The 144179-nt window shown below is 41.6% G+C and overlaps 2 protein-coding genes across 11 annotated transcripts in view; both read right to left on the bottom strand.

The window, feature by feature from the left end:
- PPP1R1C (protein phosphatase 1 regulatory inhibitor subunit 1C) overlaps positions 1–74511 on the bottom strand; it is an 84126-nt gene extending 9615 nt beyond the window's left edge. For 2 of the 6 annotated variants that reach the window (XM_048869383.2, XM_048869382.2), the window contains exons 1-5: positions 74125–74506; positions 71179–71239; positions 40050–40087; positions 35694–35754; positions 860–1009 (exon numbers count right to left, since the gene is read on the bottom strand). In XM_048869383.2, coding sequence (XP_048725340.1) covers positions 860–1009; positions 35694–35754; positions 40050–40087; positions 71179–71239; positions 74125–74205 — 391 coding nt within the window. In that variant the 5' untranslated portion in view covers positions 74206–74506. Of the gene's footprint in view, positions 1–859; positions 1010–35682; positions 35755–40049; positions 40088–71178; positions 71240–74124 lie in introns of all 6 variants that reach the window. The other 4 variants (XM_048869381.2, XM_048869386.2, XM_048869384.2 and 1 more) reach the window with 4 other exon arrangements.
- Positions 74512–84916: 10405 nt separating this feature from the next.
- Positions 84917–141377, bottom strand: ITPRID2 (ITPR interacting domain containing 2). Of its 5 annotated transcripts, XM_048869465.2 has the most exons (19): positions 141290–141362; positions 140367–140603; positions 139954–139999; positions 132508–132557; positions 131542–131598; positions 129621–129660; positions 127796–127894; positions 127056–127264; positions 124951–125669; positions 118381–118453; positions 108196–108287; positions 101409–102608; positions 98671–98748; positions 96581–96708; positions 95338–95488; positions 93007–93072; positions 91773–92180; positions 86708–86832; positions 84917–86145 (listed from the first exon to the last, which is right to left on the bottom strand). In XM_048869465.2, exons 2-18 carry the CDS (start codon positions 140545–140547, stop codon positions 86722–86724), a joined length of 3708 nt encoding a protein of 1235 aa, XP_048725422.2. In that variant the 5' UTR covers positions 140548–140603; positions 141290–141362; the 3' UTR covers positions 84917–86145; positions 86708–86721. The 5 variants fall into 5 exon arrangements, with proteins under 5 accessions (XP_048725422.2, XP_048725420.2, XP_048725421.2 ...); XM_048869463.2 differs by having other exon boundaries at positions 140367–141377; XM_048869464.2 differs by having other exon boundaries at positions 84917–86140; positions 140367–141377.
- Positions 141378–144179: the final 2802 nt, after the last annotated feature.

The raw sequence follows: 144179 nt of genomic DNA, 5'->3' as shown, positions 1-144179 counted from the left end.
AAGACACTTCTGTTCTATGGAAAATAATTTAGAGACAGAAAAATAAGTATTCTAGAAAAATCACCTTAATCTTTTTGATTTTCTGTGTTTTAGTACATCTTCAGAGGGCTAGTTACCAATATGTTCAAAGAATACACCAAAAACAAAAAAAAATTAAGTCCCTTATTAGCAATAAACTCAGTTTTATACATCATTATATTGGCTGGAGCATGCTCATTCACATGGTGCCACTTCATGTCTCAGAAGTGGAGGGTTTTGTGTGTTTGTGTGCTTGTGTTTTTTAAACACAGTTTATGAAAGCAAATTAAAATAGGTACCACATGGCCAAGGAATGAGTTTTGGGATCACAGTGGACACCAAGTGCCTCATAACAGTGATGTACTTGGTCTCTGGGTTCATTCCACCCCTCTGAATACCCGTCTAGAGAAAGAATGGGCCAGGTCCTCTGCTGTCATAAATCGGCATCACTCTACTGACTTCAGTGAAACTATGCCAATTTACATCAGCTAAGGATCTGGCCCCTCATACCTTGCCAAAGATAAATATCCCACACTCCTACCCCCAAGTACCAGGCAGTATCCACGAAAGGAGAACACAAATAGTTTACATTGGGGGAGGCAGGGAGGGGCAGGCAGGAGCATTGCAACACCTGAACGCCAATGTGGTGCATCCCTTATTCATCTCAGAAAGGCCCAGCAACAAAAACTCCCACAAAAGTCCCATTACATTCTTTGTCTTCATTTAGTAGGGCCTAGTCCAACTCCCATAGAAGTCAAAAGAAAGGCTCATCAATGTCAATGAGAAATTGGATAAGGCTTGAGCTACCTAAAAGTCTATTGTGCATCTTGAAACGCCCTACCTGGAACAAACGGTGCTTGGTGCTGAAATGGTGTATCTTTCCGCCTTGGTTTCATAAGCTGATCATCTGCCTCAGTTACTCTCTGCTGCTGTATGGTGCCTGAGGAGTGGTGATTACCATTACATTTAATAGAATCTGCCTGTTCACTGCCTGCAGATGTAACAGATGTAAAAACATAGTAATAAAAACAAAACCCCACGCACTCCTGTTATGAAAGAAATTGCTTTTTGCTCTGTTATGTGTATATACACAATAAAAGTGACAAACCTTCAGGACTTGACAAAATGTCTCAACCTAAGTGTTCCAAAATGGTTGATTTTTTGCTGCCCTCCCTGAGACCCCTTCCAGGCCTGATTTTCGGAGGCTCAGTGTGCTGCACTTTCTGAAAATCAGGCCCTTTCATGGTGTTTGAGGTAGAGCACGCAGAAACAGAGGGTCCCAAAAATCACACGCACCTTTGGAAAATGTTGACATCTCTATACAAAGATCTGTTCTGAACCCTTAATGCACAACCTGCAGGGATATTTTAAACAAAATTATATTGGAAAATGAAAAATATCAGAAATAGTTGGGTTTTGTAAAAGTCTGTGAAAGTTGACTTAGAGCTCCACACAACCACAGCACCCTCCTACTTTAATGAGTGAACTGCACTGGGAGTTCTTGTAGGATCAGACCATTAGTTCCCTTATTCATATTTTTTAACTGTTTTCTATTCACGAGATGACACTTGAAGTGGCGTGTCAGGCTGTTTACATGCACTGACAGAGCTCAGTTTTTAGACACAAGCATATATTAACCCAGCAGCAAACTCAATCTCTTAGAAAGAAAAGGAGGACTTGTGGCACCTTAGAGACTAACCAATTTATTTGAGCATGAGCTTTCGTGAGCTACAGCTCAGTGAGCTGTAGCTCACGAAAGCTCATGCTCAAATAAATTGGTTAGTCTCTAAGGTGCCACAAGTACTCCTTTTCTTTTTGCGAATACAGACTAACACGGCTGTTCCTCTGAAACCTGTCAATCTCTTAGGCCTCTGTCTTGTCTGGCGTCAGATGAGGGAACAATGCTGAGGGCTGCTAAGCATGGTGCTTGGAAAGGTGTAATCCAGTAAGTGGAGAGGAGCGGGTGCAGCAGACTGGTGGGGGCCTGCAGGAACTGTACCAAGCAGATGGCAGGAGATACTGAGCCTCTCACGAGGAGAGCGATTGATTTCTTACCATCGTCAAGTGCATGTCTGGGCTATGGTCAGGACCAAGCCCCCCACAGCTGCCCTTGCTTTCAGGTTCTACTAAGTGCACCTCTTAAGCACCTCGGAGCCATTACTCCGGATTGGCGGGAGGAGTGACTGAAACTCCTAAAAAATGGTGGCTAAGCATAGCAGCGCTGTCACTGGACTGTACTCAAGCATCTCTGCCCTGGCGACACCTTCTTAGGTACAGCAGTTAGTCACATTGCTCAGCCTGCTGCACATTTCTGTACACCAGGCCCAATTGTGCCAGGTGTAAAACACCTTCCTCTGTTGTTGACTTCAGTGAAAGTTGATGGCACTCAGCATTTTACAGGATCAGGCCCACTATATACAAGCCTCCTTTCACAGGTGCCAAGCATGCAGCAAGCATTCTCCTGCTCCACACCTTTCATCAGCTCAGCTGCCTGTAGGCTCCAGATCTTGCTGCTTAACTATCCTCCATTCTCCCTGCTCCAGTAAGAATTCAGGAAGAGATAGTGTATGGATTCTGCCTTCAGATACCTGGTGGTTCAGTTCATTTCCACTACTCCTCTAAAGGTCAGCAAGCATATAGGGACAGATGCTCAGCTGGTTTATACACTGAACTCAGCTTCAGTGAACTCAATAGACCTATGACAGTGACACCAGCCAAGATGCTGTCCCATAAAGTCAATGCTACTACCCAAACAGTTGCCACTGTTTATTTTAATTTTTCAGAGAGTGGAAACATTTTTAGCATGGTGTATATCATTGAATTATTTTTTAAACAAAGATTCAAATGCTCTGTATATAAAGGTTAAATATACGTGATGTGCAAAAAAGTTCCAATTTCACATTCCAATGAAAACATTTAAAAGCCCTATAACACATTGGAAATCATTTTAATTCCACATACATAAAATTCATAATAGTTCCATATACTTTTCTACTCTTCCAAATATTTTACATCCATGAAGTCAGATTACATTACACTGTATATGTTGGCCAGGTTCTATATAATATAGATGCCAAATATGCATTATTGTACTTAATTTTTTCCTATGACAAAGATTTAAGAAGCACAACTCTCATCTCATTATGGTTCATGGAAAATGTTTAGTTAATTTCCCACACACCACAGTGGAAAAATATACCCTAAGCCCTTTAACCTTATTAATCATAACTCCCCTGACTAAACAGTTTAAGTTTTATCCTAGCTATATTAAGTCCTTAAATAGTTTAAGATGTACTGAAGAAAGACCCAGGCAGTTGTAAAACAGTAAATCAGGCAGCAAGAGGGGAAGTGATAGAGTTTCCCAAGTGGCTATTTTGAGCTTTCTTGTTTTCCCTTTGCATACATGACTTGCAATCTGTATCAAGGGGTTGTTCTGCAAGGTTTATTCATTTTCACTTAATTGCCTTGTTCAGGCAAACTGCCATTGCAGTCGGAGCTCAGTTGAGGGTAGCATCGTCAATGGGAGATTGACTCAGTGCTGAGCGCCAGGTTATAACTGGGTGACTTTGCAGGTTTGTAGAGAGGATGTTAAAGGAACTTTCCCTTGTGCCCTCCCTTCCTCCTCTGAGTACAAGGATGGCTTGAGTCTAGTGGCACTGCCAGCATTTGATTCCCCACAGGTTGTGTGCTTATGCCCCTACTCACTTTCGGAGCCAGGCAGAGTTGGCTCCGTTCAGGGGAAGCACACATGGGCCCTCCTTCAAGGCAGGCACAGCAGATGTGCTCCCCAGATGCTCCTGAAGGCAGCCTCGTTGTCTAAAGCACAATGCTTCCAGGAGCTCTCCTAGCGGCTGGGCAATATCACATCATCTCCTACCCTGTGCTCTATGGTGGTATCACAATTGAATCCTAAATAAGATACGTCCCTCCTGCTAGCTTTGGTCCACTGAGTCAATGGGAGTTTTGCCTGAGAAAGGACAAAGTAATACTCAATAACTTCAGGTTTTGGCCCATGATGCAGACTTAGTCATGCCACCCTTACTCAAGTGAGTCAGTGGGCTGCATGAACACAACCAGGGTTGTTACACTGTTTAAAATACAGGACTTGATCCAGCTCCTACTGAAGTCAATGGGAATTTTGCCATTTTCTTCACTGGAAAGAGGATGAAGCCTATACTTGATTTTAATTTTCAGTTACAATTAGAAATCGATTTCAAACAGCTGCAGTTTACTTACAATAAACATGTGTAAAAATGTGTGCTAACAATGCACTGGGGCCCAAAATTAGAGTCAAAAGGCACAAGTGTGTGGTTCATTGACATACAAAACCTGCATTATGGTCATTCTGGTTTAAAGTAACTAAGGAAATGCAAATTTAAGGCTCATTCCTTAACAGGTGTTGGAGTGCCTACAGATTATAGCATGTGCTATGGATTCCATGGCATTATCACCAACAAGAGCTTACAACAGTGGATAAGGAGAGTGCCAGCTTTAAGCGTGTTAATGTTCGAGTGCATTGTAACTCAGTGACAAAAAAATGTAGGTTTAGTATAATATGGGGTCTATCCCAGTCGATCCACAGGTGCATGGGGAGGAAATGAAGTCATGCAACCAAAAGAAATTATTCAGTCACACAATCTAAGCTATCTATAGAGTCCAGCGTGTCATATACAGTGACGATAAACAAACAAAACAAACTACTGGCAAACGTGACAGTTTTATGTGGGTCACAGCTGGAGTAGCATCTCTAGAATATCATCACCATAACCCCATAAACAATCACAAGTGGTCATTCAGCAATCATGCAATAGGAATGAACTCATTTGCTAAATGCCTGTTAAGTGTCACCAAACTGCCCGCTTAGCTCCTGTTACGTCTTAATTTACAAAAATCAGGCTTAATCCTCCCCTCAGTAAAATCAATATGCCCCTCATCATTGCTGCCATAACCAGCACTATAACTGGCCAATAAATGCACATTACAAGTATTTGGCTGTTTTCAATTTTATTCTCTCAAGTTGCACTTGCCATTCCCTTTCCCCTCCCTGTATTTAAATGTTTCTTTAAGCAGCATTAGCATGATATGATTAGCACAAAGCAGCCGCCTCAACACAAAAATGCTGTTGAAAATCCTCCCTCCACAGATTGAATAAAGCATGTACTAGAGACTGAGGTCAGTTTACCTAGTTACTGACTAGTATACATCTCTCACTGACAGAAACAGTTAAGGCTTTCCTAGCTCCAAGCAACTCTTACTAGTATGTAAACATCTCATTTTGCTGAGTCCCTAACACCCCCACTAGCCTTCTCACTGCACAAGTCAGCCAGGCTTAGGACTTCAGATAATAAGCAGAAGCCCCCGCAGGCAGCCAAATAGATGTTTCAGCTTATAATAGGCTCCACTTGCCTTCAATTTAAAGCAAAACCAATTTCTCAACTGATCTGTATGTAAGAAGGTTCTGAGGCCAATAGTCCAACAACAACTTCAACTAGACCTTGCCAGATATATGATAGTTTCTCATATGCAATAAGCATGTGCAACGCTCATCTCTTTACACAGGCACTTGCTTGCGGGGTCGGCAGCAGAGGTTGGATGTCTGGATTTGTGTGTGAGTTGAAGTTTTTTGGCTGAAGTTTTCTCATCTCCGTTACCCATAATCTCATAATAGCTGACAGCTAGTGTGCTTAAATTAAATCGATAGAGATAGCTTCTCAAAGGTGCTGTGACCACAGGAACTCTGAAAATCATGCTAAGTACATAATCAGAATTGCACCTATGAGCCGAGATATTCTAAGACTAATTGTTTACTTTGTGAAGTGTTAACCTTTAAGAATAAGAAAATCAAGGGACTAAATCCACAGAGGGGACATAGGGCTTGTCCACACAGCAATTCAGGGGTGTGACTGTACAGTGCCCTAGCCTGCTGCATACTAACTGGCTATCTAGATTCTGCTACAGTTCAGGGCAGCAGGAGCCACATGGCCAATTAGTGCATGGCAGGCTAAGGTGCTATAGATTTACATCCTGGTTACCGCACACTATCTGACCATGCAGATAGTGCCTTTCTGTTCAGTATTTCAATGTTTAACTTTAGGTGCCCTGTTGCTGCCCTTTGTTAGGTGCCCAGGCTCCCTGTGCAATGCCTGGGGCAGAAATGGAATTCAAAAAAGCCAGCACACTGAGTAGGGAACACCTAAGCTAGCCAGTAGGAAATCCTGAGGATAGGGGTGAGGCCTAACCTTCACCCCTTGAAGGAAATTAGGTGCCTAATTCCAGGCAGAGGGAGGTATCTATCTCCACTTGCGGTTGACAGCTGGGAAACCTCTCCTTGTGTTCAAGTTTTGGACTTATGCACCTGAAGAGGCAGGTAGGCACCTAAATCCCTTTGTGCATCTACCCAAGGTTTTTTAACTACCTTTAAAGACAACAGTATTGACAATCAAATGGCTGTCAGGCTCACAACTGTCAAAAAACCACCATATTGCCCACAGTGGAAGGAGCTGTTTCTAACGTAATTCCTTCAAACAGAAGTCTCCAAACTCAGTCCTGCGGGCCACATTTTCATCCGTCTGCATTTTAAGTTACATGCTTCTAGCCACAAAGTGATGGCTTCAGCAACTCCACAATCACTGCAGTGATTGAACAGCAGTGCTATGATAAAGTATTTGTCCAGGGGTTTTCATCATAAGTTTTTTTGAATCCTCATGTGCATTTCTGGATGTGAACTTTGAATAGGTGACTGGGCCTGTAACAGGGCTCCCTTCTCCACCCAAGGGACCACCTCATCCAGGCTGGATGCTTCTGAGTCTGGAAGCGCCAGTGTGTTATTTATTAAGTCCAGTTCACCAGTACAGCTGTGTTCAGCAATATACAATCAGAAGTAAACTGCCCCCCTAGCCCGCTCACCAGGGAGGGAGAGGGGAAGAGCTCACCAGTCCAGAGTCTTCCACCGCACCTGGACTCCTTATCAGTCCTATTTTGTTCCTCTGCCCCTTCCTGTTGGGACACAGGCTCTCTTTTCGCAACAGGAACCCACATGGCATCACTGCTGGGAGCCTCACTTGGTTTCTCTGAGGCCCAGCTCTCCAGAAAGGAGCTGCTAGGTGGTAAGCCCCTCCACTTCTCCTCCTTTCGTCAGTCCTCTCTGGCCCTTAGCTCTCCTGTATAGAGCTAGCAGGACACGCCCTCTGCTGCTGCTCCTCCTGCCTTCAGCCCTTTGGCTTGGGGATACCAGCCAGCAAACCCCTCTTGCTACTGTCCTGCCTTCAGACCTTTCCCAGGAACCACCTCCTCTTTCTGGCCGCACTCATCTCCTGCTCTTCCTGACTGACGCAAGTGGGCTCTGACTCTTAGCTTTTATAGCCCCCCTGGGTGCTGCCTTGCCCTCTTAATTGACCCCATTGGGAGCATCTGGACTAGAGCAGGACTGCTGAGCCAGTTTCTCTTAAATTTCACCAAAAGTTTGGGTTGGGGCCCTTTTCTACACAGATGTTTTGCTGAAACATACAATGGGCTGAATGCCCACTAAAGTCCCATTGACTTCAATGGGGTAACATGGCTGCAGTTTAGTGCAGAATTATTTCAGAGCTCTCTATGTGAAATCTTTGTTTCAGTCTGATGTGAAAAATAAACCTCAAATGTTCCCCAAATTCTAATAATAACAGACATTGTATGAAAGTAACACTAGGTCAAATTCCTCCCTCGTGTTACGTCATTTCGCTGGTGTCTTTTCTTTTGCTTTCCCCAGGCAGGTGACATCTGTGGCAATGCACAACACTGTTAGTGTACCGTATCAGAAGGGGCACCTGGATTTTAGAAGTGCACATAGTGCTCATAAAAAATGATATGGCAGTCTGAGGACTCCGTTTTGTGCAGGTGCGCAGAGCTCCACTTTCCCAGGGACTTCATACCACGTGCACAAAGCTGGCCCACCAATCCACGTGTCATCCTCAGTTCTAGAGCTGGTCAGGAACTGGAATTCCCATTCTACAGGATAGTCAGAAAAAAACCCTCTGTTCGAGAATGAAAAACAAAATTTTAAAATTCCCCATGAAATCAAAATTCAAAAAATATCAGTTTGGGACCACTGAAGTGTTTGGTTTTGATAATGTCAAAACATTTCATTTCAATGTTATGTTGATTCATTGCATTTAGACTTCTATAAAATGTATGGTATATGTTACATATAATACAGGCATGGCCAAACCACAGCTCACGAGCCTTTTACAGTTAAAGTGTGGCTCGCGGAGCCCCCCCCCGCCCCCACACACCATTATCCACCTACCTGACTGGGAAGGGGAGGGGAGAGCTTGGGTCTTCTGCCCTGCGGTGAGGTGGTGAGGGGCTAGGGGCTTCTGCCCTTCGGGGATGGTGCTCGGGCTTCCACACTGAGAAACATGCCTGGTCAGGGCTCTCAAACTTCTGAAAATTATCATATGTGCCTCAGAAGGTCAGTAAGTTTGGCTACGTCTGATATAATATATTAAAATTAATACTTTAATATAAACATCAAAATGAAATTAATTGGAGGGTTTTGACCTATTCCTGCTGAAATTGTCACAATCCCATAAAACATTGCGCTTTCTGTATAACTTGCATTTTTAACGGAAAACTGTTCCACTGAAAAAAAATTTGAAGAGCTCTCCTCAATACCCCTTTGGCGGGCAAATCCGATTCCAGTGTCTGTGGTTCACAGTGCAGCTGAAATTCTGCAACTGCTGTCCTCTGCTTGGAAAGTTGCACTGTGATGCTACCATCTCACTTCCTGGTATATGCCAGAGGATGTGAAACCTCAAACAGGGGAGGAAAGGAATTGCCACATCTTGAGTTCAGAAAGTATTTGACAGGAAGCCAAGAGGCAGCTGATGAAAGGGACATAGAGAGAGATACATGGAGGCAGAGAATAATCGAAGATGAGACCTCTCTCTCCCCGCACGTCTTTTTCAGTAGAGCTTTTACTATTCTAAATCCTCTCTCAGCTTCCCCAAGTTTCTACATGGCATCAAAATCCTTCTGCTTGGCTTTTTTCTCTGAATCTTCATTTTCTCCTTTGCTGTTCTTTTTGTGGGCATTATCCTTCCCCTTTTCCTTCCTTGGACTTGGTCTTTTCATTTGCCTTCATTCTTTTTATTTTTCCCCATCTTTGCCTTACTTTCCACAACTTCTAGCACAGGTTCTCCACAGTGTTTTGAGCAAAGTGACTAGAAAGACCATTTTTCTTCTGCATCATGAGGTACATCACAAGATTCATTAATGGGAGCTCTAAAGCTATCATTACTCCCCTGGCCACACAACATCTGAGGTTGGTCTCTTTAGAAAAGAAACTCATTCTTCCTGAATTCAGCAGGAGTAGTCAGAAAGCACTTTGGAAAGGTGGACTTTTTAAACCAAAGTGGCACCAATATCTTCACTAGAAGATTCAAATATGTGTTCAGTCAATAAGCTAACTGCTTTCATCTTCTGCAAATCCCATGCACTGTGAGAGTTTCAGATTAATTGATCCAGTTGACTGGTTTTATGTCAAAAATCTGAATTGTATGTGCTTATCTGTTAAATTTGCTGCTCAGTCCTTCACTGAGCAAAGATGATTATCTTCATTATAATGTTTCTATCAAGGATGTGATGGCAAAGGTACTCACACAATCAGACATTGATAAATCAGTAACATGGGGATGCGCTCTTTTCTACACACATAACAAATGAGGCAATCAATGTGGCAATTGGAAACAAAATTGATGGGCCAGCTTGCAAACATATCTGCAATCAAATTATCCACATTACAGTGCAGTTTGGGTGGTCTTCAAGTAGCAGGCGAATGCCATTTTCTTTACAATATATCTACTGTAGTTGTAGTTTTTGCACTTAAGCAGAAATATGCCAGGAAGAACAAGTCTTTTCATTTTCACCACTTACTTGTCTGGGGTTTGTTGAGATCATCTAAACAGCTGGGATCCATTTCAGAAGAGTCTGACTCCAGCTGAACGTGTGTTTGAATGTTTCTCCTCTCCTCTCTGTAACTAGTATTGTACTTAACCAAACCACAGTTTACAATCCGAGTAACCAGGTCTACCGAACTATTCCAGGTACTCTAGGTTATCGTTACCAGGGCAAAGCCAGCCATCATTGTTTTATTAACCCCTCAGTACTGAGGATAAGGATTTCTTCTTGCTAAGTGCTAACACATCCTGGATTTGCATTAGAGAAATCCTAATCACTGTCAGCATCACCCAGCTACTGACTGATGTATGCCTACAATGCAAAGAAAGAGCATATTCTTAACTTGGGTTAGCTAACCCACACTAGCTAACTTGGGTTAAAATTGCAGTGAAGACACAGGAACCTGGGGTTGAACTCAAGCTGCTAACCTGAATTGCTGCATCTTCACTACTATTTTAACATATGTTAGCTAATAGGGTTCCCTATGTCAGGATCCTGGGCAAAGGTAGGCAGGACTAGTGGTAGGATCTGAAGGCAGGGGTCAGAGCCAATGTCAGGGTTAAACAGTCAAGCTGAGGGTCAAGCCGGAGTCAAAGTCAAGAATCAGGCTGAAGGTCAATACCAGGTACCTGGAGCTGCGTTGGGGTCTTGTGGGGTCCACTGGGTGTTAGAATCCTAGTCAGAGTCTCTGAGTCAATTTCAGAAACACAGTAGTCATGACAGCTAAATAGGAATCCACACTGTTGCCTGGCCACTTCCTGTTACACCCCATGGTTATATTTAGGATCAAGGAGCTAATCAGGGATCACTAAGGCAATTGTCAGTCAGATATCTTGAGGTGGAACTTCCAATAGCGTGCAAGCTCTGAGGATTGTGGTCACAGGGAACAGACAGGTTACAGCTGCTGCTGTAGTGTCGGGGTGTTGGTTGCTTGGTAGCCCTATAGGCCCACATTTAAGTCCTGCTGATCCTTACAATGGACCCATGTTAAGAACACACCTTTCTGTGAGTGTGTGGGGAGCTGCTACTGTTATATAAGGGTGTGGGTGTGGTGGCAGAAACCGGAGGTCATCCTCCATTTTGAAAGGCAGAAGTCCAGCCAGCAGGGGGCAGAACAGACGATATTGGTGGCTGCGGTGTCTCCATCTGTTTGAAAATGTTTAAATACAAACAATGCAATTGTTTAATGTAAGCTCCTCATGTTTTAACCAGGCCTGAGATCATTCATATTTACAAGGAAGTTGCTGTATTTAGAAGTTAAATTGTAAATCTTTCTGCCTGCCTTACTAGGTAGTAATTTCCTCCATCACCAGTAATAAAAGTTCTGTAGGCCAAATTAAACCCTCCCTAACACCTGCACAATCCTATTGTCTTCAGATGAATTCCTCAGCAACGCATCTGAAACACCATTGTTTTCAAATTCAGCCCTCGTTACAGGAAGGTACAGTCCTATTGCCTCAGATTCTCATATGAATGATCATTGGATATACTGATCCTGTTCAGGAACCATAAAAATCTTAGAAGCAGCACTGAAAGGCCAAGCAGTGTACACATCAGGTCTGAATTATCCTGACTGCCTGCAAGCATGGAGTCAAATCTCAGAGAGGTCAAGCCTTCTACCATGTGACACAGATAAATTGGGTATTATAGTGGTTACTAGTGGCTGTGGGGATGGGGAAAGCAAGCAATATCCTCCTTTCCATGAACATTGAAAATCTCATATTTTTTTTCTTTTTTAAAACAGCAGCAGTTAGCCACAATAGCCTTGACCAAAATGTTCCCTTCCTGTCAGCTCGGCACCCCCATTTGTATGCCAAATGGCCTCTTTGCTGCTGCCCTCCCTGCAAGTGTTAGATTTATTTATGTACACTATTTGTGAAGAGCTTTGGTATCCTTCAGAGTGAGGTGCTATTGCTATTATTGTTGATGGTGATGAGTATATCAGAAAAGGAAGGCCCAATTGTGAGTTCAAAAAGGGAAATAGGATACAAGGAACTTCCTCCCTATTTGCTGCAATAAGGCTGGCCACAACTTGTGTCTCAGAACTCCCTCAATAGACAAGCTAGTGCCCTGTGGGAACTAAGCTTCTCAAAAGGATAGGGACGAGGCAGTCCAGTGGCTGGCTGGCCACAGTGGGAGCTCACACTAGCAAAACGGTGGTCTGCAAAGCTTTTCTGATTCCCCGATGAGCTTCTGCCCAGAAAATTCCATGTGTCCCCATCTGCATGGTTTCCTGCTACAGATTTAAAGAAACAGTACAGATTATCCTTACACACTGAATGCTTCTAAACTCCACAAGAGCTCTTCTTAAGGGATACTGCTTCCCAAAACTCCCCTGGGGCTAGTGTGGTTTTGCACCAAGGCTTTGTGTTAATTCACAGCCTGGGAATAAGTATTATGAGACTTGGAATAGACATCAGCATAAGAAACAAGCCTGCCATCTTCTGTGTAAAAATCCTTTCTGTTTCCATGATTATTCACCTGCCCAGCTGGGAAAACTGGGTTTATGTTCTCTTCTAGAGTTCTGTGGAGGCCAGGTAGCCCAGAAACCCTGACAGGTGGGGAGCAGAGCAGCCCAGGAGGCTGCAAAGCCAACCAGCCAGGGAGTCAGACAGACAGGGAGCCCACTGCCGGCCACATAACCTGCCAAAGACCTGGCCAACTTTGGGAACTGCAAATCCCAGGGAGGTAGAAAGCACAGTAGCCCAAGGAGCTGGCCAGCCTGCCAGTTGGGCTGTCTGGGATCCCACAAAGCCGGGGAGTTGGGCAGCCCTGCTGCCTGGCAGGCAGGCAGGTGTGTACCTGCCTGGCTTCTGTTGAGAGTTTTGATGGAATAGGCATGGTCCCGCAGATTGCTTTGATTTTGTCAAGTCAGCATTTTAACCAGCCCTATTTTCTTCCTACTATATTTACAGGGTGTCATAAATATAAAGGGAAGGGTAAATCCCTTTAAAATCCCTCCTGGCCAGAGGAAAAATCCTCTTACCTGTAAAGGGTTAAGAAGCTAAAAGTAACCTCGCTGGCACCTGACCAAAATGACCAATGAGGAGACAAGATACTTTCAAAAGCTGGGAAGAGGGAGAGAAACAACGGGTCTGTCTCTCTGTCGGTATGCTGCTTTGCCGGGGATAGAACAGGAATGGAGTCTTAGAACTTTTAGTAAGTAATCTAGCTAGGTATGCATTAGATTATGATTTCTTTAAATGGCTGAGTAAAGAATTGTGCTGAATAGAATGACTATTTCTGTCTGTGTGTCTTTTTTGTAACTTAAGGTTTTGCCTAGAGGGATTCTCTATGTTTTGAATCTAATTACCCTGTAAGGTACCTACCATCCTGATTTTACAGGGGTGATTCCTTTACTCCTATTTACTTCTATTTCTATTAAAAGTCTTCTTGTAAGAAAACTGAATGATTTTTCATTGTTCTCAGATCCAAGGGTTTGGGTCTGTGGTCACCTATGCAAATTGGTGAGGATTTTTACCAAACCTTTCCCAGGAAGTGGGGTGCAAGGGTTGGGAGGATTTTGGGGGGAAAGATGTGTCCAAACTACGTTTCCCAGTAAACCCAGTTAGAGTTTGGTGGTGGCAGTGGTTATCCCAAGGACAAAAGATAAAATTAATTTGTACCTTGGGGAAGTTTTAACCTAAGCTCGTAAAAGTAAGCTTAGGAGGTTTTCATGCAGGTCCCCACATCTGTACCCTAGAGTTCAGAGTGGGGGAGGAACCTTGACACAGGGTTAGCAATTGAAGTGTTGACCTAAATTTAGCTAGGGCACAGGACCACTTTGCTATAAGATACAGGTTTTCCAAAAGTGTACTAAGAAAGTAAAATTAATGCATACTTCAATCAAATGAAAATACAACAACAACAAAAACAACATGCTGGATTGGTGCTATTATTTTAATATCAGTGGTTTCACTTACCTGAAACAGACATCCAAGTCAATTTTTCTTAAAACATATCACCTAACTATTCAAGCATCAGAAAATACCATAGCTACGAAGTGTTTGAACTGCACTGGATACAACCAGGTCCCACTCTACTGTACAGATTGGGCAGGCAAGTTGCCAAGGGCAGCAAAACATTAGGGGGAGCAAAATCTTTAATGATTCTTTATAGTGTGGGTAACTGAATGCTGAGAGAGACATACATTTTCCATTTGGTCTAAGGTAGCAAAATACCCTACAGCCAGCACTCAGAACAACCAGAATTTAATTGTGAGAGCACATTATTTAGCACTTACATTAATAGCCAGAGCCTGAAAGAAACCACTGTGAATTATGCTGAATTTTTCAGGTAAAAACAAATAGTAACCTGTATGAGCAAATATCAGTTTATTAGTTTTCTCTTCAAAGCACAAAGACAAAAACTCTGAGCACCTGCAAACACACCCAGATTTTTCAGCCCCTGAGCACACTGGTATGAGAACGGAGCTATCTGCAGCTGGGTTTGAACCCTGTTATACTTAACAAGGTTCTAATTAGAAATGAGCTTGACCCATACCCCAAGACCCAAATATCCCTAGGACTTGGGGAAATAGTTATGTGTAACTGATTTTAATAATCAATAATCTACTGGATTTTAGTAGGAAAAATAGTAATTGCTGTCAAACTAGACACGATAATGTTGAGTCATCAGACAAAGCAGTTCTGTAGTCTTTAAAATCACTTCTCTCTTTTCTATTATAAACCTTCTTATCTATACTTTAAAATTGTTACTACGATTCCTTTACAAATTGAATTTAGTAACTGATCAGAAATAATAATAAAAACCACGTAAGAGCCACTAGGGGGAGCAAAGGTGTCAAAACACATTTTGATAACTTAAAAAGCATTCCATGTTTATACTTCAGCTTTTCATATTCATAGAAATCAACTATAGCGCGGTCTCCCATCCAGGGGGAGAATAGCATCTATCTGGCTTCAGACGTGGTATCAGAGAGAAGGCATAATGGTTAGGGTGCTGACCTGGCATCTGAGAAACCCAGATTTAAGTCCCTGCTGTACTATAGAGTTCCTGTGTGAACTTGAACAGGTTACATAGGGCAGGCCTACACTACTGCTTAAGTCAATCTAATTTAAGTTACTCAGGGGTGTGAAAAAGACAACCCCTGAGCAACACAAGTTACAGCAACCTAAGCGCTGTTCACACCACACTCTCCTGCCAACATAGCTTCTGCCTCTCACTGAGCTGGAGTAATTATGCTGACAGGAGACGCTCTTCCATTGGCATTGAGTACCTTCACCAGATGCACTACAGTGGCGCAGCTGCATCTGCGCAGCTGCCCAGATATAGCACTTCTAGCATAGACCTGCCCAGAGTTTCTCAGTGCATCAGCTCCCTATCTGTAAAGTGAGGATAATGCTGCCCTCTTTCACAGAGGTGTTGTGATGATAAAAACTAGGGTGGGCTGGAAAACAACAATTCTGTTTTACAAAAAATGTACAAGTTTCAAAATATGGTTTTGTTCTAGTGCGGAATGAAAACAATGCTTTTCAAAGAAGTTCAAAGAGATACAGAGACACCTCCTAGAAGAGTCTGATGGTGAGGGCTAGGATCTGGGAGGCTCAGGTTCAAGTCCCTGGTCTGCCTGATACAGAGCAGGGACTTAAACCTAGCTCTCCCCATCCCTGATGAGTGCTCTAATCACAAAGCTATTGGTTAATCTGAGAAATCTCTTAATTCCAATCTGGACTGTTGAAATCAATACATTTCCATAGAACATTTAGGTTTTCAATAAACTGCATTTTTCTGAAGAAAGAGGTTTTATTGAAAAGTTTCCAACCAGCTCTAATAAATATATTACAGTGATTATGAGGTGCTCAGATCCAAGTACCTTAGAGAGACAAGTAAGGTGTCTGAAATAGTCTCCTTCTGCTCCTCCACCTCCATGAACATGATACAGTTCTGTGGTGACCTAGAATCCTATTTTCGACATCTCCGACTCAAGGAATATTTCCAACACACCTCTGAACAACATACTAATCCAAAGAGACCTCCCTACCAACACTACAAAAAGAAGGATTCTGGATGTACTCCTCCTGAAGGTCGAAACAGCAGACTGGACTTCTACACAGAGTGCTTCCGCCGACGTGCACAGGCTGAAATTGTGGAAAAGCAGCATCACTTGCCCCATAACCTCAGCCGTGCAGAACACAATGCTATCCACAGCCTCAGAAACAACTCTGACATCATGATCAAAAAGGCTGACAAAGGAGGTGCTGTTGTCATCATGAATAGGTCGGAATATGAACAAGAGTCTGCTAGGCAGCTCTCCAACACCACATTCTACAAGCCATTACCCTCTGATCCCACTGAGGGTTACCAAAAGAAACTACACCATCTGCTCAAGAAACTCCCTGAAAAAGCACAAGAACAAATCCACACAGACACACCCCTATATCCCCGACCAGGGGTATTCTATCTGCTACCCCAAATCCATAAACTTGGAAATCCTGGATGCCCCTTCATCTCAGGCATTGGCACCCTGACAGCAGGATTGTCTAGCTATGTAGACTCCCTCCTGAGGCCCTACGCTACCAGCACTCCCAGATATCTTCGAGATACCACTGACTTCCTGAGGAAACTACAATCCATCAGTGATCTTCCTGAAAACACCATCCGAGCCACTATGGATGTAGAAGCCCTCTACACCAACATTCCACACAAAGATGGACTACAAGCCGTCAGGAACAGTATCCCCAATAATGTCACGGCAAACCTGGTGGCTGAACTTGTGACTTTGTCCTCACCCATAACTATTTCACATTTGGGGACAATGTATACCTTCAAATCAGCGGCACTGCTATGGGTACCTGCATGGCCCCACAGTATGCCAACATTTTTATGGCTGACTTAGAACAACGCTTCCTCAGCTCACGTCCCCTAATGCTGCTACTCTACTTGCGCTACATTGATGACATCTTCATCGTATGGACCCATGGAAAAGAAGCCCTTGAGGAATTCCACCATGATTTCAACAATTTCCATCCCACCATCAACCTCAGCCTGGACTAGTCCACCCAAGAGATCCACTTCCTGGACACTATGGTGCTAATAAGCAATGGTCACATAAACACCACCCTATCCCAGAAACCTACTGACTGCTATGCTTACCTACATGCCTCCAGCTTTCATCCAGACCACACCACACGATCCATTGTCTACAGCCAAGCTCTACAATACAACCTCATTTGCTCCAACCCCTCAGACAGAGACAAACACCCTACAAGATCCCTATCAAGCGTTCTTACAACAACAATATCCACCTGCTGAAGAAAAGAAACAGATTGACAGAGCCAGAAGAGTACCCAGAAGTCACCTACTACAGGACAGGCTCAACAAAGAAAATAACAGAACGCCACTAGCCATCACCTTCAGCCCCCAACTAAAACCTCTCCAATGCATCATCAAGGATCTACAACCTATCCTGAAGGACGACCCATCACTCTCACAGATCTTGGGAGACAGGCCAGTCCTTGCTTACAGACAGCCCCCCAACCTGAAGCAAATATTCACCAGCAACCACACACCACAGAACAAAAACACTAACCCAGGAACCTATCCTTGCAACAAAGCCCGTTGCCAACTGTGTCCAGAGATATATTCAGGGGACACCATCAAAGGGCCTAATCACATCAGCCACACTATCAGAGGCTCGTTCACCTGCACATCTACCAATGTGATATTGTAACATGTGCCAGCAATGCCCCTCTGCCATGTACATTGGCCAAACCGGACAGTCTCTACGTAAAAGAATAAACAGACACAAATCAGACGTCAAGAATTATAACATTCAAAAACCAGTCGGAGAACACTTCAATCTCTTTGGTCACTCAATTACAGACCTAAAAGTGGCAATTCTTCAACGAAAAAAACTTCAAAAACAGACGTCAACAAGAGACTACTGAATTGGAATTAATTTGCAAACTGGACACAGTTAACTTAGGCTTGAATAAAGACTGGGAGTGGATGTGTCATTACACAAAGTAAAACTATTTCCCCATGTTTATTCCCCCCCGCTAACTGTTCCTCACAGGTTCTTGTCAACTGCTGGAAATGGCCCACCTGATTATCACTACAAAAGGTTTTTTTCTGTCCTGCTGGTAATAGCTCACCTTACCTGATCACTCTTGTTACAGTCGGTATGGTAACACCCATTGTTTCATGTTCTCTGTGTATATAAAATCTCCCCACTGTATTTTCCACTGAATGCATCTGATGAAGTGAGCTGAGGCTCACAAAAGCTTATGCTCAAATAAATTTGTTAGTCTCTAAGGTGCCACAAGTCCTCCTTTTCTTTTTATAGTCAAGAAATTGCTATTCCTGCCAATTGGAATAGCCTTAGTGAAACCTTCTCATATCGATTGCACAGGGTCCTGTATCTTGGCCTTGGGATAGAGTTCACCTCATCAGCCTCAGCACTCTGCTTGCATAGACTTCTTCCTGTGCCCACAGTGCCGAGCAGAGGTGAATATTAGAGGTGAATGAAGTATTCACAGCAAACAATCTAGCCTCTTTTTCTAGGCTAGATTGTCATGAGTTCACAACTTCCTTGAAATTAGTCATTTCCCAGCTTTCTGAAAAAAATACTGACTCTGGAGATTGGTTACAAACAGGTCACTTTCAGTATTCATAGTCAAGCTGCACCAGTTCATTGTGATCGGCCATATAATTCACATGTTATTCTGACGGTTCCCTTTTTGGTTGAGCACGGGAAAAGCCACAGGGGCTTAGAATTTCTCAGGAAAAAAAGAGCAGGTTAGAAAACAGTAGACGATAAATAGGATGAGGGAAATTTAGAAGAATTTAAACCTTTTTTTATGGGCCATGCAGGCTTTGCCCTATTTCTCATTACTGGAAAAATTAAGCTACTGTAGGGTTCATTGGTTTACTGCAACGTTTATATTTACTTTTCTCCAGTCACATTTGCACAAATACTTGTACATGACTGCACAGTTCTAGCTGTCCCAGGAAGGTGTGGTTGAATCCTCAGCCTGCTCCTTTACTTGTCTCACTGCCAAGACTCTGAGAAAGAGTTTGGGGAACATTGTGCTAAGCGGTGTTCCATCCCAGGGGGTTAAAGAAAGAGGGATGGGGCAGGGGAGTGCAGTGTGGCGTAGTTAGAATCCTCCTTCAAATCATCCAAATTAATGGTTAGCAACCTCATTTCAAAAAAGGAACAAACGCAAAGTCCGATTAACAGATAACACCCTTCCCACAGAGAGCACAACGCATATGGTCTACGAGGAGCTGGATCAGAAACAGATTTTCCTTTAGTGTTGTGTTGTTCTAACTTAAGAAATTAGGACCATAGGGGCTACACACCAAAGATACATCTACACTGCACAATTCCTTCAGTGGCATGTAGAGTACATACCTGCCTAGCCCCCTAGCATGGGGATAAATAGCAGTGTAGCCAGAGAGGCGTGGTATAGGCAAGTGACACACCTGATGGGTGTGGGTATGTATGTGAGTCCATACCGTACACACTCTCTACTTGGCCAACCCAGGCCTCCCCATCTACACTGCTGGTTTTAGCACTTTGTGGTGTCATGCTGCCTCCCCCAGAGGGGAAAGTCTCTGTGAGGGGGGTAGACAGCAGGGAAAGGCTTGGATAGGTCCCCACTGCAGAGCTTTTCCCCACCACAGGGAAAGCAGCACGGTGGGTCTGCCAGCTTCCAACTGCTGGAGACTCTGGCAGGGGGGAAAGGCTCTGTCAGTTCCCCACTGCTGGAGCATTTCCTCTCCACATGCAAAGGCTCTGGCAGAGGGGAATCAGTGTGGAAAAGTCTGAGCCTTTCCCCACTGCCTCCCCTCTGCCAGAGCCTTTCACTGACACATGTAGCTGTGTACCACAACGTGGATGCAGCCTGCTTTTCACTGCTGCATATAGCTACACTGCACATTGCCACCAGTGGTATGTAGTGTAGACGTAGCCCTAGAAAGCCAGAACTATCACAAGCCTGGCATTTAACTTGGACACTTGCTCAGGTCAGAGAGAAACCAGATGGGAGAAATCAAGAAATAAACTTGAGGCACCGTTCCAAAAAGAACAATATAATGGATATCAACTCCTCTCTAGAATCCTGCTTGGTTTTATTCAAGTTATACAGAAGAACCCCATCACTGTGTCCTGCTGTACATACTCACATGAATATTTACATAGAGTCATGACAATTTCTTATGTGAAACACACCTTTTTCAAAAGCCCTGCCTCAAATCATTGTTTTTTTTAGAAGGACCTAATCCTGATCCCAAATGAAGTTAATGCAACACGCCCCATTGACATTAAAGGTTGAAGGACTGGGTTTAAACGTATGTTTTCTTAAAAGAAAGAGAGAGAGAGAGAGAGAGAGAGAGAGATACTTAAAAGCCTTACTAAGATTATACTCTTAAGTGGGGCAATTTTGCTATGTCAGTCACTGCATCCATGCACTCAACAAAAGTTGATGTACCTGGGAGCACGCAAAGCTCAATATGGTCCTGAGACAGTACTCACGATTTTTCAAGTTGTCTTTACACAGCTTTACTTTTGGAAACTGGAGATTTTCACAATTAAAATAAAACTCTATATAGATGTGGAAATATCTAAATATATACACAGCTGTTCTTGATATAGATACAGGGGGAGATTTTCAAAAACACCTAAGGGACTCGGAGTTATTTTAAATGACATGAGCTCCTAAATCACTGAAAAGCTTACCCACAGATTACATATAATGCTTGTAAGGCAAATTATCACTTGAGTCAGGGGATACTGGCGTCTGTCATGTAATATGGACATTAACCTTTGACCCTAGTCAGATGATTGATGACAGGAAATAAAGATTAATAATCTTGCCAAATGAGTGGCTGCAGTGGAGTCTGTTACATCTTCTTATACAGAAAGATCACCTTTTGTTCAAGAGCTGTTTTAATTCAGAGTGTAACATTGCAAATTGCAACACTGGAATTTCACTGTAAATACTGTACATTTCATGACCAAGTAACTAGAACAACACAGTCAGTTCTTCCTGCACTTTCTAGTTTATATATTAAATAAAATATTGACTCTCCCACATTTTAATTCTTGTCATTATCTCCGAAAAAAATTACTTTTTTAATGTTGCTGTTTACTGCTTACAAGCAAATAATGTCACAGTGGTGTTTACATTGTTTCTCTAGGTCTCAGATAACGAATACTCAATAATGCTAATTATTCACAAGCTGTAAATGCTGATGTGTAGACAAACATTTTTTAAAGCTTATCATCCTTGTAGCAGAAGAGTAAAGTTACACAGTTGAAAATAAACCACATTAGCCAGTATTATCTGCGAAAGTACCAGCCTTGTAGATGAGCTGAAGTTTCCCATCGACTACAGTGTGCATTGGATTAGGCCCTTAAACTACCTAGGGAAGTTTAGGGACTGGTAGTAGTAAACTGTGGGATCTTTTTTATATCCACATGCCAGGTTATAGAGGCAGATAGCAAGCTAACACAAACATCCCCATTTTGCTGAATCACAGATATCAAGCTTAATTTCAACTGAACACCTCGTTCTAATAGTAACTTGGTATTTATTGCAGCCAAGGCCGGAGCCATTTTGAAGCAGAAACTGCCAGCTGTGTGAAATGAAACGTGCTCAAGGCTGCCGATGGTCGGAAATTAAATACAGGCTACAGCAGTGTCTGCCAATTTTGCGGCCAGAAGCAGCGTGGTGGCTGCCAATTGAACTTGAGGTGGCAGCATGGTAATGTCGCCCGTTCACTAATGCAGTGATTCACTAATTAATTTAAAGCAAATTATTTTTTAATCGTATCTTTGAGTCATTCTCCTGTACGTTGGAGAACAAGGACATCGGAGGTGTAGCTTCTTTACAAAGAATACACAGGAACATCCGGTCACTTGCTATAATAGCATTAGAGGAAGCTCCATTGCTTGTTCCAGTACATTAGATGGGGTTTCTCAGGGAAGCTTGGACAAGGCCGTGGTGCAGTGAGAAATGTGCAGCAGGATTCTTGTGCATTCTGAGTGAAGCATTGATGATGAACGTAAACAAACCCAAAGCAGGTATGGGGGTGTGAGCCACAATACCATCAGGCTCGTCGAAACTAAAGCTGAATATACATTTCGTGATACACTTAAGCTGCTCACTTAGCACAAAAAACCCCCATAAAGGTACCAGACTATAGAGTGAATTCTCTTCTCTCGGTGCTTCGGGATTTACATATGTAGCTCGCGCTGGGATAACAGGAAGTTACAGGCATGAAGAAACACAGCACCCTGATGGTGCAGTGCCAAAGTGCGTTAATATTAAATGAGTGAGGTACACCAATCCCAGCACACCAAGGCAAACCCTCCCCCCCACCCCCCCGCCCCATAGCTGAACCAGGGTAATGCGGTTGCACACAGGGAGGCAATGCAAGTAGAGCAGCAGCAGCAGCATGCAGGAAGCGAGGGGTCAGTAAGCTAAGAGAGGGTTGCTGCTACTGTAACATGGCTCTTCCCATTCGCCACCTGCCCCATAAGAGGGTTAGGTAACGGTCGGCGGACACTACTTAGGCCACTGAAGCCTTTGCAGAGCAGTCCCAACCATCTAGCCAGTAAGTGCTCAGCTCCTAAGGCCTGTTTCATTTGCAAAGACAGAGGATAAATGCAGGTTATGTTGAACAAGTGGAACTTCATTAAACCCTGAGCACTGCTCTGTCTATGTGGCTGAATTGCTTCCATTCTCACTGCCCACATTCCCTATTCCCCCCATGTCCTGTCCATAACAGACTCTCCCGGGAACATGGACCCTCTGACTCCAATTCATTAATCTCCAACGCCAAGCACTGCCCACAGAAAAGCAAACAGACCAGTATGTGTGTGTTCCGAAATTTTTTGCACAGTCTCTCCTTGACCTGTCCTCCTGGTTCATGCTGGGCTACATTCACAACATAGATATTAATTATGGGTCATCGATTATTTCCATTTTAGAGATGGGGGAGAGAGGATCTGCACAAACAGCACCAACCTAGATTTGTGAAGACTGATGGACCCTCACTCATCTTTAGGAGCATCCCAGAATTCAGCCCAAGTGCAGATGAGCTCTTAGTGAAATGGTTTTCTCCCACCCTATGAGGCTCTTCAGAGCCTGGAGTACCTTCTTCTCCCCAACTCTCTCTGAGGAAGTAGCATGGATGCCATTATCATCCTCGCCCTCTAATTAAATTTATTCTAGTATATAATGCAGAAATGTTGCCTCCAAGGAATTACAGTCTGTGATGTCTTGGGGAATTGGTCCATGTACAATTTATGAATTCAGTTTGATATTATGAACTCTGCATATTTTAGCCCTTGTCATGATTTTTACTGTATTCTTACCTCATATTTCTTGTGCTAAGAAGCAAGGAGCGGTGCTCGTGCATCTACCTTTGAAAAGACAGTCGTTAAGGGCTAATGACAAGTGACTAGACCTGGTCCATACAGAAAAATGGGATGGCTGAAGTCTGGGGGTAAAGTCAGTTTTCTCCAAGCTCTCAGCACCAGGCTAGGGGTAGTGGAATTTCCCAGAAGAGAAACAAAGAAACCAGTGTTGGTACAGCCCTTTACAACACAAATGCCGAGAAGTTGGGGAGGGAACTCACAGACACATAGGATGCTTGAGCAGGGGAGAGGAACAGAGGGTCAGGCTTTCACAGCAGGGGGGGTCTTGTTTAAATAGAGTACCAATTTAGGAAGAAGGGAACTGGCTGCACAGGAAGGAGAGACTCCATGATTTAGAGGACAAACCGTGTGCAGGAGGGGGTGATGCTATACTCTTTAGAGGACTCTGACCTAAGCCCAGAGAATGTTCACGAGTAGTGAGGAAACTGGGGTGAGATAATGCATAGAGGTGTTTTCTTGTTTTGTCTGCATCTGTTCATTTCTTGTGCTGCTAAAGAGAAAGTGTGATTGTTTTTTGGAACCCTTACTAAGTCTAAGGAGCTCACAAAAGCTGATGCTCAAATAAATTTGTGTCTCTAAGGTGCCAGAAGCACTCCTTTTCTTGTTGTGGATACAGACTAACACGGCTGCTGCTCTGAAACCTTACTAAGTCTGTGTACCTGTGATCACTATGGTGCCTCGCTGAAGAGGTAATTGTAAACCTGAGTATCCACAATGTTGATGTTCTGGGAAAAGGAGTGCTTAAGTTACTAGGGCGTCTAGGGGGTCAGTACTGGTCTTGGGGGCCTTGGCAGCTGGGGCACTGGACCTCATTTCTGTCTGGCAGACAGGGGACCTGGGCCCAGGAAACATGCATGAGCGGCCCAGGAAAGAACCAGTGTTGCGGCCTATTCAGCGTGAGGGAAGCTTAAGGGCACATGGACCCAGGATGGTGAGTGTGGGACCCAAATGCAGCAGCCTTCTGACTGTGCAGCTGGGAGGACCTCTGCCAGGGCTGTGTGACACTGACAAAAACATTGTATTTTCCTTTGTAATATAATGCAATGTTTCTTGCTGTTGGCCTAATGTATTTAACTAGGGTTGGAGACCTGTATAGTTCAGAGAGTTTGCTAGCATATGAACGCTACACTTAAACAATATACAGTGTTCTATGGATATTAGCTGTTCCCCATCTCCTGAGGCATGTTTTGTGCTTCTGACAGTCTAGCTAAGTTTAACCTGAGATTTATGTGATTGAAGCTGCAGGGAACCCTGAGCCATGGCGATTCTCGAGGGCTCTCTGAGTTCAGTGTTTACCATGCTCGCAGTAAGCATCAAAATCTCCTGGCCATATCCACATAACTTGTTAACCTCCAGTCACAATGTAATGTGATGCATCAGACACCTTCCAGTTGGCCTAAGGGGTTCCAGATTTGGCTCGTGGCCACATATTATAATAATTGTTTCTAATAAACAACATATTTTGGGAGGGACATCATGCTTTTAATGATTTATTCTGCATGTTGTTTCCTTTAGAGGAAACAGCAAGCAGGAACTTCACAAAATGAGCTCAGGCAACCATCACTGTAACTGCTAAAGCTGTTAATGCATCAAATCCCTGTATTGAACACTAGAACTGGATGAAAAACAGATTTTCTGTCCTCTGAAAAATTTCAATATTTTTTAAAAATCCTGAATTGGGACAAAAAGCCAAAATTTTGAAAAATTTTGCAGAGAAATTCAAAAGAGAAAAATTGTTTCTAATCAGTAAATTCAAAATGCTGTGTTTTGATTTCAACTATTTTTGAAGTTTTATTTATATATATATAAATTTTTTAACAAAGCCATTTTGAAATGGAAAAGTTTTCATTTCCAACAAGCAGAAATGTTGTGTTTTGACATTTCAGATGATTTTTGTCCAAAATCAGTACAATTTCACAGGTAATTTGGGTTTAATCAAAACTGGATTTTCTTATGGAAAACTGTTTAGACTAAAACTTTTCAACCAGCTCTGCTGAACACCGCTTGTACTAGAAGAGTTCAAATATGGCTCTGAAGTCAGACTTCACAAAGCGATCCTAGTTCTATAATGGGCCAAACCAAAATCCTATCTCTAAACATCCCATGACTTTGGGAAAGTTCAGAGTCGATCCACTTCTGAACTTAGTAGCTTGGGTCCGTCTCTAGAACATACCTTTATTCCTAAGCAGACCAAAAATGCATTAAAAGGGGTAATTAAATCAACTATTTTCCTGGAGTTTTTAATGAAACCTTGAAAACCTGTCACACTAACCAGTGCTGCGTACAGAGGAATAAAACCTGAGCTGCCATAAACTCAAAGAGAGCCAATGAAGCAAAAGTCATCTTCTGACTCTGAGTAAAGAGATTAATTTTGGGTTGTTGATGGCTAATGGCAATGCTGGCTCAGCAAACAAAAAGAGCAACTCTATAGGCTTGATCCAAAGCTCACAGAAGTCAATGGGAATTTTTGCATTGACTTCATTTGCTTTTGGATCAGATCCTATAGTAGTTTCCTGGGCAGGAGCATAAGAGCAAATGAAGGATCCCTATTGCCCTGCCCCTCTAGCATATCCACACAGGGTAGCCATAATTTGACCCATCGTTGGTGAAGTCTGTAAAGTGCTTTGAGGTCTTGCAGAATGGAAGGGCTTTTTGGGGTTTAAACAGCTGGTAGTACTGATAATGATTGAACGTAGATAACGTAGAGATAGGTGAACTCTGACGAGATTGGGTTTTGTGAACACCTCACACAATGTGTCCTGTCATTTAAACACAGGTTTCCTTCTGGGGATGACTTGTACAAGCCACACCCATTTCTCTAGATAAAGGGAAGCCTGGCTGGGTGCAGAGTCAGGTGTGGGGATGAGCAGTCACATGTCGCAGCCCTAAGACTGTACATGTGCTCTCTTCATTTTAAATTGGTAAGACGCACCGAGGGTAAGTGCAGTCTGCCATCAGCACTGGCAGCTTAAACTCTCTTCCCACAGAAGTCCCTACCCATATGGGGACACCATTACCACCTATGACTTCTCCTCTGTGGGTTCAAAAGGAGGAGGAAGAAGGTCCCATATGGTTCCCAATGGCCCCCTTTCCTCTGCCCACAGGCAGGAGCATGAAGATACCCTAAAGACTCACATTCCCAGTTGCTTCCCTTTCCTGGGAAGGGCAAATTTAGATCTCCCAATATAGCTCCTGGATCACTTTAGCTCTCCCTGATTTGGATTTAGAGAGGCAGGGAGGGGTGGAGAACAATACTTCTCCTCTCCTTTTGGCTCCTGGCAGACCCTGAGCCCAGGACAAAGGGAAATGAAGATCCTTCTTTGCTTTGCTATACTGTGAGATCCTACAGGGAGAAGGGTGGGTTGGCAGATGTGGGGAGCAGGGTCATTCAGTGGGACAAACAGGACCCAAACAGGGACATTTCAATAGGAGCTATGCCCCTAAATACCATTTAAAATTTGGCCCATGGTTACCTGTAGTATGGTCACAATCTCCAGAGCACCACTCATGGCATGAGGTAGCTCTGCAGGCACACTACCCTCAGCTCCCTCTTAGGTCTCCCAGAGACTTTCCACAATCCAAAGTATTTAAAACAAGATACCTAGAGTCTAATTTATTGAGTCATTGCACACAGTTTCTGGTGGAAGACCCAGTCGCTTCCCTCTTGGCTAAGATATTACGCAGGGCTTGTGCTCAGTTTCTCCCTGATCCCTTTAAATTACCCTCCACAAGTTCCAACCAGACTGGCAACACAGACTTTTAAGGAACAGAACTCAAAAGAAAACCTTCATAATAAAATCCTTTGCTCAGGGGCATCTCTACTGGGATGTGATCTTCCAGCCTTCCTCCAGAGGTTGGAGGTAGGGGCACCCCACCTCAGTCCTTCCCCCCCTGACCTGTCTCTTCTAGTGTGTCCCCTGCCTTCCTACTTCCTGCATCTCCTCCAGCTCTGGCCTCTGCTTCACCCAAAGACTCTCCCAGGCATCTCCATTATCTACCCCAGAGGCCTGATTGGGTCACATGTTCATCTGCCTTTTCCTACCTGGCAAGGAAAGTTGGTGATGTCACAGGTGGGGCTGAGACCCATCCCTTCTTAAGGGCCAACCATCCTGTGACATTGCCATATTGGGTCAGCCCTATGATCCATTTAGTCCAGAATCCTCTCTCTGGCAGCCAGTATCCTGTTTGTCATAGGAAGATGCAAACCTGAGGATTTGAGCAAACAGGGCTCACGAATGAAGGGAGTAGATGTGAGGGGAATCAGGACTGGTGTGTATGTGAGTGTAGAGAGTGGGTGGGGGGCATGCAGAGTTGGGAGAAGAGGGCCCAGGAGTGAGGGGTGTGGTGTGTGTAGGAGGGTGCTGGTTGCGGGCGATAGGCAGGAGTGTAAGTGGAGTTGGGCAAATACATTTAATAAATAAATAGGTACAGAATAATAATTAATAAAAAAACAGTGGACTTTTGAATACAGAAGACCAGATCCTTAGTTCTGAAGACCAGATCTGAAGCTAAGGGAGCTATGTTGATTTACATCAGCTGAGGATTTGGCCCATGCTATATGAGTGGGTTTGAAATTAGACAAAACAATTTCACCCTTCCCTGCTTGCAGTATATTATTCATTATTAGTAGTATTATGAGTTAGGAAGAGGAAGTAGCAGATATATCAAAAGAATGATGTGACGAGATAACGTAAAACTATAACATGCTGAAAATATTCAGATAAGACACAATTTGGTGCAACAGGAATAGTGTCTTCAGATTCTGAATTTGCTAAACAGATGTATGAGCACTGAATTAGCAACCGTCAAGGGAGAGGCAAAAAAAAAAAAAAGAGAGAGATTTGCCACAGCAAAATGGAAAATGTCTCCTGACGTCCATTAAGCACAGTAATCTAATACTAACAGGGATAGTGTACGGAACTGTTATCTGGTCTGCTGTCTGATTCACTCTGCAGATACCTTCTTAAATCAATAGCACTCACATTGATTTTTCCAGCATACTGCATTCCAGTAAAAAGCAAAAAACAAAACCCCACAACCCAGGATGAGTCAGCTATTTCCTACTCTTGGGGCTTTTTGATGCTCTTTTGTTTAGGAAAAAATACCCAGAAGAAGCAAAGTGTACACAAATATTTGCAAATAATGAACCTGTCAGTTGTACCATCATATGAATTTGGAGTTTGTCACAACTCAGAAACCAGAGTGTTGCAATTTACAGACTACAGTGGGTATGGCAGAGACAACAACCGGACAGACCCAAAATCCACAGAAGCCATACTGGTAAAGCTGTGTAGTGCAATTTAGGTGCCTGCCACAGGGAGCAAGTAAGGCCCCACTTAACTGTCATGAGCTGGAGGTAGTCCATGTTGATCCCAACACATCAACACTTATAGGTGGGCCCTGTGGGTTCCTGCAACTTCTGCTATAGTTTAACCAGGGTGCTGCATGGCCTATTGATTACAAGTTACTGCTGCCTGAGGTACCTTTTGCTTACCATCTTTTTAATCTAATAAATTAACAATACATTTAAATTTAGTATCACAAAGGACAACTTAATTTACTATATGCAGTGTAGTTGTAGCAGTGGCGGTCCCAAGATGTTAGAGAGACAAGGTAGGTGAGGTAATATCTTTTATTAGACCAATTTCTGTTGGTCTTTTCACAAAGCTATCACTCGGTGTTTGACCTATCAGTCCTCATCCTTAAAGGAAACCTGCAGAATACTTTCAAAAGACAAGCCTGGAAGCTTAAACTCATAACTCTGCTAGACACTGACAATCATAGACTGAACAGAGACACTGGATTTGTGGCTTATTACAACAATCTGTAGCCCACTAACCCCTCTTTTTGTCCTACGACTGCAGAGATGTTAACAGGCAATTCTACCTTGAATGGTCTCTAAGAATATATGCTAACTACGTCTGCTGAAAAAATCTTTTCCATTTTGCAGTTAGCTGTGACACCGGGAGTACCTTTCCCAGACCTGAAGAAGAGCTCTGTGTGTCTTGAAAGGTTGTCTCTCCCTCACCAACCGATGTTGGTCCAGTAAAAAATACTACCTCATCCATCTTGTCTCAACTTAAGTTACCTGTTTTCTCTCCCTTCAACTGCAGCCCTAAATGCCCGCTCCATTAAATTCCATGAAATCAGTACATCAGTAATCTGTCTCTGTCTTGGAATTTCATATACATTTCAAGAAACTTGCCAAAGATACACTGAGGTGCTTGCAAAAAAAAAAAATATAGCCCAAGGAAACAAGTTAGAGGTCTTGAGTCAGACTTAAGTATAAATCTTCTTGGGTTCTCTCTGTTGTTTCTTTAGGACACTTTTCGATTGAAGACACAAGATAAATCCTAACCTCTATTACAATATGTCTTTCTCACAGTGCCTCAGTGTCTACTGCTGCACTTCCAGGCTTTGCACTCATATGTTTGCATAATTATTGTGGGCTTGGGGTTGTCTGAGAAGTCAATGTTAAAACTTCAGTGCAATATAGAAAATAGTAGCGTTTATTGCTCTTTTCCAGTAGTCGTGCTATTTTAAGGCTTGGGGACAGGAACTGAGATGTATGACTACCCTCATCTCAGAATGTGAAGGCACAGAATGTATTCTTGTCCCATCTCCCAAGATTATTCAAGGTTGTAGAGCAGACTGTGTCCAGAGGCCTTTTGTGGGTAGTCCAGCATCCAAAATCTCATTCTCTTTTGCATTGTGAAGTAGACTTTCTAAGCCAATTGGAGAACAAATTAATAAACTGGGCCCAGGGGAAAGCAAAACATGCAAATGTTTTGGGAGTAATTTATAGTAATATATAAAATTTATGATGGGCGCTGTTATCAACACATTGCTAAAAAGGATCTTTAACAGCTACTAAAACAGAATGATCTAAACCAGTGGTTCTCAAAGCCGGTCCGCCACTTGTTCAGGGAAAGCCCCTGCCGGGCCGGACCAGTTTGTTTACCTGCTGCGTCTGCAGGTTCGGCCGATCGCGGCTCCTACTGCCTGCGGTTCGCTGCTCCAGGCCAATGGGGGCTGCGGGAAGCGGCGCAGGCCAAGAGACATACTGGCCACCCGTCCAGCAGCCCTCATTGGCCTGGAGCGGCGAACCGCAGCCAGTGGGAGCCACGATCGGCCGAACCTGCGGACGCGGCAGATAAACAAACTGGTCTGGCCCGGCAGGGGCTTTCCCTGAACAAGCGGCGGACGGGCTTTGAGAACCACTGATCTAAACTATTCCTAGCTCTTTACAGAATTCTGTCTTTCATAGGCCTCAGTATTTCACTGTCCATTTTTATTATACTTGTTTGGTTTTTTAGTCCCTTTTCCTATACTAAATAACATGCATGTTGTCATAACACATGAACAGAGAAAGGCATGAATGGATTTGTGTCATATGAGTTATCCCATTAGTGGCAAATATTAAGCAAGTTAGGTCATATTTTGTCATCAGATACACCATTGTAAATCTGGAGTAATCTGGGCTACATGGGCTTTGAGTGGTTGATTGAAGTGTGAAGCAGGGGAGGCTTTGAGCGGGGGCAACTGCTTTGAGCCAGCAGCCTTATAAAAAGGCAGCCCGTGGTGAACCTACTGAGCAACGAACAGAGGAGATGTAAAAATAGGGAGTTTGCCTGGGAGGTGACCTAGGGAGAGCGCCCACAGAGTTTTTGCCTTTCAGGCTTTTGGGAACAGTTAATACGTTGTCTGATCAGGCTCTTGATACATTACAAGGAAGAAAATATGGATACTGAGGGATAGCTGTTGTGATCTGCACAGGATGTGCCATGTTTGTCTTTCTCCTAGAGGATAGGAGCGACTTGATCCATACAAAGTGCAAGTGGGTCTCTGTACTGGAAGAAAGGTTAAAGGACTGGAGGTTCAAGTCTCAACCCTGTATTGCATCAGAGAAAATGAAGACTTCCTGGACAGAAGTAAGGATTTGGTACTCTGAGTAGAGCGTGCCAAAGAATCAGAGAGGGCAGTGCAAGGGGGACTGAAGAACAGGAAAGAAAATTGGCAGCGCATGACCTCCAGAAGAAGGAGGAAGATAATCAGTGTACCCCCAACACAGATAGAGGTAAGCACCTGCTTTCAGGCTCTCTGCACAGGTACTGCTGCTGAGAATGCCTTGGAAGAGTCATCTGAGGCAAGGGATCAGAAGGAGAATCTGTCAACTGGACAGCATGGGATGCATTGTCCTAGGAATGGGAGTTCCATGATCACCACTCCCAACTGGAGGAGAAGTGTGGTGGTGGTCAGGGACTCCCACCTAAAGGGGACAGAGTCATCAATCTGCCATCCAGACCGGGAATCCTGAGAAGTGTGCTGCTTGCTTGGAGCTAGAATTCAGAATGTGATGGAGAGTCTGCCAAGACTCATCAAGCCCTCAGACCATTACCACTTCCTGCTTATCCATAGGAGCACCAACAGTACTGCCAAAAATGACCTTAAGCAGATCACTACAGATTACATGGTTCTGAGAAAAAGGATAAAAGAGTTTGGGGCACAAGTGGTGTTCTCATCCATGCTCCCTGTTGAAGGAAAAGGCCTGGGCAGGGACTATTAAAGCATGGAAGTAAAAGCATGACTACACAGATGGCACTGGTGAGAGGGCTTTGGTGTCTTCAACAATGAGCTGATGTTCCAGGAAAGAGGATTACTGTGCTGGGATGGGCTCCATGTATCAAATACTGGGAAGGGCATATTTGGACATTGTCTGGCTAACCTGATAAGAAGAGCTATAACCAGATCTTATGGGGGATGGTGACAAAAATCCGGCCAATGTGCATCTAGGCTCAAGCAATAACGTCAAGGGGAAGGAGCTAAATTCTGAAAAAGGGACGAGAAACCACAACTGCATTAAAGAGGCAAGAAGAAAAGCAACAAGACAGCCTGTAAAATAGTTGTGATATGTGAAGACAATTATGACTTAATATGACTACTTACATGATTGAAGTACCAGCATTGAGGGATATAGTTTGTTCCAGAAGAATAAGTATGGGCGAAAAGGAGGAGGTGTCATGCTGTATGTCAAGAATGTACACACTTGCTCTCAGGTCCAAGAGGAAGTGAGTGGCAGACCTACAGATGGCAATAAATGTTACAGACAACAAGAAGGGGTCCTACAAAAGGAGGAGCCGGGGAAGTAAAGACCAGTCAGCCTGACCTCAATACCTGGGAAGCTATTAGAGCAATGTATAAAACATTCAATTTGGGAATATCTGGAGGATGAAGGGTTAATCACTAGCAGCCAGCATGGATTTCCAAATCACGCCAAACCAGTTGGATTTGCATCTTTGACAGAGTAACTGGTTTGGTGTGTGGGAGGATGCAGTGAACCCAATATACTTGGACTTTAGCAAGGCTTTTGACATAGTCCCACATGACATTCTGATAAGTAAGCTGGAGAAATGCAGGCTCTGTGGAACTACCATTAAGTGGATACATAATTGGTTAAACAACCGCAAACAAATAACTATCATGATATCAGATTGGAGGGGATCTCAAGTGGGGTTGCACAGGGATCTGTTTTGGGTCTGGTGTTATTTAACATCTTTATTAATGACCTGGATGTAGGAATAGAGAGCATACTGATCACATTTGCAAATGACACAACGCTCGGGAGGGAGGAGGTTGCAAACACTTTGGAAGATAGAGCTAAAATTCAAAGGGATCTTGATAAATTGGAGAGCTGGGTTATAGACAATAAAATGAAATTCAATGAAGACAAATGTAAAGTGCTACACTTAGGGAAGAAAAACCAAATGCACAAATACAGAATGGGGGATAATTGGCTTGACAGCAGCACTGCTGAGAAGGATCTGGGAATTGTGGTGGATCACAACCTCTACAAGAGTCAACAGTGTGATGCTGTTGCAAAAAAAAAAAAAGCAAATGCAATTTTAGGTTGCATTAACAGAAGCATAGCCTGCAAGTCACGGGAGATGATAGTACCACTCTACTTGGTGCTGGTTAGGCTGAAGCTAGAGTACTGTCTTCAGTTTTGGTCACCAATATATAGAAAGGATGTGCAGAAACTGGAAAGGATCCAGAGGCAAGCAACAAAGATGATCAAAGGGACAGAATGCAAGCCATATGAGCAAAGGCTGAAGAACTGGAAAAGAGGAGTTTGGAAAAGAGGTGATTAAGGGGGAACATAAAAGCAGTATTCAAATACTTGAAAGGTTGTCACAAAAAAAGATGGAGAACAGTTGTTCGCTGTTGCCACAGAGGGCAGAACAAGAGGCAGTGGGTTCAAAGTACAGCACAGCAGATGTAGATTAAATCTCAGCAAAAAGTTCCTAACTGTAAGAACAATAGGACAATGGAACAGGGAGGTCATGGAAGCTCCTTCACTCGAGGTTTTCAAAGGAAAGCTGGATAACCATCTGTCTTTGGATGGTTGACACACAACAAATCCTGCATCTTGGCAGGAGGTTAGACTAGATGACCCTTGCAGTCCCTTCTATCCCTATGACTCTATGCTGCCCCACAGTTTGGACTATTTGGGTGTGAAGAGCAGTGCACACCAAAGTGCTGCACTGTAACTCCCCTGTGTGGATTTTGCGTCCATGAACTAAAAAGTTTCTGGTTCACATTAAAGTAATTCATTTACCTGATAAGTTGTTCAGGTTCACAGTGATGTGACTGGGAGCAGACTCTGTCCTGTTGTGTTTAGGGATAACTTTGCAGAGGTGTGGTGTTTTGCTTTGTTTTATTTACGAACCATTTCAGCCCAGCTGTGAGCTCTTCTACCTCAGAGAAAACCATATAATTTTAAACTAGAAAGTCTGTCACCTGCAGTGAGGATCTCAATAGAAGTTAGCCATTCCTACATCTATCTTAAAGAACGAGTAAGCAACTCTAGTTTCTAAACATACCTGATACTCCAAGAGGCTATTAAAGCTGGTGAGCCCATGGCAACCAAGATCATCATGAGGAAATACAGAAACTGAACTTTCGCATACACCTTTTTTTACACACTATCTAGTTTGAACTCTGTGTACAGCAAGACAATATGTGAGGTTAATAGACATTATTGCTCCCCATGCCAAGGGGGTTTCTTTCAGAAAATCAATATAATTGGATAGAGCAATATATTTCTAATATCCAGTAAATGAAATTTTAACCCAGAGTAGTAAATAATTACCCCCAACATGGTACATAATTCCCATGCACATGGGTGATATCGTTATAGCTACTACTGTGAGCAGAGCTGGAAATTTCAAATTATGGAACAAGTTATGTGTACCTGGGTTATAGGCTAAACTACCATAGGATAGTATGGGGTATTTCATAATTATTTAGTAGCGTTATAGGAAACAGTGCTAACTTACTGTAATTCTACTTCTTTGCTATGTGATCACTTACATTTATTAGAAGCAATAGTAGTTGAGGACACTCAGCACCGGGCAGGAGACACTTTCTATCTCGCAAGAACGGACCCTTGCCTGCACTATGAAAATGACCCAGTGCTGACAATAAGTGTCAATAAAAGGTGCAAGTGATCCAGTTCTGAACACACTTAGCTGCAAATGTGGCCAAAGACAAACACTGTTCAGCATCATTTCAGAAACCATGGCTAAGCGCACGAGTCCTGATCACTACTTCCACTTCTGTTGCTCATATTCAGGTCCAAATTCTGAAAAGCACTAAGGCCCAGATCCTTAGAGGTATTTAGGGTTAACTTCAGTTTAAATCAATGGCAGTTAGGCACCTAAATACATTAGAGGATCTGGGCCAAACCCCTCCCGGGAGATGCTGAGAATTCTCAATTCCTCTTGATATCAGCCTTAGAGATCTATACCTCATATGATCAGTCATGAATGTGCAGCTTTGGCCTTCCCTCCTTTTAGCAGTTGCCCAAAAGGCAAGATACAACACCAAGGAATGCTCTAAATAAGAGGGAGTGAGCTGTATGGGCCAGATCCTGCAAACACTTACTCATGCAATTAGTTCCATTCAAAGCAATGGGACTAATTGCATAAGTACTGGTCTGAACGATTGGGATCTAAGCATGTGTTACCACATGCTGGTGATAGCATCTAGAAGTTGACAAGTAATGACTGCTTTATACCAGTGCTGCTAGGATACTTCCCTGAAGAAGAAAAAGTGGAGGGAAATTAATTCAAAGTATGAAAATGCATAGATAAGATGCACAGGTAGATAAGAATTAAAGCAACCAACTGTTCCTGGGGTGAGTTATCCATGGGCAAATATACTCACTGTTCATCTAGTTGTTGATTTTTATTCTAGGGAGATGGTGGAAAACCAGTGGGCAGAAACAAAACATGCATTAGCATAATGAGAAACAGTACCTGAACAGTACCTTTGATGGCAGGAGGAGCGTACACACTCTGCTTCCTCTGCTTAGGGGAGGCATTCTGTGACTAGGAATAAGAGAAAGAGGTTTAATAAACATAGAAGGAAAGTGTCAAACCATTTCCTGGGAAGGTGAGGGGAGGGGAGGGGAAATCAAGTCTGCTAGTTATCAGTTATGCAGTCTTTCTACATTGCCTCTTTTCCCAACATGGCTTGTATTGCTCACATAGCCCTGTTTTCCCTCTGAGTTCCTATTAGTTCTGCTCCAGTCAGTGGTAGACAATCCAAATAATTATTATCTAATATGGTGGTGTGGTTATTCTGGATATGTTTCACATGTGTTACAGTAATATTTCATGTAGCACACCTTCTTGAATAAGGCATTTGCACTTCTGATAGAGAAATATCCATGTTACTTGGAAAACAAACTGGGAGATTTGTAATTCTGGGAACACTTTTCTTGCCTTGTGGAATATATATTGTTCCCCTTTCACCTGATTTCAGCCAACCCTTTAGTAGATATGGGTCTGAAGTAGCCCCCAGAATCTGAAGACATACCCACCTACACATACAAACTTTGTAGGCTGCGTTGATATCCAGAACTAATGCATCTTTATACCTTACAATTGATCAGAATTCACAAGGGTAACTGTATCTATGATAAGAGTTCTTCATAAAGAAGGCATGTTGTATGAATCAGATCCAGGTTCCTGGGATGCCACCTACTTATATGAAAAGCCACGATTAGATACAAAGAGTTGTGTCTAAGGCCCTGTCTACACTTACCGGTAGATTGGCTCTGCTGCAATGGATGCAGTGGGTGTTGATTTAGCAGATCTAGTGAAGACCCGCTAAATCGATGTCAGAGCACTCTTTGGTTGACTCCAATACTCCATCTCTATGAGAAGAGTAAGGGAAGTCGACAGGAGAGCACCTTCAGTCTACACAGCACAGTGTAGATACTGCGGTAAGTCAACCTAAGCCACATAGAATCATAGAATATCAGGATTGGAACGGACCTCAGGAGGTCATCTAGTCCAACCCCCTGCTCAAAGCAGGACCAATCCGCAACTAAATCATCCCAGTCAGGGCTTTGTCAAGCCTGACCTTAAAAACTTCTAAGGAAGGAGATTCTACCACCTCCCTAGGTAACGCATTCCAGTGTTTCACCACCCTCCTAGTGAAAAAGTTTTTCCTAATACCCAACCTAAACCTCCCCCACTGCAACTTGAGACCATTACTCCTTGTTCTGTCATCTGCTACCACTGAGAACAGTCTAGAGCCATCCTCTTTGGAACCCCCTTTCAGGTAGTTGAAAGCAGCTATCAAATCACCCCTCTTTCTTCTCTTCCGTAGACTAAACAATCCCAGTTCCCTCAGCCTCTCCTCATAAGTCATGTGTTCCAGTCCCCTAATCATTTTTGTTGCCCTCCGCTGGACGTGTTCCAATTTTTCCACATCCTTCTTGTAGTGTGGGGCTCAAAACTGGACACAGTACTCCAGATGAGGCCTCACCAATGTCGAATAGAGGAGAACGATCATGTCCCTCAATCTGCTGGCAATGCCCCTACTTATACATCCCAAAATGCCATTGGCTTTCTTGGCAACAACGGCACACTGTTGACTCATATCCAGCTTTTCATCCACTGTAACCCCTAGGTCCTTTTCTGCTGCTGAGCCATTCGGTCCCTAGTCTGTAGCGGTGCATGGGATTCTTCCGTCCTAAGTGCAGGACTCTGCACTTGTCCTTGTTGAACCTCATCAGACCCATAACTTGGGTCAACTTACTGCGATAGTGTAGATAAGTACTCAGGTGCAGTTCTTTTCGTTCCTGGGTAAAATAGGCCCAACTTTGTTTTAAAACAAGCCTGGATATAAAGACGTGTTTTTCAGCATTAAAATAAAATAGCTTATACAACTAACATTCCATGTAAAATTGATACCCATATGGGAAATATATCTTTACATGAATTGAAAGAATGAAAGATTTGTTTTCATCATCATTCAGTAAAAGACATAGTGCAACCAAATAAATAAATAAATAGTAGAAGTGATAATCCAAAAGAAAAAAGCCTCCAAAAAAGTAATGTTAACACGTTCAATTCTAGAATAACTAAAGAAATACTGACATTCATAAAAGCACACAAACAAACTGATGAGACCTCTTTTTTTCCAATAGATTGTCACTGGATGACTGGCCAACAAAATGGCAGATGAAATTCTGTGTTGAGAAAGGTAAAGTAATGCACATTGGAAAATATTATCCCAATTATACATAAAAAATGATGGGGTCCAATTTAGCTGTTACCACTCAGGAAAGATCTTGGAGTCATTGTGGATAGTTCTCTGAAAACATCCACTCAATGTGCAGTGGCAGTCAAAAAATCTAACAGAATGATAGGAACCTTTAGGAAAGGGATAGATAAAAACACAGTAAATATGATAATGCTACCATATAAATCCATGGTATGCCCACACCTTGAATCTGTGTGCAATTCCGGTTCTCTCATCTCAAAAAAGAGATATTAGAATTGGAAAAGATACAGAAAAGGGCAACAAAAATTATTAGGGGTATGGAATAACTTCCGTATGAGGAGAGATTTAAAAGATTGGGACTCTTCATCTTGGAAAAGAGACGACTAAGGGACAATATGATAGAAGTCTCTAAAATCATGAATGGTGTGAACAAAGTGAATAAGGAAGTATTATTTACCCCTTCACATAACACAAGAATCAGAGGTCATACAATGAAATTAAGAGGCAGCAGGTTTAAAACAAACAAAAGGAAGTATTTCTTCACACAGTGCGCAATCAAACTCATTGCCGGGGATGTTGTGAAGGATAAAAGTATAACTGGATTAAAAAAAGAATTAGATAGGTTAATGGAGGATAAATCCAGCAATGGCTATTAGTCAAGGTAATCAGGGATGCAATCCCATGCTTTGGATTTCCCTAAGCCCCTGACTGCTAGAAGCTGGAACTGGACAACAGGGGATGCATCACTCAATAGTTGTCCTATTTTGTTCATCCCCTCTGAATCATTTGGCATTGGCCACTGTTGGAAGACAGGATACTGATCTAGAAGGACCATTGGTCTGACCCAGTATGCCTGTACTTATGTTCTTATTGAAACTCTCCTAAAATAATAAAGAGTTTAAACATTCAAATTACATGCTTTTAGTTGGGCTTGATGTGAGGGAATTCTGCTGACACTAGGGCCTTGTCTACACTCAAAGATTGTACTATACCAGTATCTAACTAATATGTAACTATACCTGAATAGCTAAAGTTATTGTGTGGATTTAATTATACCGGTATAAAAGTGTCTATACCCATCTATTTTATTCTGTATAGAAAGGGAACTAAGCTATATTGGTATAAGCCCCCTTTAAATGGCATAACTACATCTATATTAGGAGTTGTACAAGGTATATCTATTTTCATAAAATGTCACATCACAGAACAAAACAATTATAGAGGTACAAAAACTGGGTAGACCAGGCCTAAAAGAACTATTCTTTGATCTTATCAATTTCCTATTGTTTTTTATCATAGTGATGTAATGGAAATTCATCCTTAAGTTCACTTGAAAGGCCTCTTTGTATTTCTCTGGGTGTCTGGATTGTATTTTCTAACAGATCTAGTCTTTCAACAGACATTAATTTAAGTTGGCTCTTAGGAAAAACACTTTCACATAAATATGGCCAATACTATTATCCCGTTGTATCATAATGGATGGAAAGATGCTGTTTATGAATAAAACATTTGTTGTATTCAAAGAGAGCTATTTACACCAGTGTGTGACATGCTGTTGATCCTCACCACAGCAAGGCTTCAGAAGTCTGTATTTGGATCTAAGTCTGAAACAATACTGCCCATTGCTATTTAAAGCAGTGCTTGCTTCCTTAAAACACCATAACAAGAGAAAGAGATTGAGGGGAGGGTTTGGGGGCAAAAGAGATGGAACTGGAGGAACAAACCTTAGACTTCATTGCAAACTTAATACTTGAGCTAATATTCACTGAAGTCAATGGAAAGACTAATTGCTTTCAATGAGTACTAGTTCTGGCCCTGGTACAGAATTAGAAAGGAAGCTTGCAATCCCTAATCTCCCCTGTACTAATGAATGGCGTTTGCTGTGCTCATTAACCTGAATAGAGACTAATGGAGAAACTGACCAGAACTAAAGGAGCAACAGGTATTTGTACAAAGCCATTTATCTAGAAGCTTCATCCATGAAAAGCTGTGTCAGTTACGGAAGCCTGATAATATAAACAATTGTATAAGCCAGCAAAGCAAGAATTAATATTTCAAAATAGTTGTTAAACAATAGCCCACTATTTAAAAAATGTAACTAACTTACTTCTCCTTGTGAGTTGTTCTTTCTCTTCTCATCTATTTCTATAAAAGGGAAAAGATTCAATTAGAGAAAAGGGAGTACCAAAAACTTGTTTTTTCCAGGGTAAATATTGTGGACCATATTCTGATCTCAACAGTATTTCCACTGTAAATAAGGAATAACTCCACTGATTTACAGCTTTCCCCTAGCCTTTGTCTGTCCTGTAGGCCAAAGAGATCAACACCCTTTAAACATATAAGTGCTTTGGCCAGATTTCCAGAAGTGCTCAGCACTCAACAGCTCCTCTTCAGAACACTAGGCAACGAGCTCTTTTGAAAAATCTGTCCCTTAGATTGTAAGTCCTTGGGACAGGAACTTCACCTTCTTTTATGTTTGCAAAACACCTAGTAGTTTATGGGCACAACTAGAAATTAATTAATAATCATTAATACCAACTACGAGCTGTTAAATTATTAATATAACAGCAAAATGACATCACTGAAGAGTACCTTATAATTATACATAAAATTAGCAATTCTAATATAATTATTTCTAAATTCACAGTTTAAAAGTTTCATGATAGCACACTGGTTTAGGGTGAGAAGTGACCATGGAGTGTTTCTTGTTATTACATAGTGCTTTTGGTTAATTTACATGGTATATACTGCCTCCATCAACAACCTAAATTTAGTACTTCTAAAGAAAGTAAATACCTCCTATAATTTATCTGTTACACTGTGCAATGTTGTACATGGGATAGGAGGTCAATCGCTTCCTATCACTTAGTTGCAATCAGTTTATGCCCTGTTGCATAAGAATTAATTACCTTTCTATTGTCACAACTTGCATGTTGTTAATGGTCAAGGATGATTTTCCAATTACTACACTATCCACTGGGCAAGACCTTTGATGCCACATAATTACAGAGCTCTAAAAAAAAGTGACACTAAAATAGAGTGCGACAAATCTCTCACCATCAAAACACATGGGCCCCACTCTAAGATCTTCCATCCTAAAATGCCCCTGTGCACTTTCCACTAAAGTCTGGTGAATTTGTGCATGTGCACCTGAAGAGAAAATAGGGCCCAGTGTGTGTGTGAGAGAGAGAGAGATTATTGTATTAGAGCCAGGAAGAATTTATTTATTTAATTAATTTTTAATAGTGTTTTCTACGGTGCTCATCTCTTTGGTATCTGAGAACTGCACAAACATTAACTGATTAATTGCAATTCCTCCACATATGACTTTATAAGACATGCATTAAAAGTACTGATATTCCAGTGAGTAAAGGATGAATTAAAATAGGCCCTAAATAATTAGAGTTCATTACTAAAGAAGGGGGCAGCCTTGGGCCAGCAGAAAGGGCGCTAGGCTCAGATTCATGGGACCTGTTCCTGCCATTGGCCTGTTGTGTGACCTGGGATAAGTTATTTTTCAGTTACCTATCTATAAAATCATAGAATCATAGACTCATGGGGATAGTGATACTTAACACTTCTTCGTAAAGCACTTGGAGAGCTAAAGATTGAAAGCACTAAATAGGAAATCATTAATGCTTTCTGTGGGTGAGAGATTTCAATGGGAATTGAGTGTGTCAAGGGATTTTCATGATCAGGACTCTGTGTTTCATTTTGAGCTAGAGTTTGAATGAAGCCAAAGGTCAGTGAAAGCTGAGTTTGGTGACATTCCATCTTAAATCTGCTCAGGATTGTGAATTTCGCAACAAAACTTGAGCTGAGCCTTGGGCTGGGAACAAAACCTGCAACCAGTAACATTTTGTCTGGTTTCAAGTTTCAACACTTAAGGTTTGCACATTTCTAATCAACAGAGCCTGCACTTTTGCAATTCTTTTCAGCAGGGTCACATTACACCTATCAGCAATGGACATTGCTGCTAAACTAGCCTGTTCACCTTACTCTCAGCAGCACTTACACTGAAGTTAGTAATATGAACAGGATTTGACCCTGTTTGGGTTTAGAAAAAACCACATAGTTGCTATAATGCAATCAGCACCAAATATCCAGCATAGCACCTATGTGAAAATTTGGGAATGAACAAAATCCATTTGATTACTTTTTAATTAAGTCACTGAAATCATATGACTTGATTGTGTTTGCAATTTCAATAGAGTGGGGAGATCAGGACCCGGAAAGGAGGGGCTCCAGCTTAGAGTTAAAGGAGACAGGCTTGGAGAAGCAGCTGCAAACAGTGCATTCAATGAGCTGAGAGATGAAGGGAAGAAAGGAGAGGGAGCCATGGTTGGAGAGGCAATGGTGATGGAGATTAGTTGCCAGGAGGAGTTGAATCAATGGGACAGACAGACAGTTTGGTGGAAGAGAGTAGAGCATAAACTTTAGCCTTTGTGTAAGGGAGAAAGAAGGGGGCGGGGAAAAGAGAAGTTACAATTGATCTGGTCAATCTCAGTCAGTGAGATCTTCCTCAGAGAGGAAGGATGGGGCAGAAGGTATTATGGGGATGCTGAAGGTATAGGAAAGAGGCTGGAGTTGTGGGTGAAGGAATGAATGCAGATGGAGAAATAGAGCAGTTTGGCAAGGAATACCGAAGAACTGAAGAAGGGGAAAACAAATGTATAGGAAGAGGTAGCATATATAGTGGAGGTAGTAAAGGGACAAGCGGATAAGGCCTGGTCAACATGCAGCCTGATGTCCACATTGTCCCAAGAGTTCCCACAAATGAGTTCAGCTGCATGACACTAGGAGCAGAGGAAGTGGACGGTGGGAGTGAGCCATGGGTGAAAGGATGGAGTTTTTTTGGTGAGAAAGAAGGGCAAAGGAGTGGAGAGTGAAGTGGAGTGAATGAGCAACTGAGGGCTAATCTACGTGGGGAAATTAACCAGCAGAAGTATACCAATGTAATTATAGTGCTATAGTTATACCTACATGTAACCCCCCGGGTAGACAATTTGATTTAAGAATGAGTGCCTTTTTCTGAGTTAGCTTATGTCGCTTTGAAAGCAATATAAGGTGTATCAGGGAAAAAGGCACTTGTATTCCCAATTAAGAGTGTCTACATGATGAGTTTTACTGGTATAACTATAGTGGTATAATTATGCTGGTATAGTTCTATCAGGAAATTCCCTCATGTAGAAAAGACCCAAGTCATTAGAGAAATGGAAGAAAAGGCAGGCAGGAGGGGGAAGAGTATGATCTTTGTGAACTAACTAAACCAGACATCTCTTAGTCTCCTTAATAAAAAGCCAAGTGAATGACAGAATTTAATATACTGTGGATTGTTATGGTGACTTGATATTAATTGCTAAATCCCCATGAACTCAGTTAATAGTGGGTAGCTTGATATCATTACTAAATTGCTCTTTGGGTGCTCTCTCCCCTTGAGAGAGTTCAAGGAATGATTTAAAACAAATCATAAATATTGGAGCTCATTAATAATGAGAGGTGAAATCCTGGCCCCACTGAGGTTAATCACAAAACTAAAGTGGGGCCAGGATTACACCCAAAGTCTGTTATGATAATACAGAAAAAGACTGACATTTAATACCCTGACAATTACCTCATTAAGAATGAAAATCATTTTGGCCAGGCTTTAAGGAATTGAAATTCAGGCTATTTACACCTGATATAATTTCCCTTACACATTCCATCGCACTCTGTTATTTGTAAGTATTTTTTATGTCAGTCCATGTTCTTCCATCATACAACTATACATCATTTTATTACATTTTAAATCTGAACATATGACATTTTTCCATACTGGATTTTAATATGGCATATTAGAAATGGATTTGGATAGCTGGGAAAAGACCTATATGTACCCAAGATATTTTAAGGCAGATGCACTCGAGATTAATGGTGGTTTGATTTGATTTTACCACACCTGTGCTGAGGAAAGGTGGAAAGAGTTTGTAGACTCTTAGCTACAATGTTTCAATAACATTTGAAGCTCAAGGGATTCTAAGTTCATGTGAATTAAGTAAAGCTCAGTCTCTGGCAGAGTAAACAAAGACTTCAAATATAGGGCTTCACTTTGCTCAGTGGTTTTAGAAAGAGCAGTGTTCCATTTTTATAAACCCAGGGCTCGAAGCCCTGGGATCGGCACTTTTATCAGTCTATCTACATAAATAACAGTATTACATAAGGCCTGATCCTGAAGTGAGCTTCATGGAGGTAGATCTCTGCACTTTTGTGAAGCTCCATTGAAATCAAGGGGGGTACAGCCAGATGCAGGACTCTGGCCGCCCAGATCCCATTTCAGAATCAGAGTCTTGCTCATTGCAAACTCCCACTCACTTTCACAGGCATTTGAAGGAAAGCTGCAAAATTTGGCCCAGTGACATTTCTGCAAGGTGGAGGGAGATGCACTGGGGAATTCTTTTACTGAAAGTCCTTCAGAGCAGATCAATTTCTAATGCTTGTTAGCACAGACATATCCTCATACCCACATCATCATGCAGTTAGTTGAGTTACACCAGAGCCACCCTGTTATAAAAGAGGTCAGAAGCTGGCCATGCTCTGGGTGGCAGTCAGAACGACCACAGCTATATCGGATTATCAGTTTCCCAGCAAATCCCTATTAGTTTTGCAAAGAAACATGACCATACTGTGCAGAGAGCAACGTGGTCTCTTTAGAATGAGAATGGAGACAGGAAACATGAGCATTACACATCTGCCTCCCTTCCCTCTTCTCTCATCGGATAGACTTAATGCACTCACGGCGACTGTGCAGGGCATGAGGTGACATATTATAAATGACTTGGCCTCTGTGGGCCAAGTGGGCTCCCCAATGGAGTCATCCTGCAAAATCATATCTCGTCAGACTAAGTAATCTTCTTCCTCCTCCAGTCGTAAGAACAAATAAAAACTTCTGCTCCAGTTTTCAGTCATAAACATGGAAGGCAGAACAGGTTGCAGAGATAGGGTGACCAGATGTCCCGATTTTATAGGGACAGTCCCGATATTTGGGGCTTTGTCTTATGTAGGCACCTATTATCCCCCACCCCCTGTCCCAATTTTGCACATTTGCTGTCTGGTCACCCTATACAGAGAGCAGCTGCCAGCACAGAAAAAGCTCGGTGAGTGGCAGGTATAATTGCTGAGAAATGTGTGTGTGTGCTCAGAAAAAAACCTGCAGTTCACTCTACTCCACTAGGAGGCACAATCAGGTCACACTAGACTCTCCCGGCAGCCTTGCCCCTGGCAATATTTCTGTACAACAAAGGATCAATTTCTGACCTGGGTTCAGCCTGGGCAGCCCAACTGTGTATAAAATAGCAGCGAGGAAGGATGTTGCTGTTATGACACTGGACTCGGACTCAGGAGCTGAGCTGGTTGAAACTGTTTTTTCCACCCCCCAGTGAAAAATTTTCATATTTCAAAAATTTTCATTTAATTTTGGTTGCGTTCATTTGTTTTACTTTGGAGATTAAAATCGTACTCTCTTACTTCTTTAATTTCAACACCCTTTTCCCTTTAGAAAAGGGAAAGGAGTGAAAGAGTGAAACAAAGTGGAAAATAAAGCACTTGCGGTCACTTTCTAATTTGTCCCCCCTCCCCCAAGAAAAAAGGCATTGTCACTTTGTGCTTCTTTCTCTCATTTAAAGAGACAGACCATCCAAAATGAGAGAAAGTGCTACTTTGAAAAGGGAAAGTGCTACTTCCATTCATTTTTACCTTGTTAAAACATTTCCTCCCTCCCACCCCCCCAGTTTTCTAGCAGTAACAGGGAGAGAGGGGAATAGGGGTCTGAGCGAAGAACCCTGAACATGCCCAATTCATGTGGTGTTTAGAGGACAGCATTAATATTATAGGAAAACACGGCTTAATTTATAAAGAACAAAATAACTGTAAACTCTTAAAAAGCTGAGGGTGTATTCATTACTTTGATCAACATGCAACTCGATGTTAATGGAACTCAGAAACCTAATCCTCAGAGGCAAGACCTACATTTTTTACTCCAAAATAAATTAGTTATTTCATCAGTTTAGTCAGTAGGACTTGTTGAAAAAATTCTGTTGAAACTGTTTTTATATGGAAAATTGGGTTTTGACCCCCCAAAAGTTCATTAAACATTTCTGCTTTATTTGGAAAAGGTAGTTTTATTATTGAAAAACCATAAACTGAAAAGTAGTTTTAGGCTGAAAAACAAAACCTTTCACTTTTTGGCTGAAATTTTTTGTTTTTGTTTTGACTAAAAGGTCAAATTTTCTGAGCAGCTCCAATCATCCGTCTATTTGCTTCTGAAGCAGCTGCATTCCTACTGCGCTATTCCTTTTGGTCTTGGCTTTTTCCTTTTTGCTGTCCAGGCAGGGAGAAGTGCCTGCATACACGACTACTGCAAGAGGAGACACGGTGGAGCTCACCAAGGTGACGGAGCCCCGGGAAATGGGTCTGGATAGGTGATGGCTGGTTTGGGTGCACACTGGATATGGTGCTAATGCTCTGGAGCATCCCTCAAGCCCTTTTTACACACACCTCCCTCCACTGCTACACAGACAAGAGGCTCAGCCACCAGTCTGTGGTGCCATCCTTTGATCCTCCTCCAGATATGCCCGCTTTTCAATAGGGCTGGGGGAATTATCAGCTGGAGGGTTTCTGGCTTCTTTGCAGTGCCGGTGCTAGCCAATTGGGGGCCCTAAGCAGAAATACCCGCTCCCCCATATACACACACAACACATACTAATAATGAATAGGGGGCCCCCTTGAGCTGCTCAGGGCCCTAAGCAATTGTATAGTCTGCTTAGGCCTAGAGCCAGCTCTGCTACTTTGTGACTCTGGAAGAAGCCAAGCAGGTGGAACAGAGCCAGGAATGTGGCTCATTATGTGAAACGTTACATTGGAAGGGATTTTAAATCTTAAACTAGTGAGAAATCAAATGTTACTGCTCCTGGAAACTCGTTCCACCAGTTTTTGTTTCATTAGTATTCACTTGTCAAAATTTCTCTGTAGCAAAATAATGCCAGGTCTATCAGCAAATATGAATTGATTATTTTTTATGTGAAATAAATGGACCAAATGCTGATGTCTGTGCATTTGACTTGTGCTGAAATTTTATCATTTTCTTAGGTGGAAAAAAAAAAAGATTCAGTTCTTCTTAGTTCTTTCTGTCAGCGTGACCATCCTGGGATGTGAATGAGACAAAGGAAGCCTTTCTCACGAGGGTACATGGAAGGCCTTGATTCAGGCATTCAGTGGACTTGCTCTGTTTGGATTTTCTGTGTAACCTCATGAAAGTCCCTTAGGCCCAGATTTTCAGAAAACTGCATCTGCAATTGTACGCCTAAATTGTACAGACAATAGCTGCAGTTAAATATGCAATCTCAGTAACTGCATCGGCAAATGACCAGTTTCTGACATATCTAGCAATTTCTTGGGCCACCTATCGGAGCAGATGAATGTGCAGGTTTCTGAAAATGTTGGCTTTCCTTTGTGTGCCTCAGTTTCCTCCTCAATAAAACGAGTGATACCTACCTACCTGTTTCGAGGGGTTGTTATGCAGCTACATTAAGTGGTGTTCAGAAAGCATTTCAGATGGAATGTAGCTTAGAAATTCAGTATCTTAGTATTGTTTATTTTCTTCCCCCAAAATGGCCTTTATTTTCCATATTAAAAAAAAAATCAAGCCAATTTCAAAAATGTTACATTATCTGCTTTTAACCTGCAGTGAGGATTTTCCATACTGCTCTAACCACTTCTCAAGCTATCTTGTTGCAAGACTGAGCTAAGAAATTGAAAAATATCTAGTCAGGCAAAGATGTGAAACACTTTGACAAAGTGAATTGTCTGGTTTCCTTTTGTCTATGTCTCTCCAGGAAAACTCTGCTGCTGAGGCATATGTAATTTCATTTAATTACTAAGAAATATGGCAAATCCTGCTGAGCATTAGCGTGTGCCCCTGTAAACCTCTGCACTGCAAAAGTGCCTCATTAAACTACAATATCCCAGCTGCCAGGGTAAGTGTAGCTGGAGGCAGGTTTTTCCTCCCTTATTCTAGGGCTGACAAGAGAGTAAGTATTTTACAGTTCCACTGCATTTCATACTCTAATCAGCATCTAAATTATTGCTTGGTCTTACAGGGAACCCTAATAATATGATTTGTACAGGAAATATTAATAAAAATACAGAGGAGAAGCACCAGCCCAGGCCATTCTGCCCTTGCTTCTTCTACAATGGGGCCGTTGGTAGGGTTAGTAGCATATGAAACCTTCTGTACTGTGTTGAGTCAGGCACCTTCACCAATGGAGCTCCCGGAGTTCAGGCTAGGAGAGACTGTACGAATCAATGCCCTGTGTGCACAGGGCATTTCTAGAGCATAATAACATTAATCTGAGAGAAAAGAGTAAGTAACAGTGGCACAGTTGGTTGATTTGTGCTAAGAACCCGTAGGAGTCAGTCACCCATTTTGCCTGTCATTTTTAGGCCTTTATCCTGCAAAGAGCTTGACTTGTATGAACACTTATGCCTGTATTGAGCCCCACTGGAACCAATGAGATTCCACAAGGATTTATCACTTTCCAGGGTCAGGGCCTTAATCAATATTGCTTTAATAAATTGAATAATCACTGTTTGTGGCCTTTAAAAAAGTCATGACACTAGAATCTAATACAAAGTTACATGTCATGGATTTTCTAAGCTAGTGACTAGGCTGCCTTGTCCAAAAGAAATAATAATAAATATTCTATATGTATTAGTTACCAAGGCCTCTGAATGCCTTACTTAAAATAATAATAGTTAAATGACTCGAATTAAATCCAAGCACTGCTGTACAGTAATGTATTCAATCTAGACCCCCTACTCCTGAACCCACAGACATCTACCTGTGTTTTACAGAATTTACTACTTGTAGGAGAGGATTCTCCAGTTTTATGTCAATGTAACTTCAAGGGGTTGATTTCAGCATAAAACGGAAATACCACAGCTACTGGCCCACAGAGAATTACACTCTTTCTACACAGCTTTTACCATCTTATAGAATTCTATGCCAAGGATAGAATTCTGTCTTAAATAATGTAGGATGGTCCAAAAGCCGATTGAAAAAAGGTACAATTTTCTATTAAATTCTATAGGACGGTACCATAAGGCAAAAACTGTTGGCACCTGCTGGAAGAGCTGTGATGTAATGGTGCCAGCACACTCCTTGAACACTGAGGAAGGGGCCTCCACTGAAAGTCTGCCATAAGCTACTGTGGAGGGCTGCACAGGGGCATGCCAGGGGATGGACCCTTGGATCTGAGTTGGGACAGATCAAGTGGCATGGAGGGGCTTTGCATTCCAATCTCGTACCCTAAATCCCAGGCTGGAGGCTAGATTTCATCTCCCTAGCCTACCTCCACTTCTCCAACATACAGCCTGATGACTCAGGCTGTACGTGAGAGAAATGGATGTGTATTGTTAATTTAGCTCTAATATTTACAAATTACTCTGCACGACTGACACCAGCCCAAACACAGTTGGCTGAAGTATCCCCAAACCTAATCAACTTCAGCACAGCCCCAATTTGTACTGAAAATAACTCCAGAACCTCCTGGCTCTTTATCCCCGCCAGGTGGTTTCTAAGACCCATTAACACCAGGAATGCCATAGGTCAGATGGATCAGCTGGTTGCCCATTTGAAAGCTTTGCCTCCAGATAAATTAGCCTGATCATGTTTGCCTAGTTCTGCATTTGCGGCATCAGACATTAAGAAGTAAACATTAGCGGTGCCGACCAGGAGCAGCCATGCCCTTTGTTAGAACAAATCCCACTGAATAGCAATTTTTAAAATTAACTTTAAAACAAACAAAAAAAATATAATAGAGCCATTTCCTCCAGACATGCAAGTGTCTGCTGCAAAGACAGCCCCATCGGAGTGAGTCTCTCTACAAAATCTGGTAGGAGTGCTGGCTGCAAAAGAGGGGCATCAATACCTAGTGACCCAGTGACGACTGCATAATAATTCTGGACATGAAACAAAATCCTCTTTCATAACTTACAAGGATCAAAATTCCCTTAAGACGTACATACTGAGACTGTAATTTTCCTCAAGGGAATATGGAGCCATCTTAAATCTCAAAAGCAAAGCTCAGTGCATTTGTTTATAACACAAGACCCTCAGAAAGAAGTCATAGTGTCTGGTTCACCACAGTGTTATTCCAGCTTTATTCTAGCATAGCTCATGGAAATCAATGGAGTTACACTGGCATAAAACTGGAATATCACAGTGGTGAATCAGGCCCCCAGTTTTACCACATAACACAGATGACTTATTATAATAGGCCCAAAAATGTCATCTTCTTTCTGTGCTTTTTGTTGTCATCTTCTAATTCTTCCTCAGATGGAGCAAACTTTGATCTGTTACACTGGAGTATCCACGATAATTCCTATAATCAGTGGAATTACCCCAGATTTCTGCTGCTGTAACTAAAATGAGCATTTGACCCTGGGCTTTTTCACTCTCCTCTCCGCTTCTTTGCCATCTACTTAATGCCACCCCAAGAGTCTACCTGCCATCCTGGACACTCTAGATTGCACTCTACAGCATAGGCACACCTTCCATGTTTCACCCATTTTACTAACCACTTTGTAAATTAAGAGTTTCTTAAAAATGCACAGTCAGGAAGCACACACACATACATACATGGGTACAGAAAAGACCTTGCTGTCATGTTGCATCCATTTTGCTACCCTGCGCACTGAACTTATGTTGAGCAATCCTTACTGGCACTAGTGAGCATTTACTCATGCAAGTAGTCCCAGTGATATACCTCATGCACTGTCCCTCCAGACGTGGGAGGCTTAGATTCCTAAACATAGAGAGAAATGGTGATATAATGGTGAGAATCTTCTGGTGGCCTCTTTTGCCCTCTTTGCCACCCCTTCTGCTGTTAATCCAACTCTTCCCTTGTTAATCGCTTTAACCTGATAGAGACCTTTGGTAAAAGGCAGGCCTATTCAGTAGGATCAGGGTTTCGCCCCCTCAATCTGCTCATTATTTTAAATATACTTTTTTTTAATTTACTTTAGATCAGAGGGGGAAGGGCTAGATTTTGGCTCTGAAGTAGAGGAAGGAAAGGGGCAAAATTTTTTAGTCTCTGCCCAAGACAGCAGAAAGTTTGTGTTAGGGATTATTAAGACTATGAACACTGGGGTCACAGAGTCTTCTAGGATTCTTAGCAGATGTGCATCAGAATTGGAGCTGCCCAAAGAAAATTGAAATGGCAACAAAAATGTCAGTCAAAATTTTTCACAAAAAATGGCAAAAACAATTGATGGAATGTTTCAGAGTAGCAGCCGTGTTAGTCTATATTCGCAAAAAGAAAAGGAGTACTTGTGGCACCTTAGAGACTAACCAATTTATTTGAACATAAGCTTTCGTAAGCTACAGTGAGCTGTAGATCACGAAAGCTTATGCTCAAATAAATTGGTTAGTCTCTAAGGTGCCACAAGTACTCCTTTTCTAATTGATGGAATGTTTTCAGTTTTATTTTTTGCCAATTTTTGGTCAGCTCTAATTACAATAGCATGAGCCTCGTTCAGAAAGACTGTTGGGAAAACTTGTATCTTTAGAAGATTTTTCAAATATAGGAGCAGTCTCCTGACATAAAGTCTCTAATCAGTCATATGGGAGCAATTACAGAATTGGTAATTCTTATGAGGGGAAGAGATCAACTCGGGGGGTGGGGAAGGGGCACGGGGAGACACTATTTTAAAATAAATCTCCCTGTTGTAATAATTGATGTAGAGATTGGCTTTAAATCATAACGTAAACATTGCTAATTTGAACTTAAAGCCTCTTAGCAGTTCTTTAAGCACCACAGTCTCCCCTTTGTGTGAAATAAAGGGAATTGCCTTTCAGTTGGCCAGTGATGAATAAGTGAAAGAGTTTTTCTTTTCATGTCTCTAACATGTCACCTTGTGTGCAGGATGCAGTTGAAAATATCTTACTAGCAGAGATAAATCATCAAGGCTAAATAATTCATTGAAACATCAGGCATAATTTAGAGAGAAATTTCCTCCCACAGAATTTGCAATTGGTCCAGTGCAGAGAATTACTTACAGAAGGGAGCAGTCCATGAGAAAACCACAAGGTGTCACTGTGTACAGAAGGTACAGTTCAATGTCTAACAGAGAGTTGCTTTATAGCTGCATCTAATTATTTCATTCTGAAATAATATCAACTTGGAGACAAACATATTTTTCCTGTTTCCAACACAACAAAAGTTAAGTTTAATCACAGACCCTCAATGTTTCACATATGCCAACACCGTACCAACACCTATTGCATCTTGAACGCCTAGAAAAGCTTAAGAAAATATTTCAGAGATTGGCACTTAAGGCCTGCATCAGCAAAACAAAAACAAGCAAACAAGAATTCTCTGCTCCCTGCCCATGTGAAGGGAGAAAGAAATATAAACATATACATATAAATGAAATCTTGGCTTCCCCAAAGTCAATGGAAGCTTTGCCATTGACTTCAATAGTCAGGATTTCATCTAGAGTAAGGAAGTGTTTTGTGTCCCATATGCTGGATAATAACTTGTAAGGACTTCATACTTGTAAAATGAAACTGACTCTCTTTCTTAAGAGAACTATTTACAGGGATGCTTCAATTGCAGCTATCTGCTCACAGATTGACAGCCTGCTGCCTTCCCTAGACTCTTCCATTCTGCAGGCTCTGCTGCTCCCTCCAAGTTCCATGCAGGTTGCTACAGAAAAGTCCCTAAGTCCCTAAGCCTACAGAAGTGCAAGGATTCCATTTCCCTAGATTCATCCATATGAGTTTTATATTTACTGAATTTAAAATGTTTCTTTAAGGGGCATTGTAGCATCTAGTTAATCAAGCCAGCTCACTGGCAGAACACCTATATAAATGGGCATGCTTATTTTTAAATTTATTTTTGCACCCTCTAGATTAGATCACTTTTTTGTAAGAAGTTCTGTCCAACTCTTCATAGACACTATTAAGGCACAGCTCTGATTAAAAATATTGTGCATGCCATAACTTTTATATCTGAAGATGGAATATAGCCAGCAACTGTTACTGTTAATTTCCTTCTAACTTTGTGTCAGACTGAAAATCCCTTTGATCTTTTAATGTTTCTTTACAGAGTTCTGATCTCTCCACCCTGGACACACTGTTCTAGAGTCTGAACGCTAGATAAACCTTAAAGATACCTAAACTTTGCACTAAACTAATGGATTAGCAGATATATGGACTTGTCATTTCAAGTTTTTTCTCTGGGATATATTTATTATGTACTCCTAACCTATTATTCATCTATTATTCCAGTTCACTGAATCATTTCATTACTGATCTTTGTAAAGCATAATGTATATGGTACTAAACATACAATAAAACATATTAGCACCACAAATAAGGTTATGTTTCTTACTATCTCTAATGTAAACACTTAGGGCCAGATTTTTCCACCTTTACTCACACTGATTAGTGCCTTATTCCACAACTATTCCTACTGATTTCACTGCTTGGACTTGATGCAGTAATTACTAAATTAAATTTTATAGCTAATCACAGTGTCCATAAAAATCTATGAATCTGTGACTCAGTGAAAGTAAAAGTGACAGAATCTGGCTCTTGGATGGTATTTTACTAGTTAAATTGAGTACATTCTAACCACAGCAAATGCAGGAAAGGATCTTGATTCAGGAAAATATTGGCACGTATGCTTAAATTTAAGCAGGTGCTTAAGTGCTTTGGCAAATTAGGGACATGCATTCTACTGAAATTTCAGTATGAAATCTAAATTACAGAGAGCAAAATGCATCTTTCTTTGGCAACATTTACTGTTAAAGTCTGGTTTTAAGAAAACTGTTTAAGTGTTTCTGGTGACAAGTTTGTCTTGTGGTTTTGACTTCTCATTAGAGGAATAGATTTCCATACCGCCAAACTACTCTGCAGAAAACCACCAACAAGAAACTTGACTTCAGTGTCAGGGAAGCTGTCATGGCGTATGCTGGCATGGAATGACAGCTGGGTGTCTACCAGATGGCAGATGTTCATCAGTTATGTGTAATAAAGCACTTTGAGAGGTCAAGTTTCAGAGTAGCAGCCGTGTTAGTCTGTATCCACAAAAAGAACAGGAGGACTTGTGGCACCTTAGAGACTAATAAATGTATTAGAGCATAAGCTTTCGTGGGCTACAGCCCACTTCATCGGATGCATAGAATGGAACATACAGTAAGAAGACAGATATATACATACAGATAAGTTGGAAGTTACCATACGAACTGTGAGAGGCTAATTAGTTAAGATGAGCGATTATCAACAGGAGAAAAAAAACTTTGCCTAGGTCTGTATTGTTGAATTCTACTAATTATGGACTAGATTCTAATTTTTTGAATATTACATTACTGCACAAGTAGGCCCGTTTCAATTAATGGAATCACATCTGGTGTAATACGTACCTTATCTGAGTATTAATGTGGCCCTATACCTCTAAGAAGAGAGACATTACCCTGCCCTGAATGTTCATTAGTCAGTAATTAGTGTCTTGGCCAAGATTTAGGAGCCTAAATTCAGGATACTACATCTGAAAATTGTGGCCTACATATCCACCTGCAATTGAAGCAGGAATAGATCATTCATTCCTTCACTGAAATAAGATTTTGGCTTTTCTATAACCACTCTCTTAGCAGCTTGTAACTGAGTCTTTAATCAGGAAAACTTCTATTGATCTTGAGTAAGGCTGACTAATGATGATATAACATTAGTATTCACTTAACTTGAAAGATCCTGGTTAATTCATGCACCTAAATAAGAATACATGTAACTAATTGCAGGAAACTGCTGTTACTGATTCCCCTTTATCTTAGCATCTTATTTCTCAGGCTTATTAGCCTGTAGTTTGGCTGCTAATTGGAGACAGCAAGACGCAAAAACTTATATATTGACCTATGTCTTCCCTTTTATATGCTTATTTTATGAACATTCATTTGAGATAATGAACATTAACCATCATCAGAGAATCCTTAGAAAAGTTTTGTACCTTGTGGATTGAATTATTACAGCAAATTAGAGCATCTTAAATGTTCTTGAGGTTAGCTTTTAGGGAACTCCAAGTAGAGCTGGGTGAATAACGGATTTTTCAGTTTGCTGAAAAATCAAAAAAAAATCAAAAACAAAATTTGTTTTGGGGTGAACCAAAAATAGCATTCTTAGAAATTTTTGGAAAACTGAAAAGTTAAAACAAATGTTTTTTGGGCCAAACACAATGCTTTGTTTCAACAAAATTTAAATATTTAGTTTTGATTTTGGCCATTTTTAAGCATTTTAAAGTAAGCAGTATGGACCAGAAACACCACCATGAGATCGATGTGACCAGTCAAAACATTGACACAGCTTGACCTTCAAATTTTGCTTACTAAACATTTGCAACTCGTGGCTTGTGAACCATGAAATAATTGTAAATAAATGAATCCATTGCAACGAATAATTTTGAATAATGAACCTATGTGAGAAAACTGTAACATGTTTATTGATAATTTTCAATAATTTTTTTCAACAGAAAAAGAAGCTGAACTGAAAAATTATTTCCTCAGAGTTATGTGCTCAGTTGTAATAATGAAATAATAATAATAGTTAATCCTTTCCACACTGCTAACTTTAAAGAAAAATATCTTCTCTTGGATCTACTTTAAATGTCTTATAGGCAGTTTGACAATATGAATACCAGTGAGGCAACACAAGAAAAATTAATTGCTAACATAAATACCATACCAGCTGGACCCCACGACGTACATTTTGAACCATTTCCTAGCAGCATAGTATACAAGAATCAATTCTGATGAAAAATAGCTTACAATTGGCACAGGGCTGGCAATCTTTGCATTGGAGTTACAGCTGAAATAGCTATCATTTTGAGCTATTTCATTCTTTTCTCTTAACTGTATGAGTATTCCAACCTCAACTGAAAAAACAAAAAAAAAGTCAAAATTGTTCACATCATTCTATGGCTCATAGATCCATAAAAAATACATTGGAAGCTGAATAGCAGAACATTGTATATTTTGGAGAGAGATGACAATTTGCTGTGGAAGAAGAAAACAAATACATACCCTAACAATAGCCAGTAGTTTGAGCTTTAACCATTCATTATTGGAACCTTTGTACCTTTCCTCCTTTTTAAATAATACCACAAATATTCCAGTAACAACTCATTTTATAGCTAGCCCTTGCCAGCTACTCTCTCAGTTCTTATGATCATAGATTTTGCACAACATTAAGCTCTTCAAATGCCTGTATCAACAATGCACCAAGCAAGTTCTTACGAGTAAAACTCTTTGGCTTTGAGGTCCCTGCTACAGAAAGAGGAGGGAAATATAGGTTACTTAAATTAATTTCTCATTTCTGTATATAGGTGTGTTCAGTTGAGGCTCCATAATCCTATAGGCAATATGAAGGCAAGCTGGATGGATTTAGGAAATGACAAGACAATAATCAGTTAATTTAAACTAAAATAGTCTATGATTTCCTAAAATTGAATCTTGACTAATCTCACTAATACAAGAGATTGGAAAGGTTATGCTTCAGAAATGACCCTGTATTTCTTTATGCCGGCATCTGTAACAAAATGATCAGGAACATGTCACTGTGATTCACATGGAATGAGTTGTCCCACTCCCCTAACATGATATGCTATATTTATTAATTCCTAAATCACACACTGACATTGACATTTCTGGGTTCTTGACAGTGGGGTATCTAAGCACATATATCTACTACCTACAGTGTGTTACATTAAGATCATCAAAATTAATACTTGATGAACCTCAGAATGTCTGGGTCAAGTTTTTTAAGATTTGGGTTGAGATTCAGGATGGTTTATGTTTTCTTAGATCAATTTCTAGATCATCAAGAAGTAGCTCCCACTATTCCAGTAATGAATAGGTTTAAAAATATTTAGTGACATCAATAGATGGCTTCAAGACAAACCCTATGAAAATTGGACAATATGTATTTTTGCAAGATATAACCAGCAAAAGAGTCTAGCATCCTGTGATGGGGTTTACAGACCCCACATTAAGGCTGAGATGGGGAAGGGTTGGAACCGTACTGGGCAAGGAAAGTTCCTCCCCTCAGACACTGCCAAGCGTGCTCCTGGGAAAAAGGCCAATATAACAAGAACTCCAGCAGTCCAGGCAAGATGGGGAAAGAGAAGCCATTTCCTTTGGTAGCGCTGCTATGCAGCAGGAGGGGAAGAAGAACTGCATAAGGAGCACCAAAAGGTTACCTTCATCAGCCCCTAGATTGTGGAAATGTGAAGCAAAAGTCTCTACCCCATGGCAAGCACACCCCAAATGGAGGCATTGGGCATGGTAGGCAGTGGCCCAGGGGAAGGCAAGCAAGAGGCGGGCTAAACCCAGGCCACTGCATGCTGTTTCACTTTCAGGGCCCTGGGTTGTGACCCAGTGGAGCAGGAGGGCCTGGTCCCCATCTCCATCCCAGATTCCCCAACTCCTAGCCCGGGGACAGGCAGGACTATGAGTTACTGGCAAGGAAGCCAACCCAGATAGACTCCATCCAGTAGGTCTAGGACATATTGAACTGAAAGAGAGGCTAGAGTCGGAGGCCCCGAACATTAGACCTACTGACTGGCAAACAAGCTTGCTACAAGCCTTTTCCTAAACAGGTTCAACAAATCCTTTCCCCTGGCCTACCCAGGGGTTCAGAAAGTGCCAATAGACAACAGGATTGGTGTAGATCTCTTGCCCATTAGATCCTCATCCCCAGAATGTTATTGAATTACACCCATGGGAGCTCCATCTGCACTCCCATAGAGATGTTTCTACAGGCTGGGCTCGGATCAATAGCACTGTGACTCCATCAGCCAACCCCTTCACACAAAAATAGCAGTAAAGATGCAGCAGCACAGACTTCAGCACTGGCTAACAGCTGTGTGAGTATGAGTCCAGCGTCCTGGGCATGCTTCTACAGTCCTAATTGAAGCCTATGCTATCACATCTTCACTGCTATTTTTATCCACACTAGCTAGATTAAAGCTCATGCAGGTATTCCTACCCAAAGCTGCAATAACACCTCTGTTGCAGCACAGACATACACTAAGTGATAGGACCTCAGCAAGGTTCACAAGCAATGCTTGCTACACTCTGAACCAGTCTTTCCTGGCCTATGTCACTGACCTGATCCTACTGAGAGGCTTCCACGGGATCAGGGTAAGAGTGGAACGTATCATGAAGCTCCCTGCCTTATTTGACTCTTCACCTGTCTAGGTCCTCCCAGAAGGTTCTACTGAGCCTGCCTCTTCTCTGCTTGTAGTAACAGAGTGCGGAATATGGCCCTCAATAAAGGACGTGTCTTTCTGAAAGCACATTAAGCTTCCTAGCACCACTTACAGGCTTTCAAAAATACATTTTGGTAAGGTAAGCTCTAGAATACCAAGGCACTGATTGATTAGTTATAGTATGGGTGCATTCCAAACATTAATGAAAACACAAAAGAAGAGTAATCACAGAACCTCCGTGCAGTCTTTGTCACATTTCTGTTCTATTGTTCCAATGCTGAAGCTATTTGCAGTAAAAGAATACTGGAGTAGATGTGTGAACAGCTAGGGGTGGAAATTGGAGCAATATCTGATAGACACTTTGCCCAAAAGCAGCCCTGAACGTGGCAGATAGAGGCTTGGCTGGCATAGTATTGTGACCTAGCATCCAGGCTACTCTAATTTGCACTGGGAGACCAGATCAGGTTACATCCAGTGCAGGATCAGGGCGTGCAAAGGTCAATAATACACCACCTTTTCAGGTGTGACGTCAACTCCTGAGTTGCACTCTGTATTCCTCAGCTATAGCCAAGGATCTGGTCCTGGATAGCTGATGGCAAGTTTTATCATCAGGCCATTTTACATTTTTGTCCAGAGTCTCTGAATTTAATTCAGCTTTATTAAATTCCTACTCTCCATTTATTTTAAAGCCTAGCTTCAAGTACTGTTAATGTATATAAAATCACAAGCTTTCTCTCAGGCAACTCAACAAATGGATCTGTTCTGACTGATGCCTAAAGTACAAAATAGGCTTCTTCTGAACACAGCGAGGTTAATGCTAAAAGCTGGTCATTTATCCGCATTATCTACCTACCTGTGGTTTTATTCTGCACTAGTCACCATGGTATCTGTGAGTGCCTAGTTACGCTCTAAATATAATACAAATACTTTGATTAGTAGAGCTAGCTAGTTACAGCTAGGCCATATTGTACCATTCCTTTTTTTTAGTCGAAGTCCCCTTTGAAATCAATTAGGAGTTCCACCCAGAAATTGATGACACAGTCTGGCCGAGTGTATATCCCCTAGGATCTTGGGACAAAATATTAAACTCTGTGAGGGTAATGAGGTGAATGGTTGTTATCAAAGTACCTTTCTCACCCTTGCCAGTGTTCTGTAACTCTGCATGCTACTGTTATCTCTCCGAAATGACACTGCTATGAGTCATGTTAATAATGCACCCAGATGATAACAGAAATAAATAGCCAAAGATCATCAGTCCCTGACACTAAATTATAAAGCAGCTGGAGAGTTGTAATATGAAGCCATATATATTAAAAATGGCATGCAAATAATCCCCTAGGATTGAAGAAGGCTGTTTCTATGGTGCTGTTGTATAAGATCGAGGAAAACAAACGAAGGGTACAAGGTTCAGTTCTAAAATTATTTCCTTTACTTTCCAATAGTTCCATTTATGATGAAGCCTTTCACATGCAAAGCCAATCAAAGTGTGAACAGACAGTGTCATGGCACTTACCAGAAACAAAAATTTCAGATCTTCATGATAGCATGCAAGCATGTGTGTTGTATCTGAGGGTTTGGGTCAGCCCTTTACATAGTTTGCCGTTAGCTGCAAAATTTGGATTCAGAAATAGGCTTCGATCCCAAACTTCCCCTCCCCATAGACTGCAAACATTTTTCAGAGCTGGGGGCTGGTTAAATCCATATCTACTTTTATAGTTTTTGGTTGGGGTGGGGGGGTTGACTACACAGTTAATGACTACATCCATCTACCACGGTCAAAAATTAGGTTAAAAAGTGCCACGTGCCATGCAAACTCTTCCAATGACAAACTTTTGATTGCTAATATAAGCTTTAGTTAATCATTAGAGTTGAGCAAATAGTGATTAAAATGTCCACGAATGCTCATCTAGATTCAGAAGTGAATTGTGATTGGCCCGTGCTCACCACCTTTTTGTGTTCATTCCCAATCAACCCAGCTTTAACAACATAAATATTTTCAAAAAGTATTTGAGCTCAAATATTCACTGAAACTAAATTGTGAATTGTATACTTCACAGTAAAATTCACAATTTGCAAATTCAATGTGTAAGCTACTTGCCTATGTCATGAGATACTGTTTCCTTTCTCTTATCAGGTGAGATATAAAACTAACAATGAGACTCCAAACTGCATATAACAATTGAATATCCACCTCAAGCTTTGTCCAGTGTTCGTTAGTCACATTAGTTATCGCTGCTACGAGCATTAAGGCCCAATCTTGCTGTCAGTTACTCAGACATGGGGTACACAGTTGAGCTCCTTGATCTCACTGCATCACTTGGGCTTTGGCCCTTTGCAAAGATCTCTCCTCCTTTCTATCTCCAATCGGCTTTGAACTATTGCCGAGATCCCATATTTCTTGGCTGTGTGAGGTTGAGATGATTAAAAATAAGACAGAAAAATAAATCACATGCTTTCTTCTAGAAGTCACAAGATACACAGAGATCTGTATTAAAGTTGTGAGATCAAATCAGGCCACACTTTGTAGCATGATTGTGCATATGGGGGGGTCTGAACCAGCCAGGAGAGGTCACTCTACATATGTGAATAGCTTTGATACTTGTTACTTTCTTTTTCAGTGGCACATGAAGGGACCAATCCTGAGAGCTGCCAGGTACTTGCACACTCACTGCAGTTGCTGGGAATTGCACGTGTTCAGCGTCTCTCAGGATTTGGCCTTTAGATTCAAGAAGAGCTGGTGTTCAAGGGTGTTTAAGGCCTGGTTGAGGGGGATGAGAGCTACAGAGGAGTGTGCCTGCTCGGTGCCGGGAGCGTGCGTGTGGTTTTCTACTGGAGTGTCTATCGCTGTTGTTGGAGGATCCTCTTCTGAACTTCTGTACTCAAGGGAAGGGCCTCCACAGATATTCTGGCAGAGGTCAGATCTGGGCCCTGAGCCTCAGTTCAGCAAAGGCCCACACAGTGCATCTCAGGATGGGAGTGCAAAGGCAGCATTAAGGTATCCTGGGGTTGTGTGCTGAGCCAGTCCCCCATGCAAGCTAGAGAAAGCTGAAGGCTGCTTTCCTGTATACTGGCTACCTGTGACTGCACAGGAGTGTTACAGCAGCTACCCGCCATGCTCTGTACATCAACTTCAGGAAGGGCTGTAGCATAGGCGGCATTATACTGCCTTTTATGCCTTCCAAGGATCCCTCTACACAGGGCTCCTCCCTGGGCCAGTTAAGTTGCCATTTGTGATGCTGGAGTTGTGCAAAGTGGCTGTGATGCAGCTGAGGATCTGGGGCCTTGGTCTCCTTCTCATCTTCAGCACAAACAGCAGACTTTGGGTGCTATATAAATAATCAACCCAACGATATGTGTTCCATGCATTCTGGTGAATGTTTACATTCCGAACTAATCCATTCATGATCTCAAGGAATAATAGGGACCTACTGGAGCTCCCCTCACCTAATTACTAAGAAAGATAATTACAGGCCGTACATTGAAATTGAGGATAAGTCAGTAAGAGGCGCTAAAGCTTCCACAAGCAGCCAGCCAGGCAGCCATTGGGTAATTGCATGTGATAAAACTCTATAAATAAACTCAAGGGTGAGGGGGACCCACTTACTTTTGATTTCAGAGAGGTAGCCCTGCTGAGATGTCAAACCTCACTCTTACAGAAGCCATTACTGAAGCATCAGAGCTCAGCTAGCCTCTGTCTTTATTTCCACTTGCCATTGCATGTACTTCCTGGCAAACACCCAGGCAATGCTTGGAGGGTCAGACTCAAATTCCATTGAGCTCAGTAGGAGTTGGGTGAGGCCCTGTGACTGCAAGAGAGAACCCAATGCACTATTCTTGAAGGTTAAATCCACTCTTGAGATCAGCAAAGGGGGACATTTAAAATATCTTCTGTAATTTCTTACTTAGCTAGCAGCTACTAACATTGCACCCAACACCATGGTATCTGAGCCCCTCTGTGACGGTCCAAAATTCAACTCCTGCTGTGGCTCACTCATCCCAAATGCAAATCGCCTCCCTGTGTTTTCCACAGAGCAGAAAATGTGCCAGAAGTATAAAATCCTCCCTCTCATCAAAAGATTGAATGTACTTCCTGCACATGTAACTCTGGGAGTGTCTGCTTTTGCACAAGTACTCAGCAAAGAGAAAGCTTTTCATGCCTGCGCTTTGTCACTAATGTTTGGAACGCGTTAACTGTTTAGAAATATTTCCTTTCTGGGCTATACTAAACCCAGCTCAAATGCAGCTTTTGTTGGAAAGCATTGCTGAGCTGTTTTGTAAGAGCCAGATTCTGTCACCCTTACATTGAATTGGATCTTCCCCTATGAGTTGTCCCACTGATTTCTTGCTTAACAAGGCCTTGCATAGCATAAGGGTCTGGTAAGTAATCTGAACATAACTTGTCATCTAGTACATAGATTGGGAAAGGGGACATTTTACCACTGTGAACATTTTGCTCCTATTAGAAGTAGTTATACAAGTGCACTAAGGATAGGATATACGCAACTGTAGGATTTTTCTTCTTGATTCTGAAAATCCCTTTGACATACATTTGTTCTTCTCTTGTTTTCACTAATCTCTCTGTGTCATCCGGCCCTGCTAAAACAGGTCTGCTGGTTGTGAAACCAGCAGTGCCTGCCAGTGCCATATCTGCACCAGAGCTCCTAGTTTTGCTAACACGATTGGAGCTGCACCACTATTAGCTACGGGGGGGGGGACTGTTCATTTTCATTGCTCTTTTCATCTGTTCCTAAAGTCACAGAGTCACACTGAGAGCACAGTCAATGTAAACAGTATTCACATATAGCATGCAGCAAAGCCAATTGCTCTGACTTAAAAAAAATAAACAGTAGTTATTAGTGGCAGTTTTTAGTGATTTACTGCTTTTCTGAGTATTTTATAACCAAGTTAGAAGCTCAGATTTGCAATTGAAAACAGCTGTTGTTGGCTTACTCACTTTCAGCTTCCTGAACAGTGAGCAGTTAGGGCCTACGCAGCCAGAAGTCTAATGCTGGGTAAGCTCAAAAGCTTGTCTCTCTCACCAACAGCAGTTGGTCCAATAAAAGATATTCCCCACCCACTTTGCCTCTCCAATATCCTGGGACCCACATGGCTGCAGCAACACTGCATATATTTGAAAAACATGTCAGAGCACAAATTCTGGGCCCAAGATTTCAGTCCTTATTTAGGTTTCAGTGAGAGTTTTGCCTGAATAAGGACTGTAGGACTGTCATAACTGCACACAAATATACATAATGTCCGTCTCCCACGGGGCACTTGACACAGTTCTTATTTACTGCTACATATTTTGTCGAAGGTGAAATTTAAAATGTATTGGACAAACTAAATCCATTTATTAAAATCTGTAATCCAATAAATATTAGTCCATTTTTTGTAATAGGTAGGTGTGATGGGGTAGTCTACCCCTTAAAAGAATTTTTAAAAAAATTGTCACAGGGGAAAATAAATCATTTCTCTACCCACTCTGTGTAGCTAGCATCTATTCTGAAAAGGGTTCTTAGCAGATGGAACATGCAGAGCTACTGTAGGGGGACAGGGAACTCAGCCCTTTGCAGATCACACTCTTGTCTCTTTTCTTAGGAGAAGCCAGAGGAGTCACAACAGCTGTAATGTTACACCATTACCCAGCATTTTCAGTGTGAGGGAGAGATGGGCCTAGACTGAGGCTCCTATGGTTATGGAGTAGAGGGTGATCCCTTTGTAGGGATGGGAGACTGGTTACTTTCCACACAGTTCTCAGAATATGACCTAATTTAGCCCAGCGGACCTATTATTTTTGCTGGGACGTTTGGGACATAGTGCATATTTTTAGTGACTCATCAGACAGCAGTTCCCAGTCTTCCATATGTGACAAATGGGACTTTGCCAGAGAGACTGGATTGTGCGACCATGTAAATGTTACATAGGTCTGTTCATCCCTAGAAATTAGCATCAGGGGTCATACTGGGGAAAAAAGGAATAAGGTAGCAGTATTCTTGCAAGCTCCACCCACAAAATAAGCTTCACCTATCTGGGAAGCAAAAGTGAGACATCTCTTTCAGTAGATTGCACAGATGTTCAAAATATAATAAAGGACCCGCAGCTGGACTCTGCTAGCCTCCTGGGGTTTGAGACCCCCTCTGAGAAGTTAAAATATATCCAAGAGCTCTGCTTGGCTCCTCAGGTGTGTTTTCCCTTTGGTGGGGCTCAGATACTTTGTTGGGCTCTGCTTGGCTCCTTCTTGATTGAGCCAATAAGTGCTACTGTTTTCCCAAATCCAAGCCACTCCCGATGCCAAAATGAGTTGAGCTATCACTCAGAATAAATGACATGCATCTTCAGAGTAGGATATTTCCTCCGCTTTCTTACACACTTTGATGAGCAGTGAAACAGTTAGCAATGTTGACATGTAAAGTATCATCACTGGCCTCTGATTTAACATCTACTGAGCTAAATGGATTTTTTCCCCATACATCAGAGCGATTGTATTGTATTGGAAAATACAGTGGGGAGATTTTATATACACAGAGAACATGAAACAATGGGTGTTACCATACAGACTGCTGAACTGGAATTAATTTGCAACCTGGATACAATTAACTTAGGCTTGAATAGAGACTGGGAGTGGATGTGTCATTACACAAAGGAAAACTATTTCCCCATGTTTATTCCCCCCCGCCCCTCTTCCTCACACGTTCTTGTCAATTGCTGGAAGTGGCCCACCTTGATTATCACTACAAAAGGTTCCCTCGCCCTCCTCTCCCCCCCCCGCTCCCCCCTTCTCCTGCTGGTAATAGCTCACCTTACCTGATCATTCTTGTTACAGCGTGTATGGTAACACACACTGTTTCATGTTCTCTGTGTATATAAATCTCCCCACTCTATTTTCCACTGAATGCATCCGATGAAGTGAGCTGTAGCTCACGAAAGCTTATGCTCAAATAAATTTGTTAGTCTCTAAGGTGCCACAAGTACTCCTTTTCTTTTATTTAGAGTTATGTTGAAGGCTTTAGGATCCAGCAGGATTCCCAGTTCCTGGAATGGCTTCAAACTCCCTACACACTTTTGACACAAGCTGGGCAGATTGTACCATTTGATGTTATAGTGACTGAGAGACAAAGCCAGTTCATACAAAGAAGTAGGCATCATATTCTGATCAAAGTGAATCTCAATTAATTTAAATCTGAGCTGTGATCTGAAATGTTTGCCATGAAATGTCATTTTTTCCCCATAGTTACCAGCTTTTTCCTGAGCCATTGCAACATGACACTCTGCTAGTACGCAGCTTAGGTGTATTTTCATTTCAAATGGCAGTGATTTATTCTTCATTTATAATAGCCTGTCAAGGTTCCTTCCCCACTCTGAACTCTAGGGTACAGATGTGGGGACTTGCATGAAAACCTCCTAACCTTACTTTTACCTGCTTAGGTTAAAACTTCCCCAAGGTACAAACTATTTTACCCTTTGCCCTTGGACTTCCACTGCCACCACTAAACGTTTATCCGGGTTTATTTTATTAGGAAAGCGTTGTTTGGAAACGTCTTTCCCCCTAAAATCCTCCCAACCCTTGCACCCCACTTCCTGGGGAAGGTTTGGTAAAAATCCTCAACAATTTGCATAGGTGACCACAGACCTAAACCCTTGGATCTTAAGAACCATGAAAAAAAAATTCAGTTCTTGAAACGAAGGATTTTAATAGAAGTAAAAAGTAAAAAAGAATCACTTCTGTAAAATCAGGATAGTAAATACCTTACAGGGTAATTAGATTCAAAACATAGAGAATCCATCTAGGCAAAACCTTAAGTTACAAAAAGACACACGAACAGGAATATCCATTCTATTCAGCACAGCTTATTTTCTCAGCCATTTAAAGAAATCATAATCTAACGCATATCTAGCTAGATTACTTACTAAATTCTAAGACTCCATTCCTATTCTGTCCCCGGCTAAAGCATCACCCAGACAGACACAGACCCTTTGTTTTTCTCCCTCCTCCCAGCTTTTGAAAGTATCTTGTCTCCTCATTGGTCATTTTGGGTCAGGTGCCAGCGAGGTTATCCTAGCTTCTTAACCCTTTACAGGTGAAAGGATTTTTCCTCTGGCCAGGAGGGATTTTAAAGGTGTTTACCCTTCCCTTTATATTTATGACATAGCCCATGGATGATAAGGAGAGAATAGGTTATGATTATGCCATGGTTGTTAAAGCAGGTTGTATGCAGGGAGGGTAGGTTCTGGTTTCTGTTGCTTTCAGCAACATTGTCACAAGATACCCAAAGAACAATCAAGAGAGCTGTGCCTAATCTCAGCTGAGGCTCTAATTTAGCAAAGTACTTGAGCATTTTAACTGTAAGCATGTGCTAAAATCCCTCTCCGTGCAGTGAAGCACTTAGACACCTCCTGAAGTGAAGGGCTGAATCAGGGCCTGAATTGCTTGGACACATCATTTTATTTCCACTGCAGCATATTCCACAGCTCCCTTTTTCTCTTTTAATTAATTTTATGCTAAAAATGTATTTCAAAGAAAGAATATGATGTTTAGTAATAAAATAATAAGATAAATAATTAATACTAAGAATCAATAAAAGATTGTCAGCCTGGGCTCTTAAATGTGTATTGAACTAAGCTGATGTGATTCTCATAGCCCTACAGCCCCCTTCCAGGAGCCCCTCACTAGCAAGGAAAGAGCAGGACTGAGGGAAGACACGAATGGGGATAGCTTGCAAGGAAGCCAAGCTGTCCCCAGAGACACTCTCTGAAGTGGGGAAAGGAGGGGAGGAAGTGGATTTAAGGACAGAGCCAGTAGGGAGAGGGTGGTTATTTCCCTTGTACTACAACCATAGGGACCCCGCTCCTGTGTAGACTGTGGAACATCTATATAGAGTTTCGAAATTATGGAGAGAGGCAACTAAAAGAATGATGATAATAAATAATAAATAATAATAATAATAATGACATTCAAAGTATATTGTGCAAAAAAACACGCACTTTGTTAGCAGCTGTAAGCATCTAATTACAACCATACAAAATAAACAGTGTTAGCTATATACAACAAAGGAGAAAACTTTAGAGGCTGAAATTCTGATTGCCACAAAGGGAGTTTAGCTGTGAAGGGAACTTTACATAGGACTGGCCTATATTGTGCATAGCTCTCTCCAGTTGCATTAGTCCTTTACTTTCATAAACATCAAATTTATCCCAAAATTAAAAATAAAAATACATTAAAATGCATAATAAATAAAATAATATGCCAGATCCTCAGCTGGTGTCAATGAAAAACATAACTCCTTTGAAGCCATAGGTTAATTTGGGTTGATTATTGGTAACTTCCTACCACAGTCATAATATTGGCAGAATGCCCTCCATCAAAAAGATGTCTCCAGGATGGATGTAGATGATGCTGAGTGGGTTTTTTTAACTTTCATTTTGTTTTAAAGTGATGTTTTGTCCTCTACAGGAAGTTCTGTAGCTGTTGAGAACTTAAATCCTCTCCTTTGAAAATTATTACTGCAGTTATATGTGGGCATATGATGGTTCCAACAGTGTGTGCAGGGGAAAATACTCAAATCAATGTTCCCCCTATGCTGTATGTATCTCTTGAAGCCAGATCCACAAACAGCCTTTAAATCATTTAGTGTGGTCTGGTCTGGATGTAAATGTTGAGGAAGCCAAACAGACTTGTCTTATAGTTTCTGAGAAACTACCACTAGTTCAAAATTATTTATCCTGAAAGCAGGATGACCTCTATTTACGTCAGTGCAGATAGATTCCTGGTTTTGTACTGGAATTTGTAGGAGACATAAGGGATAGATGAAATGGCTCAGGAAAAAAAAAACACTCTGACCTTGAACCATTTGTACAGCACAACTCAGATTTAAATTATTATAAAGTTCAGCAAGGTTCAAATAAATTTTGTTTCTTTCTAGTTTCCGGAAGGGGCTGCAGCCAGAGATGCCAAAATACCACAAAAACTGTGCTCTGATCAGCTGCCTCTGGGAGCAGATACTCCAGAAATCGTGCAGGAGAACCCATTCTTACAAAATTTCTACCTCTTTTTTTTTCAAGGGGTTGAAAGTCTGAATAAACTTTGGTGAGGCATCTCAACCTTTAAAAGCACATCTAAATCGGAACTCCTAACCCTTAGAAGCATCCTTCCCCCAAACCAAATAGTGAGGCTTCTATATAGAAATAAGGGGGGAGGGTTGTATACTTGCACATATACACACTCACATCCGAATATATAAGAAATCTTTCTCTATATGTATATATACACACATACATAAATCATACACATGTGCACACACACCACTATACACACGCACACATCAAGCATTCACATGTAAATACATTCATATACACACAATTGTAACAAGACATAACGTTTCTGGGAAAGCTTTAAGACTTCATTTTTGAAAATAATTCTAACTTTGCAAAAAAAATCACAAATAAGATACATGCCTACTTTAACCAAAGAATGAGCCAAGTGCTATGATCTCATGTGCCAATTATTTGAGTGTGTCAATGTTCTTTCCATTGCATGGTTAAAATTTCACTGATACTTGCTGCAGTACTAAATAGTAATAAAAAATGATTTATTTGGAGTTGTATTGTAAGCATTGTATGAAAAGAGATAACAGGCATGCACTGATTTGTTTACAATAACATTTTCTATAAATCGGAGAGGTGTCTTTATTCTCTGTTTGTTTTTGATTTAGTGCTGCAACAGGGCTCTGTTTACAAAAGGAAATACGAGTCTATTTAGAAAGAACTGCAATATGGGACAGCAGCCAAGGTGAGTTTGTTTTAAATTAAGGCCTAGCAACCCTGATGTGCTGTGTGCCACTGAGTTAGGGAAAGGTTAGAGACTGAGAGCCAGATCCTTCTGGGTAGTGTGGCTACTTTGAGCTGCATAGCCACTGTATTCTGGCTTGAATACCTATGTGTACAGCTCTGGAAGGATCACCCCTCAACTACCATTGACGTTAATGGGAACTGAAGGTGCTCAGCACTTCTCAGGAAGTGCTCAGAACCTTGAAAGATTGAATCCTAAAAGAACTGAGATGGAATTTCTTTACTTAGAGACTAGTTATAAGTATAGACAGCAAACAACCTATTAGGGCAATGAGAACAAATCTGAATTATATTTAAAACATGCTCAAGGAGATTTCCCTCCATTTAAAGAGGGAAATAATATTAAAGGGGACTGGTAACACAAAAAGTGAAAATAGATCCAGCTGGTTTTTTTCTAGACTCTTATGATTCCATGTTTACTAATGCACCTAGAAATTTGTCTAACAAACCCGTCCCACCAATTCATTTGTGTGTTTCCAGAGAGGAGAATACCCATTGATCTTTGGTTAGGTTCTTATTTGCTCTCCTACCCTGTGGATTGTAGAACCAGTGGCTAGAACTATGGCCTTTATGATCCCAGTTGGTATAGAGGATCTGTTATTATTATCCTTATTTATAATGGGACTAATTTGCTACTTACTCACAAAGTGTTATCTACAGAAATGGCATTTCAGGAGGTGGAATTATAGCTCACTAGAAGCAAGATATCACTTTTAGGAGAACCATTTCTTTTTCTTGTATATATGTTACTCATGGGCCCAATTCTGCTACCCTTATTCATGTTGAGTAGTTCCATACCCCACAGTTCTGTTGAGATCAGTGGGATTTCTCACAGGGTAAAGAACTATCATTGTTAGCAAAGATGGTAACTGGGCCCTCTGTCATTAAATGGAAATTTAAACACACTCCTATATAAAACTAATCTGTAAATTACAGCATAAAATTTGTCAGCAGGAATAATGCAAAGTTACATTTATAGAAAATTGGAAATCAACCTTTGTAAATGGACTGGAATCTTTCAAAAAAGCTTTTAAAATGGCAATAGTGAAAACTGATTGGGAAATTTGTCAACTGCATTACAGTAATGGCACAGTAACAGTAAACTGAGCTAATCTTGGATCACTCACTCTGTTGACAGGCCTTTATTATGGAGTGGTACTAATCTTTCCGTAGGTAGGTAGCTCTCCATTATAAGCTTGATTTTTAACCCCCATCTCAGAGGAGAAAAGAAACTGATCATCCTAAAATTGTGCATGCTGCATCTGACCCAAAGGCCATTTTTCAGGGAAGTTTGATTAAATAAAAACAGATAAAGAGTTTTAAATTATGATATTTTGAAGATTTTGCTGAGATTTACTCTTTAAAAATAATTCTAGTGTTTTCTTTGGCTCATCGTGTCTCCAAAATGGCTTGGTCTAGAAACTCCAGATTTACTTTAGCAGCCTTGTGGAGGCACAGGTATGTGACTAAGCATGTCCTGGCCCCAAATCATCAACTCTCCCAGGAAAACTTCTGAGGGGAGTCTTTGGTGAGAGGACAAGCTCCACAAAGACTTTGTGGTTAGGGCAGAGAGAGAAGAGACACTATATGCTTCAGCAGAGAACTAGAGAATGGCCCTCCTACCGTGTAGCCCCTAGTGTTATTAAGTTCTGCACTGCAACTGACCTGGTTTCCTCTAGGAACTGGAGGACCAAGAACTCTGTTAGTTTAACTTAACTCCACAGATTTCCCCACAACATCCCATTGATGAAGGAGAGGGTGTGTGGAAGGGGCAGCTGGGACCACCCCCAACCCACAGAGGCAACTGAGCCCTCATTCCATGTGCAACAAGGAGATTCACATGTAGGGAATTGCTGGCCCTACTGAAGTCAATGGAAGTTGTGCTATTGACTCGAGTGGGGTCAGGATTTGCATAGATTCATAGGTCTTTGCTGTGAACAGATGTATGGCCCATGATCTGGCATTAAGCGCTGTGAGCTTAATCCTGATTTTCTTTTCTTTGAATGCACTTATTTATTAAAACCATATTGCAAAAGACAGGCCTTTTGTTCCCATACCCCAGTCTTGTGATTTAGAAGATACATTGTTACTTACCTGGGGGTGAGTGTTCATTCATAATAACTAGTGATGCTGGTGTGGGTCTTCTTTTCCTGATCTGTGAAAAAACAGAGGCCCAAGCAGAGCCATTAAAGATACCCACTACCCTACATCCAAAACAAAGTACAAGACGTCAGGAGTCTTATTGAACAATGTAAGTGGCAAAAGCAAGCACACGGAAAACAACTTTAAAAATATTCTCTTCATAACTGTTAATGTAATAATGATCAGAATCAATTCAGGTGCAACATACTGCAGGATCAGTGTCATTGGGTGGGATTTTCAAAAACCCCAGTGTTTTTTAGGAGTACAAGCCCCAGAGAAAGACCAAGTCACCTGAGTCGCTTAAGGTATGTCTACGCTGCACACTCCTTCCGGCAGCATGTAAAGTTCAGGCACTGCACACCCGACTAGCATGGGCATAAATAGCAGTATAGATGGTGAGGCATTGCTTAGGCAAGTGGAACAAAGATACACCATCCCTGAACCCTGTGAGTAAGTACCCGACACGACGCTCTACTCACCAAACAATACCTCTCCCATCTACACAGCTATCTGTAGCAGTCTAGTGTCCTGCTGCATCCCTTCTGCTGGAGTTTTTGCATGCCGCAGGGAAAGGCTCCGGCAGTGGGGAAAGGCTCTGGCAAGGGGAAGGGAGTAGGGAAAGGCTCCAGCAGCTCCTAGCTACCAAGCCTTTCCCCATTGCCTTCCCCCTGTCAGAGCTTTTCACTGATGCACGTAGTTACACACTGCAGTGTGGACAAAGCCTGCTTTTCACTGTGGTAGGCAGCTACACGCATCTACACGTATCCTACCTGCCACCACAAGTGGTGTGCAGTGCAGACATAGTCTGAGGTATTTTTGAAAATATAACCCCTTATCTCTACTTCTGGGAAAGAACCTAAGTTGCTATGCGAGCGTGGATTTCTAGCACTGCCATAGTTATCACCAACAATGATTAATTTAAATCTCTTTTTTTACCCTGTCATTGACGTTGCACTGACTGTGAAGCATATAAGCAGAGCAAAGAAATAATAACTAGATAAATAATGTCAGTGTATACAGGAACATTAAAAAAATGCCTATTTCCAAGCAATTTTTTAAAAAAATACCTTAATACTAATATTTCCAAAAGGAAATTTCTTAAGCATGCTCTATTGCAGCTGTTTATATATATAAATCTGAATAGTCATTGTATGAGTTTCTTTTTAGTTAAAATCTTCACAAGTTCTCTTGTGGTTCCATTAACATCCAACAGGAATGTTAGACAATTAACTAACATGATGTTGGAATAGTCTCCAATAATGGACGTATTAGTGAAGAAAGCTTTTCTAAACTTTATATCACAGCCCCCAGGCTATTGGTACTTATGCAGCGGAATATAATAGTGTACTCAAGAATATTTAACCTAGACACCATTTTGAGATAATCTCTGTGTCAATGTGTTGGCCCTTTTTTAATTACTTAGGGAACATTGTAAATAGCTAGGGCCCAATTCTGCTCTCAGTGGGGGAAATCCACAGTAACTCAATAAGGTTCAGACAGTTACTCCAGATTTTATTGATGTAATTTCTTCAAACATCTAAAATAAAACTAGAGGGCACCTATCCCATAAATTAAAAGTACAACATAATCAAAAGGACTTCCCATAAATGTGGGGCAGAACTTGGCTCATAATATTTTATAGCCCACAGGAATTTAGTTAAGAGCCCAATTCTGCAGTCCTTGAAGGCAATAACTTTCATTGGTTTCAAAAGGTGGTGGACCAGGTCTTGCTCAAGTTAATAGAAGGATCATTCTCAAAGTTATATATATATTTTAGTTAAACCATCTCTGGGCAGGTTGAAGGCTTCAGGAAGTTCTTTGTTTGTACCCTCCTCCATCTCCCCTTCCTCCATGGCCGCCAACAACAACTCATCTCTTTCTGGCAAAGCCCGCCTCCTCTTAGGAGACATTACATCAGAAGATAAGGAAACAAGATGTCTGTCCTCCAGATGTAAATGATTACACTGCCATCACTCTACAGTGGAATTGTCAAAGCCTTATTACATCTTTCGTATCATTTAAAACTAGACATATCAAAACAACAGTAAATGTACAATGGGGAACAATGATATAGTAACAGAGATGGACAAACCAACTCATGGGTATTATCCACCTCTGTCTTCTAGGATTTTATGGTATCATTCCTTATATATAGAAGTAGCTCTACACATCTGTATCTATACGTATAACTAATGAGAGGTCTGCCTGTAATAAATGCAGGATTGGACAGTATATAAATTTACAGGCGAGTCAGATTCAGCTGTCATATATATTTGTACAGTATAGCTGTATTTTTGAATGTGCGCATGTATATATAGTCACACATATAGCCATATCCACATACTTATGCATGAAATACTTAGCAAACATTAACAGTGATTTAAAATATTCAGCATGAAAAGTCTTAAAATGTGGGGAAATAACTCAATAAATTACTATCTTTCAGCATTTAAATGATTTGCTCCAACACCAAAATAAATTGCAAGCAGGCTATCTCCTAACCAGGCTGTGCAATATTCCCCTTAAACACAAATTATCAAATGTATATTTTGTTGTATATGAAACAATACATTTCAGCTAATTTTCCCATATTGATTCAGCTCGAAATTATGTATTCATATAAGTGTGCTTATCTCTTGTGCAAAACATGTTAAAAGAATAAAGTCAGACACTAATATATACTTAGAAAGACCTGTGCGAGTTAAAATGTGCATTCTCACAATAGGACAAATCCTGCCCTGTGTTACATTGGCTATCCCAGCATAACTACACTGATTTCCATGGATTTAATCCAAATTTACACCAGCGTAAACTGGAGAAGAATTTAGGCCATGAATATTACCTAGTGTCATCCCACACCCAGTCTCCCAAGTAGTGAAAGATACCTGTCTTCCTTACCTGTTCAGCTGCTACAGGATCTATTTGACTCTGAAATAATGGCACAGCAAATTGGATCTTTTTAGGACTGTTTGGCTCCATAATAATGATGAGGAGACTCAGAAGAGAAAAGAGCTCAGACTACAAGAAATCAGAGAGTCACCTCAGTGATTATTCCCTGGTGCACTCCCTAAAGCCACACTGAATACTTCCTAATAACAGCTGTAACTCCCGAGTTAGCAAGTGAATCTGCAGGAGCTGAGCAATCCCTTATTCCATATCCACAGTGATGCCTCTGGCTGGCTCTGTTTCCCCCCACCCCCTTTCCAATCCTTCAGATCCTCTCCGCACAAAGCTGAAAGGAACAATAAGCTAATTGTGTACCAGGTCACTTCTACATATGCCAAGCATTCACTCAGAAGCTAATTGAAAATGCAATACTAGCCTTGCATGGCCTAGTGCCCTGGGATTTGAAAAAGAGGATCTACCCACTGTACATTACTAACTGGCTGCTCAGAAGTGCAGCGTAAGCTCCCTTGGAGTATTGCTGATGGGCCCTTAATTATTGATGAACACAAATCCGGAAGTTTTGTGATTTTGGGGGTGGAGGCAGCAGTAGAGCTGGGTGGAATTTAATAATTCCGTCTCTTTTATAGTATTTACAGAATGCCTCCCTCCTCTTGTGCATCCAACAGCTCCCCTTGCTTCTTTCAAAGCCCTCTTTAAAACATGCTTCTTCCAGGAAGCTTTTCAGTGACAATTCTACATAAACAGCTCCACTTCTTTGATCCTGATCCATTAGCTGATGAATTATGTGGGCCAGCCCTATATTGTCAGTCTCAGCTTTCGGACTGTACACTCTTTGGAGCAAGGACTGTGCCTTCCTCTAAGTTTACAGAGCATCTAGCAGGAGCTTGATAAATAATTGCAATAATAATACCTTGTGAATCTAATTTGTTTTTACTCCGCATTTCACCGGCATACAAAAACAGTAGAGGAGGAGCATATTCAGAAATCAGTGACCAGAGCTATCTGCTTTGCTTGGATTATGTGACCTCTGAATGGAGGCGTGCTGTAGCTGTTGCAACAACGTTTCCTGGGCTAAAAACTGCAGCTATGGCCAGAGACTCCCACTGACAGTTCATGGAGCAAAGGAGTGGGTGTGAGCCTGCAGCTGAAAATGATGCAGTCGGTCTCCTGTGGCGTGTAGCCACCAACTAGGGAGAAAGAGAGAGAGTGAGATGAGGAATGAACAACAGTTTAAAGAAGACATAGGCTCAGAGATATACTGGAACAACTTTAGGTAGGATGAAGATTAATGTAGTTTAGGGCTTGAGAATGAATGAAGGACAGTTAGATTAGGTACATGGAGTGACTGTGAATGATTTGGATAAGGAAGGAGAGTGACTGCAAGATGAAGTGAGGAAACAATTTAGTTCAAGCCAAGGACTAAAGGAATTTAATTTTTAACCAAAGGTAGGTCTGTACTGCAAAGTTCAGATCTGAATTTCCCCCGAGTTTAACAGCATTCAAATCTGAGGTAATGGACTGAAATAGAGAGGGGGGAAGCTGTAGAGTTCAGCTGCATTTGAACATCACCAAAATTCAGAGGTGCTTGGAGCTGTGACTGAGTTTTAACACCACGGCTGGGATTTTCAAAAGTATGCTTCATTAGCCTAACTCTATTCCCATGTAAGTCAATGGGCATGTTACTATTGATTTCAATGGAGCAGAGTTAGAACATATAGAAAATACAAACAGAACTAGAGGTAACCAAAAACCATACTATCCTTAAACACAATCGTAAATCAGAAAGTCAGGAATGGACCATCTGTTTGGCTTAGACGTATATAAGTGACAATGCAGTAACTTCATGCTGTGGCCATGGATTTGGATGTTTACCTCAAGCAGGAAAGTAATGATGGAGGGCCCAGTGGGTAGGGCATTAGTTTATATCTGGGTTCAATTCCCTGCTCTGCCACAGTCTTCTTGCATGACCTTGGGCAAGCCACTTAGTCTCTCCATGCCTTGGTTTTCCATCTCAAAAATGGGGATAACGGTACTTCCCTTCCTCAGAGTGTTTGATTTCAAGCCTAGATACCTTGGTGGATCTGGGTCATAAGCCCATAGAATGTGAACAAGAACTAGCCAACCAAACATCGGAGAGAGAATGCTCAGTATCACCTCAGAGCCCTGACCCTCCCCGTCCAGTGTCCCATCTCCATCTGAGGCCATCTCTTAATGCTTCATAGGAAGGAGACAAAAAACCCAGAATACACTGGGGGAAAAACTTCCTCACTTACCCCTGAAGGTGACCTGTGAAGCCCTGACTCATAAGATTTTAGGAATATTAGACATGAACGAGAAGGAACACCCAGGGTTGCCCATCCCTTCCCCCACCATCACAAGCAACACCATCACACAATCCCACTCATAAATTTTCCATCGCTTTCTTAAATCTAAGTAAGTTGTTTGCCCCCAAAACTTCTTTGGGGAGACTGTTCTATTTTGGGAAGTTCTATGACATGTGTTATACAGGAGGCCAAACCAGATGATCACAATGGTCCCACTTGACTTTGAATCTATTAAGCCTCACTCTCTGAGGGCTAGAAATCTTCTTCTAATTTCCAACCTGAACTTATTGATGACCTTCAATAAATACCCATGTGTTTTTTTGCCAACATTGTCCTTTAACTTAAATAGCTTTTCACCCTTCTCTGGTGTTTACACACACACACACACTTACTTCTTTACAGAGAGCAATCCAATTCCCTCTGAGCCTAGGCTAAACAAGGCAAATTCTTCCCCTTTCCTCTCATAATATAGACCCCCACCACATTCAACTAACCATCCTAATAGCTCTTCTCTGTACTTGTTCCATTTGAATTCATCTTTCTTGAACATGTACACAGTATTGCAAATGAGGTCATGCCAGTGCCTTGTATTAAGGCATTAATACTTCTCTATCTCTTATATATGCCTTTCCTTAATCATGCTAGGATTGCATTTGCCTTTTTTGCAGCTGCATCACACAGGTGGCTCAAAGTCATTCTGTGATTAACCAACACACCCCGATATCTGATAAACCACTATTTCATTTTGAAAACTCTGGCATAGTAAAAACAATGTTTAAGTGAGATCTAGTATCTTCTAACATCTGCTAGGGGCCACTGCTGGAGGCCAGTCTGATTCAATATGGCAATTTCTATGTTCACTTTAAAAAAAGGTCAATCGGTCACATATGTGAGACTGAAGGAGAGGTGATGAACAGAGCCTGAGGTCTGTGTTCATCTCTCCTGGGGAAGTAAATGTGTCCAGTACATTTCTGGGGGTTTGACCACTTCTCAAAATGATTAGTATCTAAATGACTCAACCCTCTTACCTAAGTATGACACTGCCACTTTCCCTATCAGACCCCTTCAGTAATTTTCCAGTGTAGTGCTCTGTCTCTCTGAACCTATTCTTAGGATCTAGGTTTATCGCATATTGTAGCATAAGGTGTTATGAATTGGGAGTTTAAATGGACCTTAGTGGGGTTTTCAAGAAGTAGAACATACAATAATAGCCCTATACCCAGATAGCAGAGTGTTGATCAAAAGGAAACATTCATACCAGTAGGGAGACCTGACTCTGAGCTCTTATATACCTGTGTAACTCCTCGGCTTCATCAGTGTTACCCGTAATTTATAGCACTGTCAGTGAGATCACAGGCAGGTGCTTAGTCCACAAAGAGGACTTGCATTTTCTATGGCCTGCATGGTATCCTGGATTAGAGCTGAAAGTATACCTAAGCACTGCCCAATCTTTTAGCTCAGCAGCTGATTGCTGTTTTTAGTATTCAAGCTGTACTTTACTGTTTTAGTTTCCTTCATGATTCAGCTAAAACTGCCAATAAAAGAAAAAACAAATTTCAATAATCAAAAATCACCATTTAGTTTAAGGATATTTCCCAATCTGTGCTATCTCTTATACTGAAGCTGTGAACCTGCATACTGGATGTGACTTTTTTGTGCCCCTTACTGTAATCAAGCTATCAAAGTTGGATAGCTCTATGGATCTTTATGATTTTCATTTGACATGTTTTTATTCTTTTGGGAGACGTAGTTGCATTAGCCATAGATTTAGGCCCCTCCATATTATTAAAAATGAAACTCAGCAAAAATTAACTTTAAACATTGCAACCCTAAAGGGGTTTGTCCTCTCGTCTCTTTTCAGACCCTTCCTCTGACCTTTATCCTATCTTCTCAGCTTGAGCCTTCTCTGACTCAAGATTTTTAGACACCAGATTGGTAAAGTGAAAAAGCAAGGACCACTTTGAAAATTACAGTCCTCAAGGCTTCACCTCCAGGGAGCATGATCCAATTTCTCTGAAGCCAATGCAGGGAAGTATAAATTACACTTCTGTGAACCTCCAAGGTCTTTTGTACTGCTGGGAGGATTCAGCTTGAGGGACTGCAGGTGTTGTTTACACTGTACCTTCTCTCAGGGTTCCTGTCAGAGGACAGCTTTGTAGCTTGGTAGCAGCTCCATTAGTGGGAGCCCTTGTAAAGAGGTGGTGAATCAGTTTCCTTGTCAGGTACTCTGGCCATTCTCTCGTCATACCTAGAACTATCCACTTCGGGTCCATGATAGACCCTTAATGCAGTTCCCAAGTGCATGGAAAGCTGTAGCCATTTTGCACAGCTGCAAGCTCCCACAATAGGAGGTTTGGGGGCATTCGGCTAGGGCTTATACTGGCTTTGTAAAGCCTTATGCTTTCTCTCCCCTTGTGTCCTTTTATTCTAATGTTCCATCCAAACATTGTATTAGCAAATAAGGAAATGTTCCTGTGATATGAGTCTGGAGTCTTACTTTAATGCCCAGTGCATGGATAGCCACAGCACAACCCCCTCCTCTGTTGGCTATGTCCTGAACATGGAGAATAAATTACTTATTCACCCCTACAGATGATCCCTCTAGGCGTGGGGACACGTTGGCAGCATGGGTGCAGGAAAGCCTGCTTTGCTGCTACCTATGCTGTACCTGGCCGGTGAATAAACAGATTTCATACTCCAGGACTCTCAATCTGGCATTTTTATAATCACTAAACAGACACAAATATATTATAAAAAAAAAGAAAGAAAAGAAGCTGAGCACTCAGACTTGTTTCCAATCACACTTTGGAAACACCGTGGGGGAAAAAAAAAAAGGATTTAAACTCTGACAAAGTGAGAATGTAGAGCAGATGGCGTCTGTTTTGGCAGCAATAAATGCTGCAGCAGGCCGGCAAAGTTGTAGGACAGAAATCTGTATTGAGCATACACAGAGGCCAGTGTTACGTGCCAAGAGGCTTTTGTTTGTCCAGTAGCAGCTTGGTCGGGTCTCTCCTGAAACATGTCTTTCCTTCTCCAGTATTTCTCCATTATACTACAATGTTCATGCATACCTATGTGCCACATGAGTACATGGATTCATGTGTTAGCCTAATAGAAATTTCATTTCATAAACTGCTATTTCTACTTATTAAAGGTCTTTGGGTGAGGGTGAATAATTCCTAGGAGAGTACAAATAATAATCAGCTTTACAGTAATGTTAATTTGATAGCTAAGAATTGATACTATATCTTTAAATTAAAGTCATTTTACTGGGATTAACAGCTCTCCAGGCTGTCAGGTAATATACAAACATTTACTGATAAATGCTTTCTGCTGTCGTCTGCAGAATCAGCAAGGCCAGGTTATAGGAAATGAGCTAGATAAATGAGACACAGACTCATTAGGCAGCCAAAAGACCCATGTCTACTAAGGACTATATTTCAACATTGTAGAGATTAACATATTGGTAATTTAGTTTTGTATATTTATTTCAGCAGGAAATCATGATAGATTTTTGTCCATTAGTGAGAAAATAGTAAACCTAATGTATTTTCCAATAAACAAAACCCACGTTGCCAGTCAATGCAGACTTAAAATGAAGTAATATTACCTCCAGTGCAGACTAAATCATTAATACAAAATTTTACATTGTATCTTTGCATTAAACAATGCAGATACAAAACTGAGCTCCCATTGTTGTTTTCAATAATTTTTTTTTACGATATTAAGGTTAAAATACAACTGGCAAATATTGCAAGGGAGAAACTACCACAATTTCAGTGTGTAAACTGGGATACAGAGTCTACAAACAATAGGGTACCAAATTCTGAAGCCATTTCAAAATCATTGGAACTTTTGAGATTTCATTGGACTCTGACAAGACACCACTTCCAGGCTGCTGTATTGTTTTTTTAAAATGTGTTATGCTCCTCACCTACAATGTGCAGGATCAAGCCCCAAGCTGTGGGCCTGTACAGTTTGGAAGAAATTTGAAGAATGGAGGCAGAAATCCCAAACTCTTAGCAACATAACTTGCCTGCTTTTAATAGCCTATATTCCCATTAACTGAATGAAAAGCATGTACTACAATCAACCCAGCTCTTCTCCCCAATTCAAATTCAAGAGCTTTATAAAATTCAAACCCCAAGAGTTTTAAACATTGCTATGAAAACCACATCTCCTTGCTCTGCTTTTCATGGTACCAGTCTTTGTAAAACTGCACCCATTCATAAACAAACACTTGCTGCACTCTCTCAGAAGAGTAAATCAGCTACATTGTTTGCATTTTGTCATGATCATAGTGTCAGCATATGAAGGTATGTTTGTGAAGGTATTCATTTGTCCACTGCAAAGAAAAAGGCAAGTCTTTTCATTAATTATGCATATTTAAAAGTTTTTCTTAAACTAGAATTAGCCTAGTCACTGTCTAATCTCCAGCACAAGATATTTCCCTCCCAAATCATTTTCCGTTTCTCTACTATGTCCAAATAAAAGCATGGAAATGACTATGTGTAATTTTATAGAAAAATAAAACAGAATAACTGCAGAATACACAAATGAGTCATAGTAAGACACTTAGGGATAGCAGCAATATTTTGAAAAATAAACTCATTTTTAGGGAAGCAGAAAATAATTTCTTAACCTTCGTTGTTTTTGAAATAACTATAAGACTGGCATCCACTGCTAAATGCTTCATACTCAGCAAAGCAGCTACTCCCATGCCCAGACAATGCTTAGCTTTCAATATGCTGTCCTCTTACTACAGTAATTCAATTACTAACCATTATACTGTATGTAGATAAATTCACTGAGCTGGTCCTCCCCCTTTAGGCTGTTGGGGAGGGAGAAAAATATCTGTAAAATAGGTAAATCTACCGCATGGTGCTTTACCCCAGGAAACATCTACCTCAGAGGTGTGCTGTGTACAAGTTATTTTCAGACTGCCAATTCCTTGCTCCTCGTCTTTTTAAAACGATGCCATGGTGCTTACCATTACACCACTGTGGCTGGGGTTTATTTTACACTGTTAACTGGATCGAGTTACATTTTAAGGGCCAGATTCTGAATTCCATTATACCAATGTCAATCTGGAGTAAAATCTGGTTGTCCGCTTTCATTGGGCATCAAATATTATGCTATAGTTTCATTTGTTGTTATGCTTAGAGTGCTGAAGACAATAAAACTATACAGGTTATATTGTACTGTAGATGGCTGGAGGACGACGGTGCCATTTTGGGACAACTTTTGCAGTTTCAGAATTTTTTATTCCACATTGGAACGAAACCAAAAGCTTTCAAAAGTTTTCTCAGAACAGAATTTTGTTGAAATGGATGATTTTAGCCTGAAAAGCCAAGGCTTTTTATTGGAATTGGTCAGCAGTGAACAGAGAGCCCTGAATCTCAAACACCATCCCAGTAGAAATTTCATTGTTTCAATGAAACTGCACATTTAGATGAAATTTCATTTAATCCAAAATGTTCTGACCAGCTCTAGATTTTTGAGCAGGAGCCATTTGATTGGTAGTTCACAAAAGCCATTGGAGGACACAGACCCTGCCCCACAAGGCTAGATTGATTCACATTTGTCAGTGGCTGAACTAGGTCACTGAGGATCTAAGTTAATTTCTCTTGTCAGAAGAGACACCAACCAGGATTGGTTTACAGCAACCCAGGCTTCTAGACACCTCATGACATGGGGAACCTCTCGTTGTGTCCAACTCTAGAGTATTAAGAGCCAACCCACAAAAGAACCTACCACTAAGCTGCTGAGGAGCCTGCCACCACTCATCTTTGGGCATAGTGGGGTGCAACAGGATGGCCCAGTCTTCCCACTATGAGCAATGGTAAAAACAGCAGCAGGGTCCTCTTTCCCTGCCTCCCCACCCCTTAGCAGCAGCAGGGGCACCTCCTCTCCCTCACAGAGAGGCAGCAGAAATGGCTGTAGAGAGCCCTTCACAGTGTTTACCTCAGATATATCTACCTGGGGGGGTGGGGGAGGAGGCTAGGTCCAGCTTCCTCCTCTGGCCACAAACAGAGTCATCTGCTGGGTTGCTGTTGGCAGTGCTCCCTGAAGCACTGGGTCGTGGTGTTATCATCCAGGAGCAGACAGGCCTGAGACAGTTCACATCTTTTTGAGCTATTGTTCCTGGCTGTTCGAATACTCAGACGTACGTACATCATTGCATCAATTGATCTCTGGTCACATCTTAAAGCTTTTGCATCCAAGAGGGCTAGAAACTTACCTTATTAAAATGGAAGACAAGATTCTGATGTAACCCTGTGACTCCAGGAGCTGGGGCCCTAACCTATAATGGCTATGCCTTAAGATAGTCTTTTCACTAGCACTCACCAGTCTGTTGCAGTTGCTGTGCTCTAAAGTTCTTGGCCAGGATTTGCAGTCACCTTAGAAATTCAGCTGCCCAGTTCCCATCCAAATTCCTAAGGTGGTTTTGCAAAAATCAGCCCTTGGTTTTATTTCTTTGCTGACTAGCAGTCATCAAGCCACTATCACAAGGAAGCTTTGGAAATGATCTCTGGTAGTTATTACAAATGTATTCACAGTGAATTTAACTGATAAATTCACTAAGCCATTAATATAATTGTGTCACTCAGCATATGATATCAGATTGCAAGACTGGCAGGAAAAGACAACATTGATTTATGAACGGGAGCTATTTCAATCATTTAGACAAAATAAAATGCATCCTCCTTCACAAAGTCAGGGTTTTTCCATTACATTTGAAGTGGCATTACCAATTGGTAATACACCAAAGCAAAGGATGTTTCCTGTAATAAATGACAGCTGTTTTTAAGACATAAGCAGAAGTTGTCAGTAAAAGTTGAGATACAAGTTAGGATTAATTTGCATGATGGCAGTGGTGAGTTTTATGAATATTAAGAAACCTCTTGTTTCTTAAAAAATGCCATTGTGTTGGAAAACATTAATGATCAATAGCCCTAAAAGAGGGTGAAGTTCATAGAATCATAAGAACATAAGAATGGTCAGACCAAAGGTACATCTATCCCAGGATCCTGTCTTCTGACAGTGGCCAATGCCAGATGCCCCAGAGGGAATGAACAGATCAGGTAAATCATCAGGTGATCTATTCCCTGTATCTCATTCCCAGCTTCTGGCAAACAGAGGCCAGGGACACCATCGGTGCACATCCTGGCTAATAGCCATTGATGGATCTATCCTCCATGAATTTATCTGGTTCTTTTTTGAACATAGGACTGGAAAGGACCTTGAGAGGTCTCCTAGTCCAGTCCCCTGCACTAAAGGCAGTACCATCAGGATTATAGGCAGCAGTTTACTTGTCAGTTTCTGTGTAGTTTAGTATAGTATATCTATTTAAAATTGCACCAGAACCTCACTAATCTGGCTTCTGTCAACAGAATGAAAAATTGGTACCGTTTCCACCTTCCAGCAAATGTTAAACAGCATATTCTGTACGAGTGAGATCCCACATTTGTATAGGTTCTGACCTACAAACCCTAAGTAGACTGGGTTCTTCCTAGCTGAAGGACCAACACACGCTCCCTGACCTGCTCCCACAGCAGAGATCACACTGTCCTACCAAGCGAGGGGACTGCTGTCAGAATGTTCTCTCTGAGAGCCCCTTTCCTTTGGAGTGCTCTCCTCCACCCTGGTCTGAAATAGCTCAAACTTGCTGACATTCCAGGCATGCTGCCATTTAAGCAGCATTGGAAAGAGATTGATGCAGCTGGGGATGGGAATTTGGTTTGGGGGAAGAGTGTGATGTGGGAATTTTAATTTATATTGGGTCTACTGAATAGTCAGATGTAGTTGGAGTGACGCAAGGGAGGGGAAGAAGGTGGTCCACTGCTATTCCGATTGCTTGGGTAAATTTACTTTCTTGTGTTTTTAAACTGACATCAAGGGTGCACAAAGCTCTGGCTGGATGTTCTCTGGAGTGGAGTTTTGAAATGTAAATAGAGTATTTGGACATGCAGGTTATGAAATAAAGCAGAGCCCCCTTACCTCAAGTTATATCCTTACACTAACTCCCTCTGGCAGCATTTATGCCCTTCCATTTATATTTCAACATGTAAACATCTAGGGTGGCTTTTCAAGAATGCTCTACATTTATCAGTGGGACCAAATTTCAAAAGAGCTTAGCCCCCAGCAGTTTCCATTGATAGCAAATGGGAATTACAGGGTGAAGAACTTCTTTTAAAATCTGGTTCTTGGTGCCCTTAGATTTACCTCACGCATTTCTTAAGTGTCCAGTAAATTCAGCATATGAGGCCTTCTGCAGCCCCCAGACTTAAGTTATCTATTGTGATGCTACTCTTCTGGTCCACATGTCCTCATTTTCTAAGGAGGACTGTCATTTGATCTAAAATCGATGATTTTAAGCAAAAAAGTAGAATGCACAAAATGACATGAAAAAACATACCTGACTGCATCAATGTAAAAAAACACTGGCAAAGACTATATGTAGGCAAAATAAATATTTTATTGGTTTAATATTCTTGGTTTTAGAAAATCAGCCCTTACGTGCGTCTTCCAAACACATTCATAAATCTTTCAGATAAGCCTTTTTATAGAATATTGTTATACCTTAACAATTCTTTGATTGAGACTGACACAATATAAACATTTTTAATAGCTGGAAATGACAAAGGCACAAAGGAGAATCCCGGCAACATTCAGACATTGTGTTACACATCCACTAAATGTCCATCTGACCACAAAAAAAAAAAGAAAAGAAAAACCAACAACACATATGAACCCCATTTAATTCCAATTTTATCCATTGGAAAAAATACATTTTCATGGCCTAAGCTACAATACAACCAGTGAAGGGTGTGTGGGGGGGTTAATTTACTTCAATCTCCCCATAATACAACCAAGGTCACCCATCCACTCCAAGTCGCACATCCCCATTACTTTTCCAAGAGCAGTCTTTTTATTGTATTTTGCTTAATAAAAGACAGAAAAGAACTTCTCTTGATATAACCGAGAAGTAGTCAACACATACACCTAGACAGTGTTTAACATAAGGCACATTTCCAAGGAGGGGGAGGACTAGTAAGGAAGCAAAATAAAGTTATCTTCTGCACAAAGATAAAGCTTTCAGTGTAAGAACTTTAAGTAGTTTTAGGTAACCTCATATCATTCTACCACTCTGCTAGTAGTAACCTCCCCAAGAGTTAATAGAAATTTTTACAACAGAATTTTTCTTCTTTTGAAGTGGCACTAAGTAACAGCAGTGGAAACAATTATTGGTTGTTTCAAGCTCTCAAAGTGAATCAGTTATTGCACAGTAAATACCTCATAGAGGTCAGTGTTTTTTATTTAAAAAAGCTAGGCTGAAGATGTAGTTATTTATAAATTGGTTAGATCAAGTTTCATGACACACCTCTCCACAAAGAAATGAACTACACACAAATTAACAATAGGGACGTACAAATAAATATTAGGTCTTTCAAATGGCCATAGTTTTCTTGATAGTTTATGGAAAGTAGTAAACTAAGCAAAGTTTCTAAATCACTATATATGGACTCAAGAAGAAAAAATAAGGAATGCATCATAGAAATAAGCATTGTATACAGTAGCCTATCTCAGAAGCTGTAGAGAAGCCCAAGTACATAAACAGATGCCTTCACCAGTGTACATCATCCAAGAGCAGAATTCCACAGCTTTGCTGGTCCACATGCCTACCCTTCGGAGAAAGAAAAGGCAATGAAATATCTACAATTTAAGAGCAAGACTAGATTCATGAAGGAGCATGACACAGTGGTGTCCCTTTAAAACTTGCCAATTGCTTAGATAACTAAACATGTATATTTATTTAGATAGCCTTTATTTGCAATAGTCAAGGTATGCTCTACAGTGAAAACACAGCTGCATAAGCGAGCACTGCAGATACTGAAGTAAGGACGTTACATATTAAGTAAAATTGACAGGTTTAAGGGCCATCACTATCAGACGGCTGGAGTTTTCAAAGCCATCTAACAGATTTAGGCATATATCTTTCATCCAATTTTAATTAAACTTCAACTGAGCTGATGTAGTTTAGGTTTCAGGGGAGAAGAGCAATGTAAGACTTAATTTTCTTGTGGCTGTATAAAAGGATTTTATATTTTAACTGTGCAAGAATCCTTAAAAGTGAATCTAACACTTAAAAATACAAATATTCTATTTTAATGAAAAATTCTTCTGCAGCCAGTTGTTCCATTTCAGTAAGTTAAATTAATCAATCCAGCAAAATTCAAAATAATTACCTGTAGTACCTGTTTCATGGCTCTGTATCTTGCTTTGCATTAGCAGATCTACTTGGGGATGATACAGCTGCTAACAATCCACTTACTATTTCCCGTCTGATTTCACCAACAATAGATTCTTTGATCTAAAAAAAAAAAAAGATTAAACGGAGTTATAAGGTCATTAAGTTATACACAGCTCTGCAGAGGGTAAAACTGCACAGTACAGTAGATTAGATATTAGCTGCATGTCCTAGGATCCACAGTAGCAATGAATGTTTTTAAACAATACAGATGGAAAAGAGTCTGTATTGCAAAATAAGACGATCTGAATTTAAAGACTCTGAAAAATCATTGCGTTGTAGACTAAGTAGCTTTCCAGACAGTTTATATTTATATTTGTTTATATCTAGGGTTACCAGTTTTAGGTTAAAAACTGATAAAATCCTGACTACCTACAATTGTGAGAATAGAATTTTAGTAAATATGCATTGAAAACACCCTAAATGGAGCAATCTTTACAGTGTAAATAGATCTCTGGAGAAGGTCCGCAAGATCTAAAGACACCTCTATCCCCGATCCCCACTCCAATTCATTAAGTAGTTCACCTAAATGGTGGGCGGGGCTTTGGCTAGGATCATGATTTAATATAAATCAAGGAAACAAATTTACAATATTCATGAGGGTTTATTTTTAGCAGAGAAACACCTGCCCATTCACATTACCAGTTTGCCATTGGAATACTACTTATGCTGGCAAAGGCTATTTCACATAATTTCTATTAAAATCTGTTAATTAGGCTTACATATAAAAATTTAAAGGTGATTTAATGCTAGTAAGATCCCAGTTGGAGATGGGGAGGAGCAGAAAATGAGCAGATCACTACAGGCTTCAGTAAAGGAAAAGAAGGAGACCATGATGAGCAGACAAGGTGGTACTACTACAGCAGTGTATTACACGGATCTGACATGAATTAAAAAAAAATGTAAGGCTGAAAGACTTAGTCTCCATGCCAGTTAATCTCTTGGTGCCTCTTCTGAGACTACTCACTAGTGCCAATAGTAGTGGCTATTTTGTATTATATAATACACAAGCATGTAGGGACAGAATCAGACAGGCTACCGAATAGCCAAAAGGTTGCAACAGTTTTTGGTCACTACCAAACTGAGCTAGATTTGAACAGGAGACACAGAAGGAAAGACTCCATCTCACATAACCAGTCAATTCCCTGAGCCATCTAATGTACTAATATTCCATTCATTCAAATGGGGTGCTTATAGGATGTCAAACTTCATTAAAGTACAATTTCATTAAGATTCTCCCACACCAGGGTACAGTCAAATAAAAATCATCATCCTAAAAACCAGCTTCTTTAATTTTGTTAAACAACATGCAGAATAATAAAGGGCCCATTTTCACTTCTTACAATGCTGCGATCTAAGAGTCAAGAAGTAAGCACTGTATGTGATATTTCAGTGGAGGCAAGACTGTACTTTCATCAAACAAGACAAGTAGTGTTCAGTACTTTGACATTTAACATTGCTGAATTCCTTTCTGTGGGAGTGAGTTCATTTACTCAGAGCTAGCAGTTAAGGTGTTTTTTTTTTTTAAAACAGTAAATAGTTATTGGTCAAAGCTCCCATACACCACAGTCCACCCAAGCATATTCTGAAACACTACATACTTTCTCCTTCCCCAACATGAGATCATGTGGCTATACAGAAGGGGCGGCCTTATTTAATAAGCAATGGGTTTAGTATTTGTGAAGGGGCATACCAAGAATGCATACTAATAGATTTCCTTTCCTTCTCCAACAAAAAAAGAATTCCAGTGCGAACAATGGAGTTACACAAGGATGACACTTTTCAGTTTGTGGTCATTTTAATGCTTATGAAATGGAAAGATTCTCATGAATGGTATTCAGTAGCATTTGCAGACTCTGCAAAAAACTTCCAGACACCCCTATGCCAATCCACCTAAATCCTGACCTTCAAAACAGTTCCAATTTTGGGCCTGAATCTCTCCTGAGTAGGCTGCTAAAACGGTTAAACTGTGTGGCAACTTTGTTATGTGTTCAAACATCACCTGTGGAGTGAATGCAGGCCAACTAAGTCAACATATTTGAATCTTAGTCTTCAGAACTAAAAGGCTATTGCACCGAATGTTCAGAAGCCTCAGAAAACTCAGACAAATGCCATGAATCTCTCCTCAGAGTGTACATCTTTTTTTATTTCCTATCACCTAAAAGATTTAAAGAGAAACTTCCACACTGAAGTACATTTGAAAAGAACATTTCCTGAAACAACAGCATACTTTGACTCCATTTTTCTTTGTTTCCTGGACTACTCTTACATACTGTTTGAATTATAACTTTCTCCTTCCTCTCTCAGCTTCTTCTTCTGCAACATCTGGCCATGATATCATAATCCCACATATGACATTACAGTTGGTTGCCGAAAGAACCATAGAGATGTCACAAATGCAACATTAGGGCTTCTTTGGAAGACCAAATGTAGAACGGTAAAATGGGCTGCCTGGTCTCTACCTGGTCCTGTCACCTGAATCAAGTAGGCAGTTTCCAGAACTTCTCTCACCTTTCCTTGAGCTACTCTAATGGATGCCATTAAAAAACAAAACAAACAAAGCCATTTACCACACAGTTACTTCCTATTCTATGTAGAGGCGTAAATGGTAGTATCTCAACCTCCCTGGTGCAATGGCAGGAAGCAAATGTCTACTTCTTAGCACTCATCACAGATACAAGGATGCAATCAATCACTCCAGGTGTACCTCACTAACAGCCACGTTGGGAAACCCATACTCACATTGCATAGGGCCACACTCTACAAATAGTCCCAGTTGCTTCAGTGGGGCTACTCATGGGTGTAAGGTACTATTTAGGGTGAGCAAGGGTATTGAAAGCTGGACTCGTCTGTTTGACGCACTGCCAAGTGTTTTCCATATTAGCTAAGCTAGATGTATCCTGTTGTAACATTAGTACTTCACTCAATTTTAACACTGGTGTCCAGCCATTGTACTGCAGTTTTCTCTCTCTTTTCTTTGTCTAGTTAGGCAGTTACCCAGATCTAAACAGATTAAATTCCTTCAGTCTCTTCTCAAACTAGAGGTCATGCTCTCAAGAACATGTATTATATCATTTACCATTCTGTGCTCCATTTTACAGTGTAAGCATTCCTGCCCATCTAAGTTTAATGGCACAGAAAAATTCTGGGTGTTTGAAAACTTCAAGGATTCTTTATTTTCATTGTTTAGTTTTTCTACCAGAGCACAAAGTTTCAGTGCTTTTGTGGAGAACTGAGGGAGCTCAGAACTTAGCCTATTTAAGTATGAATAAGGGGGGGCCTCATGCTCCTTTACCCTCCCCGCTCCCTCCCAAAGTCTGGTAGCATAGCTAGGATTGCAATGTGACCCCACTTCTGTCTGTTTCTCCACCTGTAAAATGGGATTATTATTTACTTGCCTGCTTCACAGTGGTGGGGTGAAGGATATTTAATATTTTCACAGTGCTTTGAAGATGTAAAGCGATCTAACAGTGCTATCTGCATTGTGGGTGGCAACACAGGGGAAGGAGGGTGGTGGAAGGCAATTGCCCTAGGGCTGCTACTTTTCCTTCCACACAGGTAGGTGGAGCTAAACTGGCCTGCCTGAGGAAGTAATTTGTACAACTGTACTATGTATAGAGCTGGATCAGATTACTTCCCCACCCCCAACATCCTGGAGCAACTGGGGACCAGGTATTAGGCTGAGGCTCAGAGAGTCACAATTTGGTTGTGGTGTGCTCCTGGGACAGCACAACTGCATGCTGCTCTTTCTCAGGGTTCACGGCAAAGCCACAATTGAGCCTTAAGTGACCTGCTGAAGGCCAGTGAGTCATTTTCAGAGCTGGGATTAAAACTTTCTGGTTCCCATTCCTGTGCTCAGTGCACAGAGCGAAAAGTCCACATTCCCACAGGAGCACTTCTGGGAGAAAAATATTTGATTTCCTTTTCCCTGGTATTTTCGGTGTCATGAAATTTGAACTATCATGGCCAGTTACATGCAATTAAGAAAATATGTCACTGTCCTATTTTAAAACCAAACCTGCAGAAGAATGTGGCAACCAACCCCCCCTTTCTTTCACAGACAACAGATAACTGGTCCAAACACATACACACAGATGGGGATCACTATAATGGTTCAGAAGAGCTGGAGTCATTTGTTCTGACCACAGTTCACTCCAGTCACACTCCTAGAACTAGCAATGGTTTTGCGGGAGGGGCAGGGAAAGAGGTAGAGAGTAATCTCCTTAAAATTTACTGTTGAGACCTTTTGGCTACAATGTTTCATCAATAAATTAACCCCAAATAGCCCTTACTGCCAGATGAACTTCAGAGAGAAACACCTTCCAGTGTAATTTTAGTTTGAAGTCTGACATGCTTTCAATGCTACCAAGCAGAGGCCCTGAGGGGCTCTTCCTTACCATCCCCTTGGTACTAACCAGTTATCCTTTATGTGCTCTAGAACACTGGTTCTCAAAGCCGGTCTGCCACTTGTTCGGGGAAAGCTCCTGGCGGGCCAGACCGATTTGTTTACCTACCGCGTCCGCAGGTTCGGCCGATCGCGGCTCCCACTGGCCGCAGTTCGCCGCTCCAGGCCAATGGGGGCTGTGGGAAGTGGCGCAGGCCGAGGGACATGCTGGCTGCCCTTCCCGCAGCCCCCATTGGCTGGGCACAGCGAACCGCGGCCAGTGGGAGCTGCGATCGGCCAAACCTGCGGACGCGGCAGGTAAACAAACCAGCCTGGCCCGCCAGGAGCTTTCCCTGAACAAGTGGCGGACCAGCTTTGAGAACCACTGCTCTAGAAGGTGCTGTTAACTGTTTTTCTCAGATATAACAAATAATTATGATTCAACCCATTGGTGGCTGACAGCAGGTCCACTGCTGCAGGCTCCAGTGAGTTTGCAGGGAGGGCAGGGGAGAGGATCCTGCTTCCCAGTGCCAAAGAGTTAAGTGCAGTACAACTAAAACCTCAACTAAGCAACATTTTAAAAACCCAGGACCCCAGTAGACTGACCATGTTTTCTCACCTCCCGTATGACTTGCTGCAGCTCCTCGTTCTCCACACTTCTGTGAAATTCATCCACTGAAGGCAAAAGAGGTACTTTTTCAAGTTTTTGTTCCACCTCTGATTTGGAGTCTACAGACTCCTCAGAGCACTCAGCTTGCTGCCCAGTGCCTGCTCTTGCCGGCGGGGTGGGCGTTAAGGCAACAGATGCTCGGTATAACTTCTTGCTTTGGGTCTTGGATTTTCCAGTCAGCTCCGATGAGTTTACAGCAGCTTTTCTACTTGTGTGACTGGAGCACACTGAAGAAGAATCTGAGTTTCCATGAGAGAACACCGACTCTGATCCCTCTGCTGGAAGAGTTTCCAAACCAAACTCTCCCAGTCCCAACTCTGACTTCAGAAACGACTGCTCTCGAATAAGTTCAGAGACCTAGGAGTGCAGAGAAACCAGTTTGTCTTATTTCCCCTTGTATTTTCTATAATGACTTAAGACAACAACAACTAGAAAAATGGTACTCACTGGTGTGTTGCCTGTGCACCTCACAGGCAACACCAATTCACACTGTTCTGCAGAACGACATAAGTCATGTGCAGACAGGACTCTCCCTATTTTTCTTATGTATTCAGTCACTTAGTCATTCCATGATATGTACATGCTTTGCCTTTGTGACTGCAACCAAGGATCATAAGGAATAATCTTCTATTTAAAGCCAAACTAAATAAAAATGACTGCAGTGCTGCAAACCACTGACTTTTGTAACAATGGATGCACCCAGTCAAAGCTGATGAAAAATATCCATAAGTCTTGAATGGTTTCTCCCCCGAGTAAAGCAACTGAAAGATGCCTATGTTTCTGCAAATTCTGGAAAGCTTTCTTATGAAGTCTGTTATAGTTCTATTTGTCTAAATCTAAATAAATTAATGACAAAAAGGGTACTTATTCAAGGTTCCTGGAACTGCAAATAACTGACCATAGCATAAAAGAGAAGTACTGCAGCAACCTCACCATGTGCCAACAATAGCTAGCCAATCCCAAGGAACACCTGCCCTCCACACATCTCTCCTAAAACGTAAGTTAGATCATGCAAATACTTACGTACATGGGTTTCTTTGATCACCTGAGCAGTGCCACTGTTTTCAACAGGACTACTCACGTAGGTAAGTGCTTGCAGGATCAGGCCTCTAATAAATATTAAACCTGTCCCACCTTTCTTAAGAAAGCCTTTTCTAACAATGTTTAAAACAAAATTACTTACTGGTTCCATTACGTTCAGTGGAGAAAAGCATGACAGATTATCAGTACTTCGGCTGCCATACATGCCCTGGAATATTAAGCAAAATTAGTATATTGAGGTTTGTTTTTTTAAGCTGTCAAATGTTAATAAATATATTGCGTAGTAAGAAACATTCTGAAGAAGTAAAAACATGGAAATCAGGACACATATAAAGCTGGTTAAAGAGGGTCTTTTCAGTCATTTTAAAAGCAGGCCTTTTTCTATGAGAGGTTTTAAAATATATGTATATTTATAATACTCCAAGACTTTAAATTTGGCTTTGGATCACAGTAATCTCAGTTTTTCCTGTGCTTCAAAAATTTCTCCATGACAGAGTCCCACAGAGGAGGATCTGGCCTGTGTCCCTGCGGCTCCTGCACACAGACCTTCTATAACAACATTAAAAAGAAGAGGAGTACTTGTGGCACCTTAGAGACTAACAAATTTATTCAAGCATAAGCTTTCGTGAGCTACAGCTCACTTCATCGGATGCATACAGTGGAAAATATAGTGGGGAGATTTTATATACACAGAAAACATGAAACAATGGGTGTTACCATACAGACTGTAACAAGAGTGATCAGGAAAGGTGAGCTATTACCAGCAGGAGAGTGGGGGGGAGTGGGGAACCTTTTGTAGTGATAATTAAGGTGGGCCATTTCAAGCAGTTTACAAGAACAGTAGGAGGGGAAATAAACAAGGGGAAATAGTTTTACTTTGTGTAATGACACATCCACTCCCATTCTTTATTCAAGCCTAAGTTAATTGTATCCAGTTTGCAAATTAATTCCAATTCAGCAGTCTCTCATTGGAGTCTGTTTTTGAAGTTTTTTTGTTGAAGAATTGCCACTTTTAGGTCTGTAATCGAATGACCAAAGAGATTGAAGTCTTCTCCGACTGGTTTTTTGAATGTTATAATTCTTGACGTCTGATTTGTGTCCATTTATTCTTTTACGTAGAGATTTTCCAGTTTGGGCAATGTACATGGCAGAGGGGTCTTGTAAACTGCTGGAAATGGCCCACCTTGATGATCACTACAAAAGGCTCCCCCCGCTCTCCTGCTGGTAATAGCTCACCTTTCCTGATCACTCTTGTTACAGTCTGTATGGTAACACCCATTGTTTCATGTTCTCTGTGTATATAAAATCTCCCACTATATTTTCCACTGTATACATCCGATGAAGTGAGCTGTAGCTCAAAAAAGCTTATGCTCGAATAAATTTGTTAGTCTCTAAGGTGCCACAAGTCCTCCTTTTCTTTTTACGGACACAGACTAACATGGCTGCTACTCTGAAACCCATAACAACATTGGCTGTGAGAGGTAAGAGAAACTGTCAGAGACTATGACATTCTCATCAGTGCCATGGTCTGAGATGGAGTGGCAGAAGCAGACACACAAGAGTACTTTGTTGAGAGGGTGGGGAAAGAGGGAGAATTAAAGAAAAGACGAGACATGAAACAGTTTCTCTCCTACCCCACTGACACACACGTGTATGTCTCTTTTCTTTCCCAGAAGAATGTTTGTGTTACTAGTGCTTCCTTAATTGTTGAGTAGGGGTACATATATAGTTTGTAGGATGGTGGCAAAAGAGGAGCAATAAAAGGAAGCAAAGCAGAGACAGAGAAGGGGAAGGAAACCAGAAGAAAGGTGGCACAATGAAAAGCAGAGACAAATTTGCATCTATGTCCAGTCCTTCATTCACTGGGGGGGCAACACTAGCGGTAGCAAACTCGACCTCTTTGAGGCATAAGTATGCACCTCCTGTTGCTCTCTACAATGACTTTTGGCTAGCAAAGGAGCAGCGTGGATGAACTCCTGAGGGAACAACTCCAGTCCCTAGGGGTGCAGTGATGCATGATGGTTACGGTTGTGGGAGTTCAGGTAGATTTCTTGGGTGGGGATTGAAGAAAACAGGAGAAAGAAGAATGGCAGAAGTGAAGTGGTGTGAAAGCCCAGGGTGTGAGAACAAGATCTGCACAGCTAGGTGTTAACAGTTTAGCCTCAAAGTGGGGAACACTGTATTTTAGTTTGTTTTCCCTGAACTTGGACTTCCTCTTCAAATTTGAAAGACCCCCTGACAGATAACAATGAAGTGTCACTTCTGAACTAAACTAAAAACACACCTCCAAGATTCAACAGATTATTTTCCCAACTAGTCAAGGAAAATATTCAAAGCTTTGGTTGGAGACTATTTTGATTTCCAAGTTGGTATCTTCTGCCCTGTAAAGGAGACCTTGTGGTTTACTTCAGCATGCAATTAAAGTAAATGCGCTGCTAAGATATATGAATACTTATTGCAGAGCAACACGCACTGTGAGCGTCTGAGGTCTGTAAGGTGAAGACATATGTAAAGTTCTAAGCTGTTCCTCCAGAGCAAGTAGACGTTCCTCTAACTGCATTTCTAGCTCCTGTAGCTCCATGCGGACCGATTTTCTCAAACTCTGGAGTTGATCAGCTTCGTATCTATATGCAGGTAAATGATAAAGAACAACAGTATTCTGTTAGCCAAGAGCCATAATCCATCACATCCTCTGAAGCACCATGGCAGTAAGGACACCAGAATCCACGATGCACCTCAGTACTGAATGATGCTCTTTCACAGGAAACCTGCTGCCACCCGAGTAGTAGTGAAGGGGAAGGGAGCAAAAGGATAAATTCAAAGAGAAAACTTATGTCAGTGGCCATCTGTAAAAGAGAGGGGGGTTGGCTGCCACATTCCTTTTCTGCATAACAGAGATGTGTTCCACAAGTTTCAAATTAAATTCAATATAAGTCAAGCATATGGAGTTTAGACGTTTATACACATTTTTTTAAATGGATTCGTTTCAAAATTAAAAAAAAACAACAACAACATCATGATCAAAATTTATTTCTCCCGCCTGGTTCTCTCTTCACAAGCAGTGGTAGCAACAGGGTCAAGAGGCCATTATCAACAGGCAAACTGCTTGTGAATTTAATTAGTTTTGAATTAGGCAAGTCAAGAGCTGCCCTAAATGTGTGAAGTAGATGAGCAATATTTAAAACTGTTCCAGATCAGCTGGATGAAGCTCTTATTGAAATCCATGGTCAGGACAGTTAAACATTGCCAAAATAATTTTTAAACTGCACGTGGCAGCTGGGGGTTGAAAGAACATCTGAACACTTTGCAATATATTTATTTCTGTATAAAGGGGGGAGAGAAAAATATCTAAACCAAAAACATTTAACCTAAAAAAATTACAAGTGGCCTTTGATAAAAGCTCATTAAAACTCACAACTATCAAAAACACGCAGGGGAGTGAGACAAGGGTTCTGCTGACTGGTGCAAAAGGCGGACCAGAAAAACCAGAAGAGAAGAATTACAGGCATGGGGATGGGGAGATAGCAACCAAAATGTGAGAGAAAATTCAGGCCTTGTCCTGCTGAATGGCAAGTCAATGAGAAAATTGCCTTTAACTTCAATGGGAACAGGAGCAGGTCCCTATCATATAATAGTTTCTGTTGGACCAAATAAGTTTAGATGTGTGCTTATTTTCTCTTTTTTTTAAAAAAAAACCCATAAACAATTATATTTACCTTTCTTCTTCCGTCATGTGCTGATAAACTGTTGTTTGCTGACGCAACATAGTCAACTCCAAATCCATCATTTGTGTTCTAAACAGGTTTAGACTCTGCCTCACAACCTGTAGTTCCTGAAAAGTATTCTAGAAAGGTATGAACAAGAAGGTGTCACACACAGAATTTTGTTTATAGGCCCTGATCCTACAATTGAATCCACACAGGTGGACCTCCACCCGCATGCAGAGCTCCACTGACTTTCACACAAAGGCCCACCCACAGGTTGCATGACTGGAGTCACAGGCTGAAGTAGTTAAGACACAGAAAAGCAGCCAGTTTAAAAAACTACTGAGAAATTTGGGCTTAACTTTTAGTGTCTGACCCTGCAGACACTCACTCCCATGAATAACTTTCAACATGAATCCCATTCCACTCACTTATAAGACTACTCGTATTAAAAAAAATTACATACATGAGTGTTTGTGAGATTGGGCCCCTATTTGTAAGCTCTTTAGAGCAGTGCCTGTGTCATTATAGAATCATAGGACTTGAAGGGACCTCAAGAGGTCACCTAGTCCAGTTCCCTGCACTCAACATAGAACTAAGTATTATCTAGACCATCCCTAATAGGCATTTGTCTAACCTGCTCTTAAAAATCTCCAGTGATGGAGATTCCACAACCTCCCTAGGCAATTTATTCCAGGGCTTAACCACTCTGACAGTGAGGAAGTTTTTCCTAATGTCCAACCTAAACCTCCCTTGCTGCAATTTAAGCCCATTGCTTCTTGTACTATCCTCAGAGGCTAACAAGAACAATTTTTCTCCCTCCTCCTTGTAACAACCTTTTATGTACTTGAAAACTGTTATGTCCCCTCCCAGTCTCCTCTTCCCCAGACTAAACAAACTCATTTTTTCAATCTTCCCTCATAGCTCATGTTTTCTAGACCTTTAATCATTTTTGTTGCTCTTCTCTGGTCTTTCTCCAATTTGTCCACATCTTCCTGAAACTTGGCGCCCAGAACTGGACACAATACTCCAGCTGAGGCCTAATCAAAGCGGTACAGAGGGGAAGAATTACTTCTTGTGTCTTGCTTACAACACTACTGCTAATACATCCCAGAATGATGTTTACTTTTTTTGCAACAGCGTTACACTGTTGATTTATATTTAGCTTGTGATCCACTATGATGCCCAGATTCCTTTCTGCAGTACTCCTTCCTAGGCAGTGATTTCCCATTTTGTACGTGTGCAACTGATTATTCCTTCCTAAGTGGAGTACTTTGCATTTGTCCTTATTGAATTTCATCCTATTTACTTCAGACCATTTCTCCAGTTTACCCAGATCATTTTGAATTTTAATCCTATCCTCCAAAGCATTTGCAAACCCTCCCAGCTCAGTATTATCCACAAACATTATGGCATTATCTAAATCACTGATGAAGATATTGAACAGAACCGGACCCAGAACCAATCCCTACAGGACCCCACTCGATATCCCGTTCCAGCTAGGTTGTGAACCACTGATAACTACCCTCTGGGAATGATTTTCCAACCAGTTATAGTAGCCCCATCTAGATTGTATTTCCCTACTTTGTTTATGATAAGGTCATGCAAGACAGTAAGTATCAAAAGCTGTACTAAAGTTAAGATATACCACATCTAATGCTTCCCCGCTATCCACAAGGCTTGTTACCCTGTCAAAGAAAGCTATTAAGTTGGTTTGACACAATATGTTGTCGACATATCCATGCCAATTGTTACTTATCTTATTATCTTCTAGGTGTCTGCAAATTGATTGCTTAATTATTTGCTCTATTATCTTTCCAGGTACTGAAGTTAAGCTGACTGGTCTATAACTACCGGGGTTGTCCTTATTTCCCTTTTGACAGATTGGCACTATATTTCCAGTCCTCTGGACTTTCATCCATCTTCCATGATTTTTAAAGATAATCGCTAATGGCTCAGATATCTCTTCACTCAGCTCCTTGAGTATTTTAGGGTGTATTTCATCGGGCCTTGGTGACTTGTGTCTGTACAGTACACAGCACATTCAGGGTACTACTAAAATATTACTAGTTATTAATAAAAACAAATGTACTGTTCCTTACTTCATACAGAGGTAGAATGGATGATCTGTGAGTACTGTAGGAGCCAACAGCAAGATCGTGTCCTCTCATCGCAGGGTACTAAATAAATAATAAAAAAGACAAACCACTGTAATTGAAAACACCAGTAAGACAATTTTACAAATCAATCCTCATGCACTCAGACACTACAGTGACGGACAGCAGTACAGAATCCTAAAAGAGAAGATCAGCTGTGCAGAGTCTGAGAAGGAAATTAAAACATGCAGCACCAGTCAAACAACAACGCCTTTGTGGCAATACGTGCTCTACAACTGATATAATTACAGTGAAAGGGGGTTTTGATGTGAGGGGGGCATGCAGAACAGCTTTCAAAGAGGAGAGAGATGGGACATCATTGAAGCATGTTTTCCTGTAGACTCAGTACCAGCAAAGCGTTGAATTAAAACTTGAGATAGAAAAATAACCATGTCGCAGTTATCATGTTGGCCGCAGGAAACAGGAAGGAAGGCTAGGTTTGGGCCTATATCATTTGTTTAACGTCTTTGACGTTTAAGTAGTTCTGACTGACCTGCTAATGCAGAATAAAAATGGATTACAAGCAACTACCACCTCTAGGGCTCCAAAGAGGATTTGTATAAACAAACAAAAACAGGGCACCATTTTCACATCATGATCACATAGACCTTCACTGTGCAGATTTGCCCTTTTTGTATTTTATGTCAACCTGTTGCTGGCATCCAAAGGTCCCCACCTTCATAATTTTTCAGAAAACCACTTCTCTTTGTTTTGCTGCATCCAGGAATGGAGCAGCAAGGCAGAATTTGCAAAGTGTTACATGTACACACATGCTGCAGTTGAAAACAACTGCACATAGGTGAAGCATTTGAGAAAAAATGTGGTTTGTCCAATGTAATTCTGAGAGAGTTCAAAGGCCAACTGACATGCCATAGAAAATCTGAAATACATTGTAAGAGGAGGTTTGCTTAAACATGAGCATTATAAGGTTTTAGTCCTTCTCTTCCCCACCCTCTGGAATTTATCTGTTCTTCTTTATCCCTGACCCGAAGTTGCAATCTAGTGTTTGGAACTTTTCAGGCATCTTCGCAGCAATTACTTGTCATATGACAGAGGACAACTTTGTACAAAGAATAAAGAGAAGCAGACAAATTCTCATACAAACATGTCCAGTAATAATACTGATGGAGTGAAATATAGTAATCAGGATAGAGACTCTGGCCTGGCTGAGAATATGCTTGGTGTGGGATTGGGATGGGTGGGTGTCAGACCCTATCTACATTAGGATATTTTACAAAAATTATTCCCACTGATGCTCATTTGCATCAGCTGATCTGGTGTTCGCACCAGTAAGAATCCTGCTAAAGACATGGCTCCAGTGGCTTCTTCTTCACCAGGGTTAGTTAACATGATGGTGAGAAGACTGTAGTGCTTCCATAGCCTTGTCTATACATGCTTTCACTGGAAGGAATTTCTCTGTAAAATTCTCAATCTAGACATGAGGTCCGAGTCTGAAAACACGTACTACCAGCACAGTGCTTATAGTGCTGAGCAGTCCCAGTGGTTTGAAAGTCAATATAGTCAGCCCTATGCCAAGACTGGGTGCTAAATTTTGACAAATGGCAACCACAAAAGGATCAACAACTTCATTATCATTCATCAATTCCACTGGTACCCACACATGTACTAGGCACTTTTGACAGACAGAACTCCTCATCCCTGTGCCAAGGAGCATACAGACTGAGGTCCTGGACGTGCAACAGTGTGCACGCAAATTGATGCCCTGCCCCGCATCAAACCCATCAAAATGAATGGGGCTCCACAGGGGCATAAGAATCCACCCACAAACATCACATTAGAGGAATGGGGTCCAACACCCTGATCTTGCAACTGCTCTGACCATGCAGATTCCAATGCCCAGGCAGAGCAGGGCCAAAGTTAGCCAGCAAAGAGGATATCAAGCCAGAGAGAAGGTGGAGAAGGAAGGATATGAATAAGACTATGAGGTTAATCAGCAAGGGCTAGTGCCTGGCATAACTTGGTAAAGAGTGGGTTTTACATTTTAATGTATATATTCTGAGTAATCAGATGTCCAAGCTGGCTAGTTTCACGTATGCATTACGGCAAAAGTGGGTCTTAACCAGGGACTTTAATGGGAAGAGTGAAGCATCTTGTGGATCGTCTGGGGACCGGAACAGTGTTCCACGTAAAGGGATGGCACAAATGGACAGATAGAGATGTCTGGGAGATACAGGGACTAATGGAGTATTGAGGCTGGTGGAGCAGAAAGGATGGAGAATGTAAAAAAGAAAATGTTGGCTAACTGAAGGCATGGAGTGAAGAAGAGGGAATTAAGCAGATCCTTGAAGGTGAGGACAATAATGTGTAAAATAAAATAAAATCTGAGCAAGTCTAAGTTAGACAACACAGTTCATTTTTTCACAATTTCACAAAGTACGATCATCATTGTGTCAACTGCATTAAGGAAAGCCAGTAAAAGCAAAGCCAGCTGGGGGTTGGAGAGATGATCTTACGCAGAAGTTCATAAATAACATCAAATTAACCCTGCACAAAATGTCACATTTTGGAGCATCATGTTACACCTTGATTTATTTGACAGAACACACATGGGATAAATCTAGGTCACATTTAAGACTAGATTAACATTTTGCATTGACTTCAACAGCAACAACCACCAAAAAAAACCCCTTTTGACCGCAGCTCTGAATTTGATTTTCTCTTACCCGAGAGAGATTCTGCAGAGAGTTGCGGATATCATGCAGGACTCTGCGCAACTGCATTTCAACAGTAGAGGGCGGGTTAATGGCATGAGGCCGATGAGGATATCCAGCATGCCTTGGAGAGTAGGGGCATCCAAAAGCAGAAGCTAGTGCACTGCAGGAAGATCCTGAGATGCTTGGGATGCTATGGTTGCTCAATGTTCTCATATGTTCACACAACGGCCTGTCTTGCCAATCAGAAGGAATAGAGTGGAGAGAACATGTTGACTGAGATGTGTGTGCTGGTATGGACAACGGGCAGCTCTGTAATTTGTTGTGACTGGATTCATTCACTGACCTGTTCAGCCCACTCTGGGAAGTTTCTTTTTTCATGGGTGAAGGGGCAATGAACAGCGTGGTTTTACAGGTAGGCGGACTGTCATTTGTCTTGGTCACTGATTTCTTGTCCTCATCCACCGGTTTCTCTTCCCCTTCGGGTGTATACTTGTAGGTGAAAGAAGGGGGACTGCACAAAGTCTCTTTTCCTGGAGATAACCGGACATTTACAGAAGAGACAACTCTCACAGGATTCAGTAATGTAGTAGGGAGGGATTGGGACCGCCTCAGAGGATAACCTGATCCGGCAAACTGGTGTCTCTGCTTTAAGAGGAGGAGATCTTTTGACGTGAGTAGAGTGCGCCCTACTCTGGAATCAGAAGTGCTGCTGATCTTCATCTGGGCTCTTTGCAAAGCAACATTAACCCTGTCCACAGCAGAAGGGGATGAAATGCTGCTTTCAATGGATGCCATTGATCTGAGAATATGGTGTGTTTGGTACTGAGGAAATTCGCATTCACTGCTTTTGTCCAGATCACTCTCATCACTGCCTTCCTCTAGTAATTCAGATTCCTTCTGCTGAGTGGAAACCTCTTCACTTTCTGTATTGGAATTCCCTTGACCCATATCTGATGTCTGAGTCTGCTTGCTTTTACTACCTTGGCTCTCATCAGATACATGTTCCATGATTTTCTCAACATCTCCTGTTCTGTTCTTAGAAGGTACTTCAACTTCTATGAGGAGAAATTCCTCCTTTTCCTCAAACTCATTGAAATCCATCTGTTCTTCGGCTATTGGTGTCTTAATCTCCTCACCAAGCGACTTCACTGTTGTTTCACTGTCACAGCTGTCAGCGCTGCTTCCCATAGCCTGCAAAGACTCATGAACCTGTGAAAGGCAAAGCAGAGATAGGAGAAATGCCAAAGGAAGTGAGAGAACACTAAGAATACAACTTCTATCTTAATAAAATTCAGGCTAGTGACAGAGAAAGTCCATACTTCTGGGGGAAAATAATCCTAAATACAGGTATTCAATGGGAGGGAGAAATCTGGGAATCACTAATGCTGAAAGAACTATATTGGAGAGGAAGTTAAACAGGAGTATATAATGAGATATGACACTGAAACAGGCCAAGGCAAATACAATAAAATAGATGTTACAAAGCATGTGAGCCAGGGTCCTTTCTATACAACTTTATAATATTACGTTCCATTCTAGATACCTCATTGCCAGAAATATAAAATGAAGGTAGATCGGAGAGAAAGAGCAAAGTAATTTGGGGGCTCCAGGGACTTATAAAGAAAAATATTAGAACATAGCAAATACATATATTTTAGGTAAATGATGACTATGGGGGATCAGCGTGTCCAGATATGATGCCACTGGTATCTGAAGGTTCTTATTCAACACCGATACCCGAAGGTGATAATTGTCTTGGAAATATCTAGGTATACAGAAGGGGTACACACCAACGAGTGAGAGGAATTATTAGATGAGAGCACTTGGTGTCACTTTGAGGTATGGGATGAAATTAAGAATGGGAAAATTTAGGCTGAACACATATTTCATTTATTTAAGAACACACAAAAAATCCCAGTACTGTTACATGACTTGGAACCATCAAGCTTTGAGGAGGGGGTTGGACTAGATGACCTCCTGAAGTCCCTTCCAACCCTGATATTCTATGATTCTATGAAGTTCCACATGTTACGAGCCCCGGGGTGGGCCAACTACGGCCCATGGGTTGCATCCAGCCTGTCAGACCTTTTGATCCAGCCCTCGAACTCTCACCGGGGAGCAGAGTCGGGGCTTACCCCACTCCTGCTGGGGAGTGGGGTCAGGGGCTTGCCCTGCTCCACATGTGCCATGGCTCCGCGAGGCTCCCGGAAGCAGTGGCATGTCCCGTCTCTGGCTCCTACACATGGGGGCAGCAAGGGGGCTCCACATGCTGCCCTCACCCCAAGTGCTGGCTCTGCAGCTCCCATTGGCTGCGGTACCCGGCCAGTGGGAGCTGCAAGGGTGGCACCTGCAGACAGGGTGGCGCACAGAGCCACCTGGCCAGTGCCGCACCGCCACATAGAAGCCAGAGCGGGAACATGCCACTGCTTCTGGTAAGCACAGCCTGGAGCCTGCACCCCGACTTCCTCCCATGCCCCAATCCCCTGCCCCAGCCCTGATCCCCCTCCTGGCCTCCAAACCCCTCAGTCCCAGCCCAGAGCACCCTCCTGTACCCCAAACCCTTCATCCCCAGCCCCACCCCAGAGCCCGCACCCCCAGCCGGAGCCCTCACCCCCCTCACACACACCAACACTCTGCTCCAGTCCAGAGCCCCCTCCTGCACCCTGAACCCTGCATTTCTGTCCCCACCCTGGAACTCACACCCCCAACCCAGAGTCTGAATCCCCTGCCCCACCCCAACCCCTGGCCTCATCCTGGAGCCCCCTCCCATATTCTGAACCCCTATGCTCCACCCACAGCCTCCTCCTGCACCCCAAACCCCTCATCCCTGGTCCTACCCCAGAGCCCTCACCCCCTCCTACACCCCAACCACCAATTTCATGAGCATTCATGACCCACCATACCATTTCCATACCCAGATGTGGCCCTCAGGCCAACAAGTTTGCCCAGCCCTGTGCTAGCCTATGTAACTCTTTGGAATTTACCACTGTTAACCTTATCCTCCCTTCCTCTCCCTCTCACTGTTCAATCATGCTCACTTGTGAATCCTGTCTTAAATTAGATTGTAAGCTTTCATGGCAGGATCTGTGTCTGCATATGCATTTGAACAGACCATAGATACAATGGGGGCTCCCAATCCTAACTGGGACCTTTGGATACTACTGTAATATAATAAATAATAATAAAAAGGAATAGCAGCAAAAGTGAGTTCCATTAGACTGTAGAATGGTTCCCCTAGGGAAGTGATACCAGACAATGGGGCTTCTACATTTAAAAGCTAGATTGGACAAGACACTAGGACAAATGTGTATAGGGTACAATCGGGGGCTTGCCATGGCACTGGTATTAGAAGACCCAAGAATTTTTTTCCAATCTCTGATTTCTATTGCTCTGCACCACCATAAAGATTCTATCGATTTGTTTACTATTACAAGATCATTTATGGGAGTATATCAGGCAATAATATCCATCTCCACTTTGTCCTAAACAGAATTTTCAGCCACAAGCTTCATACTCATAGGTATTAATCTCTTTGTTGCTTCTGTTAAACTAATGTAACTTACAAAGTTTGCAGAGCTGTCTGTCTACTGTTATACCAAGCAGGGGTATTCTATCTGCTACCCAAGATCCATAAACCTGAAAATCCTGGATGCCCCATCATCTCAGGCATTGGCACCTTGACAGCGGGATTGTCTGGCTATGTAGTCTCCCTCCTCAGGCCCTACGCTACCAGTACTCCTAACTATCTTCGAGACGCCACTGACTTCCTGAGGAAACAACAATCCATCGGTGATGTTCCTGAAAACACCATCCTAGCCACTATGATGCAGAAGCCCTCTACACCAACATTCCACACAAAGATGGACTACAAGCTATCAGGAACAGTATCCCCGATAATGTCACGGCAAACCTGATGGCTGAACTTTGTGACTTTGTCCTCACCTATAACTATTTCACATTTGGAAAAAATGTATACCTTCAAATCAGCGGCACTGCTATGGGTTCCCGCATGGCCCCACAGTATGCCAACATATTTATGGCGGCCTTAGAACAACGCTTCCTCAGCTCTTGTCCCCTAATGCCCCTGTTCTACTTGCGCTACATTGATGACATCTTCATCATCTGGACCCATGGAAAAGAAGCCCTTGAGGAATTCCACCATGATTTTGACAATTTCTATCCCACCATCAACCTCAGCCTGGACCAATCCACACAAGAGATCCACTTCCTGGACGCTACAGTGCTAATAAGCAACTACAATATCCACCTGCTGAAGTAAAGAAACAGAGTGACAGAGCCAGAAGAGTACCCAGAAGTCACCTACTACAGGACAAGCCCAACAAAGAAAATAACAGAACGCCACTAGCCATCACCTTCAGCCCCCAACTAAAACCTCTCCAACGCATCATCAAGGATCTACAACCTATCCTGAAGGACGACCCATCACTCTCACAGATCCTGGGAGACAGGCCAGTCCTCGCTTACAGACAGCCCCCCAACCTGAATCAAATAATCACCAGCAACCACACACCACACAACAAAAACACTAACCCAGGAACCTATCCTTGCAACAAAGCCCATTGCCAACTGTGTCCACATATCTATTCAGAGGATACCATCATAGGGCCTAATCACATCAGCCACACTATCAGAGGCTCATTCACCTGTACATCTACCAATGTGATATATGCCATCATGTGCCAGCAATGCCCCTCTGCCATGTACACTGGCCAAACCGGACAGTCTCTACGTAAAAGAATAAACGGACACAAATCAGACATCAAGAATTATAACATTCATAAACCAGTCGGAGAACACTTCAATCTCTCTGGTCACTCGATTACAGACCTAAAAGTGGCAATTCTTCCAAAAAAAAAAAAAAAACGTCAAAAACAGACTCCAACGAGAGACTGCTGAATTGGAATTAATTTGCAAACTGGACACCATTAACTTAGGCTTGAATAAAGACTGGGAGTGGATGTGTCATTACACAAAGTAAAATATTTCCCCATGTTTATTTTTCCCCCCTACTGTTCCTCACAGGTTCTTGTCAAGTACTGGAAATGGCCCACCTTAATTATCACTACAAAAGGCTTCCCCCACCACCACTCTCCTGCTTGCAGTAGCTCACCTTAAGTGATCACTCTCGTTATAGTGCGTATGGTAACACCCATTGTTTCATGTTCTTTATGTATATAAATCTCCCCACTATATTTTCCACAGCATGCATCCAATGAAGTGAGCTGTAGCTCATGAAAGCTCATGCTCAAATAAATTTGTTCGTCTCTAAGGTGCCACAAGTACTCCTTTTCTATTTGCGGATACAGACTAACACGGCTGCTACTCTGAAACCTGTTATACCTTATTCATCCACAAGTCATCTCCACAATCTTAAAATTGTTGGAAGGAGAATCCCTCCAATTTCCTTTTGATAGAAGAAGTCCTTGATATACCCCTTCAAAACAACCCAAAGGAATGCAACATCTGCCTCGGAAATCTTTATTTTAGAATTTGGAGGAGTGGGAAATGTATTGGCAGCTCCAATTTTTTCAGTTTGCTCTTCTATTTCAAAGGAGCTGTTAGAGTAAGTTATTTAACAGTAGATGGCACTAATTACCATGATTTTAGAAAACAATCTCTACCCATTTTTATTCCTTGAGACTTTTTTTTTCCCCAAGTCCTCTCCCCAGCTGCCAAGCTCTCACTTTCTTCTTATATTAGCCTAACTACTCACCCAGATTTTTTCATTCAACTATGTACTTGGTTGAAATAAAACAGCGAAGGCAACAGTCTAAACATTCCATAGCACAAACTAATACTGTCTCATTCACCATAATTTCTTGATGTACCCATTAAAACAAGTAAAATAGAAAACAAAATATAGTTCATTTTTCTAATGAACACAGACAACCATCACTACTGGGTCCCATCTAGGCCACTAAGAACTTCGTTACAACATGGTTTTATTTAGTAGGAGTACATGGGACCTTAGACAAGTTTTATAACTAGTTTGAAGATCAGCACAGACCAGGAATGATTTACTCTTACTCTAACATAAAAGCACTGACTTCAGTCAATTTACTCTTGATTTACCCCAGTGAGGTGGAAAAATAGCCATCAATATAGGAAAACTGAATGATTAGCAGAAAAAAAACATATTGTCCTATTTATACTAATCTTTTCTCACTGGATATTATGAAAGAAGGGGAAGCAGTTTTAAAGGTTCAGCCAGTGAGCAAAGGTTTACCAAAAATCAGTGAACAAGAAATATTGAACGTAAAGCTTATCCCAGGTCCCAAATCATTCAGATCAGATTATCCATCTAGAAGACTTCAAAAAAAGTCAATGCAAAGCTACAAAAGGAGAGCAGGCAAGTCCAGTCTTGAAATGGAAAATCCTGTCAGGATCCAGGACTGATAAAACAAAACAAAAATAGTATCACAATAATCAGCCACTTCTCCAACCACAATGTTATCATCATTGTTTAGTATTTGTATTACTGTAGCCTCTAGAGGTACATCTACACAGCTAGCAGCAGCCCACAGCAGTGAGCTCCCCAGCTTGGCTCAACAGACTTGGGCTCGCACTATGGCACTAAAAATAGCTGCATGGATATCCCCTTCCCTAGCCTTCAGAGCCCAAGCCACAATGTCTACACAGCTAGTTTTAGCAAGCTCCACAAGTCCAAGTCTGCTGACCCAGGCTTGGAGGCTCACTGCCGTGAGCTGCGTAGATACCCTCAGAGCCCTAGTCATGGACCAGGAACTCATTGTGCTAGAATCTATGAGCAGCTTACCTGAAGGTGACTAAGCGAAAAGCAATCCATAGATGAATCTTCAGCAAAGCCACTGCTATCAGAATGCTGACTAGCAGTTCGCAATAGTTGGTCTGTAAAGAAAAACGAAGAAACTATGGTAAGTTTGAGATAGATTTGGCAATTTCCTGCAATATCCTTGGGAGATTTTATTGAATTAAAATTTATCTAACTTTTAGGGTCCATTGTATTAAATTAATGGTTTATGTACCATTGTGGGCTGGGATTGTATTTAACCTCTCTAGGAGGGAGACGGGGTGTAACCCTGGGAAGTGGTATAAATGTCAAAGGATATTGAACAATGTGCCAGGCAAGAATGGGTTTTTGGGACAAACAGGGTCAAGTGCTTTTCATGGGACTTTCTAGAGGGAGGCGATTACAAATGCCCCACCTTCCTCCGGTTATGCAAAAACCCAGCCTTTTGAAGCTATGCCCTGAGGAGAGGATCATTGCCTGCTGATTATGGAATTTCAAGATCAAAGGCAAGACTAACCTATTCATGGGTGTGCTTGTTCTGAGCTCAAGTGGTTATGAGCTGGTAAGCCACAGAAAAAAACCCTTTGTGGGGTCTGAAAGACTAACTCCTGCCAGAGCCCTTGTTGGAGCTGGGGAGCCTGGCCTGTCTAGGCATTCTGGCTTGCTAGGAATATCACAGGGTAGCCAAAGAACTGTGCTGCCTTCACACCCAGGTAGGGGGAAGAAAGATGCGGGTCTCTGCCCAAGAGAGGTGATGGCTGAGGAGCCAGGAGCCAAGAGCGGGTGTCCTTGCTGGACCACAGAGGAGGGAACTGTGACAAAGTTTATATACAGAGACTTTTAAATCAAAGCACATTAACTTTATGCTATGCTGAGATACCAAGACAACAGATGCCTTTGAAAGCTATAAATAGAATGGTCCCATTTCCAAATCATCCATCACAAAAAGCAAAATTTGGTGGCAACATGTGGGGTTTTTTTTTTGTTTTGTTTTGTTTTTTTTTGGGGGGGGCGATTGCTTTGAAACACGAGAAAGTACAAAAGGCTCTCTCAAAATGTCCTACTTGGGAAATGTTGACTAGCCGTGGGATACTGGCCATCTTTTACATTTGCCTTACCCGTGTTCGAGCGTGGCGAAAGAAAATTGCATTATGCTGCTGCTACTAACCCCTTACTTCCTCCAAGGTTCCTTCCCCAAAGCTGAGCCAGTGGCCACCCAGATACGCATGCAGTCAGTGCTCCAGTGGTTTGCTGCACTTCCCCCCTCCCACCCAACAGCTGCAGCAGATGGCAGGGCTGTTCCCTCCTCCAGTGAAGGGGGAAAGGGGACACCACATGAGACCACTAGCCTCTGCCAGCCTATCTCCCAGTCTAGAACGGACTGCAGGGAGCTGAGGGCAATAAACAGTCATAACTTCACATTACGTCAGGGATCAGAAAAGGCCACACATACACTAGGCCTTTGCAAGTGGTTGTCAGACCTCTGAAAAAAGCCAGAGAATTAGATTTTGTTTTTATCCCTGACAGGCTCAGAGTCCACATGCAAAATGTAGCCTGAGAAAATGCCCCTGAAAACATGACAATCAGGGGATCAGTCTAAGCACAAAGAGTGAGATCCTCATCCCTGTTCCCCTGCCTCATCCCCATTCCCTTTACTCTAGGTAAGATGGCTGGAATAGCATAAAGGGGGCTCTAAAAGCCCTGGTTCCACCCATGGAAAGATTCTCCTGTTACAGGAACTCCAAAGGCAGCCATAAGACTGCCTGCCAAAGATACCTTCACAAGCCCTAGCATTTTAGATGTTTTGGAGGCAGGTGTTGACTGCAGGCTTGCAGCATGAGATACTGCAGAGATTTCAGGTAGCAACAGTGCCTAGTGGGCATTCTGAAGAGACCACTGTTACTTAGACAGGCCCACAGGCCCCTTCAGCCTTTGGAGAAATCCAGGATGTGCAAGCATGGCTTAATGTTACTGTAGCCCCTACCCTGACCCATGGGCTGAGAGTTCAGTACCGTGCCTCTTAGGGTATGCCTACACAGCAATAAAATACCCATGGCTGGCCCGGGTCAGCTGCCTCAGGCTTGCGAGACTTGGGCTGCGGAGCTGTAAAATTGCTGTGTAAGTATTTGGGCATGAACTCTTGGACGCCATGAGGGTAACTTAGAACGGCAAGTTTTGCAGCAGACACCCATTGTACATTTCACAATAACACTCCTATAGTACAGAACTTTATACATCTATGAAGTCATGCTGCCTAAGATGGAGGCGTATATAATACATATATAGTAAAAACTTTGAGGACCAAACAGCAGTATCACTAATTGACATATTTTCCCCAAAATATTCAATAAGGAATTAAAGCACCTGCATTCTTCTATCTGCAAAAGAGTGTTCAAAAGATGCTGAAACATAATTGCACGACTAGTTAGCTAACAATAACTATTAATCATTGTTGCCTACAAGACAAATTATACTGAAGCGAGGAAAATGTTAACCAAATCAGACTCCATATGCAAATGAAGCATCCCGATTGACTATAGTCAAGATAGTTAAATCCAAAGCAGACTGCAAAGAGTTACAAAGGGATCTCACAGAACTGGGTGACTGGGAAACAATATGGCAGATGAAATTCAATGGCGATAAATGCAAAGTAATGCATATTGGAAAACATAATCCCAACTATACATATAAAATGATGGGGTCTAAATTAGCTGTTACCACTCAAGAAAGAGATCTTAGAGTCATTGTGGATAGTTCTCTGAAAACATCCACGCAATGTGCAGCAGCAGTCAAAAAAGCTAACAATTTTGGGAATCATTAGGAAAGGCATAGCTAAGACAGAAAATATCATATTGCCTCTATATAAAGATGTGGGCATACCATGGATTGAATAATGCATGCAGTTCTGTTTGCCCCATATCAAAAAAGATATATTGGAATTGGAAAAAAGTTCAAAAAAGGGCAACAAAAATGATTAGGGGTATGGAACAACTTCCATATGAGGAGAGAATAATAAAACTGGGACTTTTCAGCTTGGAAAAGAGATGACTAAGGGGGGAATATGATAGAAGTCTATAAAATCATGACTGGTGTGGAGAAAATAAATAAGGAAGTGTTATTTACTTTTTCTCATAACACAAGAACTAGGGGTCACCAAATGAAATTAATAGGCAGCAAGTTTAAAACAAATAAAGGAAGTATTTCTTCACACAATGCACAGTCAACCTGTGGAACTCTTTGCCAGGGGATATTGTGAAGACCAAGACAACAAGAGGGTACAAAAATGAACTAGATAAATTCATGGAGGATAGGTCCATCAATGACTATTAGCCAGGATGGGCGGGTGTTCAAAACCATGCTCTGAAGCGTCCCTAGCTTCTGTTTGCCTGAAGTTGGGAATGGCTGACAGGGGATGGATCATTTGATGATTACCTGTTCTGTTCATTCCCTCTGAAGCACCTGGCATTGGCCACTGTCGGAAAACAGGATACTGAGCTAGATGGACCACTGGTCTAACCCAGTATGGCCATTCTTATGTTCTTATAGAGCTGCTTATGAACTTCAGAGCTATAGTGCACAGATTCCTAATATTTCAGGTAAAGACATTCCCCAATATGTGTACTGTTTCTTGTTTGAGGAAGTTGTATTGCCTCTCATGACAATAAATCTTTATGACCCTCAAAGCCTAATTCTGCTTATTGTGCATAGATCCCAAATCCCGGGTTCTAGCGAGGGTCCGGTGTACTTTAAATCACTTTCTGTTACATCACATTTTTGCATCTGCTTCAGCATCCCTCAGCTACTACTACTTTGGAGGTGGGGGGGAGGAACACACCTCTTTTCCACATTTCACCTGTGTTGACAATTTCACAAATGTGTTTAATTGTGGGGGGACATTTTGAGGTTAATCAGGCAAGGCATTTTTAATAGACAGGATAACTTTTATCCAAGGATGAATCAGTATTACTCTACTTTTCCTTACACCAAAAAAACCACACCTTATCTCTATTCCCTTTATGTACCAAAAACACGCATCTGCCATACTGTGTACGCAGTAAAGATATTAAGAAAGGGTGCTGTTAGTATTCGAGTTACATGATTTTGGCTCTGGTCCATAATAGAAATATTATCAGCTACTATGCTGGGCTATGCAGATGTACAAAGGTACCTTCCTCACAACTGCATATGGGCTTCTGATAAAGATTCAGAGACTCTCCTCCCTTTCCACCATTTTGGAGCACATATTTGGCTCATACAGGTTAGAAAAAGGTGCAAAGGACCCACTGAGCTAGACAGATCATGGACAAAATGGCACAGACCCCAGGCAACAGAGAGTTTTCCTGGAAGAGGGACAATCACACAAGGTGCCTGCAACCCATGTTCCACAATCAGGACTGCAGGTGTCCAACTCAGCCCCAAAAAAAGGGCAGTGCTGGCTCATGAAGGGCATGCCTGGATGTCGAAAATGTGCACTGCCTCTGTCATAAAGCTTAATGTAAAGCTACCTTCCATTACAGAACACAAGGGAGCATGACACTTCACCTGCCCTCCACCAAGGTTAATGCCCTCTGGATTCAGTGGCCTCCCACATGCTTAGATTGGTGTAATTTGTACCAGCCAGAGGAAGTCAGTCAAGCCCATTCCATCTCCTCTGTTTGCATTGTAGCATAGGCATCATCTCTTCAGAAAGTTTGACAAAGACCTCTTCCCCAACAGACTGCAAGAGGCCATAAGGAGATTATGAAAGGGAAACTGGGAAGAGCAGGAGCCAGCCAAGATGAAGAGATAAAGTGGAACACTTAACACACTTTCCAACTAAACTAGGAAAGGAATGAATGCACCCTCCCTGCACTGCATGGCTGGTGTGATATTAAAAAACAAAATCATTTAAACCATTAAAATATTCAAAATATGCCAGTGCAATTTATGCATTCAAAAACATTTAGGCCGACAAAACTTTGAAGAAAAGAGAATATAGGAGTCCCTGATTTATAAGCATGTCTGCATTTGATGGGTGCACAGCACGGTAATTAACAAATAGTGGAATAACTAACTACGCTCTACTTTACCCTACTTGCCTCTCAACCAGCTAGGATTCTCATCATGCCAACAGTCCAGTCAACTAAAGGCAACTTACCTAAACATCAGAATAGTATTTCTCTATCATCTGCCCGAGTTTGTGCATCTGGCAGAGAAAAGAAGAAGCAGTGCATTGAATCTGTTTATTAACATCTAGCAATATTTGGGTTACTTGTTGCAATGCTTTGCATCATGGATACCACTAAACCCAAATGCAATAAGCTTTTATATCAATATTTCAGATTTGGGTGGGAGGTGCCTACTTATGGGGACCTAAGAGTACTCTCACCTCGGTGCTTCCTTTTTCCCATTTGGTACTCTGCTGACTCTGCCTGGAAGAGGAGCTCAGATCACTGTCTACAGCCAAATATGCACTACACAGTGACAGCAGGGGACACCGCTACCATAAGCCGTGACAAGTCTTCCCTCAAGGAAAGTGAAGGGGCGTCATAGCATGTGGAGGACATGAGCATGAACTCCCCCAAATAGCTGGCTAATTTCAGGCCTCTCTTTCTGTAGATATGTACGTGTGTACACACTCCCACCTGCCCTACCTGGAGCAGTAAATATCAAATGAATTAACAGTGGTATTGCCATTAATGTGTACTACTAGCCCATAACTATGGCCTTCATTTTCAAGAGTTATTCGTGATTTTGCCTGCCAAACTTGAGACATCTTGAAGGGGTCTGATTTTTGGCAGCTGGCTGCTCAACTTCTGAAAGTCAGGTACTCCTAAGGAATCACAAGCTTGGTATTCAAAAATCACTAGACCCTGAAAACATAGCACTATGTCTCTTACATCTCAGATGTACAGCCTGTATTTGTGAAGCTCTATTCAGAAGGAGCCGGAAAGAAGTCGCTGTTGCATAAATGCAAGTCATCATTAAATGAAGAATTTTGTTTTCCAGCTAACAAAAGCTTCCTTCCAGCTAACTTTGCAATCGTTTTTTTATATTGGACATTTAGCAGAACTTTATGTTTACAGCACAAAGCAACTGAAGCTCTTCATTTCACTCTACAGTCTCCCTACAAAAACCCCACAAGCAAAACATAGCTACATTTGAATTATGTAATAACAAATGCCAACTCTGAGCATACTGGATAAACTAGTTCAGTACCATTTACAAGACATGACCTAAAAAGTACATTAGGCTGGTCTTACCATGTTAGAGATACTTAGCGTTCTCCATGCAGTGTTTGACAAACTAAGACACTAATAGCAAAACAAAACAATACAACACAACAGCACTCAAGATAGTTAAGTCCCAGGCAGACTGTGAAGAGCTACAAAGGGATCTCTCAAAACTGGGTGACTGGGCAACAAAATGGCAGATGAAATTCAATGTTGATAAATACAAAGTAATGCACGTTGGAAAACATAATCCCAACTATACATATAAAATGATGGGGTCTAAATTAGCTGTTACCACTCAAGAAAGAGATCTTGGAGTCATTGTGGATAGTTCTCTGAAAACATCCACGCAATGTGCAGCGGCAGTCAAAAAAACGAACACAATGTTGGGAATCGTTAAGAAGGGGATAGATAATAGGACAGAAAATAAATATATTGCCTCTATATAAATCCACAGTACGCCCAAATCTTGAATTCTGCATGCAGATGTGGTCGCCACAGCTCAAAAAAGATATACTGGAATTGGAAAAGGATCAGAAAAGGGCAACAAAAATTATTAGGGGTATGGAATGGCTGTCATACGAGGAGAGATAAATCAGACTTTTCAGCTTGAAAAAGGGATGACTGGGGGGGGATATGATAGAGGTCTATAAAATCATGACTGGTGTGGAGAAAGTAAATAAGGAAGTGTTATTTACTCCTTCTCATAACACAAGAACTAGGGGTCACCAAATGAAATTAATAGGCAGCAGGTTTAAAACAAACAAAAGGAAGTAATTTTTCACACAGTGCACAGTCAATCTGTGGAACTCCTTGCCAGAAGATGATGTGAAGGCCAAGACTATAACAGGGTTCAAAAAAGAACTAGATAAATTCATGGAGGATAGGTCCATTAATGGCTATGAGCCAGGATGGGCAGGGATGGTGCCCCTAGCCTCTGTTTGCCAGAAGCTGGGAATGGGCAACAAGGAATGGATCATTTGATGATTACCTATTCTGTTCATTCCCTCTCGGGCACCTGGCATTGGCCACTGTCAGAAGACAGGATACTGGGCTAGATGGACCCTAGCTCTGACCCAGTATGGCCGTTCTCATGTTCTTAATAATTTGCAAGCCACTTTAAAAAATAAGCTTGCCATTTATAATAAAAAAAAACATTAATTTAAAAATGAAATTGTGTGCTAATAGATGACACTGGCTGCTGTAGAATTCAGCATCGTTTAGGCATGTTTTAATAATCGCCAGCCTATTTCAATGGAAAGGAAAAGAACCACCCATTTTTAGTTTAAATACTGTACATTTTACTGTAGACCCTCTTAAAAATGCCTTGGAAACTACAATAAAAAAAAGTCAGAGTAAGCAGCCACAGTCCTCCTTTTGGAAGTACAATGTCATTATAAGTATTTTCTCCTTTTATATCTCAAATTCATAATATTCTGTTCTGAACAGCACCACCCTGGTATGGATAAAGAAATAGCCTTCCAAAAACAAAGACACAAGCCTGCATCTGTGAAGATTACATGTGAAAAATGTATTTCTGTTTGGGTGCTTATGTACAATGAAACCATGCAACTGAAACAGGTTAGTGTATGTTAAAATACTTCACAACAAATACGTTGTAACAAAGAACTAGAGTTTCCACTCAGAGCTGAACTGAGCTAAGGGATCCCTAGCAAGACTAAGGGTATGTCTATAATACCTGCCGGATCGGCGGGCAGCGATCAATCCAGCAGAGGTTGATTTATCGCGTCTAGACTAGATGCAATAAATCGACCCCTGAGTGCTCTCCCATCGACTCTCGTACTCCACCACCGCAAAAAGTGCAGGCAGAGTCAACGGGGGGGGGGGGGGGGGGGTTGCAGCAGTCGACTCACTACAGCGAAGACACCGCGGTGAGTAGGTCTAAGTACATCGATTTCAGCTACATTATTCATGTAGCTGAAGTTGCATAACTTAGATCGATTCCCCCCCCACAGTGTAGACTAGGCCTAGGACTCTTGTTCAGAGACAGCGGCCAAGATTTTTTCCAACGCAACTAGTAGTTTTTGGTGCCTCTGCATTTGTTGAGCACTTGCTCTCTGAAATCAGGCCCCTTGTCTCCATTTGAGCACCCAAAAATCACTAGTCACCTAAAATGCTTCTCTTCTTGAAACTTCACTGAAATTGGTATGGCCTTGTAAGATTCTTACACTAAGACAGTAATGTTTGGAAATAGTCTCAACTTTTATGTTTAAAGTGAAAGTTTCGCTATCATTGTAATAGAGAAGATAAATAGAACTGACCCAACAATCAAATAAAGGTAAATGTTTAACAAAACAGGAAAGTAGATGGCTTGTAGCATGATAATGACACAAAGTCTGCTGAGGTTTGACAGTTATTTTGTATCCTATGTGAAATAAATGTTTAGGCTCAGACTACTTTCTAGCATAGTAGCTGTCCCCATCACAATTAGCACCCTTCTCAGTAGATTCAGCCGAGAATGTGCATAGGCATGGAAAATTAACTATTCTCTCACTTCTATGCAGCTGTTCCCAGAACTGAGCTGAAGCACAGTGGAGGGGCAATATGGTAAAGCATGTACTGCTGTTGCCAATTATACCAGTTTTGTGGCTATCCAGAAGTTTTCCATTGCTGGGGCTGTCTGGCACCTTTCATGAGCACCAAGATTATGCAGGGCTTTGGGCACATTTTTTTCCTGAGGTGAGTGGAGGTCTATATAACACACCTTCAGTTAGAAATAGAAGACTGTTTTTGGTGGGAAAAGTGCAGCTACTAAGGCTTTGAACTTCCTTCAATGTTGGTGAAGACCTGACAAATAGGAAACCCCTTCAAAAAAATCAGATCTCTGCCATACAAACTGCACAGAGCTTTTTACCTGGGGACTGTAGTCAAATATCAACTGTAGCTATAGATAGGTATACCAAACGTGTGTACAATCCTGAGGAAAAAGAAATCAAGATGGGGATACTGTGAAAGAGGTTAGTTACTGACAGAACTTCTGTCACTTTCTCTTTTCCTGTCCTACCTTTCACAATAGCAGACTAGTAGTCAGTGCAACTGTACGTGTATTCTGAGAAAAACTGCAGTACCTATACAGGAAACCATCCTTATTAGGCAGTTTTTAATCTTCAGAGTTCACTTCAAGGTATCCTCAAACATAGTGAATGCACCTTTACGGCTCTTGTTAGAAGACCACCTCATTTTATACAACTTAAATTTGTTAATCTCTTAAATTGTTGCTTTAAACAGATTTCTGCCTCTCTTTAGTTTTTGCTGGGATCAGGCGTCCACGTATACATTCCCTAAAAGAACCATTCACTTAATACATCAGGGTCTAGTCTTTCATTGGTTACAGCTGGAGTCTAAACTTCATTTGCCAGCTTTGCATGAGAAGCAATAACAATGAAAAAATTAATTTAAACTTCTGCCTTGCCCCTCTCCCTGTCCAAAATATAAAATAACGTCATGCAAGATGAAAGCGTGCAACAAATGTGCTACATAATCCAGGTCAGGGAGTCTGCCATCTGAAGAACTAGCACTTCCACCAAGTGCACACAGATTGACCCTTGGTGTAGTCAAAATGCAGACGTAGCATAGCAAATAGTAAAAAACTGGATATATCATACAATTTAGGTTTAAAACAATATAATTTTAGTTTAAATGGGAATCTTATATTACAAGATCTGGATGGGAAAAAAAACATACAAACTCAATCATCATTTCAGTTTCTCTGCGCCATCATCAATGGTACAAAAGTCATAACATTAATTGAGGTTGTAAGGCTGCCTCATCTCCTGAATTTAGGGTGCCACGTTGCAATTACCTTCTGATTTTAAACTTAATTGAAAAGAAGGGCTTCCCCCCCCCTTTTTTTTTGGAGGATTACAACTTAAGTAGTTTTAAATACCCGAGTCAGCACTTCAAGATTCAGAGACACTTTTAGGATTGCCCTGGCTCCGAGGACTAGAAGTCTACTCACCTCTTCTTGAATTGGTCAAGTATAGCTGGTGAGAAGTTGGAAAATGTACTGCTTCTCCCTCTGTGCTTTGAATCTAGAAGAGAGGAGATTTGTATATTTAGTTATACCGGTGGAACGTGTTCCTGCACCTCAGATTGTGTACAGCGTATACAGTTTCAGGGAACCTTTTTTTAATCCACCAGGTCTGCAACAACAAGTAGCAACCGTTATTCTAACGTATCTTATCTTGCAAATTAAAATAATTCTTAAATTTAGCATTGTAAGAGAACTGTAAAAGAATATCAATCTCTGCAACAATGCCTCCAGTTTTGCAAAATAATGCCTCTGTCTCGCCTTACATTAATTCCCATAAACACTAGGTCACCATCCTGTGACATAATAGTCTGTTAATATTGAGAATCTTATCACTCTTTGACACAAGACTAAACTAGTAATTAATTCTATCTTTACCATGGTACATTGCTTTTTCCATTCACATTATTTCATACCCTTTGGGAAATGCAGTTCTTTTTAGCCTCTTGCATAAATAAGAAGCATGATGTGTGAATAAAATACATTTAGGCTGGTCTACACTGGGGGGGGGGGGGAAATCGATCTAAGTTACGCAACTTCAGCTACATGAATAACGTAGCTGAAGTCGACGTACTTAGACCTACTCACTGCAGTGTCTTTGCTGCAGTGAGTCGACTGCTGCCGCTCCCCCGTCGACTCTGCCTGCACCTCTTGCAGCGGTGGAGTACAGGAGTCGATGGGAGAGAGCTCGGGGGTCAATTTATTGCGTCTAGACTAGACGTGATAAATCGACCCCCACTGGATGAATCGCTGCCCACCGATCTGGCAGGTAGTATAGATATACCCTTCGTGTACTGAAACAAGTGGCCATCTTGAAGTAAACACACTACATATAGTGTCATCTTGCAAGGTGTCATCTTGAAATGCTGAGTATTTCACTGCAATATGAGTTTAATGAGTTCTTCTTAGGAGGAACTCAGCTCCTGTCAGGATTGCATCCATTCTTAGCTACACTATTATTCTGAGAAATGCTTCTTGAGTTTCCCAGTACATAAAATGGAAGATAGCATGTTGTAAGCCATGAAGATTCCAAATGGGAAACTTCAAATTACATACCATGGAAAATTAATCCTACTGCTTAGTCCTTTTGCAAAACAGTAATACTTATTGTTAAGTAAACAGTTCTCATGTGACCATTCAAACAATGAAAAGAATATGTTTAAAATCTCAACAGAAAGGCCTTTGTTTTGTTTGAAAGCCCTAATACATTTTCTTTTTTGTATGTAACAAAAGATCCATTAGTTCGCATGCAAGGCTAGACTGTAAAAATAAAACCCCACACTAATGTAGTAGTCTAACTAAATTCAAAATTCACAAGGAGAGAAACTCCCAACTGCATCTGTAGCTAGACTCAGCTAAAAAAAAAAAAAAAAAAAGTACCAATATTTCACACAAAAATTGGTATTTTGCTCTTTTTAAATGTATTTGTCAAAAGCAAAAAAATATATTTACATTGATGTGATCTTTGCTGCAAGAACAAAGCAAAATGCTAAATACATTTTCTCAATTACAGGAGATTCAGGAAGTACTCAGCAGTCTACGGGTCTGCTCTTGACTTCAGTGGGGAAAAGATAGCAGCTCCAACTGACTTCAAATGGGATTAAACTCTACAATAAGAATAGCATCAGATCTGTTCCTCCTGACTGTGTAGACTGTCTCAAGAGGTAAAATAATCATCTTCGCAAATATAGGCTACTGAAAAAGAAGTTCAGGCTATAACTGCATAATATGAAAATGGATATAACGTTTAAAATTATCACGCAAACTATTCCACAAAGATTAGTTAGAGTAAAGCATTGATTCCAAAGGAACTCATCCTTGGGAGGAATTTTCAAATCCTCTAGTTGTCCTTAAATGAGGAACTGGGATTGCATTCTCCTGTTATAATCAATTCCTCAAACAACAACTTGCCCCTATTTGTTAATTAAGTTGGTTGTCTAGAATCCATGACCACATCACTAAGAGACTTTATGGCTGTCTAAAGTATATCCAGCCGCAATGTCAAAAGGAAAAAAATAAATCTTAGAATGAAAAATATGATAATATGATCACAGAAGCTACTATATATTCTTCAGTAACTAAAATGGTTACATTTTAATGTATTCAAGCTATAATCTCTGCTATCACTGTTGAACCATGTTGGAATAACCATTACAGAAATAAGAGTGCCAAGAAGAGAAGACCATTTTTTTTAAAGAGCATTTGATTCCTCTCAGGTTTCACAGATTACTTTAACTCATGATATTCCACACTGAAATATTTATATTATATTTTATTAAGGGAAAAAAAAAAGTCAGTGTCTTTTTAAATAAAGAGATCTTTGTTCGCACTTGACCTGAGTTTACCCACTTCTCAACTTTCACAGGTTGATGCCGAAACTTAAGATGTTAAGTACTGATAAAATTGCCTTGTTTCTGTTTTCTATTAAAATCAGAGCTTGTCTTATGAAACTCCAATTTATTAAAATGGAAACTTCCAGTGTCAAAAGGACTTCTTAAAAGGAATATGGAGATTTTTCAAAACATGAGGTGAAAAACTGGCTCTTTGCTTATTAAAATGACATAGAATACAAATTAAACAACCAGGAGCAATTTGAGCTTTACTTATGAGAAAACAGAAACTGATAAATGATATCAAAGATATAATGTGTTTAGGGGGGAAAAAAACAGTCTAAAGCACTTTGCTCTACCTTTGTCAAAGAGCTTAAGATTCTGAAGGCTGCTGAGCATCTTCAATGCAGCACAGGACCTAAAACACTTTATGGCAGCTCACAAATTGACTTCTTGACTGAGGACCGCAGGTCCAAGTCCTGTGCATTTAATATTTTTGCTCAGCAACATTTTAGGCCCAATGTACATTTACATTTAACCCCAATGTAAGCAAGTGCAACTCCATTTACTTTAACCAAAGCAATGCCACCATTAACGTTTAGATATGAAGTGTTTTAAAAAGTGCCTTGCAGGAAAAAATGAATGCAACACAACTGGCACAATAGCTGATGTTTTAATCTGCTGTAAAGGCAGTTTGTAAAATTCCAGTTATAAGACCACAAGAACGAGATACAAGAAAAGCTATTTCTTCAAAACTCATTAGGCTCAAGTAGCTCACAATCAGCCACCAGTTATTAATTATCAGAAACTGGTCATTTGTATTATCTTTCTTGGCAGCTTTGGCGATGAGAAGTGATTCACTGAAGCAGAACTCAGCAATCCTTTTGAACATTCTAACCTCCATGGGAAGGAACATCCAGAAAGGTCTGAGTGAGGGGCACTGCTGTAATGCATGTAAGGCGTGGCTGGCTGCTGTTTAAAGCACTAATCATAACCAACCTCACTCTTACTCGTCTCTTGGTTTTATCCACCTGTTACCTCTCATTTTATACTTCAATTAGATATAATCTGTACTCGGAAAATAAATTCTTTGTGGCAGGGACTTTTTGTTGCATGTGCCCTTAGCACAGTAGAAGCCTAAATCTAGCATCATGGCCCCGATTCCACCCCCTCAAAGAAAGAGTAAGACTGATTCAACACAGTTCCTGGTATTTTGCAAAATATAGCTACTTGTTTAAGACAAGTTACAAAGCAGGAAATAAATATTTGAATTAAATCGGTTTACTTTTTAAAAAAAATTGAGAACAGTCAGTCTTACAGGCCCTTGGATTGCACTGGTCTTCCAGGAAAGACACCTTGGTTCTCTTCCCTTCTCTTTGTTTCTGATGGCTAGGCTCTGCCTTTCAACTGCCAATCTCCTTTTCATCTTAAATGCCTTCTACCTCCTGACCTTGGCTGAGCTACTGGATCAGAGTTGTGTTTGCAATCCAAGTGTGCTGCCTCGCAACACAAGCCCATTACTCCTTCCCATCTCTTTAGCCAATATTGAAGCTGGAGACAGACCTTAGTGAATCTAATTGGCTAACTGAACAGAGGTTGCTTGAGGGAAATCCTGCTCTGACTCACTCCCACACTGGCTAGCTTTACAGCGACAGCCTTCCTAATGGAGCTGAGAGAGCCTTAGAAAGCATGGGAAGAGCTTCCTTAATATATTTGTCATCTTTCTGATGTGTAGGAATATGTTCCAAACAAAGCTTAGGAAAGAGTGGGTGAAGCATCGCTTCTAATATTGTTTATTGTTCATTGTACCCTCTTTAAAATGCAGGAAAATAAAATTAAAACTACCAGATAACATTCAGTTTTGCCGAAAAAAAATAAGAATCCCTCCTGGGGATTAGAAAGCAGTTGAAATGTATATACTCTTATTGTATAAACAAAAACTCACCACAACTCTGTCCTACCTTTTACTTCATCATGCTAAAACAGCTGTGTTTATGCACTGATAGCCCTGCAAACTATGTCAACTAGAGCTGCACAAACTCATCAGTTTTGGGTTGCAGAGGTTTCAGCAGTCCCTTTTTCAGTTCTGGGTCATGTTTTCCTTAAAGTGTCCAACTCAAAGGAAAATTCAGTAGAAGACACCAAGTTTTGTATCATTTCAACCTACCCTATAATGCCCAGCATTGCAAAAGAAAAGAAAAAATCATCTCAGATTTGTAAATCCAATCTGATCATCATGTGTGTAACAAAACCTAACAAGAGCCAAGTTTTCCTTGGTTGTGTTACAAAAGCTTCACGCTTTTCCAGTGCCAACATAGCACCAGACATAGAATTTGTTAAGTTCTGCTTGAAAAGAAGACACGCAATCCTTGTTATCTGCTGTTTGTGTTTTTCAATCAAGAGGGTGGGAGTTTTTTTGTTTGTTTGTTTTTTTAAAAAAAATCACATCGACAAATATATTACATTTAAATTCTGAAGGATTTTCATCTTCACTGGATATGACAATTTAAAATAGGTCAAATTTGGAGACTACTTGACAGTGTCCATTTAAAAGCTCTCACAAAACATCTGTTAATCCATAACTCGTTAGACACATCTTATAATTACTAGTATGAGTAGGAATCATAGAATATCAGGGTTGGAAGGGACCTCAGGATGTCATCTAGTCCAACCCCCTGCTCAAAGCAGGACCAATCCCCGATTTTTGCCCCCAGATCCCTAAATGGCCTCCTCAAGGACTGAACTCACAACTCTGGGTTTAGCTGGCCAATGCTCAAACCACTGAGCTATCCCTCCCCTGTGCAGTATTGTTATGTCCAGTTTGAGATGATTAGTTTCTGCACTCACTGGATAACAAAGCAAACCTCATGAGTCTAAAAGACCACTTACAGGGAACTAGGACAGAATATCACTCCTGGACAACCATCACTGAAATAGTTGGCTAGAGTTTTTATGGGGGTAATAAAGGGACTAGCCCATTGCTGGAGGCAGGATACTTGATTACACAGCATCATTTTTAGATCATACTAAATGAAAATTTGCTAATCAAGCAATATTTTTCTTGAGGAATTTGTAAGTGGAAACTTTGGGGGCCTGTAAGTTACGAGTTAAAGGACTTGATCCAAAAAGCATACAGTCCAGTCAGAGAATAAACCATCCAGGATCTAGTTCTTTCTGACAGGAAGGAATTGTTTGAAATGCAGAAGTGGCAAGCTTTGCCAGGGACTGCAAGCTACCTGAATTCAAAGAAATGAAAAATAAGACAATTTAAATTGATTATCAGAAAAAGTCACTTCCCAACAGGGAGATCCAGTAGAATAGCCTCCAGAGAAAAATGGTGTGGACCCCATCATTCTGGGGCACGTAAAGGGTCACCTGACAAACCACTGTAGACTATATTGGAGAGGAAATTCCTGCACTGGTGGAGAGTGAGTTAGATCAGTGGCTCTCAGCCTATGGTCTGCAGACCTCTGGGGGTCCTCAGACGACAACTAAGGGGTCCGCGAAAGGTTGTTGTTACCACAGAAGAATGGTTTTCAGCCTGTGGTGCGCAGACCCCTGGGGGACCACAGACTATGGCTAAAATTTCCAAGAGTCTGCAGCTCTATTCAAAATGGTTAGGGGTCCGCAAATGAAAAAAGGTTGAGAACCACTGAGTTAGATGGCCTAATGGGATGCTGCAACCTCTAATTACTGTGAGCAGTTCTCACTTTCCAAAATGTAAAAAAGATCATTTCACAAACATGGAAGTGAAAGGTTTTATCGTCTAAGCTATAAGCTAATGTTCCTAACTCTCCTAGAACAAGTGACATCATTAACACTCAGCAGAGCAGGGAGCTATGTTGCTTACACTACTAGCAGAGCCAAGGACGTCATCTGTTGCTGTAGAGTTAGCCTTTTTAAAAGGAAAACAGTAATTAAAATGATAGAGGAAAAACTAGAAGCTTAACTAAAAACACCCACAAAACACTGCATGCAAAATCAAAAATCAGTTTAAAAGAATGTATTTTCCTGGCATGGAGCTGCACGTCAAACAACCTTCTCTTTTACCAGCCTTTTGGGTTTGTTTGGTTTAAGGACAGTCTTGTCTCAATGTTTCCTGTGTCAGTGTAGGGAACGACAAAGGCTACATCAACTCTGCAAAATAAGGTAATTTCTTTCCACCTACCTCTTCCATCTCAAAGGAGTCCTTCTGCGGTAGCTTTAGAATAGTTATGGATGGAGATTCTATGGGAGCACAAGGTTCTTTATCTGGGGTTGATGTAGATGGATTTTGCAGCTCAGTGCTATTTTCAAGCTCATTATTTGTAGATATATTAGCATCGCTACTGAGATTGGAGGAGTCCACAATACCAGATTCTTCAGACAATCTATTCTGGTGACTTGGTGAGTCATTCTTTTGCTCATCTGTATGAGGCACATTATCATCCTGAGTTCCTTGTTTGTCACTAATTCCAGCAGAAAGAGTTGTGGCATTAAGTATGTCTATAATATTGGGCTGATTACTAGATATCTCCTCTTTTACTGTAGCCAGAGATGGAGAATCTTTCTTTTTTAAGTGTTTGGGTAATTTTGATTCATTTTTGACATCATTTTCTTCAGTCCCTTGGCCAGGTGGCATTTTCCCTTTTTCAACAGCTGGGGGAGTTGTGCAGCTGCTATTTTCTCCTGCCTGCTGGGGTATAGACAGATTGAGTTTTGATAGGGTCTTCATTAAACGACTTGCAGTATTGCTTCGATTTAAAGGAGCAGGGTTGGAGGTCTCTTTGTTGGAAGACACTGAATTCATGCTGCCAATTTTCTGCAAAGGAGTCCCAGAAACTTGGGAATATAAGGAAGAAAAAGCATTGGCCACAGTAGTAAGCACTTCAATCTGACGAAAACGACCTGAAGCACAAGAACAAATCAGAAGTTAAATGTTTAAGAGAATAATTGATGCTATTGCATCTAATATTTGTACAGCCTAGCTAAGAATGTATTGGGACTTGCAACTAATTCTTCTCTCTGGAATGAGTAAACAAAACAACCAAAATTTACAGTGCACAGGTAAAGCCAGATTTCCGAACCCCAAATATCTGCATTATCCAAAGAACATCTCTCTCCCTTATGTAAAATTCACATCAAAATTCAATTTGGATGTTGTGAACCCTTATCTTTATGATCATCCATTTTTATTCAGGTCTATGTTCTGAGACTTTTGTAAAAGTGAGATCACCTGTCCTTATATAGAATTTCAAGAGTATATCAGCAACATGTTAGGAATGTATTGTAATACACACATATATCAAAGCTGATTTCTAAGGTCAACATTTAAAAAATGTATAGATAATATTTTATTTATGTATAAGCTTGTCCTCTATACCTACAATTTAGAGTCTTGTGGTATAAAGAGGTACTGAGTCTTTGTATGACACAGTATGTAAATACTAGTTTAAGAACATTAAGAGTTACCTAGAAATATAGGCTGTCTTCATGATATTTTAAAAGGGCAACCCCGACATGCCTCTTTCTGAAATTATCAAGGGCTCTCAAGAGTGGTTATAATACTACCTAGTACTGAAAACCACAAGTGATCCCTTGACCCTTAACAATCGGAAGTTTGTAAGAGCACTTTATAACTGCAGAACAAGAAAGGTAGGGAGAGCCCTTATAAATACATTAAGTACAGAAACACAGGTAAAGTAAAACTGTGAGTACTGACAATACTTAGTCAGCTTTTCCCACTCCAAGCACTGCTGTAATGGAATGCGTCAATTACTTTTTTTCCCCCTCTCTTTCAATACTATGTTGATGCTCTGCACACCAATGGTGGAGTTCTCGGAAGGTTCAGCTTTGGCCTAACTGTGCTTCCAGTGAAGTCAATAGGAGTTTTACGACTGACTTCAATGGGAACAGAATTAGGTCAACACTGAGCACTTTCTGAAATCTCACCTTAAGCGTCTACAGGACAAGAAAAGTCTCTTAAGAGTGTTTTTGTTGTAGCTTGTTTCAGTGCTTTAAAATTGAAATGAAAGATGGCTTAGCAGAGACTCACAAAAAGCAACATACAACTCAGAAGGTGAAGGATAATGATGGGGCACCTTCCTTCCCCACTCCAAAAACCTGCCCAAACACGTACACATCACATCTTGAAATAGTTACAATTAAACAGGACCAAAATTTGATCCCAAGACTATAAAAGCTTTCCAGAATACCAGTCTACAGGTTTCCTTTTCTGGTTGTTTACAAAATTTTAAAAGCTTAAATTAACCTTCACTTTAAAAGTATACTTACTTGTTAAAGCAAAATTTGGATTTTCCACTTCCATGCGCTGCATTTGGGCATTCAAAAACACTTTGATATCAATCCCTCTGGCAAACGATGATGAATTAAAAAATCTTGATGGGATTTTAGAAGCAATATCTGGTTCATCTCTTCCAAATCCAAGGTTATAGAGTACTTCTTCAGGGTCTTCCTCATAAAGATCCAGTAATTCAGAAACACTAGACAAATGAAAAACAAGAGATTTTTCTACACAATGGCTCTCTTTAGGACATGATCCCTTCAATCTGGTTGCTATTTCAGCCCCCCAATCTGTGCCCTATTGAAGTTTTGTCTCCTGCAGCTCAGTGCGATGGGCCCAAGTCATAAGTTTTGGAGGGGTTTACATCTGGCATTTCTGTTCAAGCCATTAGAGGGGTGAACCCAGTCAACATTCAGATCCAAACATTTTATTTATTTATTAACCCAACCCACAACCCAAAGGTCTTGAAATCTGAAATGCTTCTAAAGTTCAGGCATTTCCAGGGTTCCAGTCCACTTGTCCTTAGTTTCTGAGAGCCACAGCTAGAAAAAAATTTCAAGTTCTTTCAAATAACCAAATTAATAATTTCTCTTTTGCTACTAAGCACAATAATACATATAAATCAAGCCAAGTCCATCTATCTTAGGGATAGAAGTAGTAACTATTGGCAGAAAAAGAATGATAAATCCCACTGAACTGTGCCATATCCTCCAAAGTATAGTTCTTTTACCTTGAAACCGTTGCACTGCTTCTCCCAGAACCAGTGGAATTCATACTTCTCCCCTTCTGGTGGAACTGATGTCTCCTCTCCTTCGCCAACATACCATTGCTATCATACAAATAGACAATACTGACATGATGAACTGGTTCCTTGCAGTGATTCAATTCTCAGTCTTTAAGGAAAACTAAGTCTTCACTCTCAGAGAATTTCTTTTCCTGTTCAGTATTATCTGGTTTACATTAGCTAGGTCTCATTTTATTAATACACAGAAATAATTAATCCTTAGCCCCTTAATAAAAAAGGCATATACACCCTAAGAATCCTAAGGCAAGGGATGCAAGCTGAGAAAACACTACTGCAGTCTCCCACAGAACAGTTCCATCTCCCTTCCTGCTCTCACCCACCCAGAAGGATCAAAAGTATCCCTTACTTCAGTAGGCTTATGTTCTCCACTCCCTTACCTCCCCCACGGGACCGCCTCTTCACACTTGAACTGGCCTCAGCTTGCTGCTTGTGTTACCTCACCTCTTAGATGCTGATTTCAACTACCTAACCCCTTCTGCTTCCTAGTGCAAGGCACGGATTGCGGCCCATGAGCAGCACAAAGCAGGGGAAGCCTCTCAGACAGGCCTGGGAATTGGCCGTGCTTCCAGATTGCGGGAAATGGAATGGGACTGGCTCCAACCAAGACTCCCACTCTGATTTCTCTCTCTCTCTCTTTTTTTTTTTTTTTTTAAATACCAGGGTTGGAAGGGACCTCATGAGGTCAACCCCCTGCTCAAAGCAGGACCAATCCCCAAATCTCCTCCCGACATCCCCAGCAACTGGTACTGCCTCAGCATTTTCCAGTGTCATATAGGCTAAATGACCTTCCCTGCATGGCATCAGCATCAACACCCTTTTTGGGAATATAGATTTTTAACCATTAGATAATGGGAGTTTCACTTGCAAGCGATCTGGCAGAATAGTCACCTAGGAGATAAGGAAACACAGAGCAGCTGGGTCCATTAATATAAGGGATTTTATTGGGACTGAATGAGGTGATGTAGCAAAAGGTCTTAGACTATGTCTACGCCACCTCAGTAAGTCGACCTACACTACACAACTTTAGGTCGAGTTACCACGGGGTGTCGACAGGAGAAACTCTCCAGTTGACTTACCTTACTCTTTTCATCAGGCATACAGTACAGGGGTCGACTGGAGAGTGATCTGCTGTCGATCTGGCGGGTCTTCACTAGACCAGCTCAATCAACCGCCAGTGGATCGATCTCGGAGCATCGATCCCAGCTGTAGCCTAGATGTAGCCCAAGTCTACTTGTTGCGTAGCTGGGCTCTGACTGCACTTAGAGCATTGCTTTGGGGGTAAGTAGGAGGCCATTCCCTAGAGGCTTTCTCCCGGTACAGTCACCTGCCCCCCTTACTCCCAAAAAAGAGGGATTCCGTCTCAAAGGTTGAAACAAGGAGCAGTTTTCCTGACACTGTCCAGAAACAGATCAGGCATTTGAGTGGCGGGTGAGGTAACTGAATTAAGCCACTTATTTCTTGAAGAAGTGTTGCTTTGTGTTCAGAGATTTCCCCCTTTTACTTGAGACTCCGGATTAAATGCGACGGAAGTAAAGGAACATATTTATGGAATACATTTTTGTGAGTATTAAAGTCTTCCCTCCCCACCCCACCCCACCCCCGATATTATTAGTGACGTCTTCTTTGTAGGAGTAAACTCTTCTTCATGGAATGGTTTTAGTACGTGGACTGCCTAGTTTACCTTTACCTCATAGTTCAGATCATTTTATTTCAATATTTCCCAAAAACAAAACAAAAATGAGATACTTACCATGTTTCCATTTTTGCATCACTTTGATGTAGATGATTAGCTGCAGAAAAATGAAGGAATGAATTGTACATAAAGCTCTTTGGCAAAACAGCACTTATAATTGATAAGAAATGGTAGCCAACAACATATGTTTGTAGATGCCACTCCACCTCCCAGAGTCCATTCTTTACACATTAAAAGCGTACAATCGGTATGTATACACATTTGTAATAATAGGTGTTAGTTGGTTCTATTTTTTTTTACACTAAGATTTTCATCTATTGTATTCAGGGTATGCGTTTATTAGAAAAATTACACATATGCACACACACACTTAACCATATCTACCCTTTTAGAGCTGATCAAAAGTTTTTTGAAAAATATTTTTCCTTTTTTTCTGCCCCCCACCTTCAGAAAATTTTGAAATTTGAAATTTTTCAGCCAGCTCTTACAGCTTTGTCCTTTTCCCTTTCAGTCATATGACCAGAACTTGGATTGCTATTTAAAACAAAGGGAAAACACTTCACTAACAAGTCCTTTGTATGGCAGGCAGTCTGACAAATGGGAAGTCTATTAGGAGGAATCTTTTTAATCCCACTTACTCTAATTCAGTAAGTGATATGGACTAAATTAATCGCATCAAGTCAACTGTCAAATAAATTGCTTTCCTCATTATTTTTAAAAAACTTCCAAAAAAAAAAAAAAAAGAATTATTTCCCCCCCAAGGCACAACCCTCCTTCTGTGGTGTTGCTGGCAAGACTCTGATTGACTGCAATAAGAACAGGGTTGGGCTTTATACCAGATCAGATCTGACATTTCTCAAACACTTTTTAGAATTGCAAAAAATTGTTGTCAACTTATTGTATACTCCTTATCCTGCATGTATGCACAGGGTAGCTGGACAAGCAGGACCCAATCTGTGAAGTGCTGATCAGCCTCTGCATGTATGGAACTTGAACGTGTTCGGCAGCTCTCAGCACTGGACCCTCATTGCAGATCAGCTACTCAGCCGGGGACCTCTCTGGCAATTTAAAGCATTCAAACCACCAAAAGGCTGTCTGTGCAGGCCACATTTCTGAGTTCAAGAGGTTCTGATAAAAAAAAAAAAGCCTGCTCTGAGAGGCCACCTCTCTTCCTTCTCCAAAAGAAAGAGGGGAAAAGAAGAACTGGCGGGAACAAGCAGAGAGAAGCAGAACAGAAACCGTAAAGCAACAGCTGGAGATACAAGGGGGAAAAGTGTCATCACGGAGAGACAATCTAAAACGCCTTCCCCTTCGTTTTATTTTGTGTGGTGCTTGCTGGTTTTAAACACTTATCTACTGGTTTTTATTTCCAGCTTCATTTAATTCTTTCTCCCATCGTTCAGCCTCTCCTCTCTCCTTCCTCCTTCACTATGGGCTATTAGCTGAACACTTGAGGCTAAATTTGGCCCTCAGAAAACCCTCACATGCCACTCCCACTGGCATGTTTTCAATGGAACTGGTGCACATGTCTGACCTCCATATCTGGCCCATATAGAGAGAGCACAAGCATTAAACAGTCATTTTTCTCATTTCTTGCACTCCTTCCACCAGTACTTTGGACTGTTTCATTGGAGTTTGCACCAAAGCACATGAAGAAGTAGCAGACAGCTGCTTCCTTCATTATGGAGGCCCCTTTCAAGGCTGGCTCTGCCCTGCAGGAAGGCCAGGTCACAACAAGTTGACAAAAAGAAAGAAATAAAGTTTTGGTGAAAGAAAAATAAATAAATAAATAAATTTGTTTTGGGTTTTCTGCAAATGTCTCATCTTCCCTCTTACTTTCCAGACAGCTTTACCATCAGGCTTTGACCATATTGGAAATACTGACTTTTCAAAATAAATTCAAACTCTTGAATGTTACTTAAATAATAATAATTAAAAAATTCTTCCTTTAATAGTCGTATAACCCTGCCATACCCACCTTCCGCTCCCAGGGATAAGTCATCTTCAAAACTTCCTCCATTTCTCACCAGCATGCCTGAAAATGTACATTTGGCAGTTCAACGCCTATATAGTGCTGTAATGTTTTCATTCCAAAAGCTCATACAATATTTTTAGTTAAGAACACAGAGTTAATGCTGTAGGATTTACTCTGAACATCTTTACAGATCCTTTATCCTTTATACCCTGATAATGTACACATGAAGCCTATGGTATTTTGAAGTTACTATTCATATCACAGAAAAGCTTATTTTAAAAGGAGAGATAAAAGAGTGAGAGGTGGCTCTAAACCTAATCTAGCAGCCAGCTGAAGAACAACTCCATGTCAACTTGCAAGCTAATTAATCATGACTACCAGCCCCCTGGTGCCATACCTAATGTAAGTACCCGGCACTGGATGTTAAGTTACACTCCAGGCATCTTACCACAGAGCTTCAGGGTTAAGAAATTAGTCCAGTCATTCCCTTTCTTCCACCGGTATATACTGCGAGTTCTTTTTATATGCTCTGCCACTACCTGCAGATTCTTGTTGTACTTTGAACTTTCAAATTTTGTCCTGCTCAGGTAGCAAATTTTTCAGGTGTGGCCATTTCAGTTAGAGCAAGCAAAGAAAGACTGCACAAAAGCTGACCTAGTTCTAAGACTGTGCATTAACTAGCTTCCCCCTTCCCCCCCGCTTCTGCAGAGATTTTGCATTTATATAAGCTGAAGCACAGGAGTAGTCTTTTTAAAGACTTCAACTCTTTTAAAAAAAAAAAAATTCTGACCCTTTCCCCCTGCCCTAAACTTCTCCCTCAGCTGCACAGGAATACAAATACCTTAGCAAGATCAAGATAGCCATCACATATGCATTTGGGTAACAATTTATGATTTAAAATCAATGTATAAGAAAGCAGAAAAGTTCATCATAAAAGCAGCTATCCAAGAGCACAGAGCCTTTCCTTACCCTTCAATGTAGGATTGCTTTGCTCATCCAGAGAAGCTCCCAAAGGTGTTCTGAAACCACAGAAAAGGTTAACTCTAGTTTAAAACGTTGCTTCTTCATGTCCTTCCTTAAGAGCTACAACCAGCTTGTGGTAACAGCAGTTGTGCCTCCTTCCGCCTTCCTCCCCCAGAAAGCCTGCACAAACACATAGGGACTGACAATAACTTACTAAACAATCCCCAAGTCCCTGACTAAATACTTGTGGAAAAAAAAAACAAAAACGGTCAATAAAACTGGCAGCACTCAGACCTATGAACGCTAACACAGGAATCAGAAGCAAGGCAAAAGTTAAGAAGGCCACAGGCATTCTGTAGGTTGTCAAAGAAAATCTTATATGTTATATTGTGCCCACACCACCAACAAGAATGAATAGGGAGCAGTGGGAATGGCACTATGCAGGAGTGAATTCATTTTAAACTCATTTACACTTTAAAAGTGGACACCTGTTTTTTCTACACTGAAATCCTAAGGACAGGTGAGTAAGGGAATGAAAGACAGATAGACAGGCAGACACACACACATGCAGATTTTAAGTTCTTTTGTCAGTGACTGTCTTTTTGTTCTGTGTTTGTATTAGGTGCAATACAATGGGGTCCTGCTCCATGACTAGGACCGCCAGGCACTACTCTAATACAAAAAATAAGTAAAAATAATAATATAAAGTCTAATCAGAAACAAGAACAATATGAGACCTAAAATATCTGTCATTTGCTAGCTCGGATACTGGATCAAATTCTTTAGCTTTTGTTCCAGGACAGATGTAATCACTATTTCAAGAATGGAAAGAGGCTTGTTGAAGGGCCCGATCCTGAGGTCTTTGAAGTCAACAGAAAAACTCCCACTGACAGCAGGATTGGACCCTAATGGAGATAGTATTACTCATCCTGTGTAAACTAATTCAATGCATAAGCTCTTTAAACAGACCAGATATTAATACAGAGTGTCCACCAATGTAGACAAATGATGGTTAACCTGCTATGCAGTAAATCAGCTTGGTATAAACCAAACCAAAGACACAAAATAAAGTAAAATATTATTAAAGAAGGGAAAATCAGATGACTTAAGTGTTTACATATGGGCATGTGAAGGTTTTTCATTAGACAAGCAGAGAAAATTGCCCAAAGTTACTCTGAAATAAACAAAGACATGATATAGTATTTGTTCTGTTTCCAAAACTAAATTCTGGAATGAAAAGTGTATATTTGTTTCCTAACACACCCTTTATTTTACAATGCAAATTGTTCCTCTGGAACAGTTTACCGTTGCTACAGAATAAGCCACAAACCTGTGACAATGACTCTTTAGAAATAACTTGTTACAGTGACATGCCAATTAAAATAGTGACAGTATGAGTGATAGATTTCAGAGTAACAGCCGTGTTAGTCTGTATTCGCAAAAAGAAAAGGAGTATTTGTGGCACCTTAGAGACTAACCAATTTATTTGAGCATAAGCTTTCGTGAGCTACAGCTCACTTCATCGGATGCATGAGTGATATTCACTCAACTAGGCGACAGAACAAGCCTTTAGAAACTCAAATCTCCTGGAATTTTGGGTCTCTCATGGGAGTAAATAGGGCTTTAAGTGACTAGGTTTTTTATTAAATCTATTCAAGTTACAGCAAGTCTTATGTTCTGAATTAACAACCATGCCTATTGTTTATATCCCGGTTTTAATGGCTACATTTCTATTCTCCCTCTACTTCCTTGGCGGCCACTTCAGCATGTCTTAATTTTTAGCTAGACAAAGTTGCTGGCAGCAACTTCCTCAGTTGACGCCAACAGTGTGCATGCACTGGCTGGCAGAGAATGGTAAAAAGCAAGCAGCACAACTGGCATTCTCCCTCAAAAACTAAGCCTGTCACCTCTGCAGCCTGTTAACAGCTATTAGAAAAGAAACTTTGGCAAGCAATCTGTCTCCTTCCCTGCTTGCATCTTTACACATACACAACCACTGTATAGTCCATTCCATTGAAAAATTGTACATTTAAAAAGAGAAGAGCGTAAGAACAATGGAGGCCCCTTGAACAGCAGCAAAGCAACTGGGATATGTTTTTAAAGGAATATTTTCAGCAGCATGGCTCATAAGTCAGCTAATTCGGGTTTGTTTTCAAGTGCATTATGCTGCTAAGCAGGAGGTTTTAGAGATCTTTCAATATCTTTGCATACTCAAGAAAAGGCACATTGTACACTGGGGGTGGATACCATACTGCTTTGGCAGACTCCAAAGAAGCTGCCTGCTCTCACAGCCCTAAGTGTAGTGGCACGAGTGTGGAGCAGACGTAACATAGGTCAAGGACAAATGGAAAACCAAAGAATCTGGAATGCAGAGCTTCATAAAAAATCTTGACTTGCATTGGGATCAAGGAACCAAAGTGATTTAGATCCCTCAGAGACATCTCCCAGACATTCTAGGTGACACCAAGGAAGAGTGGGTGGGCATGCCATGCTGGATTCTCTGGGATTTTCTACTCAACACCTCCCCCCAAATATTTACCCCCCTCTTTCCACCCATAGTGCCCATCACTGTAGGCTCTATGTATTGATCAGGTAGATTAGAGCCACATGGTGGTGCCCATAGTGGACTTCACTGAGGATTCTGCTTTTCAGTCGCCCCATTTTGTAGAAAATTTCTGTTGGGTTTGTTTGTTTGACCCGGTATTGGTTATTGTAGGAAATCTTTAACAATGAATGAAGATCTTGCATTGTGTTTTAGAAGCAGTTAAAACTTCGGCTGTTAAAATCATAGTTTGGCAGCCAGAGTGCAATTAAATAGTGTGTTCATTTGCCATCAAAAACTCAAAACAAAAAAAAAATGTGTCTTCTCAGTCACATTTCAAAATCTCCTCTTTCCTGAATATTCTACATGAGAAAGTTCCTAAACGCTTTCCAACAGGGTAAACTATGTTATTATTATAGAAGACATTTTGGCCAAACAAAACACTCAAATTCAAAAAATAAAAACCATCCTTGAGTTCAAATGGAGGATTTCCTCCTTTCTGTTTCAATGTAAGATGGGCACACAGCTGATTTTTTATGTTTATCTTAAACAGTCTTAGTAAATACACTAAACACTTTTAAATCATTTCAAAACACTGACAAAGTTGAGATAAATGAAGGAAGGCCTTCTTACAGGGATGACAATTCCATGAAATGGAGCAGAAGTGGCCTTTATGAATATTGCCACACTGTGATGAGTAAAAAGAAAAGGAGTACTTGTAGCACCCTAGAGACTAAATTTATTTGAGGGTAAGCTTTCGTGAGCTACAGCTCACTTCATCGGACGCATTCACTGAATGCATCCGATGAAGTGAGCTGTAGTTCACGAAAGCTTATGCTCAAATAAATTTGTTAGTCTCTAAGGTGCTACAAGTACTCCTTTTCTTTTTGAAAATACAGACTAACACTGCTGCTACTCTGAAACAATGTGATGAGTGTTTTGGAGAGACTTCTGCATAGCCATGAACTACTGTAAGACAGATGAGAAATTTCAATGTGGAGTGGTTACAGTCCCAAACTGCTAAAGCGTACCACAGAAATAGCCATCTAGTAAGTCCATTTTCCTTACAACTACAACATTGTGAATAGTCTTTTGAAACAAATAAATCTTACAAGCAGATCTCATTACCAAGAATGTTGATGCTACTTCACTTGAACTAAATACCACTGCAAAACTGAAAGTAAGACTGGCCAATCAAATTTGATCCTAAATTTACATTTTCTAAAATGTCATATAAACCGAGAAACAATAGAAATGTATTCCATCATTCCTGCGGGGAAAGTATTTTTGGTGTTTTTACACACCAAACAACAAGGCATTTTGCTAACTCCTGAGAGCCAGGACATGTAATTGATTAGAAACAGAAATAAAATCAGTCTATTTATGTTGTACACACTAGGAGAAGTCCAGATTATGCAACACTATAGTGAAAAGTGCATTAGATTGTTACAAGAAATTCAGTTACAATCCAGGAAGATAGTACCTGTAATTTAGGTGTTATTTTTAACAATACAATGTAAAATATGTTCAAGATTTTTTATATTGTCTTTAACCAGCAATGTGGACAGAAAAAGAGGAAAACCACCAGGGATCATCAAGGGCTAGAAGAACTAGCCGAGTCCATTCCCTTTGATTATGCATGCACATACGCAGAGAGAGAGTAGCAAATGTCTTGTCAAAAAGTAAATTAGATTATTCTCTCATTCACCACCTATAATAGACAAAAATACACATTTTTACACACAAATTTAACTGTGTACTACCTACAGTCGAGAGTATAATCCTGTGAGGAGCTGAGCACTTTTCCAAGGTGCTGAGAATTCCTGGCTCCCACAGATATTACTGGTAGTTGTTGGCACTCAGCACATCACAGAATCAGACCCTAAATGCCTACAGCACTGATCCTACTCCAGTGAAGTCAGTGGGAGTTTTTCCATTGACTTCAATGGGTGCAGGATGGACTGTATTTCCATCTCAGGGAGCCACTGATATTAACAAATCACTTGAGCTTTGTAAAAGCCAGCCACGATAACAAAGTTTGAATAGTTTGTGGATATCACTAAGCTCCAGGGTAGAATGTCTATGCATTTAAGACTACAGTGTACAACATTTTTATGTTATACATGGAAACTAAAGGAACAGTGTCAAAGTAGGATTTGCCAACTCTATAACAGAGGCAAATTTAATTTTTTAGTATAAAGTATAGAATTGGTCAACAACAACATTTACACTTGTACAGGATCTTTTATGCAAGGATCACAGAGGGTTTTACAAACCATCTGTTAACTAAACCTTGCAACATCCCTGTTAATCAACTTTTTTGTGCCTTGGTTTCCTCAGCTGTAAAATAAGGAAAACACCTATTTAAGTGGCTTGCTCAATGTCAGGCAGTCAGTCAGTAGCAATGGTATGAACGAAAGCCAGGAGTTCTGGCTAATACTCTGATCTAATCAACAGACACTACTGCTTCATAAGCCTTCTATCCAGCATAATGATATTAGATTTTATTAATTATTATATAGGTTTGTAACTTTAGTTATTAAGTATGCATATCGTCATTGTGTGAATATATGTACAATTCCTTTAAACCTGTACCAAGAAGCTAAGAAAGGAGAAGATTCTAGACAGAAACTCTGTGACTAGAGACAGACTAGCTTTAGGAAGAATCTCCCCGCCCCCTTCCCATTCTAGTAAAGCTTCTAGTTAAGCACTAGACCTGTGTCAAGAAAAGAAACATACTGATTTGGTAGCCACTGACTATTTAATAAGATTTGCTGAAATTCTATTTCTTACAAGACCCACAACTCATAGAAAAGTTAAGGCATCTTCTCTCATTTTGGCAGTCTGAAAAAAAATAGTCACTGACAACGGACCACAATTTGTCAGAAGTTAATTCCAAGTTTTTGGGATACAATATGTCACCAGCCCCCTCCACATACAAGGGAACAGGTCACCTAGACTGCACAGAGACTTCTACAACAAGGACACCATATTAGCTCTGCTGAGCTATACGGCAACACACTCATCAGGCACTACAGTAAGCTCAGCTGAGTTGCTCACTGGGTCAACAGATCAGAATAGCACTGCCAACCTTAAAAGTAAATTTTCACCATAAGCTGCTATGCCTAAAGGATGACAGTGAAAGATAACAAATATAGTAAGTCCTGAACTTTCTTTAACTATTGGAATGCCGCCCAAAGCTCACCTAACCTTAAACAAGGACAACTATCCCTGATAAAATTGAAAGAAGAAAAATATTGGACAAGATCAGCTATTGTCACTGGCTAGTGAACCCCAAAATACTATATGGTGGAGACAGAAGAAAAAGCTTTTTTCTAAATCCAACTGAACTGTTTTACGACCATAGGAGTAGTGGTATTCATTCCACAGTCTTAGTGAAGGGACATAATTAGGGCTCTACCAAATTCACAGTTGATTTTGGTCAATTTCAAGGTCATAGAATTTTAAAAACTGTTGCCTTCAGAGCTGGGCAGCCAGACATGAGCATCTGCTGACTGGGCACCCAGCTCTGAAAGCAGCTCCGCCACTGGTAGCAGCGCAAAAATGGGGGTGGCATGGTATGTGGTTACAGGGGTCTGTGGTCGCTCCCCACACACACACACAGCCAGCCCAACGTCTGTTTAACCCCTAAGCACCAGGGCAGGGTAAGGCTTGGGGCACCGTGGACAAAGGCTCCTACTGTGTGCCAGGCTCCAGCTGCTGGTCTTCGCCGGGCTGGTGAGGGACGGGACTTCCTCTTCCCCTGCAGGGGCCGCTTCTGGGGCCAGGTCAGACTCATCTCCAGGAACCTCCCTCAGCTTCAGGAAGCTCTGCGGCTGCAAGCCCAGCTCTGAAGAAGCGCGACTACCAGCAGCAGCGCAGAAATAAGGGTGTCATGGCAGGATATTGCTACCATTACTTCTGCGCTGCTGCTGGCTCAGGCGCTGCCTTCACATCTGGGTGGCTGGCCAGCATTCACCACTCTCCAGCCACACAGCTCTGAAGCCACCGCAGAAGTAAAGGTGACAATACCATGACCCCGCTACAATAACCTTGCAACCCCCCCACAACCTTCCTTTGGGTTGGAACCCCCAGTTTGAGAAACATTGGTCTCCCCCATGAAATCTGTATAGTATAGGGTAAAAGTACACAAAGGACCAGATTTCACGGTCCATGACGCCTTTTTAATGGCATGAATTTGATAGGGCCCTAGAGATAATCCTTTAGGGAAGTCCAAGATACATCGTGTCAATCAGTCAAACAGAGAAAAAGGATCCTCATGGCCAGAACGTGACTATATGTGGGACAATGGTAAAGCTGATGACTCAACAATGTGTTGCTAAATTTTTAGTAATAAAGGGGAGGAGGGAAAGGGATGTGCACTGTTTCCGTAGAAGTGTAACAGGAAGCCAGGCAAGATGAGGACAGGGAAGGTTTTAAGATGAGCCCTGCAGTCAATCAGGGAGAGAGAGGGTAGATTTAGGGATGACACGGTTTTCCTTAATCTTTGCTCAGTATTAGAAGAAAGTAACTCTGTAATGCTTTACCATCGTCACATGACAGATAGAGAGGGAATGGGAAAAGAAAAATCAACTGTTTGCCAGACAGCCCCACTTCTACATGCATTACTACTCTAGTCACTTACTAATGGTACATTTATTCTCAAAGAAGAACTTCAGTTGTTCCCTAATAAGAGAAAGCACAATATATAGAGAGGTAAAAGTAACAGGAATAACTAATTTTTCTCACCTCCTACATGTTTTGGGGGCCCAACCCTTCAACTCACATTCACATAAGTAAAGGTGGTAGGTTCAGGTCCTCTAGCTAATAAAGAGTTGTGGACTCTGCTATTTAGACATATGTAACTATTTAGAGCAGTACCGAAACTTCTGGTTTGCAGAAGTACTTACCTGCAATCTTTAAGCCATATGGCGATCTTTTCGTTTGGAATATTACCTTTGGGAGAAAAGAAAGGGAAGGAGGGAGAAAAACGAAGAGTTGTAATTGATGCTTTGCGCATTCCAGACGTCTCATGAAGAAAGACGAACGGTGCCTTTCAAACACCACGTACACTACGGCCACACAAACAAGACTGCTGACAAGAGCAACAAAAAAAGACAATAACAAACAAAAGAAATAAGAATAAACTCAATGGCGGGCCAAAAATATGAGAATTAAAAATACTTTTAAACACACAGACTGCATGTCTCACATATGGTGCAACCCAGTAACGCTTCCATCCGGCAGGGCTCGTGGACGGGGCGCGTCCAGGCACCGATTTCCCCCTTCCCCGCCTTAGTAGAGACCGCCGGGCGGGACAGACCTGCTTCTGCAGCCAGGAGCAGCTTTCCGCCGGTGAGATCGTCCTCCTGCCGGGCCAGCTCAACCGCTTCTGCCGAGAGATCCTCCGCCTCCGATGCCTGCCAGGAGTCTCTGCTCTTGGCCCAGGCCTTTCTCTTCTGGCTCGCCCCCGGCCACTCCTCTGCCACCGCCGGCTCCTCCATCAGCACCGCGGCGGCGGCGGCGGCTTCACTTCACCAGGCGCCCGCAGCAACGCGCCCTGCCGGGCGCACGCGAGCCGGGTTGAGCGCGCGCGGAGCCCGGCTCGGCCACGCGGGACGGGAAGTGAGGGCGGCAGCGAGTTTCCCACGCGAGGCTCCCGCGCAGCAGCAGCGCCCGAGTCCCCGAGCGTCCGCCCCAGTCCCCCGGCAGCGCCGCCGCCGCCGAGGGGCACCAGCCCGGCGCGCCCCGCGCTCCGCAGCGCCCCCGGCCGGCCCCGCGCGCCCAGGCGACCCTCGCCTCGCTCGCTGTTGCAACACTGGACCAGCCTCCAGGTCCGCCCTGAAAACGATTCTGCGTTTGGCCGCCCCCGGCCGCCCGGGGTTCGCTTCCTGCAGCTCGCTCCCCGCCCACGCCTCGCCCCAGCTGGCGACTGTCACCTCCGCTTCCCCCGCCGCCCAACGCGGCTTCCAACCGGGAGCGCCGCTCGAGCGGACGCAGGAAAAACTTACAAACAAACCGGGAGGCGCCCGCCCGCCCGAGCCGTGGGAGCCGAACGGCAACCCGAGAACTTAATCCATCGGGGTGTTCCTCAAACCGCCTCCCTCCCTGGGGAGCGGGCAGCAGGATCGGGCCCCTGCCCCGCAGCCAGCGGCGGGGTCCCGCGGAGGGCCGGGCCGAGCCCCGCAGCCACCCTGCCTGCCGCGGGGAGAGGAGCCGCTTGCTGAGGGGCTGAGCCAGACTCACATAGCGGGCCCGGGGGAGGAGGATTCACCCGCCTGGGCTGGGGATTGCAGCAGCAGCGTCCCTCTGAACTTCCTCATACCGCTGCTGGGAGAAAAGTTTGCTGCCCACGTGATGGGACCCAAGCGGAGCCGCTTATTCTCCGCCCGGCAGCCACCGGCTTCCCCTTTCTGCAGCTCCCCCCCCGGGGGGCAGGGCCGCCAGTGACCCCCTCCCCGCAGCGGGGGGCCCAGGGGCTAGTGGGGCGATGGCCGTGCAGACACAAGACTTGGGAGGGCGATTCTTGTCGGCCTCCTTGAAATACACAGTAAAATCCTCCGGCAGCGTCCGGGGCTTTTTAAACGAGGGAGCAGGAAAAGGGGCAATTGGAAAACCGACCCGGTCTTGCTGGGGAGCAAAAGTTTATTTGCATCCAGCAAAAGGCTCGTGGCAGCCCATCCGCTCTCGCACCACGCTGTCCTCACCTGCTTGGGGAGGGTGAGCTGGTCCAGCTCACAAACACACCGAGAGGGCGGGTAGGGAGAGGACAGGCAGAAGATATTAAGAGCTCAAATAAAGAGGGAGAAAGGGCACACCCGGAAAGAAACATGGCTTAGAGAACTAGCTGGAGAAGAGCGAACAAATAAAAGAGTGTAGAAAAGTGACTGTGGAAAACATGCAGAGGAAGAAAAAAAGGATAAAGGGAAAGGGAGAGATGGAAGGAAAAGTGGATGACAGGAAGGGAAAGGGAGAGATGGAAGGAAAAGTGGATGACAGGAAGAGAAAGATGCAAAGATGAGAACTTTCAGCATTCTGAAGGCATTATTAATGTCTATTATCATGTCATGGACCAGGGAGAGCCCCATTGTGCTTAGACCAACAAACACAGAACAAAAAGATAGCCCCTGGCCCCAAAGAGCTAACAATCTAGGTTATTTTAAATTATAAAGTAGTTTGAATCTGTTTTAACGGTAACTCGGTTGTGTCCGCTGAAATCAGTGAAATTAGTCCCGAGTTTAGGTGAAGAGGCTTGACCCCATCTTCCCAGATCTAACACCGTGGAGGCTACAGATCACTCTCCTTTTCTTACCAGAGAGGTGACAGGTCATTAGCCCAGTAATGTTTCCTTCTTCCCACCCCTTCCATCTAAATGCACAATGTAGTTGAAGATCAAAGACAACATAGATGGGGCAGTGACTCCACATAAAAAGCTGTGTGATTTTTCGTGGCTAAATTTAGCCCTGGTGAGTAAGAAGAGTAATAGTGGTCATGCTGAGTCCACCCTACTCAAAACTTTAATTTCTAAGAGTCTAAACTTTAGTAATCCTCTTTCTGACTTAGCACAGGAATACTGGTAAGAGCGAGGAAGCCTTTTAAAATCTTATTTAAATTCTCTTGAAGTCTTTATAATCCTTAAACTGGCTTCTAGGAAAATTAAAGCATCCAGCGTTTCCTGAAAATCCAACAAACAATATAATCTGGGAAAATGGAGACTCAATGTCCGGGAACAAACCAGTGCCTAAGAACTCACTGCACATACCAGAGAATGTGAAGGGCTTTAGGGGTGAAATCCTTGCTCCATTAAAGTTAATGGTAAAACTCCTAAGGACTATGCTGGTATATCATTATCAGGCAACTGGAGCCCTGTGGGCAAACTGTTGCACCTGTGCAAAGCCTCACTGGCTTTTATAGTGGTCCACCTATACGGAACTCATGGCAGAATCAGAGCCTAAAATGTTCAGATTTCTAAAGAGTCTATTTTAGACCCTGGATATGCTAGCCCTTATTGTCCATGTTCCACTAGGGAGCTTAGGGAATTACCTTCCATAGTGGGGAGTGCTTAGGACTGACACAAATACATCCAAGTCCCCACCTCCTGCCCCTGCTATTCTAACAAAATGTGCAAGACGAGAATTTGGAGGTTAACTGCTCAGAAAGGTTCAAAAATCCACACCGTATTAAAACAGGGCATGGCTGTAAACGCAGCAGCAGCAGCCAGGAGAGGTAAGAATCATCAGAAAAACTTTAAAAACCAGGTCTGTCCCACAGATACCTTCAGAAAGAGGGGCTAGACCTCTAAGTATTGATAGTAACAATCTCCTGAGGCCAGGGTCCTCTGTAACTACAAGTTTGGAAGGCCTGTCATCAACCCTGGGTTTAGTTTTTGTAGACAAACAGAATAGACACCTTTTATTTAAAAACTAATCTGCCTATAGAAATATGAGGGTCATGATAAACAAACATATTTCCTGCTGTAGTTGAGAGATCATAGCAATGTGGTGTCATTTCTCATTTTCACCTTTCTATAAGTTTCTATTTTTTTAAAGATAAAATGTCTTTTTTTCATGAATAAAACAAGTTTCAGTCCCCATTTCATCTGATACTGTATGTATGTCTTTCTAAGATTACTTTCCCCTTATGCTATAAACCATAGGGGAGGAGGGGAAGAAGGGTAAATCTTCATTTTTCCATGTATTGTGATTAAAAACTAACCAAAAAAACATTGACGTGTGGGTGTATCTAATCTAATTATTTTAAAAATATTTTATCACAATAGCCTATTTATGTTTTGAGATTGGGCTATTATAAAGACATAAAAAAGCAGCCTGACACAACCAAAGATACATTGGGAAATTCTCTTTTAATCATCAAAATCCAGATAACTCCAACTACATTATAGACTTCAATCATCTGTTTTGATCAGTAATATAGCCATCATGCATTGTTCTGTGACTTAAGTAGAACAAGAAGATGAGTTGATGGATACAGGCTAAGGCCCTGATCCTGCAAACACACATGTGCATAACATTACTGCAGAATCATCCCACTGACTTCCGTAAGACTAGACACTTGAGTAAAATCACACACCAGTAGTATTTAGAGGATCAGGACCTTAAATCTGATTTTCCTTGAT

This window comes from Caretta caretta, chromosome 11 (assembly GCF_965140235.1).
Source record: "Caretta caretta isolate rCarCar2 chromosome 11, rCarCar1.hap1, whole genome shotgun sequence".
Lineage (NCBI taxonomy): Eukaryota > Metazoa > Chordata > Testudines > Cheloniidae > Caretta > Caretta caretta.
The sequence above is the reverse complement of the archived record's forward strand: the minus strand, read 5'-3'. Positions and strand labels throughout refer to the sequence as shown.

What these genes read in the sequence shown, in the direction of transcription:
- ITPRID2 (XM_048869463.2), bottom strand. Translation starts at nt 140,547, where the DNA reads ATGGAGGAGCCGGCGGTGGCAGAGGAGTGGCCGGGGGCGAGCCAGAAG. An exon ending in GCTCCTGGCTGCAGAAGCAG is followed by an intron (nt 140,000 to 140,366) that starts GTCTGTCCCGCC and finishes TTTCTCCCAAAG; the next exon opens with GTAATATTCCAAACGAAAAG. An exon ending in AGCAGTGCAACGGTTTCAAG is followed by an intron (nt 127,265 to 127,795) that starts GTAAAAGAACTA and finishes TCATTTGTCTAG; the next exon opens with TGTTTCTGAATTACTGGATC.